Genomic DNA, 109,954 nt, shown 5'->3' with positions numbered 1-109,954 from the left:
GCGTAACATATATAATTGGAATCTCGGAATCGGCTCCAACGATTTTCATGAAATTTAGTATATAGGGGGTTTCGGGGGCGATAAATCGATCTAGCTAGGAATCAATTTCAGGAAATGTATTTTTATTCGTGTTTTATCGATGATCGATAAACTGAAAAATATGACTCTTCCTGACATCTATTGGCGAATAATAATACTATTTTGTAAGCAACTAATTGTTTTAACAACCAGCAGATGGCGTTATTAAGTAACACGAAGTAAATGAGTGTTTGCTATACCGAGCAAAGCTCGGTCATCCAGGTACTAATAATATAATATGCCAGTCGCGTTCCAAATAAAACATCGGCCTCGCAATCAAATTTTTAATTTTTTTTCTTTACCTTATCAAAATTGAAACCAATTAGATAATGACTGATAGTACGAATCACGGTCTGATTTTTCCAAAACGATAACACTTGTTTGTGTTAGCCAGGTATTTAGTAAACACCGTAGTCTGTAGCGGCAGCATCAATGTCCTGACACACAAAGGCTGTTATGATTAGCTCTGAAGGTGGAATGTGCCAAGATAGTTTGTGTACTACTTGTGTTTGTTACAAACTAGTGATGCTCTGTTACGCGCGGACTTTATTCCACAATGTGCATTCTCTGTGAGATCGTTGTTCTTTGTATTTGGATTGTCTGTGTGCAGGTATGTCATAACTCATAAGAAACTATAAATTAACATTTCCAGCAACTTCGTTAAGCAGTTACGAGTTTATTATGAAAGAATCGTACAAGTTGCCTGGATACAAATTATCGTATGTCTTTTCCCAGGACTCAAATTATCCCCACATCCATCAAAATCAGTTTTAAGCGGTTTACACACTGTGTAGTGTGTAGTCAAGCAGGCAGAAAGTTATCAAACTCTTGTCTAATTTCGAGTTATTCTGACAAAAGTTTATCTGTTCAATAGCATCGTTGATAGCTTAACTTGTTTGACGAAGCCAATCAAAATCGCTGATAAATAGATAAATACCTGTCGAAACCTCTGTGAGTTGTGACGTGGTTGTGACATTAAGTAAACTTAACTGTAGGTAAGTGCGTCAGCACGAAAAACCTAGACTCAGTGAAGTTTTCAGCATTTTACCCACACGAGATGACACTTATGAGTTATGACTTAATACATACAAAATGTTAATGAAAATACATACACATATTACATACATTAACTTCGAGATATCTCTTTTAAGGCCCTGTATTCCCAAAAACGTACGATTTTCAAGATCTAAAAGTGACATTAGACATAAAAATATAGTAATTTAAATTCTGAAAAATATAATATATTAGGTGTTAGTTAAGGATCTAACACAGTGGAATTTATATTCCATTAAGTACACAATATCATGAACTTCACTCGATAGAAAAAAATTCCAAAGTAACCTCTTCTTTTAACGAAATTGCCGTACTATGTCCAAATTATTTGGAATTTTCAGATAACTTTTGTACTGAATTAAAGACAAAGAATATAGGGCGTTTCGTTTTTTTTGACTCGATTTAATTGATATATAAAAAAACGACGATCAAAAAACTATAAAATTGCAGGCGCAAAGGTTCGGCTGGTACGCTTTCAGTCACACACTTTGCGTCTCCTGCCACTTTTAAATCTTGAAAATCGTCCGTTTCTGGGAATACAGGGCCTTAAGTTATTGATAACACTACACAGTTAATATCGACCTAGCGTATACTGTATTCGTTACTTCGGTAGCACAAGAAACTGGCGTAGATATAAATTTATGACTATGGTTGAAAATGTCTAGTATTCTGTATTGCCTACATTAAAATTTCCTACACTAAAGTTATATTTCTGCTTTCACTGCGGGTACACTTAGATCGAACCTAGTTAAAATCTATATACTTATAGATAATATATAGATAATAGTATAAAAATATTATATATTATAGTAGGTTCAGAGTAGACAGAATTATATTAATTTATGTAATTATTATTACACAAGTTATTGCTTCTAATTTATTCTAATTCTCCTTTTTTAAATAGATTGGTAAGTACTAAATACAAATATCATTTGCATTATTATCTTTCTTGAAATATATTTAATATTACCTATATCTGTATTCTGTCACTACGATTTATATATTTAATTAACATTGCAAATAAATTACCTCGACTACGTAAGTTTGTAAGTATATTATAATTATTACTTATTGCGAATTTGCATGAAAAATTATGATGCTAATTCCTTTACATAAGTACAGGTATACAACTTACAAGATAATAACAAATACACTATTAATATATCACAATCATGGAATTGATATACAGTACTACGTACATAGTACATATTAATTCCATGGTACTACGTACAACTAGTACATATTAATTCTATGATCACAATACAATGAAAATTACACAAACAGAAATCCAGATTATCTTAAGGTATATTTCTATTATGTTACCGAAATTAGCATTATATTATTAAACTAGGTAGGTACTTATGTAGTTCTAATAATAATATTTTATGAGCTACGCGCAGGCTACGGCGTAGGGCAGCGATCGTGGACCCTTAAAATCACGACAAAGCTTAAAATTAAAGCAAGTGTTTAAAAATATTGAATAATTTTATAATCCTCGTTTTCATTTACTTTTATTTTTTATACTTAATAAAATTAATTAACATACATAATATTATGTTATTTGTTATTGAGTAATAGACGATCAACTAAAAAAAAGTATTCGGCGAAGTATAAAGGAACTTTTCGAAATTCCTTTGAAAGTAACTGAGACGATTTTGTTAGTAGTGTAAAACACGTTATAAAATATGTACATTCCTTGACTATACATTTTTTTTAAACTAGCCGTACTACGTAACCCTATACGTGGGAGAGCCATGCTTCGGCACGAATGGACCGGCTCGACCGGCGAAATACCACGTTCTCACAGAAAACCGGCGTGAAACAGCGCTTGCGCTGTGTTTCGCCGAGTGAGTGAGTTTACTCTGCCCTATTCCCTTTCCTACCCTCCCTTGTTCCCTTCCCTTTCCTACCCTCCCCTGTTCCCTTCCCTTCCCTTCCCTACCTTAAAAGGCCGGCAACGCACCTGCAGCTCTTCTGATGCTGCGAGTGTCCATGGGCGACGGAAGTTGCTTTCCATCAGGTGACCCGTTTGCTCGCTTGCCCCCTTATTTCATAAAAAAAAAGCAAATGTTAAATTTGTTTTCTAATTTGTTACTGTATTGTGTACATAAAATATAAACTGTATTTAAGATTTTTATTTTAATATGATTCTCCTAATTCATATTTATTAATACACATTCATGATCTAGGAACTTTGAAAACTTTTTGTTCCGTTGGCGGGATTCGAACCAGCTACGCTAGCTAGAGATTTTAATGCGCTCGTCCACTCAGCCACTAATCACTATGTATATATAAAAAAAAGATATAATAAATAAATAAAATGGGAATTTTTAGTTTATGGCAACTGGCAACACTGAACATCAAGCGGTACTCCGATCCGAATTTTCAGGTTTATATTATTTTTCTGTGTTTATGACGATTTATATAATATTTACTGATGGTATGTGATGCCAGTACCTTTCTTGTTTCTTGTAGTGTTATTATTGCATAGTCTCATTACGCAAACTGGCATTTTGCTACGGACGTAACTTAAAATTTCGAAAATTATCGACACATCTACCTCACCCGAAGCTTGCGGCGCGACTGGCGCGGTTACGCCGCATCAGGCGTATGATTTGTTGCCGCATTTTTCAAGTACTCCGACGGTATCTAGTCGTAGCGCACGCGCGAGACCAATCATTCATCTAAGTTTTTTGTTATTATTAGGTAATTCATGAGGAATAAATTCATTTAAAACCATTTTTGGGACAGGTAAAACCAAGTAAATTTTCTTATTTTTGCTAATTATATATTAAAGTCCATAAGACAAATTCAATTTCATCTCAATTTACTAATACTTATTGGTAACCACTATAATATATAGAATTTGTATATAAGTACTAACATTTATGATAACATTATCCAAGTTGTTTCTCGGTAAAATACAATAAATTAAAATTCTACATATATAGGAAAAACCAATTAAATAGACTACCTTGTGAACATTTAGATGTTTTTTTTTATTTAAAACTATCAAAAATACAATTATTTAAGTAGATTCGATTATAATTATAAAGGTAAAATAATCATCGTCTAATTACCTAAAGAATCAAGATATGGATGGTTTATAATTTTATAAAAGAAATATTTGTAGTTGCAATTGCATTTATTTCTAAACTAATGTTTGCGTTGTTTAATTGGCTTACGCGGTATAACCATCTATTCTGTGGTATTAAACGGCGATATTACAAGATATAACAATGTAGTGGGCAACGCCCTAAACTTTGTAGATCCCAAAATTACATTGAATTGACATAATTTGACCAAAATTTAATGACATTGGACTGTCAACTGCTATGAATCAATTTCCTCGATGGTACATAACTTGAGTGTGCTATCTCCAGGTAGAAGGCCAAGTGGTGCACGAGCTGTATCATGCGAATGCTGAAGTGGAAGTTTGGCTGCGCGAGTCCCGAGCCACGGGCACGGAAGTGCAGTGTGAGAGGCCCAGCATTTATACCTGCGAGGTAAGTAGATACCAGCACTACTAATATATATTCTGTGACCAGCGTTTTCAGTTGGGGTGTAGGCACTAAGTAGAGTAGAGACCAGCGCATGCACCTAGAGCAGGGGTCACCAAATGGCGGACCGGGGTCCGCATCCGGACCCGATCCATTGTGTGGTGCCGGACCAAGCATGTTCGAAGATGAACTTCGTCAAAAATTAATTTCGGTCTCGAGTCCTCGACATACCAATGAACATGACACGCAGCAACAAAAATTGACACTTTTCTCATTACCAATACTTTTGTAATTTCCGTAATTACATATTTTGTAGGTACTTTAATTTTTTTTTTTAAATGTGCAGACCGCGAAGGTCATTTTTATTTCTTAAAACGGACCCCGAGCGAAACTAATTGGTGACCCAGGACCTTCGATCACCCAGGACCTAGAGTAATACATTTAATATTTAGCTAAACTAGAAACTGAACTTATCCATGATTTATAAATGTAAAATGCATGACAGCATTGTATACTTACTTAAAGGCATACTTGTAATTAAAATTGTAAACTTCAATTAGGTATTATTTTTTAACAAAAAAATGAACCCGACGTCCAATGTAAAAAGTAAAAACAATATTCTTAATTATTATGATCTAAAAAGTATGAAATAATTCTTATTGTTCATTAGTGCCTTTTTCAAAATTCGACTAAACCTTAACTACTTCTGCATCCAATTTTCACTCTTTTGAAGTCGGTACCCGCTCAGAACGTCGTAGTCGGTACCGAATTCAAAAGAATTAAAATTGGATGCAGAAGTAGTTGAGGTTTAGTCGAATTTTGAAAAAGGCACTAGGTAATGAAGAATAATAATTATTTCATACTTTTTAGATCGGGGCGGGCGGGGCGGGGCCGAGCCGCGCATGTGTCCATATTTTGTGGTGTTTGGTAGGATAACTTTCGGAGGCTATTTCTCAAAATTTTAGTACTGAGTGATTATAAAAGAAGAAATACGTGTATTTTTATTTTTAACTAGGATCAATATATCCAAATTTGGCAGGAAGGTTTAATTGCTCCCTGTATAGGGCTCGCTTCGCTCCCCTGAAAATAATAATTTTACTCTTTTTAGTTATCTACACGACCATAAGGGCTGGTTTACACGTATTAAGTAGATAAGTAGTAACTAAATTTGAAGTGCCTGCCGGAAATGTGTCAAGTGACAAGCCCCGCCTGCCAACCTTACAGAAAATAGTCAAAATTCTAATTTCCTTGTTTAGTACTTAACTAAATTTTAACTTACTACTTGCTACTAAATTTTGTGTTTACATGCAATAAATAACTTAAAATTTAGTTAAATACTTATCTACTTAATACGTTGAAACCAGCCATAAATAAGGCTTTAGGTTACTATAAACAACATCTTAACCACCATAATATTGTGTTTTTATAAATTTCAAGGATTTCCCTCGATTGCTTAGGTATAGATCCCATCATCAGATCATCTTCGTAGTGTCCTTGAAAATTGCTGCCTTTGGAAGCCTACCTATATTAACAGGCTAGAATCCTGTTAATATCTAAGGTAGGAAATGTACTGAGGAAATTTTTGGATAAAAGCGATTTGTGAGATCCTACAATACAAATGCGGAACATCTGACACTGACCATGAGTCGAGATGCAAAAGGTATCACATAATAATATAACTACCCCTGCATCAAGTAGCTGACACTTGCACATTTCTCAATATCGCTCAGAACAAAATAGATTCCTCCCTTCTTATTTCCAAACTTTAACCTGAAAGTCCCTTCACAGTTCACGCTCACCCAGAATATGCTCCTACAACCCCTTCTATACTTATTCCTTTCCTCCACACAAATTTGGTTTGAGTGGAGGAAAGTGACCGTTGGCTTCGCAACTTTAGTACTATCGATATTATTACTGAGATTGTTTTTGTAACGGTTCGTGTATTATTGTATCCATGTAAACAGTCAAATACTTCCTGTTTACCTAAACACTTTAGCTGCTGAAACCTATTTCAAGCAAAGCCCGCCCGCCGCGCCGCGCCCGCGCTGTGCGAAACTAGACCCGTCTGAAGCGTTCTGACTTCTGCCCACAGGCGCGGGCCGCGCCTTGTTAAAATTGATTTAGCAGTGGTAGTAAACGGATCTAACGGGTGATTTTTTTGTGCGTATAGAATGCTTGTATACCTTTAATTTATCGATATTTTCGATTGCATCTTTTGTTTAGTTTTGGATTAAAAAAAAAGCTAAAAATGTAAATTATTTTATTGTTCGTAAAATATTGATACGGCGAATCAGGAAAAAAGCTTGAAATATGACTTATTTAATAGGCTTTCAGGTGGTATACTTACAAAATTTTATTTATTACGTAAAAGTTTTGGAGAAATATGGATTTTTCCCTTCAGGGCCGCAAAAAAACGCTAAACTTTGGTAGCTCGTAGCATCAAAACTAGTTTGAATTGACACGCGGGTGTTTAACTCCTGCATTCATAACATTAATGCCTATTCAAAATTGAAGAAAATAGAAAATTTCCGATTTTTCGTCTCCCCCGTACACTGTACAAACACTTAGAACGGATCAAGAAAACGAATTATTTGTTTTAAAGTTTGGCGAGCGTAAACACTAGCGACATCTAAATTAAATACCAGAAATGCTGGTTTTGCTTTCAACCGCTAGATGGCAATAGGGTATTCGATTTGACTTTCATTATAATTAAGGTTGGGTTACACCTAAGGACATGCACCAGAGGCGTGGTTAAAGTTAAAGTTAAGGTTAAAGTTATGGTTATAGTTAAGGCTAAATTTAACTATATTTAAAGTTTAACTATATTTAAATATTAACTAACTTTAACTATAACTGTACCTTTAACTATAACTTTAACTACAATGCCAAATGTCAAATCTTTGGTTAAAATTAAAAATGGACGCCATCAAGATGTCAATATAGTGATTTTGGATAAATAATGAAGTATTCTAGTAAATCTCACGAAAAAGTCAGATTTTGCACCAAGATTATAGCATGGTTCGAAGGTGGTGAACAGATCTCCGGCCTCCTTATAGATACATATTTGGGGTTTCAACGTTGTTTTAAGAATTGAAGGCATAATATGCTAATGGTACATTAGATTAATCATCATCATCGTCTCTACCCTTACATCTTGCAACATCACGTCATTATGATTTACGACTCTATTATTAGTATTATTAGTGTTTTTCATAGTTTTTTACATCGAGACAGATATCTTTGATCATTATGCCGCTGTTTGTGTACCGATTTCGAAAATTATTTTGTTGTTGTATAGGGAATAATCCGAATTTGGTACAATTATCACGAAGAAAAACTTTTTAATTATGGGATGGATGGGATGATGGGATCTATAGGTAAGCAATCGAGGGAAATTCTTGAAATCTATTGTTTCTAGTAACTCAAGCATAATATTATGTTACAAGGTGGTCTGGAAGGTGTCTTTGGATCCAAAGGCACTCAACAGAACTCCTGAACCTTTACACATAAAAGCTTGGAAATTTCAGTGTCACAGGACACTTAGATAACTGCAAGAATTTACTACAATTTCGCTTACAGTAATATACATATAATGCATAGACAACAACTACTTTCGTATGGTAGTGGTTATCTACGTATAAAGCCTTGTGGTCGTGTAGATAACTAATTAAATTAAAAAATAAAAAAAAAACCCCGCCAAACAACTTTAAAAAGTAATGAAATAATATTTCGGGGGACCGCTAAGTAAACTACAACCTACAACCGCCAAGTCGCTGATTATCTCGATTCAGTCCGCTGTGAATTGATCCATAAACTTGTTATGTGAAATCAAACATCTTCATTAGCGGTCCCCCGACACACCTTGACAACAATTATGGACTAAAATATTACTTTACACAAGTTAGGAATTATTTGAACTTGAAGGCAGTAAATATTATTTCATTACTTTTTAAAATTGTTTGGCGAGGTTTTTTTTTTAAATTTCTTAATTTAATTTTATTTCATACTTTTTAAACTTGTGTTGCTTATAGTGCAGGATATTAATTCCTATCAACAGAATCATATTCTCATGATTACCATATTTTATCAATGTCATTTTCGATGAGGCCGTTAATATGAGCCCAAACATGAAACCTCCACTTTGGGTTCATACGAAGCTCGGTTTCTATAGAATCCAGGTGATGCTGCAGTAGCAGCATGTAAATATTTAGTGTTTATCTACTTCTTACTGGTTGTCGCAATCAAAATGAGCCCAAACACGAAACCTCTGCTCTAAGTTAGCGAGGAGTTGGATATCCTATTGATTACCAGGTGATGCTGCAACACCAGGTCAACTTTCCATTATTATGTGTATACCTACGTATATTGAATATTCACAACTAGAATGAAATATATATATCCATCAAACGACTACAAGTTGCTAACGGCCTTTCATGAACCAGATAAACCCTAATTTTTTGTTAAAAAATAATAATTTATTTCTTCGATCGTATCTTGTTTAGGTACCTACCTACCCAGTGGAATTAATTTTCAACTGTTTTCTAGGAACCACCAGACGTTGCTTCGGCGTTTTCTACCAAGCTGTGCAACTACCGTAATGTGCAGTACCACGAGCAAGTGTACAAGTGGGTTGCAGGACGAGGGTGTCTCCTGTACACCCCGGACTTTCTCTACATTAACGGCAGCAACCCTATCAACTTGAATGCGGCTTGTGTCTACGGAGATCTATTTGCGCCCTGCCTTGAGATAGTAAGTTATAAAGTATGGCCGTATGGGGTTAAAAGGAGAGAATATTACGTTTTCTTTACATTGATCTCTCAGAAGAAACTCTAGCTAGTTAATTGCTATACCGTGGTCAGTTATGACTTATGAGTTATGACTTATAACTTACAACATTGCTTGTACCTATATTATCAATGAACATTGCCTTTGCATTTAACAGCGCAGTTAATCTTATTAAGTACATTATTTTATTACAACAATTTAATAAGTATTATATTTTATTTGTAGACCGTATAAATCACCAAGTTTGTGTGCTCACTTCATAAAAATATTATGATTGTGAACGTTTATATGTACTATGAATATTAATTAGTCAGTCACATATTGTCTTGCTTGTGAATTACAAGGCTTGAAGATGCTGTAATAATTACGCTTACTAATGTAGAAGAATCGAACATACACGGAACGACATTTCGAATTCTTCAAGCTCAGCAACTTCTGGCATCATAGTACAACAATATACTCTTGCGTACAGGTTAAAGACGATGGCACATGCGGCTGCTTCCCCTTCGACCCAGGGTTTGAAGAGGTGGCGCGAGTGGTCCGCGACGTGACGGTCTCGTACGCGCACGGTCGATGGGAGAAGTGCTTCTACGAGGCCAGCGACTGCTGCAGCCACATGGCTGGTTACACTGCTTTAACTTCAAGTAAAACATATTATGTGCTTATATGGTGCTATCCAGAGTGTTTGTGTTATTGATGATAGACCGTAGACGATATAGGTAATATGAAAAACGCTGTGCCAGCACCGTAAATCTATACATCTATGCATATAAATAAAATTGGAGTATGTTTGTAATATTAAAATAACCGTTTTTTACTACATGCATATGAATATTTATATGGTACTTACACCAAAATAACAATTTTTAGAATTTTTGTCTGTCTGTATGTCTGTCTGTTTATTCCGGCTAATCTCCGAAATGGCTCGACCGGTTTTGACGCGACTTTTATTGGCGGATAGGTGGTGTAATAAGGAGTAACTTAGGCTACTTTTTAAGCAACTTCCAAAAAGGAGGAAGACATATTTTTACTTTTTTATTTTTTACCTATGTTTTTTTCATTTTGTTGACGTGGACGAAGTCGCGGGTAACAGCTAGTAGTAAATAATATGACTGCATCTGAAGTCTGAACATAGTACCTATTTAGTTTTTATACGGTTACAATATAAGGACACTCCTCAGAGTAACATGACGTGTAATTCCTTCGTAAGAGGCTACCGCTTTTTCTTTGTTTATTTTAGGACATTTCGATTTTCGTGACCATCAAAACTACGTAGATACCAATACCAGATATTATTGCAATACCTATAGGTTTGGACGAGGAAGAGGAATGCAGTACCACATTCGACGGCTGGACGTGTTGGCACGCAGCGAAGGCTGGGACGGTCGCGTCAGCGGTCTGCTCGGAGTTCGCTTACTCCAACACTGGCCCGACGTGCCATCGTGAGTAGATATTTTAGGCTTTGGTTTGGTTAGATTTGGGTTGATTATTATGCCTTTCACAAATGCGAAGAATCATTGTAAATAGGTATTAACATTGAATGGCCCCAACTGGCTTTGGAGGGAAGCAGCGCAATTTGTAGTGATTTGTGACTTGCTTCCAGTAGGTAATGATGAGTTCTGTTCTCAGACTACAGTACAAAGGAGTGTTACAATAACGGCACCTGGGAGGTGGTAACCGACTACAGCACTTGCAGCGTTACCACTCGCCTGCTTCATCGCTACTGGCTCTATATCGGTGTACTAGCTGCGTCCACCGCCGCTTGCATACCAGCCGTCTTCATATTCTTCTTCTACAAGAGACTGCGCGTCACCAGAGTGGCTTTACATAGGAATTTACTCATAGCAATTATTACAAGGAATATCCTGGTCATCGCGAGTAGAGCTAGGGTAAGTTATAGAGGATGTCATAATATGGACCGTGGAGGTATTCCACAGTTTTTTTTCATGATCATCAAATCATCATTTTCATGATCATAATTTCATTTATCAATGCCCTTACGTAGCTAACAGAAAATGGCAAATGGCATCGTAATACAGAGATGGAGACTTCAGATTTTAAGAAATTTTACGGAGTACGGACGCTTAGGTGCAGGATAACCTCGTAAAGAAACTATGGTTCCCAGCAAACATGATTGGTTCTAGAATCTAGATGTATTGACGAGTTTACTCCCTGGACTAGGCCAGCTATGTTGTAAGAATACCATTAGTAAACCACGGAATCTTCATTTAAGATATACGTAGACGAGCTCACCTCAGTCGAGGACACTGTGATGTCCACCAACGGTGTGTGGTGCCGGCTGCTGGCGGTGATGGAGCGGACAGCGGCTAGCACGGTGTTCGTATGCATGCTGATCGAGGGGATATACCTACATCGACTCATCGTAGTCACCTTCCGCACGCAGCTCAAGGTCAAATGGCTGTATGGATTGGGAGCGAGTAAGTTAATTTGCGTCTACCATTTAAAAAAGTCTCTGAAAAAATATCATCTGGAAATTCTCATTTAGAAACGAGTATGTTATTTTACTGAATGGCTAGGGATACCTAACATAGCCCCAAAAAGCTTTGTTAATTTATTAGGATTGCAAATTAAATTACTGAAAGAAAATGAAGTTTTGGTGGTCTCGGTTGAAATGGTCTTTATTATATTTAAATTACATTACAAAGTGACACAAAATCAAACCATTTCACCATATCACTTTTTTACTTTTACTAATTACTTCACAGTTATCGTAGTACTCCCAGTAACAGCGTGGTCTATAGTGATGAGTATGTACAACGACCACTCGTGCTGGATAGTCTACACCATCGCCAATATTCAGTGGATCCTGGATGTACCGAGAATCATCATACTGGTAGTGAATGCGATACTTTTCATCGACATACTAAGAGTCCTAGTCACTAAGATCAGGAACTCTGAGAATGCTAATCAATTGTAAGTATTACACAATCTCTGATCCACATACACAATACTCTCGATACTTGAGCTTGTCTGGGTTAATTAGATATTGCCGTTTGCAATTTTTTATCAAAATATCTTTGAGAGAAGCTCTCTATAGTCACTTCTCGTCGTGTCATCACTCGATGACACGACACATAACACAGAAAGCCTCAATTAACCCTGTCGCTAGCGGGCCTGAGAATTCCCATGTCTGTTAGTACGAAATACATACAATACTGAGGGCCTGTTTCACCACTTCCTGATAAGTGCCGAATAAGCTATCCACCAGTTAACTTGAAGTATGGAGAATCTGCCAAAAAAGCTGTGAATAGCCTATTCGGCACTTTATCAGAAAGTGCTGAAACAGGCCCTGAAACTTTTATCTTTTCCAGGAGCACAGCCAAGGCAACATTATTTTTAATGCCGTTATTCGGAGTCCAATTTATATTTACTGCGGTGCGGCCGAGTACCACGAACTGCGTGGTCGAACAAGTGTACTATTATATTGCCTACACAGTGGAAGGAATACAAGGGTTTCTAGTGGCAACATTATATTGCTATGTGAATAAGGAGGTGAGAGATATATTTAAAAGCGAAGAAAAATAAAGTCCAACTGTAAGTTCATATGCACCTATAAGAGCTACTTTTTAGGATCACACCTTTTAATTAAATACACAAGCATCTCCTAGTACTCAATTAACTTTAATATATTTATCTTAACCAATATTTATTATTTTAGGTCCACTCACTCATTAAAGCAACGTACAAAAAAACAGAAACAGCTGTTGTTTCGCGCATTAGAGGCTCGTTATCCGCAGCAGAGAATAACGCGGGACCAGACGACAGAAGACTCACTTACAGCACCAATCTACCAGCGAACCAGGACGATAAGAAAGACGACATAAAACCCAAATATGTCGCAGAAATAATATCTATACAAGCAAGCGAGAGGCTCGCCGAAATACTCGACCCGCTTTACGAAACAATAGACCCTGGTTTGATAAACGATGACTACAATACCCTGGAACGATCAGATTTGGACGGTGACTCCGGATACATACCGAACAGGAATCCCAAAACGGACGATTACTATGGATTTACTAATGCATCCAGCGTGTCCATCGGTTGTAGGGATTGGTTGAAGGATTCGCCTTACGGTGGTAGCGAATTTACGCCTGGATATATACCTTGTACCAACACAGATAACCATAAAAATGATATAAGTAATTATGGTGAAGACAATGAAGTAGAATATGTTGACATGGAAATAAGAAAAGTGAAAAATGACGACCAAGACGCTACTCATTTAGATAACGTGGAAGAAACAGACTTGTGTCCGCCTCAATCAGACTGTGATAACATGCTGGATGAAATAATGCAGTGCATCCAAACGAAAGAAGACGTAGACCTGAACCCCGAACTACTCGCACCCAACAGACCAGACGGAGATAAAATTGTTTTCGTTGATATATAAATAAAATAAGTACCAAACTCTGTAATCCATTTAAAAATATAAAACTTTTAATATACAGCAAAATATATGTATATTTTGAATTATCAATAAATCAATTTATCCATAAAAGCTCTTTGGTACAGCGCGGTAAAGCTGCGTGAAATCGTTATCTCATTGATCACTTATCGACATGAACCGTGGAGGTAACACACATTTGCGCAACGACATGCAACATACTTAATTCATCATTAAACTCGCTTCAAATCTAGATCCTTTCAAATGCGAACTACAAAAGTGGTCGCGGTATTGCGCGACACGCAGTTCACTTTGAACCTTTAACGAGCACGCATTTTTATCCAAAAAGGAGGAGGTTATAGGTCAGTTACGATGTTTTTGAAACTGCTGGTGGTCGCGTTGTTATGTTTCTGTGCGTCCTGTTTCCCTGACGGCGCGCCTATTGATGCGTGCGTGAAGGATCGCGCGAACCAGCCAAACCACGGCCGCCATCGGTCCAAACCCCTGTCCACTTCGCCCTACAGAGTTACCGCGTCTGCTGTCAACTACGCGCCTGAAGACCGCATCACAGGTAAAAAACTTGTAAAGGGATTCTTAAATACAAAATAAACAGGCAATAATAGTTTTGCTGATGGATTAGTCCCGGATTTATAAATAGGCCATTATATGCCACGGCCTAGGGGCGGCAGCGTCCATAGAGGCCATACAGATTACATGGGACGGCGGAAATAAAGTGGCCTACTCTCATAAAAAATATAAATTCGGCACTATTGATGGTACATAATATAATAATTATAGAGTAGGCCATGGACATTTAACTTTTTGTTGCGAAAAGTTTACAGTTCTCAAGGATGTTATTTGGTGCCAAAGCGGGGTACATCTATTTATTGATTGAATTTTATGTGAGACTTGGACAAGCTCTACAGGCTCTACAGCTTTGTAAGCTACCGGCACAGCTAGGAAGGTGGTTTATGTCACGAGTGTTTGCGAGCGGTCGCGGTAGAGCGGTATTTGATACAATTTCAAGTTTCGAGATATCAAGCTTATAGTGAGCTTTTTACGCTACCAATTAGACAAGCTAGAGCTTTTTTCCGCTTAGATAAGGTGCAACAAAACAAAGTGATAATATTTTAGGGTGTGTAATGTGTATGTGTCCATTACATAAAGTTAATAATGTGTATGTGTCCATTACACAAAGTTAATATTCCGATACGTATATTAACTTTATGGTCCATTATTATAGAGTCAAGCTGTGACAGTCGCAGTGCTCTGAAAGAACTTTTGTTGTGATTTGTCTATACAAATCGTCATATTTTCCCATAGTAAAATAAATACACTCATACACACGACATACCCTAAGGCCTAAAGTATTATAAATAAGTAAATAAAGTAAAGTATTATAAAGTAAGTAAGTTATAGAATATAATGGCGACCACAATTTATAATATAAAAAACTGTATTTTTGCGACCTTTCGTACAATACAACACAACACCCCCCTTTGGACTTTGGGTTTGTCCGGTATTTTTTCGCGACTCACCTGGCAACCCTAGTCACGAATAGTCTGTCGTCTGCGATGCGCCTAAGCCCAGTTCATTGTTCATATAACTTTTTCCAGTCTTATTAAAATAGGCAGATATTTAATATTAAGTATAGAAAATATTAAGAAACAATAGTTAATATTTCTTTAAAAGTTACTTCTTACTATTATGCTACGTATAATAAACTATTATGCCTAGTCTATCAATGTTTAGGTAGGTATTATAGGCAACTATCACTGTTTGTAAACAAAACTACTTATTTTCGGTTGTTATCGTGGTTTATTTTGATAAGCGTGCACTCTCTGCAAAATATTATGTTTTCTCTTATTATATTACTAGTTGTTGCCCGCGACTTCGTCGATCGTCGCGTTGAAATTACAAAGACAGCAACAGCCTGTAATCTGTATGTCCGTCAGACAGTTAAAATAAAATAGATGAAAATGTGGAAAAAATGGGGGATATTATTTGAAAGGGCTTATTTGAACGCGCTAATCTCAGGAACTACTGGTTCGATTTGAAAAATTCTTTCAGTGTTAGATAGCCCATTTATCGAGAAAGGCTAGAGGCTATATTTTATTACGCTAAGACTAATAGGAGCGAAGAAATAGAGGAAAATGTGGAAAAAAACGGGGGAAATTATATGAAAGGGCCTATTTGAACGCGCTAATCTCAGGAACTACTTATCCGATTTGAAAAATTATTTCAATGTTAGATAGCTCATTCATCGAGGTAGGCTATAGGCTATATTCTATCATGCTAAAACTAATAGGAGCGAAGAAATAGAGGAAAATGTGGAAAAAACGGGGGAAATTATTTGAAAGGGCTTATCTCACGAACTACTGGAACAATTTTTCTGTTATTTGGCACAGATAAGAAGTAGACCACGTGTAGGATCATAGGCTATTTTTTGTGGACTAATTTGTCTGTGAAAGCGAAGCTGCGCGGAACGTTATATTTCGCGTGGTCACGACATCACGCGTAAACGGCTGGACCCATTTTGCTGAAATTTGGTATAAAGATACTTTGAGTCCGGAAAAAAAACATAGGATACATTTTGTTGCGGAAAAATGTATGGTTACTGCACAATATACTTTTATGATTTGCGCGTTAACTATTCAATCTATTTTGATGGAATTTGGTATAGAGATACTTTGAGTCTCGGGAAAGGACAAGGAATACTAATTTTGTCCCGGAAAATGTACGGTTCCCGCACAATAAACTTTTATGATTATCGCCTAATTTATTAAATCTATTTTGATGAAATTTGGTATGGCAATACTTTCAATCTCGGGAATGGACAAGGTATACTTTGTATCCCGGAAAATATACGGTTCCCGAACAATAAACTTTTATGATTCTCGCCTAAACTATATTAACTATTTAATCTATTTTGATGAAATTTGGCATGGAGACTGGAGATACTTATTTGAATCTGGGACAAGGAATGTTTTTTGTCCCGGAAAAATGTGCGGTTCCCACACAATATATACTTTTCTGATTTGCGCGTAAACGACTCAATCGATGTACGGGAACAACTATAAACTAAAGTTCACGCGGACGAAGTCGCGGGCAACAGCTAGTATATTATAATCATGATGATTGTGGGAAATTGGTAAATATAAAAAATTGTTTTAAAGGTCTATGTTCTGCTACAATGTTGCAATATCAACAAATTGCTGTAAATAAATGACGAAATTAATACATCACGATGACGACAAGGACAAATAAAATGTGCCAAGTACGAGTTAGATCGCAAGTAGGGGTTCCGTTTTAAATCAAGGATTTACAGAATATTTAAATGTAGAATGAGTTTTCATCTAAGTATATAATTATTACTTATATAAAACTCAAAGGTGACTGACTGATTGACATAGTGATCTACCAACGCATAGCCCAAACTACTGGACGGATCGGGCTGAAATTTGGCATGCAGGTAGATGTTATGACGTAGGCGTTAGACGTTAGACGTAAGAAAGGATTTTGATCAATTCTACCCCCAAGGGGTTAAAATAGGGGATGAAAGTTTATATATTATAAATTATAATACTTCCTAATGCGGGCGAAGCCGCCGGCAAAAGCTCGTTAAACATAAAACGGGTCAGTGTGAATGCCCTATATTGTTAACTATTAACCAACTACTTACCAAAAAGAAGGAAGTTAATGAAAAACAGATTTTGGGAGATCGCAGACGACACACAAAAAGTGTGTCGTCTGCGATAGCTCCAGCTGGAGCTTTTCTAGGACTTTCTACTTGCTTGTGTGTAAATGAACGTGTTATAGATATTAGTACATGGACTAGTTCGTATCGATGACGAAAACATAGATTAAGTGCATTGTAGGTCACTCGCTGTATTTGGTACTTATTGCCGACTAAACCGGTCTATGTGATTCACACACCACATGTGGTAGATCCAACTATATTTTAATTTTTATTAACCTTAGAATTTTTTCTGAGTACCTTACTTACTTTTTAACCGACTACCAAAAAGGAGGAGGTTATATGTTCGGCTGTGGAGATTTTTATTTTTATTACTATTGCGCAATGCGCATGGCATACCTAGTATTATGCATGGCCAATACTGTAAGTCATTATTTTGGTTAACTTTACCAAAATAATGATAACAAGACATGAAGTAAGAGATTGCAAAACACTTTTGGGTTTTATCGCTAAATTATTATTAAACTGTTTCAAGGCGTAAAATATGTTAACATGTTCACTACTAATATGATGAATGTTTCTCCTTATATCGTTTGAGTATACGATATAACAGGATGTCCTAACAATGCCCTGGCATACCAAATTATATTGGTAAGACGTGTACCTAAGTTATATTGCAAAAAAGTTTGAGGGGTGGGTTAAAATGAATGTTGGTCCTAGAACACGATTTATATTAGTAAGCGTAAGTTATATTGCAAAAAGTTGAGGGGTGGGTTAAAATGAATGTTAGTACTAGAACAGATCAGTTTCAGCAACGTGAAAAATCATCTTTAAAATAAAACGTCAGAACTTTACAGACCTGTCTTTGGACTCACAACAAATGTTAGGTCTTGGTAAGATTCTCACTAAAGCTTCCTTTTGTTTCCAGTATCTATATCAGGGGCCATTCCCTTCAAGGGTTTCTTCATCCAAGCTCGTTCCGTGGAGACTGACGAATGGCTCGGGGGGTGGGAGGACACCCCCAACACCACCATACACCCCGAGTGCGCCGCCATCACACACGCGGACCCCCGGAACAAAACCAGAGCCACCTTCTTGTGGCGAGCGCCCAGCAAACACGGACGAGTTTATTTCACGTAAGTTTGGAAACGAATCGGATGTTTCTTCAGTATGACCTTACCCTAATAATTATTAGGCACTAAATGACGCCCGTAACTCCGTTGAGCCAAAATTTTAACGCGAGGAACCGTACATTTTTCCGGGATAAAATGTATCCTATATCCTTTCTCGGAACTCAGAGTATGTCCATGACTTTTAGCAAAATCGGTTCAGCGTTTTGTGCGTGTAGAGATAACAGACAGATACACTTTCGTATTTATAATATTATATTAGTATGGACTATGGATGAGTTAGTTTGTGAGCATAGTTGGAAGTTTGTTACTCCTTGCCAAGAACTCACCTAGTTTAAACCCTACCTAGTTTGGACTCTGCATTAACTGCATAACCTATTTATAAAATATAATTATTCCGCTTAATAACACTACATATTCCTGCGAGAAGGTACTGTAACGTCATCATAATAATTAACCGCAAGTTTGGAAGCAACATTACAATCGCGCAACGGTCAAAGGTCATCAAGCAGAATGATTTTGCGATACTTCCGACTGAGTTTCTAGAACATTTAGGCACGTAAATTCCCAATATCGGCGAATATTATGTAAATACTTTTATCTCGTGAACTTTGACTTTGACCGTGATTTGATAATGAATATGGAACATTAATACTCCATTAATTTCATGATGCTGCTGGTCACGCGGTCCACTGATAATAAAATACATCTCATCAGAAGATTATTTGTCATTACGCAATAAAATATAATTTTGCAATAATATTATTGTTATTTGTTACATCGTAGGTGATTTGCAAATTTTTGCAGCATAAATATTATAGTCCATGCAATCCACGAAGATGCGACCTACTATTCCTCCTAGTCGTTTATAGTATACTAGCGACCCGCCCCGGCGTCGCACGGGTATAAAATATATAGCCACTGAAAAAATTATTAAAATCGATAGCCTATGATCCTTCACGTGGTCTTCTTCTTATCTGTGCCAAATAACATAAAAATTGCTCCAGTAGTTCGCGAGATAAGCCCTTCCAAATAATTTCCCCCGTTTTTTCCACATTCTCGTATTAGTTTTGGCGTGATAAAATATAGCCCTTATCTGTGCCAAATAACATAAAAATTGCTCCAGTAGTTCGCGAGATAAGCCCTTTCAAATAATTTCCCCCGTTTTTTCCACATTCTCGTATTAGTTTTGGCGTGATATAATATAGCCTATAGCCTTTCTCAATAAATGGGCTATCTAACACTGAAAGATTTTTTCAAATCGGACCAGTAGTTCCTGAGATTAGCGCGTTCAAGTTAACCCTTTCAAATAATTTTCCCTGTTTTTTCTCTATTTCGTCGCTCCTATAAGCCTTTGATAAAATATAGCCTATAGCCTTCCTCGATAAATGGGCTATCTAACGTACTATACGTGGGAGATCCATGCTTCGGCACGAATGGGCCGGCTCGACCGGAGAAATACCACGTTCTCACAGAAAACCGGCGTGAAACAGCGCTTGCGCTGTGTTTCGCCGAGTGAGTGAGTTTACCGGAGGCCCAATCCCCTATTCCCTACCCTACCCTATTCCCTTTCCTTCCCTTCCCATCCCTACCCTTCTCTATTCCCTCTTAAAAGGCTGGCAACGCACCTGCAGCTCTTCTGATGCTGCGAGTGTCCATGGGCGACGGAAGTTGCTTTCCATCAGGTGACCCGTTTGCTGGTTTGCCCCCTTATCTCATAAAAAAAAAAAACAAAAAAAAAAAAACACTGAAAGAATCATCAAAATCCTTTGCGTAGTTTTAAAGATTAAAGGGAACAAAGAGACATGAGGGGAAAATAAGCGACTTTGTTTTATAATATTATGTATAGATGTGTGCAAGCTTTCGCCAATGTTTGAGTGTTATCGGAACACACTAACTACCTACGAGTGCACGCGCACATTACAATAAATAGACCCGTCACGTTCAAAGGGCTTTGCTCACCCAAAAATTGATGGGGCGTGTCTTCGTGGATGGCACGGACTATAACAATCTTATAATTTTAATGAACAAGACATTAATTACTATATTGTTACCAGAGAAATTTATTAATAGGGGGATGGTAAACCTACGCTGCGTAGGTTACGCAATTAAGTCGGGTCAAGTTAAACCCAGCAAACAACTAATATTGACTCGACATAACAAGGCCATATAGTGGAGGTTTGCCGTGTGCCATCTCACCCATGAATCAATTTCCTTGACTAAAGGATAGTTTGTGAAAATATACTTCTATTTTTTCAGGGGCACAGTCTTAAAGGACTACGGAACTTTTTGGGCCAATCTAATAGCTGAGGCGCCTTTGGATCAAACGGCTTTGCAGATACTTGGTTGAAAGTATTATAATAATCTTATTATTTTGTACTGTTTTATAAAGCTAGTTCTACATAGTAACTAGGTGTCGCTAAACTGCTTGATAATATGAACCATTTGCGTCACACAAAGTAGTTATACATAATATTAGTAACTTGAATGTTGAGTATTGTAAGTGAATAAAGTTATATTAAGTTGATATGTGTTTCGAAGGGACGTATAAACTATTACAGAACATTAAAACACGCGTAATTTTATTATAAAATTTATTATTTTTAAGAAGCGTATGTTAGATATAAATTACGTTTAATACATTAGTTCAGTACGAAATTATCGCGAATAATAATATTGTTTAAAATATTTCCACCACTAGGGCGCTAAAGCGATATAATTATAGAATCTCTTCAATGCCCACATTTATACCTCTACGACTTTCAGCCTTTAAATTTTTAATCAAATTAGATTTGTGATTTCATAAGCACTATTATAGTCATCAACTTTTACGAAATTTTAGGTGCAACCACATAATACATAAAAAGAAAAAATATGAAGGTGGTGACTATGTATTTAAGGAATAGATTATACTTCTTGTTGTTGGTTGTAGAACATAATATAGAAATTATTACTCGGCTAAGAGGCTTCTTGTATTTTTCACTTTGACACGATTTTTTACCATGTCTACATAATAGGATCGCAATGGGCTAAATGAATAATATGTAGCGACAGCATTCGTTCTGCGTGCTCCGCAACCGGACTATACAAAAACATGTTTGTTGTTAGAATATGGTTGCACCACTATAAGGCGACATCCACATGCAAGCTACATGTAAAATAAATATGAGATACATTATCTACGGCGCTTTAGCCTTGGGCACCGGCCGCTTGATGTCCATGAGATCGCATATTTCGTTCCTAATCGGTCGCAGCTCGTTCACGTCTTTCTCCCAGTCCGTATCAGCCAAGATGGACATAACCTACAAAACAAAAAAAAAGGTTTAAGGTACGATAGTAACGGCTAAGGAATAATTAAAAGTAAAGTATAAGTTACGAAAGGTAAAGATATACATTTTAGATATAAAAGAATGCATCGCACAATGTATCGCATGCACTATATTATGAAATTGATGCATCATGTCAAATCTCATACATTTTCAATTTCGGACTTCACCGTTCGTCGTTCGACTATTCTTATATACCTTAAGAATAGTCGAACGACGAGCGGTGAAGTTGGAAGCCGGCTACATGAAGCGGCAGCAGACGACGTGTCTTTGCGACACTACTGGTTTCTATGTATTTCTATGAAATACCCTCCGCAGCTAGCGACACTTTTCATAGTATAGTGCAATCAGGCACTAACCTGATCCAAGTTATCAGGCGGGACCGCACTGACGTCACCATACAGCGTGAGCGCCTCGTACAGTCTGGCGGCGGCGCAGCGACGCACGTAGCGGTCGGCGCAGCACAGCCGCACGCACAGGACCGACAACGCGCGCGCTGACACGCTCCCGCCCACCTACGAGTGTTTTTTCATTAATGCCTGGATTATAGTGTATTTTTTCATAGTTATTGGCTTGTTTGGTAACTTTTTTTTGGTCTATGTCAGATCGGGGCAAAAATGTAAGCACGTCGATTGGTTTACTAGCATATTTTATTTGAAGTGTAAATGACAAAGTGGTAGATCAATCGGCGACCTTTAAGCTTCGGCCGAACCTGCACGCGCGTCAGTAGCGCGAGACGCGGGACGCTATGCGGGAGCGTTTCCAACACGAAACTGGCGTGCACACCTGCGCGACTACGGTGCGAACCGTAGATTCATTTCGGACCACATTTCTGTCTACTGAACGCGCACGTTCCGCTCCGCCGACATGAACGTCCCGCATTGCGGTCGCGCAGGTGTTCAAAGCGCCATAAGATTACATGGGCAGCGCCCGCCGCGCGGTAGACGCTCGACCCGCTTCGCAGTCGCTTTGGTCGCGCAGATTTGGCTGAAACTTTATTTTGCCTTGCAGAGAGACAAAACAATACAACTACTGTTTTTGTATCGAAACCGCCATAAAGTGACAAATCATTTTTAAACTTTTTAAAGCTGGTTTTATCTACGTGATTATTCGGCTCGTAATGTAAATTTGCTAATTAAAATTTTGAGGCGATAAAACAGCAAGTAGCTCCACGGCAACAATCTACCGTTTAATCCCCCTAGTAAAGCCGCAATAGCTGACCTACATTACACAAATTCCAGCTGCGAAGCCGGAATTTGGTGCTATTCAAGCTCCCTGCTACTCGCGTGTGAACATAATATTGCAATCTGGTTTCCTAAGACCCGAAATACGAAGGCGAGCTATTGTTATATAACAATACATTTAAAGCTTATGGACATACCATTCAAATATTTTATTGTAAACATACGTGGGAGAGCCATGCTTCGGCACGAATAGGCCCTTCCCTACCCTCCCCTATTCCCTTCCTTATCCTCCCCTACCCTATTCCCTCTTAAAAGGCCGGCAATGCACCTGCAGCTCTTCTGATGTTGCGAATGTCCATGGGCGACGGTATTGCTTTCCATCAGGTGACCCGTTTGCTTATTTCATAAAAAAACATACCTGAATCAGTTGACACAGTACGTTGATGGAGTCCAACATCTTGTAGACGCTGTTACCGCCGCGTAGCTCGAGCTGCAAATACTTTAGTACGTCCAATGCAAACGTTGACTCTGGGTCCTCTAGTATCGGTGAGATGGCACCTGAAATACAAGTGCAATGTGGAATAAACTTTTACGATAGTAATAAATATTATGTAGCTATATTATGCCATTTTTCGTATTCATTTTAGAATTTAGATATAACAAAATTCTAAAAAATAAAAATAGCATTAAAGATTTTAAAAATATTAATAGTGTTGTAATTTATTGCTATAGCCACTTGTATCTTTTACAATTTAGATGCTCAAAAACGAATTTACATAGTAACGAGACAAAAAGATTCAAGTGCTCATGGAATTTTTTTTTAATCTTTTCCACAACTTTTCTTTCTTAATACAAATAAAGTGACTGACTGCGTGCGACAGTGTTTTCGCACAGCTATTTAACACCTCCATCGTGGCTATCGCAGACACAATAGATTTTCAATTACTATGCGGCAACCGGCTGCCGCTTGGGGATTGGGTTAAAATGTATAACACAGAAAAGTCTCACCTGAACTAAACAGTCTATCTAAGAAGTTGAACATAGGCGTCATTATTCTCTTGACGTGCAGGTTGTCTCTGAACACGTCGATGATTGTGTCGCATATCGCTTTCAGAGTCTCTTTGTCATCGTGGAGGGATCGTAAGTATGAGAAGAGAGATTGAGTCGTGTGCTTTACCTATAACAGTAAAAATATGAGAAATGAGAAATCTATCGTGATGTTATTTATTTCATGTTATACGCTAGGGTTGGTGAAGTTGTTTTAAATATTGTGATAATCGTATGTAACTTTACTTTTTATTATTTTATTAACTTTTTATTATTTAATTCAAATTCAAATATTATCACCGTAACAAATGAAAATTCAGAGCTATATTCCTTTACAGCTGTGTAATATTATAACAATATACGCTATTTTTGAGTCAAGGGCCATTAACCTTTTAGCCGCCAAGATCGGAATAATCTGACAAATATTTTCGCGCCCATTTTGCCAAGGTCGGATATTTACAACCAGTACCACTACTCGGTTAATCTGCCTGTTTTGTTTGATAGCACTGTATTATATTGAAATAATGTTTATACTTGGTAAATAGTTATCAAAGAAATCATTTACAATTGATTATAGTTTCTTAATTAGAAGACCTAAAAATAATGTCTAAAGTTAAATAAATTACCGAAAATATTCTTAGAAAAGTATATTGATGTCCAACGCCCGAGTCGGAAAAATCCGACAGTAGGGACGGGACATAAGCAATGATTTACTGATACAAAATCCACATAAATGAAAACATTTCTGTTTTTACTATTTATTATGAAACAGTATTTACAAACTAATTTATTATAAAGCAATGGTTACTGAACAAATAAACTTGTTTGTTTTACCTAATTTATAATAAATATAGTATAAAAATTTCAGTGATTGAATTGACGATTCCCATCCCTAGCCTGCATGTTTAGAAACGAATGTTGTCAGCACACCCTGCGCCACGGTCGGAAAAAGACGACCGCTTCTGACGTCATAAGCGAGTGCCGCCTTCTAGAATTTTCCACTAGTGTTGTGCTTATGATGATGCTATCGATAAATGTGATTGTAGTGGATACATAAATTAGAAATAAAATTACAATTACAACAAAGTAACGCTTTCCTATCGGTCTGTCTGCTACGACATTTAGATGAAATTGTATGCGTGTAAAGGGGATGGGATATCGATCTACTATTGAAAATCTATATATTTTGTAGTAGGTTATATATTTTAACAACTCAATTATTTAATTCGTGGAAACTATGAAATTAATATTATTTGAAATGTAATAACAAATATCGGGAATTATGTCACTTCACTATTCAAGCTGTTTTTATCTAATGTTTTTGCCAGCGTTGTATATCTACTTACAACATTATGGATTCAAATAATATTAGATATCAGTTTATACTTTATATAAATTATAAATTAATAAATAAATTATCGACTTCGAAAAAGATAAGTATTGCACATTACTATTTGTTGTAGGTATACATTTTTCGATTTATGGTGCCGGCGCTAGAGGCACGACAATTGATTTTAAGCTCGGCGGTTAAAGGGTTAAGATTGTTTCACTTTTGGAGATCATTGAAATGATAGGCAGATATTTCTATAAATGAAACTACCAGATCTTCAAAGCTCACTGAAATTTAATATTTAAAAAATGCGTGTTCACAAAATCAACATCTAGCTTGTCGCTAGCCATAATATTTTTTAACAATTGTCAACCAACTGTCTTCCGTACATTTTTTCCCTCTCCAGCCTTAAAATATAATATAAGCAATAGTGTCATAGACTACAAACTAAAATTATCAGATTTAAATAACGATCATTAATATTAATTAAAATTAAGCTCGCAGGTGCGACAGAGACGCCACACACTCTTAGCATTATGAAACTACGTAGTTTTACAATACAAACTTACCAAGCTCTCAGTCAACTCGCCAGCGCTGACAACCAATCCTTTGACAATATGATATCTGTATGTGTCGAACTTGAGTAGCTGAACAAATCTCGGCATAGTGTGTCCGGGGAACAGCCATAGCACTACGTTGGAGTTCTCGCTCGCTCTTGGCCGCTCGTCTTCCGCCTCTTTGTTGGGCGACTTTATCTCGACCTCCTCTGACGGGAATATCCGCTTGAGGGCGTCGTGGTGTGGAATGTGAGGGATTTCTGGCTCGCTGGAATTTTTGACATGAGTATTGCAGTTTATATAAAAGAGCGTGTGTAGTTTGATTGCGGAAAAAAGTTATGGTTTGACAAACTGTCATAAGATTGTAGTAAACTAACGCATAAAGTTAATACACCTAGCGAAATAGAGCAATAATCTCGAGCTGTCAATTGAAACCGAAATTTATTTATGTCTGTGTGTAAAAATTTGTTTACGGTTACACTTACACAAGCATCTTAACAATTTAATCAGCACGTTGACAATTTAATCTAAGAGATTAAATTGTCAACGTGCTGATAAGTGCCGACTGGACGTCAAACAGATGAAAAAAATTGGTTCTGCTGTCATGTATTACACGTCTCTTTTTACCATGCTGTGTTACTTATAGTGACATCTCGCTTGCTAAGGCGTTTGTTTGTCTATTCCGCTAGGTATATTAAGTTTATGCTGTATAAAAATAACTATGCAATATGCCTGATAACTTAGTATGACTACTATATAGTTTCAAGCCATGAAAGTAATCAGTAATCAGCGTCACATATTCCAACAACAACGGAATTTCACAGTGCCATTTTGTGCCAATTACTTTTCAAAGGTAAATTCTTAACCGCTAAAAGTTGGCCTAGTTTTTATAAAAGACATTGCAATGAAAAATAAAATATAATAGCTGTGCCAGTGAACTTCGTGTCACTTTAAAACCTTCCTTGGACTTCTACGACTATTTTAAGACTAAAATCAGCCCAATCCGTTAAGCCGTTTTCGAGTTTTAGCGCGACTAACACTTTTGGAAATCCATTTTTATATATGTTACGCTCAAAGACCGAAATCGCTCAATGAGCGAAAAAATGGCTCACAACGCGTTGTGGTCACAGTGAAACAGCCACGACGCGTTCTGGCAATCACAAAAAGACCATAACGCGAAATTCGTGTCGTGGCTGATATGCTATTCATTTTTCTTCTTGATTTGTTCTCGATTGATTAAGTATGGAAGATTATATTTAAATTACCACGCGTACTACAATATAAGATAATAAATAGCCACCCAACTACTAACTTGTATAAAAGTGAGATGAATATCCGTCCAGCGTGCGCGCGCGTGCGGTCTATCTTCTCTACGGCCTGCTGCGCCGCGCCGCACGCCGCGCCGCGCACCGCCGCCGCCGACAGCAGCTCCGGTGCGCTCACTGCGCACTGACGGCAGATTGATAGCAGACCTGCAGATTGGATGGTTCTTAAAGGCGGGTGGAAAGCATAAAGTTAATATACCTAGCGGAATAGAGAAACAAAGGCCTGAGCAAGAGAGATGTCACTATCAGTAACACTGCGTGGTAAAAAGAGACGTGTGATACATGACAGCAGCACTCTTTTTTGACGTCCAGTCGGCACGTGCCGCACGTTGACAATTTAATCTCATAGAATTCATGTTCAATCATGCTTGTGTAAGTGTATACGTACACATATGAAACTGTGTAGGTAGTGATTTTGTGTAGTAAAAATTAGGAATTAACAAGCGACAACATTGAAAGTTACAAGTTTGTTCCAGGCTCTCTAAAAATAGCATTGGTCGTCAGGTGAGATATTATAATATATTTTTAGCATCACGAAGTGACAGCAATAGTAATAGCGCGACTTTTGCCGTTTTACATAACGTTAACACTTATAAGCAAATCTTATTCAAACATCAAACTAAAGTTTACTATTAAAAAAAAAAAACAACCAACCGGTCATGCTGGCCTCTCGCACCCAGGCGCCGATATCGCCGCGCAGGTCTACCGTGTACTCGCCTAGACTGGCCAGCAGGGCGTTCAGCACGCGCTCTATGTACGGCGCCATCGCACCTTCGGGGCCGAGTGTACGACATATCTAATAGATAGAAACAAAGATTTGGACAGAAATAAGGAGATGGTGTTGAATATCTGACTACTAGAGGGCAGATCCGACTTTTATCGTCGTTGTCATGTGATGTGTCAAACATCTGATACGAGCCTAAAACAATCATTGCAACATGGTTAACCGATTCAGTGCGGTGTCATTTTTTGCAATATTTTGCGCCTGGCTGCTAATAAATATTTCGTGGATCCGCCTAGCGCCAGGATCTTTGATGACTCCTCTCGAGCCCCACCCGAAATGTAATTGATCGTTGTTTCGTCTGTTTCCAATTGTTTTTTTTTTTTAGTAGCGACCCAACAGCGAACGTAAACGGATTAATAGTTCGTTTCAAGTATTTAGAAGTGATTATTTACGTGTACAAACAGAAATGGAAGGTAAGTGACTTATTTTTATCAAGTGTTGTAAACTATATTGATTATTTTATCCTAGTTTTATTGTAGAACGGGATATTAGATGCTACTTGCTAGTCATGTATAACGCCAAGAAATGTATATTATCAACTTTTAATAGCATTTTATAAACAAACATTGTATAGGTTGTAGTTTTTGAATGAAATATGTTTCTTTCATACCGATGTGAAGCAGGGGCGGGCTGCTAGTTAAGAGGATACAACAGCGGCTAGAGAAATGAAAAAAAGTACGTGTAATATCTATAGCTGTCTCCCTTACCTCAAGCCTATACCGCAGAACGCGATAGAGACAACTGCAGAAAATCCAGAAAATCAACGATTCGTTGTCCCCTGATTCCTTCTCCAAAACTTAACCGATTTAAGTACTTTTTTCATTAAAGATTAAAAAAAGGCTTGAGCTGTGTTCCTATGTTTTGCTTTTTTTGTATAATCTATCCAAATCTGTTTTCTGGACGTTTGAACACAGTGGAAAATCTGGCCATTTTTTTGGGTTTTTGAACGTTCATATCTTATTTAATAATTAAATTATGAAAAAAAAAGAAAACATAGGGACATTGTATTAGTGGCCGTAGATATTCAGGAAAAAAATTATAACTCTACTAGCATTATCCAGGGAGGAAACAGGGGACAACGTTTGTATGGAAAAAATGGCGGTGTGGAATCCTCTTAATTATAAGAATAAATGTGAGATTTTGCTGGTGTTGGCGTTATATATTTATAAAATAATTCGTCGGCCATATGAATCGCCAATTGAAAATGTTTAAGACTCCTGAAGTATAAGTTTTTATGCAATATCTAAAACTAACACTGTACACGTAAAATACGTGACAAATAAACCACTTTCATTGAGGGGAAACCTCTGAAAAATGTAATTTCATCATAGTTTTACAGGTAAACATTTTATCTCCTCTCGGGCGTCACACGCCATACAGAAAAGATACCCATGGTGCCTCTGCGGCAACATCCGCACGGAATCGGTTAAAGTATGTCGAGTCCCGGTTTATATGCGATATCGCAGCCGCGTAGCAATGTCATCATCGAATCTGGTCTTTTGACAGGTTTATGCACTTTTATAACTGTTAATGTCTATGGAGTACAGTACAAAAATAAATAAGAAAAGGTTATGATGCTATGATATTATTTACTATGAAATTTAAAACTGCCCCAGGACAAGAGAAACTCCAAACAAACCTCAGTAAGTCCAAGTACCGCGTCACGCCGCCCCTCCGCCCACTTCTGTGTGTTTTCAGTCACCTTCGTACATTCTATCAAAGCGTCTACTATGCGCTCCAGATGCTCATTCAAAATGAATCCCGGTAGAGATCCTGTAAAAGAATGTAATATTTTTATCAATACAATAAATGTGAAATGAACATTACAAACTCAAATGGGAAAAGTAAGGTTCTATCTATGGTTCTACGAAAATTTGCATAGTCATTGTAACGCAGGTAGTATCTTTATTACGAAATAATTGATACCTCATGCATTAAAGTCCGACATTCATTTAGGCGCATCGGGTAAAGAAACTTTGGCATATCAATATGCAAAATACACAGTCAGTTTAACACAAATTGATCGTTTCTCTGTACAGAGAAGTTTTAAAGATTTTTTAATAGTTTGTTATACTAAGTGTACTAATCGATAATAAAAATATAAATGATAGGCGACGGAGACATTTTTGACGAACATTCTTACCAATGGCTCTAGAAAATCCCATCCTCAGTGTGAGTCCATTGACTCCGGTGTTAGACAGTTGCTCGAGGTAGTGGTCTATGAGTAGTCGGCGTTGCTCCTTGATCGAGGTCTCCGGAGACTGCGTTTCATCGTCTTCGTCCTTCAGGTACTCGTTTATGATGAGAGGGAGAGCCTCTATCGCTTTCTCTCTCACAGCCTGGACCTCGTGGGCGAGGCACTCCTCTATCAGCCTCAGCCAATCATCTGCAAATTCCATTGATATTAAAGTTTTTATTTTTGTAACAAATGTAATGCCTCGTCTACACATGCGCGAATGGCGAAAAGTCTGCGAAGATTAAGTGAAACGCTGTGCAAAGAATGAGTAAATCAGATTCGTACTACAAACGTGGGTTTAGTCACATTCGCACATTCAAACCTCGGGCGTGTTATTCTCAATTTTAAACTAAAATCCCAAAGTAACCTGCATGGAGCCACCCTATTCCCAAGGTGTGCTGTCTTCAATGAAATCATTGACTTTATAGTAGTACGCTTTAACACACAAACGTTCTTTGACTGCTTTTTTAAATTTGTTTAAAGATAATATATTTTGAACATTTTCTGGGGTTCTATTGTATAGGCGTATAGCCGTATACATTGGCTTTTAAAGGATTTGCTTACTTTGGCTTATATGATTTATGGCTAGTCTGGACATTGGTACAGCTAATTTGTTGATGGTTCTTATTTCTAGTATTTACACTACGATTATCGCTTTTCTTTCTGAAAGTATCTATGTTCTTTTTGACATATAAGAGATTTTCTCTCTAGTTCAATCTCACCGGCAGTATCACGCGCGACGTGATGATGCGCCAACGCCAGTCGACCGACGGCGTGACAGGCGGCCTGACGCATGAGCTCGCCGCCTAAACCGCGCAGCTGTTGCCGCGCCCGTAACCGCCCAACCAGCCCGCACACGCCCGCACGTGCGTCCTCAGATATCAGCGATGCAGCAGATGAGCCTAGGTACAATCAATTAGTCATTGGTTGATGCGTGTAGGCTATTCTCGCTAGTGCTTGTTCAGACACAGTGGGAACCGCGCGTTTCCCGCGTAGAAACCGAGTAGTTAGTGTGAACGCTGTAATACAACGCCTTTGTAATAAGCTGAGAGTGGATTAACCGCACGGGTTCCAACCGCGCGGGTCCCGCTGTGTCCGAACAAACACTTAAGGTAAATCATCAAAATCAAACATAGATAATAAACATTTGCTATCGGTGGGTACGCGTCATTGGTTATTTATGGCGTGTTGTTGATGACGTCACTGTCTCTTTAATGCAAATATAATACGCCTATGTGAGAATCAAATATTAGACAAAATACACATATAGTGTGGAAAATCAAGTTTTTTAATTCACAATAGACTACTTGAACGTATTCAGCAGTCTTACCCCCGAAACTGATACCGATTTTGATTTACGAGTCTGATTAGTTTCAAATTGAGCCGCAGCACGATTTTGGGCTAGTATAAATATATTTCTGAAGAGTCTTTTAAATCGAGTCTGTCGGGACTCGGGAGTAAGGCAGCTGTTTTTAAATTGAAAATTGTTTAAGAAATTCTCAGTGAAATTAATATACCGTTGTCCAACTTGCACAATGACAGTGCATGTATGACTTCTCCAATAGCGAGGATAGCTCCGTGACGAACATTCAGGTCTATAGATTCGATCTTTCTCAATAGCTTTGGTAGAACTTCAGTGGCTACATATTCAGGCATCTGAAACAATATAATATGCTTTTGTGTTTGTTTGTAAATCGAAAAAATTTACATCTTGTATCTAAGTCCGCATTATGGGCTCCCACACAAAACTGCGAATTCGCATCGCATCGCATCGTAATGTCATTTTTATTATGAATTTCGTCGCAGATATTTGCGATGCGATGCGAATTCACAGTTATGTGTGGGAGCCCTAAATAATACGGATTACGGACATCTTGTTTGTTTATGACAATCTTTGAGATCAGTTTTTGGTCCAAGCACAGAATACATAATATTAGTACAACAGAAGAACCACTCCAAATACCCGTTTAAAGAAATAACGACTCATGCTACGATACTATAAAGATCAAATTCCGACCGCACAATGCTAAATGCCTACAATTATATACCTTTAGAAAATAAAATAATCTTCTTTTAATTACTATAGCTACTTTGATCACGATCTAACGAATCTTTGAGTACGATTTTTACTTATCTCCAGTATTTTAATTAATTCGAAACTTGGCATACGTATTAAGAGCCAATGACATTAATGTAATAATTTGTTAACATTTTTGAAAAAAAAAAAAATTTTTAAGGGCGTGTTTTTTTTAGTTTTTTTTAACTATTATTATAATGTTCATCCTATCGCGTACCCAAGTATTACTAATGTTTCAGACAGCCGTAATAGTTGTATAATGCTTGACAGATATAGCAAAATACGTCTTAATTACTAATAATATAATTTCTGTCATAATACATTGAGTTATCGAGTGCAGATTTTTCTCTACTTAGTCTATAACTCAATGGCTTATACCTTATCAGTGAGTTTGTGCAAGGCCTTGGCGGCGAGCTCGCGGATGGCGCAGTCCCAGTGCTCCACCTTGAGGTCCACGAGATGGTCTATGAGCGGCTGCGTGTACTCGGGGTAGCGCGCGACCTGCGATAAAAAACGTTCAATTGTTCTGTGTGTAAAACTAAGTGATAATATTTTTGGGTGTGTAATATGTGTCTCTTGAATAGAGTTAGCAGCAGATAAAGTAGTAATAAGGGCCTGTTTCACCACTATCTGATAAAATGCCGAATAGGCTATTCACAACTTTTTTGACAGATTCTCCATACTTCATTGGTCAAGTTAAGTGGTGGATAGCCTATTCGGCACTTATCAGGAGGTGGTGAAACAGGCCCTAAAAGTGTTATTTTTGACTTATATGTTTCTATAACAACAATACAAAATAATACCGAATCAACACCCTAAACAAAACTATATTTTTAAAATTATTTTATGAGCGTGACATTATGGGGTCAACCACGTCATTGGTATTGTTGTTTTACTGTCTTGCTTGTTATTATTTTAAGTCATTGTCAGAAAAAGCTACTTTATTTTGTTTCCACTTTGTAAAAAAGTGCGGTACCTGGGGAGCAACGACGAGGTAGGCGGCAGTGCGCGGTCCCACCGTCTGGAAGTCCGCGGTGGTGAGCACGTCGATGCCGTGCGGGAACATGCCGTGACGTCCCACGTTCTCCTGGTACGCCGCCGACGCCGCGCGACGACAGTTTATCTAGACGACAGTTAATAATTGAATATATAAAATAAAAAGTGAAATATGAAAGTCACTAACTAATAATTAATACGTCAAAACTAAAAATATTTAAATATAAGTGAAAATGTGACGTTCGTTCCTGGATCGATTTTATAAAAATAGCTGAACACGGGAACAAACATAGGGGTAGTTCTTAGATATTTTCCCGCGATACCCGAACTTCAACATGGTATGGTATGGTAACATCTGGTATTCAATACACTGAAAAAAAACTTGAGAGGTGTCAAGGGACACCCAAATGGAACGAAGTTATTCTTATATTCAAAAAACCTGTATACATAAACACTAAAAAATGTATAAAAAAACGCGGTCTATTGACGCCTAGGAATACTAACCACGCGTCGCTGTTTATTCTCAAAAACGCCATCTAGTTGACGCACATGAATACTATCAACGCCCTCTGCCCCTACCATGCAGGTACTAATAAAAAAGTGTCGAGTTCAAATATCGTTCTGTCTAGCATCTTTTACGCCGAACGCGCGATAAGGAACATCGTTCCAAATGGAACTTAACAAAACATACTGTAACAACACACCTCTCTATCAAAACACGCGGTGGCGATGAGCGCGTTGGCGAGCGTGTGCGCGTGCGGCGCGAGTGCGTCCGCGTGGTACGCACGAGCCAGAGCCCACGCGACGTGACAAGCCGCGTCCCGCGCCGCGCGCCCGCCGCCGCCGCCGCCACCCGCGCGCGCCTCGTCGCGGGCGAGCGCGCGCACCGCGCACCGCACGCACGCGCCCAGCTGCGCTGGGGATAGTAGACCTCGACGACCTGCGGACCAGACATGACGAGCAATGGAGTTGGTAAATTCTGGCTACATATTATAATATAAGTTGCATAAACAAAATCCGGCCAAATGCGAGTTGGACTCGCCCATGAAGGGTTCCGTAGCAGCAATAAGGTTTATTTCTATAAAATTAATAGGTTTTCAAATTATTTTTATATTTCAGTTGATTTAATGAAAGTTAAATGAAGGTTTACTATTTATGACCTATAAAAAACTACTTGCTAGATCTCGTTCAAACCAATTTTCGTTGGTAGTTTTTATAGAAATTATACATCATTTATATTTTTTTGATTTATCATGCCCCTACTTTACGGACGGACAGACGGACAGACGGACAGACAGACAGACAGCGTAAATCTGCTATTCGATACTAGATGGCGTTAGGCTTCTAGAAATATACCACACTTGTTTACGCGAATCTTGTACATTCAGGAAAGGAATGTTCTCGTATAGTCCAGAACTCGTCTCGGCCCATATAAATAGCCGCAGGTAGACGAGCCCTTAATTCAATTTAGTCTGAGCGACTTCCAAAGCAACTTCGAAGTGAAAACAAGTGATCAATAGTGAGTGAACCAGTGAAACTTACGACTTGGCTACAACCTAGGACAGTGCTTAGTGTTTGGACCTAGTGTCTAGTATTTAGACCTAGTGCTTAGTGTTTGGACCTAGTGCTTAGGGTTTGAACCTAGTGCTTAGTGTTTGGACCTAGTGCTTAGTGTTTGGACTTAGTGCTAGTGAATAGTCTTTAAGAGAGTCAGCAGGTCTTTCTCTCCAAATACTTCGAACCCTAGCATGTAACAGTACAAACTCTTAACACATACTATGCTCGTTAAGCCTGAGGTAAATTAAAGTCTCCTGAGTCCAGGGATTTCGGGCATTATCCTTGTTGACGTGTACCACTTACCAAGTTCAGCTAAAGCCATGCAAGCGCCGTGCCAGGCAGTGTCACGCTCGTGTTCGGCGAACAAGGCCAGTACGCTCTCACACACGTCAGCAGCGGCCAGTGCCGGTAACCGCGCGCCAATACGCCCTACACCTTTTGCCGCCGACCACCGTACAACTGTGTCGTCGTCACGTAGAGAACATAAAAGTAGCTCTACTACGTCTTCTACCTGTTGAATTTGAATTTGTGGAATTATTTGAGGTTAACTAGTGTATTTTTAATGTGGTAACTGGTATATAATAGCTAGGAAGAAAAAGAGGGCATATAATTTTCTATTACAGTATAGCCTGTGATACTGTATATCACTGTGTTATGTTATGTATTGTACGGTCAACAGTTTGTCGACAGTACATCATGTTTCGCACTGTCAGCATATACTCTTTACCATTAACCATTAAACCATTTTAGCATAAATTAAGGATTCAATAAACCTATTGAACCTAACTTGTCTTTTACTCTGTACGGAACCAAACCATAACACAACCTAACCATACATTGTGGTCCTTCAACCTTTTATAGAACCAGTGACCATTTTAACCATTTGAAGAACACATAACTATTGTAGTCCTTCAGCCTAAATTTAAAAGAACTAGTGACCAAATAGTGATTTAACCATTAAACTTAGTTTAATGCATGAATTGAAAAGTTATTAATGAACTGAGTAAAGCTAGGCTAAGGGTAAAGGGTGTCACAGACAGAGCAGGTAATGTATATTAACGTACATTACATCCCGGGATGTATATCTTTACATTATATTAATCTATCACACACACAACAGGTAATGTAATGTATCTTTCCCTACATTTCAATGCTAAACGCTTCGCTTGATGCACATTTCAGCTGCTAAAGTGTTATACAGGCTGTTCTTATTTTTAATGTTGTAATAATATGGCCTTTCGAGTTACTTGCTATTAGATTTACTAGATAGTTCATCAGAGGATGATTCGGGTTGTAATTTTGATGCGCGCATTGTTACATATTGTGTCAAAAACAGAATGATGTGGATTGAAGATATTTGACTGAAAATATAAGCTCTGGGGAACAGACTGCCTGCAGTTCCTGCTGTGAAGTGCTGTGCTAAGGTGGCAAGTGGCAACACTGTGTGTATCAGTCTATCATACACATATAATATAATCACAGAAATTTTTGAACACCTCTGAAGAGAAGAGATGTACAGTAATATTCAGAAATATATTGAGATGTATTTAGATGTATCAAAATATGAATGTATATTTTCATACAGCTCTGTATCTTAAGATATGAAGATGTAAAAATATACATTATAGCTGTTGTGTGTGGTCTCCTGACGATTTCTATAGAAAGATGTATCGAGATGTATCGTGATAATATTACCTGCTCTGTCTGTGACGCGGCTAACTAAACTCAACTCAGTTGATTTATGTCATATAAAAAAAACTAGATATTTGACGGAGCTTTGCTCGGTATTCGATAAAACATGAATAAAATGACATTTTCTAAAAATTATTCCTAGCTAGATCGATTTATCGCCCCCAAAACCCCCTTTATACTAAATTTCATGAAAATCGTTGGAGCAGATTCGGAGATTCCAATTATATATATATACAAGAATTGCTCGTTTAAAGTTATAGGATTATTTCATAGCTAATCAGTCATTAACAGGCAGACATGACTTAAATTTATTCCTACCTCTTGAGGTATATCTTGATCATCATCATCAGCAGGAGAGATGATGGGTTCTGTGTCCCCTGCTGCTGCTCCACCACTTAGAGTTACTGCCAGTGATCTGGAGCCTCTTGTATAACGCCAGGTGGCCACTCGGGGTTTCAGAAAAGTGAGACCTAAAGACATTCAACATTATTTCTTTCTTAAACACTAATGAATATTTTTATACATTAGGTAATGTAAAATAAATAAGCTTACCAATTCTTTGTACAATTTTGACTCCATATTTTCGTACCAGCATTGCTTTATGCTGTTCGTAATTTTGCTTAGTGACCCATGTAAGAAGTTTTGAAGCATATGGCAATAAGTCATCTCTTTTGCCGTGCTTTAACACTGCAGCCACTGCAGCTAGTACACCATAGTGTATGGTGAATTCTTCTTTCAAATTGGAATGTAAATCACAGGCCCAATCAAAGAATGTACCCATATACAGTTCTTTTACATCAGACCTGAAATATTAAAATAATAAACATTTTGTTCATACTAACATTGTCATGCAAACAACAAAATTGATATTATCAAAATATTATAATTATAATTTAATTACAAATGATGTAACCTCCTCTTTGAAGTCAGCTAAAAACAGTATTGATGGACACTTCTTTAATTTAAGATGATATATAATAGGCATCTTCACAGATCCCTTATGTTTAGCTCAGAGATACTTCTCTAAAATAAATAGCTCTGAACTGAACATGTAGTCACAATTTCAAATAATATTTACCTAATAAGAAACTTAGAAGCCAAATAGGCACTTGCTTCGGCACATGAATCCTTAGATAATGCATACATTTTACAAATGTTGTAAATTCTTTCCATGACAGTCAACTTCTTAGAGGTACCAGCTCCTTTAAATAAAAAATTATCCAATGTTAAACCTAAAGTAATTTGGAGAAACTCTTAAAAAAACACTCTTTATCTTCTGATTCCTACCAGGTTGATCAGGAGCAAATCCATCTAGCCTGCTCATGTGGAAGGGAATAATTACAACAATTGACAGCCACAACAGCAACACAAATCTGCTGCGCCATGTTTCCTTATCATTGGGGTCTTGTGCTTCAAGGTATGTTAACACTGTAAGAAGGTCTGAGACCTGAAAATAAATTTATGTTCAATATAATTGATAAAGGTTAAAATTAGTGTAGAAACAAAATATATATACTTATCCATTAAACATACCTCATGCGGCAAATGTCTGACTACCACTTTGTATCCTCGTACCCTTATGATCTGGTACATGTAATTGAATGTCGCATGTTTCAGTTCAAAAGGAGATTCTTTGTCCTTGACGAGATTCATGAACTTGGCCAATATCTTTTCCAAGTGCGGATCGAGAAGGTGCGGTTGCTCGTAATATTGTTTCAATATAGTGTAGAGTTTATCGTATTCTACTTCGAGCGAGGAAGAGTTATAGATATTTTTAACATTGTCTATCATTCCTAAGACCTCTTCGACTTCGGAAAAGTGCTCCAGGGCACATCCGAGCCCCGTATTGTCACAGTCGTCGTCGCGGTTTATATCTCCATCTAGAAGGCCCACCATCCTGGCTAATTACCAGGTAAACTGGTCAAATAAGTAACTTGCACTAAAGCTGCTTCAAAAATAAAGAAAAAACCACAACAACAGAAGTTTAAATTACAGTTTTCTTCATAAAGCTCAGAAAGTTTTTTGTTTTGAGAAATGAGTGAGACATCAAACATCAGACATGAGACATCACTTCACCAACTAACTTTAACTTTAACCTTAACTATAACCGGAAAAATTGACAGATGTCGTCTTCGATCACTAATATGATTTCGTATGAGAATATGTGGTGTTTGGACCCCATATTTAACTTTAACTTTACCCACGCCTCTGGTGCAACCCAGTCTTAGACTGGATTGCACCAACTAACTTTAACTTTAACTGTAACTTTAACTTTAACTTACTACAGTGCAAAATGTCAAATCTTTGGGTAAAGTCATTGACTTTTATAGAGTGGACTTGGCATAAATAATGGTCTATTACCAAATAAAAATACTGTGGCCGGTCCGCCATTTTATGTTCCGGTTCTCAGAGGTATATAAACTGTCAAAGTGTCGGATTATTAAATTAAAATAGATGATTATTGGAAATTTCATGGATATTTCTGTTTAATTCTTGTGTGTAGTGATTAAGGACAAGATAATACTTAATGCCTGATTGCAGTGTTGTTAGAAATGGCTCAAGAAAAAAGTTCAAATGGTTTATTGCTTGCATCATATAACAGGATGCTCTCTTATAACATCTTAGTTTATCGATATCCTCGACAAATATCAACCGAGTGTCCCATCACTATAGACCGCCATATTTAGTTCTTGGCAATATGGCGCCGGCTACACTTTTCTGTAGTTATGTCACTTCCATGTGTTTCCTTATTCATTGGGTAAAGTTAAAAATGGACGCCATCAAGACGCCATCAATTGTAGCAATACATAAATGTTATTAGAATCGTAGAAAATCAAGTTTTAGTTAAACCTAACGGCTCGAAACCCGCGTCTATCGCGGTGCCGCCGGGCGGTATGACAGATATCAAGATGACGTCAGATTTTAATCGACAGAGTAGAGGATATTTAACTATAACCATAGAGCTCGACAAGGTTTTAAATGCATGTGGCGAAAAAAAGGAACTAACGCTGTCATCATACAAAAACCGCAATGTTTGACAGTTCTCCTTTACCAGCAGCGCCCCCGCCCACGCGCATGTATAACCTTGTTGGATCAGCTGACATCTGTCAATTTCTCCGGGCAAAGTTAAAGTTAAATTTACCTTAACTATAACTATAACTTTAAATTTACCCACGCCTCTGTCAAAGTTAGTTGGTGCAACCCAGTTAAGACTGGGTTGCACCAACTAACTTTGACTTTAACCTTAACTATAACCGGAAAAATTGACAGATGTCGTATGAGAAGGGGTGTTTGGACGCCATATTTAACTTTAACTATAACCACGCCATTCTATTATTTCAATTATCCTTGGTGCGAAAAATCTAAATAATAAAATAACAAAAAAAGGATATGGACGAACAGTCCATAGACGGCCCCAATTAAAAAAAAAAAAACTATAACCACGCCTCTGGTGCAACCTAACCTGAGACTTGAGAAGTGAGACTGAGACATCATGTCATTTGTCATTGTCAAAAACATAGACTTATAATATATACTTAGGTTTATGGTCAAAAACGACAAACTATTTTTTTTTTGCCTTTGTTTTGAAGGACGGCCGTTTTAAGTGCCCTATAAACGATCAAATTGTTTGTCAAATTTTACGAAGTATATCTAGTCGTCCGCTTAAAGCAGTTTTTCCCAAAGTGGGCGATATTGTCCCCTTGGGGGCGGTGTGGGGCCCAGAAAAAAATGGGGGCGTAGTGTAGAGGCTTGAGGGGTGATTTATTTCATCTCAATGCATTTTAAATTAAAACAAAGGGGCGCTAAAACATTATAAGCATGATGACTATTTTTTTCCCATTGGTTATTGAAATACACTTAAAAAATAGAAACATCGTTGAAAGAATGACTCTGATAGCTTTAAAATTCACCAAGATATGACAATTCAAATATCTCATAAAAAAGACCTGCCCGAAACGCTCATACAAAGTGCTACGAAAGTATGACGTCGGTCTTTCGTAGTTTGTATGCATCGGGAGACAACTTTGTTCGACAGGTATTTAAATATTGCGTTTATGAAAGTGGTTTCATAACAAAAGTTGCTTTTAATTGCATAAGTTATCGAATTGTATACAAATATTAAGAAATTTAATTGAAAAAAAATTCGACTAATATCCAACTTTGAAGGAGCATAACAAAAAAAATACAAATGCTATCAAGCTGAAATTTTGAGAACAATTATTTTTTATCGTGATTTCTTTATTTTATTAACAAAATTTGCTAATCTTTTACCTTGTCATCATCCCTATTTGTGCTCAAAGTGGGCGGTAGACAAAATAAGTTTGGGAACCCCTGGCTTGAATGATAAATAAAATAAATTATTAATCGTCTGATATTATTATCTGTAAGTAGTAGTAAGTGTCTAGTCATCCGCTGAACAACAGGCTGAAGGGAGACTAGCAACAGCCCAAATTTTAATAAAATAAGTGTTTGTCAAACAATTTGATAGTGTACAACTTTGTTTAAAGCGTTTGTCAAACAAGTTTGTCAAACAAATTTGATCGTGTACAGGGCGCTTTAGGCTAACGTTTTCGAGGACGGATCACCACGGATGGGGATGGCTGGTCGGTTTTTGTCGTAGGTTCCACGGTCAATTTTTTATCAATGATCTATCAATGCGATAAAGATTGACGGGATCGTCTAAAGTCTACTCTACATATCGGCGGACGCGCCGGCAGATTGTAGAGTCTGGCTAGCGAAAGATGAGACTGGCTTTTTATTCCAAAAATGATTATGGTAACACTGTCACTAACGTCATTGTCACCTATAGCATTTGTTGTTTATGTGTCAAAGTGAAAAATATTTTTATGGTTTACGTGATTTTCTAGTTTAAACATGACGAAAACTTTGAAAAGAGATTTGCGAATATTGCTTTTTGTTATGATTAGTAAATACGAACAAAAAAGAAGTGAAAAGGATGCAATTTTTAAACAAAAACAAGATTGTTTACATGAAATATCCCAGTGCATTGGTAAGTACAGGTAAAAGATTTTGATACTTTCAATTACAATTAATTAAAATAATTATTATTTATCATGTAATTGAATTTATTGTTTTGCAGGTAACATGGATGATGCAAAGGATTCAGCAAGTTATAATATCAAGCATAAATAAATTAAGAGATATGTTCCAAGAAGAATGTTTAAAGACAAAATCTGTTCCTTGATGAGATTTCTTATATTTTGACCGGTAAGACCCTAACGTTACAAAAAAAAATACCTGAAAGCAACCTTGTTATTTAATGCTAACTTTATTTACGAACAAATTTTCAGATGTCAGGGTTTGTACCCTAAAAAGGATTAAAAAAGAAGGCCAAATAAATAAAGGCGTGTGGTTTCGGGAGTCTGGCTGGGAGGTGTTATTAATGCATCCGCCGTATAGTCCTGACCTTGCACCTTCAGATTTCCACCTGTTTCGGTCGCTGCAGGATTCCTTAGGCAGTGTCAGGTTGACATCACAAGAGGACTGCCAAAACCACTTGTCGCAGTTTTTTCATCGGAAGCCCCAACATTTTTATAGCAATGGGATCGTGTCCCTACCAACAAGATGGCAGAAAGTTGCTTTATAAAAAAAACCATTCGAATGTTTATACAATATATAAAATGCGAAAAAAAATCCGCAACCTTTGATTTTCTGTGTTGTTTTTTCATCTCCCCTTAATCCTTAGTTTTTAAGCAACTTGCAAGGGGGGGTTATTAGTTTCAGGCATGTACAAGTATGTATTAAATAAACATATTTGAATGAATCTATGAATCTATGAATTAAATTATATTTAAACTTAGGAACAGTAGGGACAATTTAGTTTAAGAAAATGAAGATAATTGTTTCATTAAATTATATTTTGTAATATATTTCATGATGTACGGTGAAGAAGAAGATTTAATACTCCGACAAATACATGCAAGAGTTTTCGTCAAAAACAAAACATCATGAAATGTATTGCAAAATAAAATTTAAGTAAACAACAACAATAAATTTATTTTTCTTGAAATGAGTTATACAAACTAAAATATAATATTATTGTCATAAATAATCAAGTATCAAAACTATAATTCCGACTATAGACAAGGTTGCCATACGTAGATTTTTTAAATAATATATTTTCAATTACTTTGTTCTGTTTTTGTTTATAGACAGCATCCACCACCTTCTTTTGCTCCATTTTTTATTACTCTGTGCACTCTTAGGTAATAATTATAGGTGCAAGTATATAGAAGCAGCCGCTACTGTCTCTATATCCATTTTTTGCGGCACGAGTTACGTCTTTCACGATTGAGCACAGACTGATTAACTTACAGATGTGTGGACGGATCGCAAATTATCCGCAAATATGGTTGCGAATGCATCTCCCGAGTCCCGACGCATCCGCCGATATGTAGAGGAGGCATAACCAACCGACGGATTGATGGATTGACGAATTTTTAAATATTTTAAATATTTTCATCAATCTCGGTGAGATTGATGCCAGATTGACGCCAGATTGACAGTGTAACCACGTTCACCAATTTTTCGTCGATCAGGCGGTCTCGGCAGGTGGTCGTTTGGCAATTTTTGTTATTTAATTTGCACCTCATTAAGATTATTATTATATAATAATTTTTGGATGAAATTAAACATTAATTCTTTGAGCTCATTTCTTTTTGGGTTCCGTACCCAAAGGTTAAAAATGGGACCCTATTACTGAGACTTCTATATCTGTCCGTCTAACCGTCTGTCTGTCTCCAGGCTGTAACTCAGTAACCGCTATAGCTAGACTTTGTATTTCTGTTGCTGCTATAACAACAAATAAGTACTAAAAACAAAATAAAATTAATATTTTAGGGGGGCTCCCATACAACAAACAAACGTATTTTTTAGCCTTTTTTTGTTAGTAATCAATATCGGCAAAAGCTAGGCATTTGTCATAAAAGCCTTAGCTAAATGTCTAATTTAATAATAATCAATAATAATATTTAAATAAAATAAAAGTTTAAGCGGGGCTCCCATACAAAAACACAATTTTTGACCTATATATTGCTGCTACTATCTTATTGACACCCGCTCCTATACATTCGTTGTGGTGCTATGATATTTAGCGACACAAGCCTTTTTTATTAACCCCCGACAAAAAAGAGGGGTGTTATAAGTTTGACGTGTCTGTCTGTCTGTCTGTCTGTTTGTTTGTGTGTGTATCTGTCCGTGGCATCGTAGCATCCAAACGGGTGGACCGATTTTGATCTAGTTTTTTTTGTTTGAAAGCTGACATGATCGAGAGTGTTCTTGGCTATAGTTCATCATCATCAGCCTGCTCAGTGCTGGAAAATCACGGTTTATCTGGTTCATGAAAGGCCGTTAGCAATTTGCAGTCGTTTGATGAGTTTTATATTTTGCATTCTGGTTCGTGATATTAAATTTCTTAATTTATCCATTCTGCAAATGTATACGTCTGCTCCTTGAAACTGTTTATCTCTGACTGAGATGCCAGAGCCCAGATAGGTGGCAAATTGACAATTCACATTGATCGTCTAACATCATTGATGGATCAGATTGATGAATTTGGCAATACAGTTTTTGCAAATTGCAGTATCTTGGTCGTTTGGACATGGTTTGGACTGTCATTTTGACTTCCAGACTCCAGTATATAATGTAGAGCCATTGAGGTACTATAATACTTTATCTATGGGGGGTATTACATTATCATTTATATTGGATACGTTCGTGACTGACTGTCGTTCGTGACTGCGCTCGATACAGACTAAACAACAGACCACCCAATTGGGCCGTATTTGAATCTTCACAACGCGCGCGGTAGTAACATATCTGCTTTGAGTTTTTCATCATTGCTCTTTTTTATATTAAATAACTGGCAACACATATTTCTATGACCGTATTTAAACGTTCCAGCTCCCAATAAATTAAAAAAAAAAGATGACCGTATCCGATCGGAAGAAATGAATCATTATGTCTATAATACATTATCCAATATAATTGACTCAATGATCTCGGATCCAATATATTATATAGATAATCTAAAATCCCCTAAGTAATGTACTCTGTGATTTTGACAACGAGGCTGTCACAGGTGTCACTGTCAATTTTGTTTGCTCGCGAAATTCTAAAGAAGAAGAAGAAGAATCCGAATCCAAATATTATATACCTACTAGTAATCTGTGTCCGAATCCCGATATTGTGTTCTGCGTTGATTTGGGCGGTGCAGTTTTTTCGTAATTTAATCTTTTGGGATAAATAAATAGTTTTATATTAAGATAATGTGGTAATCGCAGATTGCATCTAATTATGTTTTAGTTTAGTGCTCATTATAACGCATCATAATGGCCAGTCGTAAGTTTTAGTTCTTTATGTCCACTCCCGCACCTACGCGCGACGCTTCGTAAATCGTAGCGGCTACATAGAGTTATACCTTAGGTATATTAAACTTTATGAGCGGCTACAAAGATTTGTAATGCATTTTAACATTTATAGAAAATGCTGCGGATAGTAGAGGTCCGGCTAAGCGTAAAGTGAAGCCGGTGGAGCCTCAGTCTCTGCTGGATTTTGATCTCGGAGAGGGTGAGAGCTCGGATGATTCAGATTTCCGTATAGAAGATCATCCCGAAGAAAGTGATGACTACTCTATCAATACAGACGATGATGATAAAAGTAAGACTATTTCAAATAATATAATCACTGTTCTTTATTTAAAAAAAAAAATATATATATATATATATATATATATATATATATATATATATATATATATATATATATAGATCATACTTTTACAAAACTCATACATACATTTTTCAAGAAGAGGGCGCAAATTCTGGCAGTTCGGATGATCAGTCAGGTTCTGAAGATGAGAACAATTATAAAAATACTACAAATAAACTGGGCGTGGAATTGAATGTTACTGACTTATTGGAAAAGGCAAAACAACATGAATTCAAGGTAATATAGTTTTTAATGCTAAATATAACCTTTATATATTTAAATTGAATTATAAATAAATGAAATTTGTTTACAGTTTCCAGACCTGGCAAACTTTTTAATATGTGCTGGATGCTTAGGCTCAAGAAGTGATGATTTCAATGAGATTGTTGAATGTGATGGCTGTGGTGTTACAGTACATGAAGGTAACCTTCTTTCATAAGTTTAAAAAAATTGTTAATTAAAAAAAAACACTATTTTGTTGAAAAATATTATGTTCACCAGCTTTTTACATACAAAATAATATTTTTGTCAATTCACCATTACATTATTTTAATAAAAAAGTATTTTCATTGCTGTAAAATTTAATAATTACTTACTCCTATATCCTAGGTTGCTATGGTGTGTCAGATGTCACCAGTGAGTCCAGTACCGTGAGTTCAGCATCCACTGAGCCTTGGTTTTGTGAAGCTTGCAAGGCTGGTGTTACTGATCCGAGCTGTGAACTATGTCCCAACAAAGGTAGGATCTTAATATTATAATAAAATTATTTTAAAATTTGTTACTTTTCTTTTTAAATATGTTTACTGTAATATAAATTGCAACTCCAGACATCAATTCCTAATTTATCTATTACTGTTAATACATTTATAGGGGGAATATTCAAAGAAACTGAAGTGGGAGCTTGGGTGCATTTGGTGTGTGCACTTTATGTGCCTGGAGTAGCATTCTCAGAGGTAATTGAATATTTTTATTCTATTTTGAACAATTCAAAAGTGTAGAGATTTTCACAAACGCTGCAGCAGAATTCGAACAGAACAAGCTCACGCTTGAAGTCTGAACGCGCCATAATGTTTTAGTATTTACACATATTTAAGTAATTCTTCATGGTGGGATAAATAACATGCTGTACGTAATGTGTATGTAGGTGGAGCGTCTATCGGGCGTGACACTATTCGAGATGGCGTACTCGCGGTGGGGTGCTCGCAGCTGCGCCCTGTGTGACGACAGCACCGTCGCACGCACTGGTGTCTGTGTGGGCTGTGACGCTGGCATGTGCAAGACCTTCTTCCATGTTACTTGGTAAGTCCTAATAAATAATATTATGCTAGGTCATAGGTGACTTTAATATTCATTTTATATTACGCAATAATAATATTGCTGTGAAAAAAATCTAGAGTCACAAAATCTTAAACATATGAATTGCTTATAATATGATTTGCAATAAAGTCATCTGCTATTGACTGCTAAGTATTTTTATTTTACTCTTTTTTATAGTGGTCAACGTGAGGGTTTGTTGGCTGAAGCACATTCAGAGGAGGTGGAACAAGCAGACCCTTTCTATGCCCACTGTCGCCTGCATTCGGACAAAGCGCTTGTCAAGAAACGGAAAAGAAATTGGCTGGCATTACAGTTGAGAACTGAAAAAAGGTACTGGTTACTGCTAAATTTATTGTAGTGATTAACAGAATTTTCAGTAAATTAGAGAAGTTGTAAATGATCAAAATTTTTTACAGAAAATTGGAACTGCAAAACAATCTTAGCACTGATGAAAAGAAAAGAATACAACGAAAACTTGTTAAGTACAGGAGAAAGTATGCACAGCAGAAAGAAAATAGGAATCCACCTTGGGGTATGTGTACATGTTTTAAAAAAACTTATCATGATGAAAAAATAGCCAAAGCCCATAACAATCTCAATGTTTGATGCCTGTTATTTGGTTTCCGTCCAGTTACACATGCACTCCTAATTACTGCCAAAAAAAACACAGTATTTTTCAGCTAATGTAAATGATTTCATTTTAATATTCTGTAGCAACATTGCTTTGTTCTCAAAGCTTGCATGCGGAGCATTATATTATGGCCATATACAAATTATATTATGTGATCACTTGTTACCTACTATTAAGAATAAGAATGGATTTATTTTTAACATCACACAATATCTAAGGGATTGCAATCCGGAAAACCGGATCCGGAAATTTGCCGGATCCGGCGTCATTTTACGGGTACACAAATCGCTAAAACCGGATCCGGTCTCCGGATCCGGTATATTGGGACCGGATCCGGAGACCGGATCCGGTTTTAGCGATTTGTGGCAATAGTTAATAGAATCAGGCGTTACTTTGCGGAAATCCATAGCTAGCATGCCTATGCGTACACTGACTCATGTACTTACAAGTTGAGGTTTATTTCGTGGAATATTGCTAAAAATAATAATATACTTTAATTTGTGGCAAACTGATAATATGGGTGTTGGATGAATAACTTACGTTAAATGCGTTACCCCTGGATAAGCTTTTTCTCACTTTTTTAGGGTTCTGTAGTGAACAATGAACCATTATAGTTTCGGTCTGTCTGTCCGTCTGTCTGTCCGCGGTTTTGCTCAGAGACTATATATAGGACCTACAAATAGGTTTAAAAAAATATTACGTATTCTTATATCATTTTCCGATTTAGGGATCCATTTGTGCAATATGACGTTTTAAAGTGGAAAAAATCGTCCAGTCCAGTCCAGTGTCCCCCCTTCTACCAGCTAAACGGTTGCTTCTAGAAATGTGAAAAAATCACGGGAGTAGGAAATGTGCTGAATTTAAAAGGAAAATTCCCACGGCTAAGACTTCAAAGTTATTGAGTAATAGTCGATCATCTAAAAAAATGTATTCGACGAAGTATAAAAGAACTTTTCGTTCAAATTCCTTTGAACGTGACTGAGATGATGTTGTTAGTAGTGTAAAATACGTCATAAATGTATATTCATTGTCTATACAAAAATTATCAAAAAGTAGCGGTACTACGGAACCGCAGCAGCTCTATTATAACGCTTTTAAATGATGAGCATAGTCAATGGCGAGTTGATATTATATCGTTAAATATCAACTCGCCATTGACTACAGCTACGTATGGTGGTGGGGAGGGTGCAGTTGACCTGCTCATTCTTCTAGGCTAGACCGACTAGGTTGCGATAATGCCGTAATGTGCTTGAGCAACCATACGTACATTTAAAATATTATTCCATGCTTTACAGTTTTTAAAGAGTGGTTGTCTCGCTTTGAAAATATTGCATTAATTAGCTTCAAGTGATGCATATATGCCTTGTTTTTGAATTGGAAAGCAAAAATATGATGATTTTCGGTTTTTAGTTCAATTTCATCAATCTGGCCGGATCCGACCGGATCCGGCCAGATTGACGGTAATCCTGTCAAATCCGGTCCGGATTGAAAATGACGCCGGATTGCAATCCCTAATCACACAGTACAGTTCGACTATAATATTATAAAATTAATTTACTACAATACTGTGTCACACCAAAAATTGGCCCCAGTTCAGCAAACGCAGCAAGCAAGCCCACTGCACTGATATTCTGCAGAGGCCAATGAGTGGCTTCACAACACTACTAAACTAAACAGCAAATTTACAGAAAAAAACAAATGATAATAGCGACAAGAACTAATTAATACAACAAATTACAAATTACATACATTTCAATCTACAGAGTACAGGTGTTGTTGCCTTTAACTTTGAAATTCGTATTGTAGTGCCGACGCAGAAGATGGCGCGTATGTTGTACAGCAGCGCGTCCGCCATGCGCAAGTTCCAGCGCAAAGCCGAGTGTATGGGCGTCGACACGCACGCGCTAGAGTTCCGAGATGCTCAGGTACCACATTATTAGCGATTTCGGCATCTAGAACTGCCCCGGGGCAGGGCAGGCCGCATGGATACGGAAATAGCCGAACAAAACCGATGATTGAAATATATTCAATCAAAATCATTCGGAATAATTTATTCCTATTTCCTTTCCGGGGGTTCAAATCTTTATACAAAGTTTCACCAAAATTAGTTCGATGGTTTAAGCGTGAGAGGTAACAGAATTACAGACACACTTTCTAATTTTATAAATAACGAGGTTTTGCCCGCGGCTTCGCTCGCGTTAAGAAGTATAATTATATGCAAACTTTCATCCCCTATTTTAACCCCTTGGAGGTGGAATTGATCAAAATCCTTTATTAGCTGATGCCTACGTCATAATATCTACCTGCATGCCAAATTTCAGCTCGATCGGTCCAGTGGTTTGGGCTGTGCGTTGATAGATCACCATGTCAGTCAGTCACTTTTGAGTTTTATATATATAGATAATATCGATGTTTGTTGCATCATTGTAGTACATAGCACAAAAAGTGGTTTACAGAGTAGAAGTCGTAGAAAACTTTGTTTACTGTTGTAACCAAAAATCGTGAAACTGCCATTATGATTTATGACACCATCAATAATGTTCTCGACGATTTTGCTCCCAACGCGCCTTCAGATTTTCACTTTCCTATAGAGCGGTTAAATAAGGGTCAATTAAGACGGCAACGTGACGCGATGCATTTCTAAATTTGTACTCAATTGACAGATTTCAATTGCGTGAGACGTCTTGCAAATCTGTCAAATCCATACTTTAGAACAGGGCCCAGAAACCTGGTTAATCTCGCGATCCTGTTCGTTAGAAACGCCCTGAACGCTCTGAACGAACCGAAATTAATCCTTTTTTGATCAAAGAGCAAAACGAAACTGCTCCTGATAAAAAAACCGGTTAGAACCGTTCGCGATATCGTTCGCCCCGCCCACTCACACACACCATGACCCTCACCCATAATTGTCCACACATGAACAAGTTATGGCCTATTGGCTGTTAGATGGTGCACTAGAAAGAGATAGAATATAATATCACTGCACTAGTTACTTTCCGCAAGAAATGAACCAGGTTAATTTCAGAAGCAATACCGCTCGCATCACGATTTCGAACACAAATCCAAAAACCGCTTAAAGAGCGCTTTAACCTGGTAAAAAATACCGGTTCCGAGCCCTGTTTTAGAAATGCATCTACGCGTCGCGTTGCGGTCTTAATTTACCCTTACAGAAGAAAACATTTAAAATAAGTTTAAACTTAACACAATTTTGTATCGACAGATGTCGGCTCTCCGCGACGTGTCACGCCGCTGGCACGTGCCGCCGGCGTTCTCGGTGGAGTTCGTCGGCTACTACCTGGAGCGCAACTCGCGCGTGGCGTCGCTGCGGGCCGCACTGCAGCGCCTCACCGCTGAAAACGAGCAGTTACTTGCTGCGGATGAGTCCCTACGCACCGACTACGACCAGGTGCGACAGAGACAGATGTATTCTCCCTCTCTTTTACACTTATTAGTTATTAGTGATAGTCACGTGTCACGCCGCTGGCGCTGGAGCCTAGAGCGCAACTCGCGCGTGGCGTCGCTGCGGGCCGCACTGCAGCGCCTCACCGCTGAATACGAGCAGTTACTTGCTGCGGATGAGTCCCTACGCACTGACTACGACCAGGTGCGACCGAGACAGATGTATCCCTTTTACTCAGACAGGTCATGACATATCGCTGAGCGGCGACTACCACCAGTTGCGACAGGGACAAATACATTCTCCCTTTTGCTCGTCGTCGACGTGACGGTGAGTATCAACTACGAACAGATGCGACAGAGATATATTTCTCTTTTCTTCTCACATGTGAGAGGAAGAGGAAAAAGCGTCGTTACAACTACGCGATAAAAACACGTTTGTAATACATATTCTGTGAGTATTTGTAAAAAAATTGCAATGGATTAGTGATTTAAATTCTACATGCTCTGCAACGGGATTATAATTTTACGTTATATGCATTTCAGTATAAGGGCATGACGTCTGTTTTAATTCCACCGTAAGTCAAATACATAATTTTTATAGTCCTAATACTAATGTAAATTTATAGGCCTCGAAAGAGAACACAGACGCGTTGGCCGAGCTGGCGTCAACACGGAAGGCGTTACAGACGATGTATGACGTCATAGTAGCGGTGCTCCCCAAGAAGTCAGTGCCTGCAATACTCGAGGACAAGCCGCTACTGCCGCCCGTGTTACCGCGGTCGACACCCAAAGTGACACCGCAGCAACTGCAGAAGCGGTATGTTTTGGTTGTTTGTCATTTTTTTTAAAGAAGGCAGGTCGCTGTAGCCCTGTCGTCACTGCGACCCATAAGAATCTATTGTGACTCCTTCGCACTAGTGTATCACCAACAACCCAATACTGCTCATAAATTGAACGATATGTTTGGGGTTGGTGCCACGAATTTCCTCTGTGGATGAGTATTCGTGGCGACCAAATTGCTTGTTTCTGCTCTGTAGTAGAACAGGACAGTCGTTGTTTGTCATGCTAAAGGTCCAAAAGAAATGCTTCATTATATTTATAGCAAATACACGCAGTAGTGATATTCTAGATTGTGCTTTTTGTATTGTTTATTATTTTAACTATTTACGAGTCTTTACTGAATCAAGTATTTAAAGATTGGGTTAAACTTAAAATTTATAATTAATCTTTTTAATAATCGTGTCTCATAAATCAATTATATTTTATTTTGGCTTTACTGACCTAATTCGATTTTGATATAAAAGTAAACAAAGAGAAGAGCTTAAGCAAAATATGAATGTGCAAAAGCAGTAAAAGTAAATTTTTTGCAAGGATATTGATAAACACTTCAATTTCCGCCGAATACGAATGTATATAGTATCAGAGAAATTGATTCGTAGTTGATGGCAAACCTACGTAATTCAGTCAGGCTATGTCCAGCTCAGCCTGACATTGACTAACGATCACATCACGATTCAAGACTGACATTGACTAACAGCCGTTCCCAATATTTGATCTATCTCTGGTTTTGCCCTACTAGAGATAGGAATAGCTCACATTAGACATTAGAGATATATATTTTATGTCAATTCAATGTTAGCTGCGATCGGTTGTATGTGAAACCTGAGATAGATTGAATATTGAGAACGGCCGTTAACCCGACCAATGATGTAGCGCCGCCATCTGCGTAAATCAATTCCTCTGAATACATAGACGTATACAGCGCATGGACGTTTCACTGTGCGTAGCGCTGTGTACGTCTATGTGACGGCGGTTGTATGATGGACCGACTAGCAGGTCGATGCCTGTACCCACCGCGGCTGCACTTAAGATGGGCGTTGGTTTTCCTCTTAGCGACAATCCGGACGCACGCCAAGGAAAAGTTCTGTCGACCTCGTTAGAGGGTAAGTCAGTTACAAACATTAATATCATACTAGAAACTTTATACTTCACATGGACTAAAGATGGAGACGAAGAGGCAAAAAATAATATACTTACTGTAACAATGATAACATCTTAAAGACAAGCTTGAAGAATACGGAAAATACTTGTAAAATGTTAACGGCCTGGAATTTCGTTACACTCGTATAAAAACGAGTGTAACGAAATGCCACACTTTTTGATATTGCTCGATAATTTCGTCTCACTCTTGGCGACTATTCATAGATGTTAGATTAATATGTTGGTGTAATAAAAATGTGTACTGTGTAGCCCGCGAGAGCGCGCTGTCGGCTCGGGAGTGTGCGGCGTGCGGGCGCAGCAGCGAACGTCACCTGATGGCGGCGTGCGACACCTGCCGCAACCACTACCACCTGCACTGCCTGCGACCGCCGCTGCAGCGCCCGCCCAAGAAGAGCAAGCTGTACGGCTGGTGAGTGTTACAACATGTTTACGTAGCCTGTAAGCCGTCCACTCAAGATGATGAGTACTGATAAAACAGAGTCATCTGAAGGATCGATTTACTTTGCTACGTAACGAGTTGCTGCGATGCACTTTTTTGTGAGCCATCCACTGAACTTCTTTACTACACTAGAAGATACACCTTGAATTGGTAGACATACGAGTAATACATTCGTTTATTTATCCGAACAGGCAATGCTCAGAGTGCGACAAAACATCGGACTCGGAGCCCGAAGTGTTAGAGAAGAAGGCGCCGCGGCGCTCCCGCATCCGGTACAGCAAGGACGGCGCTATCATCACCGAACCCGCCAGCCCCGCCTCCCCGCACAAGCCCCGCCCCGAGAAGCCCCGCCCCGACAAACCCGAGAACGTCTCGCCGATCAAGGTCACCATCAAGCCCTTCGAGTTCACCACCGAGGACGGCGAGGTTAAAGCCCTCAAACGGCTGAAGTCCAAGCGGGAAATATCTGGGGAAGACAAGAAGATTCGACGCAGCTTCACGTCGCCCATACTAACGAATACCCCCCTCATGTCCATTACGCCGCTAGTAGCGGACAGCCCGTACGAATCGCAGAACGAGCACTCCAATGAATCCGGCATGCCGCCGCCGAAGGATGACTACACGCAGAATCTATCCTTCTCGGCTCTCCTCAACGATTCGAAAGAGAGGGACAGCAAGGCTATCGAGAGCTCCATCGAGAATACTCTAGCGAACCTGTCGTCGGATATCGCTACGTATAAAGCCAATAGGAAGCGTAGGAAGGAGAAGCATAGATCGCGGTACTCGCCGGACCTGCTGCGCTCGCCGTCCAAGCACAAACACAAGAGGAAGAAGAAGACGCAGGATATGGAAAACCCCGAACCGCCGCACCCCAGGATCACTATCAAGGTACGTTAGTTCGTTGATTTAGTGTAAGAGAGAGAGAAAGAGAGAGAGAGAGAGAGAGTAAAGATCCGCAAACACAAATATTTCTCTTTCCTCAGTCTGTCGTGTCTTAAATCTCAACTTGCCGTTAATGTAGTAATAATAATATTATAATTTCGGCACACATTTTTTTTGTTTACTGCAGTCCAGTAAACTACAAAATCTTACATTACGAAACAAATGTTGCAATATGTATCTATCTATACTTATAAAATTACATGTCCTGACTGACTGACTGACTGATTCATCATCGCTAAGCAAAAACTGTAAAAGTTACAGCCACGAAATTTGGTGAGTAGGGTTGTTTTATTAAGTGGACTTCCACTAAGGAAGGAATTTTGAAAATTTTACCCCGAAGGGGGTGAAATACGGGTTGAAAGTTTTAATGAAAGTCCGTCATTTCTTGAGTTAGAAACATGAAACTTTATTTTTGGGTTACTGATTAAAAATGAATGGATACGTATTTAAGCGTTTTTGGAAATTATTCCCCAAGGGGGTGAAATTGGGGTTGAAAGTTTGAATGAAACTCCGTTATTTCTTGAGTTAGAAACATGAAATTTTACGTTTGGGTTACTGATTAAAAATGATTGGATACGTGTTTGGGCGTTTCTGAAAATTCTACCCCCAAGGGGGTGAAAAAGGGGTTGAAAGTTTAAATGAAAGTCCGTCATTTCTTAAGTTAGAAACATGAAAGTTTATTTTTGGACTGCTGATTAAAAATGAATGGATAGGTATTTAAGCGTTTTTAGAAATTCTACCTCCAAGGGGGTGAAATTGGAGTTGAAAGTTTGAATGAAAGTCCTTCATTTCTTGAGTTAGAAACATGAAACTTTATTTTTGTGCTACTGATTAAAAATGAATGGATACGTATTTAAGTGTTTCTGGTAATTCTACCCCCAAGGGGGTGAAATTGGGGTAGAAAGTTTCAATGAAAGTCCGTCATTTCTTGAGTTAGAAACATGAAAGTTTATTGACGTTTGCGTTTGACGTTTGCTTAAATAGGGTCCGTTTTTACCCTTTGTATAAGGAACAACAAAAACAAAAAGGAGAAAACTATCCATCTTTGTTATCATACTATGTTAACGCGGATGAAGTCGCGAGCAACAGCTAGTATCTATATATATATATAAAACTCAAAGGTGACTGACTGACTGATTGACATAGTGATCTATCAACGCACAGCCCAAACCACTGGACGGATCGGGCTGAAATTTGGCCTACGTCATAACATCATGACGTAGGCATCCGCTAAGAAAGGATTTTGATAAATTCCAACCCCAAGGGGTTCAAATAGGGGATGAAAGTTTGTATATAATAATACTTCTTAACGCGAGCGAAGCCGCGGGCAAAAGCTCGTTTTATTAATAAAACAATACTTTTCTAATTATTCACACCAACAATAATATTCGAGTATTGTAAAATTGACGGAGCTAAGACACAATAAACTTCACGAGTTCTTGAAATCGTTATAACTCGTCTATGAAGTTGGAATGAAGTCAGACCTACAAACCGAAGTGTTCGCTGTAATTTTCCATCGATAAAGTTGAGACGCGAGTAATATTCAAGTCTTAGAATCACTCGGAAGTTTAAACTAGCTTTAGTGGAAGCTGAGCTTTGTGTAAGTTGTCAATAGAATTTATTGTTACAGTGAAATGTTGGCTCTATAGATCTATCCGAGCAAATAATAACGCGGACTTTAACGAGCCCTGGGGTTTACGGAACATAGCGAACTAAGAATTGAATTATTTGATATTTAGTGTTGCTATCTTATTAATGTATTCAAGCGGATTATGGACGACCCAATTTTTATTTTTAAGCTGAGAATGAAAATTAAAATCAAAGTACTTTTCCGAGTGCTAAAATAAGCTACTTGTAACATGTCAATGTTTGAATTATGTTTGAATATATGACCGAAATTTAGTTATTGCATTCCTTACCTTACTTCCCCTACGGAGATACCGTATTTAGAGCCTTATAAACTCATAATTTGAAAGCTACAAAGTTATAATAAAAATACAGCAATAATCTTCAGTATATCAACATTCCCTTCCCCATTTTAAATTTTCTATTTAGCTTCCAAAGTAATACCAATTTATTAAAATTGAAGCATACTTTCAACATCTTCTTAGTATTTACAAATTACGTTTATTTGAAACACACGACAATAGATATACAATTTCATTAACACATATTCCCCGTTTAAATTTTTTTTAGATCAATTTTGAACTAAGATAAGTAAAAAAAATAGGTTTTTTGTGCGATCTCGGCAACGCGTCAAATGTATGGCCAAGTTCGTTTGCTCGGGGGATGGCCTTAAGGCCCTGTATTCCCAGAAACGAACGATTTTCAAGATTTAAAAGTGACAGTAGATACAAAAATATAGTAATTTAAATTCTGAAAAAAATTTATGTGTTAGTTAAGGATCTAACACAGTGGAATTTATATTCCATTACACAATATCATGAACTTCACTCGATAGAAAAAAATCCCAAACTTACCTCTTCTTTTAACGAATTTTCCATACTATATCCAAATTATTTGGAATTTTCAGATAATTTTTGCACTAAATTAAAGACAAAGAATATATCTAGGGCGATTCGTTTTTTTGACTCGATTTAATTGATGTATAAAAAAACGACGATCAAAAAACTATAAAATAGCAGGCGCAAAGTGTGTGACTGAAAGCGTACCAGCCGAACCTTTGCGCTTGCTATTTTATTTTGTTTTGTTTTTAGTATTTGTTGTTATAGCAGCAACAGATTTACACAATCTGCGAAAATTTTAAGAAGTCTAGCTATAGCGGTTCTTGAGATACAGCCTGGAGACAGACAGACATCGACGTCTTAATAATAGGGTCCCGTTTTTACCCTTTGGGTACGGAACCCTAAAAATGAGTAATTGTCCTTATGTTATAATATGTCTCACGTTAATTATATCTATAGATCAAACCTATCCCGAAGCCGGACGGATCTTCAGGCACGCAGATGTTTTACGTGCCCACCGACAGCAACGACGGCCCGCCGCCCGCGCTCGTCAACAAGATTGCAAAGGTAACTACATTTTAATCTAATAGATATATAAAATTCTCGTGTCACAGTGTTTGTGCGTGAACTCCTCCAAAATGACTCAACTGATTTTAATGAAATTTTGTATGTACTACGTTCGTGAGGCCTGAGGTTTTTATCTACTTTTATATTGATACTAGAAATCATTTATATGGAAAAACAATGTTGGCCGGGTCAGCTATTTCTATATTTTTAAGTAAATAAAGAGTGACGTCATCAAATGTCATATTTTTAACCTACTTCAAGTGTGTGTATGTAAGGTGGTTATGAATTCGACCCGCATGTAATATTTCCAAAACTGCCCAGTTTTCGTATAATATGTTTGTCTATGTCAGCGTCTGAAGAAATTTGCCAAATTTCAAAAGTGTATGTATGGATGTATTGTGTGTTTTTACTTTTTATGTTTGTGTTCGCATGTCATTAACGGAACTCTAAAGTCCGATTTATGTATTTTTTTCTTGTTGTAGTACATACTAGGTATTGTCCAACTTATGGCCGATTTACACGGGTGACTAAAGGCGCACGATTTCCGCCGCACGGCGAAAATCGACCGTGTAAATGGCAATTCGACTACGCCGCATGCGGCTAAAGTCGCAAGCCCCAAAGTCGTGCGGCCAATGGCCGCATGCGGCTGGTGACTAAAATCGACCGTGCAAATGGTCAGTCGCAAGCGATCGCTTGCTGCGAATATTACTGTTGACTGGTGACTTGCCGGGTGACTAAAATCGACCCGTTAGTCACCCGTGTAAATCGACCATTAGGGATTCTGTATTGTTGTTCTGTATGTGTTTTTGAGATAGGGAATTTTAATTCTCAATTACGTACAATTTTGAAGTCGATCTTTTCGGAAAAAGTCAATATCTGCTGGATAGGGATGCGTCGTTAACGCCACGAGCGAGCCACATAGTTGCGTTGCGGTCCGCCACAGCGTTGACGTTTGGACGTTTGGCATACCGACATTATGATAATATTATGCCACATTAATGCATTGCGTCCTCGGACGCGATGTTTCGATATTTTGACGTATGTACCATCGAGGAAATTGATTCTTAGGCAAATGGCGGTTAAGTCAAACCCAGCTGACAGATGACGACTAACATTAAGTTAAAATAAGCCGACCACATGACCACAGAATACATATTAGTTTAACAAACATGACGTAGGTCCGTCAACTGCCATCAATTTCTTCGATGGTACCATTGAGGAAATTGATTCCTAGGCAGTTGACAGACCAACATCATTTGGACGGATCAAGTCAATTCAATGTTAATTGTGATCTGTCGGCTGGGTTTGACGTAACGCGACCAAAATGCGTAGGTCCTCCATCTGCCTAGGAATCAATTTCTCTGATAGTACATGAGCCGAAGTGGTGCGAAGCGGCGTCATGCGTGTAATCATATTGTTTCAATCTAGCCCATGATCAAGTATCCAGTGTCCGCTACTGTATCAATATGAATCAGCACTTAAGTTCCAACGTTTTCAGCAAGCGGAGCCCGAGCCGCCCGCTGCGCCCCCCGCGGCGCCCCCGGCCGCCGAACCTGTGACTACACCAGTCGTAAGTTGAAATATTAACTATGGTGACCCCTTAACACAGGGCAACCTAGTTAGGACACCAGTCTCCTGATAATACTTTGTAACTACATCTTAATAATTATTGTACTGTGTTCTTTTGTATTGCGGGAGAGGTTAATAAAGATTTTGAATTAACTATTGCTTTTTGAAAAAAAACCATGCAAGTACTTACTACTTATTTGTGAATTAATTAAGACAGATTTTTTAAGTTTCTAATGAAACTTAGAGGGTTTTTATATCATGCGATACGATATTAAATATCGGGCCGAAAAAGTTTGTCGTCGATGTGAAACATTTTCCCATTATCCAATTTGCTAACGAATATAATACTGTTAAGGACAAAGTTGGGTGAATGTTTTATATATCGAATCATTAACGATCTAGTATTTCTGATGTCTTTGTAATTTTGCGACGCAATAAATGATATCGTATCGAATGATCTAAAAACGGCCCATAACGAATAAAAAAATTGTGTCGCAAGCTTCCAAGTGGTAAGGAGGAAAAGCCACCCGAGACAGGATATGTTAAGCCAAAGGTACGGTTTATATTTTCCAATTTTCCATTTATTAATTTACTAGCTGTTGCCCGCGACTTCGTCCGCGTGGACTTTATTTATAGTTATTCCCGTACATCGATTGAGTCGTTTACGCGCAAATCAGAAAAGTATATTGTGTGGGAACCGCACATTTTTCCGGGACAAAAAACATTCCTTGTCCCAGACTCAAATTAGAATCTCCAATCTCCATGCCAAATTTCATCAAAATAGATTAAATAGTTTAGGCGAGAATCATACAAGTTTATTGTGCGGGAATCGTATATTTTCCGGGATAAAAAGTAGCCTTGTCCTTTCCCGAGACTAAAAGTATTGCCATACCAAATTTTATCAAAACAGATTGAATAGTTTAGGCGATAATCATAAAAGTTTATTGTGCGGGAACCGTACATTTTCCGGGACAAAAATAGTATTCCTTATTTTGATATTTTGACTTTGGACTTGCCCTTCTATTAATAAAGATATTTCCGAAGCGTGTTTATTCAGGCTGTCTGTATTTTAAACCAGTATGAAGGTTATAAACAATCATTGTGTAAATATTTTATTAGTAAAGGTGTAATTAGTGTACTTAAATGAAATTTATTCATATCAAAATGTATAAATATACGCTTTTAATATTACAATGTAAAACAGTGCGAAGTTCCGTCAATGTAAACACGGTCGCCATGTTTCAGTGTAAAGTTTGTGTAACAACTTGTATAACAACTGAACAGGCACGCTTACTGATGCGTATCATGCGTATTATCTAAGTCCAAAACATGTTTAGTATTTTTGTTTCCCCAATCCATAATATTTTTTAAAATGTTATTTTGGCACATCAACAGCATACGCTTAAATCGCTGAACCGATTTCAATAAGAGCCCCTGCAGACTACAGACTTTTAGTCGACCGATAGTTTGACCAAATTGGGGTTTCAATAATAATGTATATTATTGGCCGATACTAATCGTTTAGGCGCATCGCAGACGACAGTCTATCCGTGACGCACTTTTTAGTCCGTGGAAATAGAACGTATGCAATTATATGCAGTAACGCACACGACGCGCAGCGCGGACGTGTGCGTTACTGCATATAATTGCATACGTTCTATTTCCACGGACTAAAAAGTGCGTCACGGATAGTCTGTCGTCTGCGCTGCGCCTTAGTGTGCGCACCTTCATACATCTTCGTACTGATTAAGCTTTCGATCAAATATCGGTCGACTAAAAGTCTGCAGTCTGCGGGGGCTCTAAAATTTGCCATGGGGATGGAGTCCTGGGAAAAGACAAAGGACAGTTTCTCTAAAATTTTCAGAGATATTCTCTGAAAATTTTAGAGTTCCCGTGCGATAAACTAATTTCGGCCCAAAAACGTCACGCGATTTCATATTGAGGGATTATACTCAAACTAAAAATAAATTAATAAACATTTATTCAGCTCTAACTTGTAATGCGTGTAAACAGCGTACGCGTCGCATTTTTTTATTTAATGCATCTAAAGCTTCGCTCACACTGTAAATAGTCCTGTGCTCTGCTGTGTATACGCTGGAGTACTCTAACGAACAAAACATCATTTTAGGCACGTTAATTACAACCTGTACTCAGCCTGGCCCCCCTTATTTTTGAGTGCGGGGAGTTGTCTTTTGTTTTTTTGCATACTGTCGCTCATGCTAGGGCGAGTTAAGCGCTTGGGTTTTTAACTTTGAACGTGAGTGTATTAAAAATTGTTTTACTTTTAGAATAATTTTGGGAATCGTGTTACGTAGTTTGTTGACGTATAAGTATTAAAGCGACACCGTTACAGTAATATTTGACTAAGTGTGCACTGTGCAGCTACCCGTCTGTAAAATCTCTATCACCAGAGTAAAGCGTTTTCTACGTAGAACAAAACTCTATTTAAGCTATCTCTATTTGGATAAGGATTTGTCAAAAATGTTTGCAAGCGAGCTAACGAATCAGAGTATTTTGTCGAGTGCTAGGAACACCCTGAATTACAATATAAAGAATAACAATATAAATAACAAAACTCTCATCATATAGTATAAGTATTTGTAAAGTTAATATATTGTGCCACACTGCAATATCTCGGAAATATTACCTAGAACAAAATGATCTACTTTAATTAGTCGCTGTTAAGCATTTGTGTCGTAACCCACAATTTTTTTTATTAAATTTTGAATGCAGTCTTGTTCTAAAATCTGAATCATCTAAAGAACATAACAGCATTCATAACTTAATACGTAAGCATATTTGTGTCCTAACCCACAAACATTTTTTTAGTTGAATTTTGAATGCATCTTGTTCTAAATCATCTAAAGCACATAACTGCATTCATAACTCAATATGTATTTATACGTGGGAGAGCCATGCTTCGGCACGAATGGGCCGGCTCGACCGGAGAAATACCACGTTTTCACAGAAAACCGGCGTGAAACAGCGCTTGCGCTGTGTTTCGCCGAGTGAGTGAGTTTACCGGAGGCCCAATCCCCTTCCCTACCCTCCCCTATTTCCTTCCTTTCCCATCCCTACCCTCCCCTATTCCCTCTTAAAAGGCCGGCAACGCACCTGCAGCTCTTCTGATGCTGTGAGTGTCCATGGGCGACGGAAGTTGCTTTCCATCAGGTGACCCGTTTGCTCGTTTGCCCCCTTATTTCATTAAAAAAAAAAAAAATTGTGGGTTAGTACACGAATGCTTAACAGCGTCCAGTTAATTTTGACCACACTACAATATTTCGGCACGCACCCAGCGTACGCGCGAGCGCGGGTCGGCGCGCGGGTCTGCGGGTGCGGCGACGTCGACGAGCGCGCTGGCGCCGCTCACCTCGTGCGACGTGTGCAACGCGCCCGGCGACGCCACCAACCTCGTCAGGTCAGTGCATCGTGATCACAGGAGCAATCATTTAGAAAGTTTTTTTTATTTTTAATATTATTAAAATTGGGGCCGTCTATGGACTGTTCGTCCATATCCTTTTTTTGTTATTTTATTATTTAGATTTTCGCACCAAGGATAATTGAAATAATATTATAAATTTTAATTAATTGTAGTCCATCACGCCATGGACACTTTTTTTTTTAAATATATGTGTATATACCTAATAGAATAGACTATAATACATACATATAATAAATAAATATATATTTATTGTTTTATAAATTACATAATAATAAGATTAATGTTTTGAACGGTGTGGTCCCAGTCAATGTGGCGGCCAGTAGATCCGACATTTTCCGATTTCCTTAGATTTTATGCTGCTCCACCCTTTGCCTTTAGATGTTGTGACATTGGCTTGGTGGAGAGGGGTCACTCAAGCTGGGTGGAGTTTCTAGGGTGTTAAAGAGATATCGTTCTGTGTCGAATCTACCCGCTATGTGGCTTAGGACTTTATCTTTCCTGTCTTTTATAGCCATTTTTATGTTATAATCTTTTATGTGTTCGTTTGACACCTCCGTGGCTCTTTTTATGAAGCTTGCCACAACGTCTCCATCAGTGTCAGTGTAATAGACACAGGTGTTAGTGTGCCGGGATATAGCTACAACTGCATGAGGAACGCTGTCATGGATTGTCAGCTTTAGGGACTTGGTCTGTATGATGATCACCGAAGGACTCGTTAATCCCTGAGCTTCATGGATTGTGAGGACGCGAGAGTCCATTCCCGATCCATAGCCTGTATTAGTGAGGGCTGCTTTCTCCTCTTGTGTGTGGACAAGATACAGGGTATTTAGATCGGTTTTAGGTATTCTCGCTCCTGTATACTTCATTAGCTTTAGGGACCGCAGAATTTCCTTCGATGAATAGATGTTATTATAGACCATGCTTAAGGCGTATGCCACATCCATAGGGCTCCTGTGTGTGCAAGACAACTCCTGGGTGATGCTGGTTAACAAGTTTGGACGAGTGTAATTAAGTTTAAAGAGGTTTTCACGCGCTTTAAACGGAAGTTGGTTAATATCTCCAATGAGGATGACATCGTTGGCGCCTGTTAACTGATTCGCCATGACGATTGAGCCGAAATGGTTCACGAGGGCCTCGTCAACTATCAACCTTTTGTAGGTTCCTTTTGTCCCATTTACCAGCATAGAGGCCATGGTACGAACTTTATCTTTAACTTTGTTGCCAGTTCGTAGCGATAGCCTTTGCTTTAGATCCTCGGCTGCTTCGAATGTTTAGGACGGCATTTAGAATGTTTAGGACTTTCTACTGAAAGGAAAAAAAAACAATGATAATTAATAATATAGCTACAGCATTCTTCAAATTCTGGCAGTACAGGCTTTTTTGGGTTCTGTAGCCAAAAGAACTCTTATGGTTTCGTTGTGCCTGTCCGTATGTTACAACCACTTTTTCCAAACTTTAAGAACTTTACTGTTAAAACTTCTAAAGTCGGTATCCTATAAAGTGCATAAAGATTTTATGATTGAAAATGATCGACTGTGCAGGTGCGACGAGTGCCTCAAGCGGTACCACTTCACGTGCCTGGAGCCGCCGCTCAACAAGAACCCCAAGAAGCGCGGGTACTCCTGGCACTGCGCTGACTGCGACCCCACTGTGCGTATTACTTACATTGATGACATTTCTTGTATCGTTACATGGGTACAGGGTATGTACTATCAGAGAAGTCGATGCCTAGGCAGATGGGGGACCTACGTAGTTTGGTCGCATTACGTCAAACTCAGCCGACAGATCGCAATTAACATTGAATTGGCACGATCCGACCAAATGACGTTGGTCTATCAACTGCCTACGAATCAATTTCCTCGATGGTACTATGTATATACGTTTGGGTGGTGCATGGATGATGCAGATATAATTATTATGGGAAATATTGTCGCATTACATCCTCCAATCCAGCGTTGCCAGATGAATCAAATTTAAGTGTCCCGCGCGGTACAGGCTCAGTCCCGCTTTTCGGTGACAACTCGAACGTACGTACGTACGTTTGGCTTCTTTGGGAACTAAAGGGAAAGCACCACGCGAAAAGCCTTATTTTTTTGTTGCAAGCAAAATCCCAAAAAAAAATATTATGTCGCTAAAAGTTACAATGTTATACGGTCTGATAAAGGCACACCCAAAAGTTAAGTCGTTTAAAAAACGAAATTATAAAAGTTCTCTGTGTGGTGTTTCTGTTTCTTGAAAAATACTAATTAATATTTATTTTCAGGACACGGAAGAAAACAACTAAACATTTATCGTACCCACGTAACTATCTTCAGAACAAGTAAGGAAGTTAGGACGGAAAGTATTATGTATGACGAAAGTTAATGCGCAAAGTAACCTAAGTTTCAGAGTATCTGTACGTTATATTATACTTTACACGGCTAATTACTTACTTATAATTAGTATTTAAGTCTTTATTAAAATAATCATAAGGTAAAACATCCAATGATTATTGATTATTGTTGTTATTAGTATTTTAAGAGTTCATAATAACAAGTCTGGGACATTTCTATTATTATTTTTGAACGAACTTAAGGTCAATGATGTGATGACAGCCAACGAAGGGGTAGTTTGCCCTACATACTTTTGCGTTTTCTTTCATGCCACATGATTGATATCCTCTCATTGCTTTTGGCACTTTAACATATTTTTTCGTACTTTTTATATTATACGTTTTATTTATCTTATGGTGCCAGTTACACTAGTATAATGTTAATTTTTCGAATTTATTCTAAATTGTATCAAATATACCATGAGGATTTTAAAAATGTACTAGTCTTAATCACAATCTAATATAATTTTACTAGTAGGTATAATATAAATGTGTGTAATCTTGTTCCCAGTTTATTATAATATATGTATACGATATTTACTTTGTTTAAGTATACAAACTGTACAAGTGTATAATATTTTCTTTAGATTTTCCTTGAGATAAGAACATAATTTTCTTAAATAACAGCCTCTGTACTAAGTTGTACTTGAAGAAGGAAAATATAATGTGAAATTATTTTGTAAAACATACTGTATCAGTACTTTATTTGGTTTTTAGTATATAAATTACTATAACTGTAATAATATTTAATTGGCTCGACTAATATAATAAATGTCGCACGACTACTTATATAGGAGTGAGCACACTGAGACAGGCCGTGCCGGGGCTCAGCGTGCCGGGGCTCAGCGTGCCGGGGCTCATCGCAAAAATCCGCCTCCATACAATTTGTATGGAAGCAGAAATCCGCTGCGCCCTGACACAGTGTGCGATACGCGCATCCGCTTCCATATAAATTGTATGGTGGCGGATTTTTGCGATGAGCCCCGGCACGCTGAGCCCCGGCACGGCCCGTCTCAGTGTGCTCACTCCTTTAACAGTTGTCGTGCAAATGAATGGACACTTTTGTTTTATTTTTCTTTCTCTATTTTACTTACAAAGTCACAGAATTTATCTAATTGACTTAATTTCTTTTAACACGATGACCAAAAATTATTGTTTGTTTAGTCCCTAAGCAAACGTACCTTTTTCCGAACTTTTCGCTGGAGACTTCCAAAGGTAAATAATGTCCGTCCTCGATCCCGGCCAAAGTAAATGAAAGAGGTTATTTATTTTTTATTTTATGAGGTTACTAATTGATATTTATCTATGTAACTTTCGGTCAGTTGATAATTGCCTCACTGAATAGTGAATACACAGCCTCACTGAATTTGAAATTGAAACAATATTCATAATTCATACGTCAGTCACCAGTGCATGTTGCCACATTGATATTATATCGTTTCAACAAAATCGGTTCAGCTGTATAAGGGTCAAGCTAAACGAGCGTAATTTTGAGAGTCGTGAGTCGCAGAATTTCGGTCGCGTAAATATCTTTTTACTTATACAAATCATGACTCATAAAATTACGCTCGTGTGAATCAAACAGGACTTTTGTATGAAACTGAATGCAGCAGAATTTTTGCCAGCCGAAAAACGCTCGTTTGGCTTCACCCTAAATGTGAAGACTAGGTAAAGACTAAAGAGGTATTAGTAATCAGACAGACACACTTTAGAATTTTTAAAATTAGTAGGTATGGATTAACATACGGGAACAAAGGAGACGCAGGTAAAAGGGATATGAAGCATACGGGGTAAGTGCGGTAAGTTTGACATTAAATCATCATTCGTGCCACCTGAAAGTTTGTTACGTGGCTCAGTTACGCCGGCCCGAACAATTACTTGGCTAAGTTCGAGCTCATTGTTACGAACCCCGTGCCGAGGCAGGGCGGGACCGTGAGTTTAGAGCCCTGGAGCGCCCCGAGTTAATACTACCAGATACTACATAGGGCTATAACATTTTATATGTCAGTTCGAAGTGCCGACACCTGATGTCTATTGTGCCTGAACCGTAGTGAAATTAATCAAATGGGTTTGATTGATCGTAGGATTCGCAGGGCTGCACACCACACGATCTGAAATTATGGATTCTTTAACATTATCGTCTATTTTTGACTGACTTGACTTAGCCTTGAATTCACGGTTCACGGGGCCCTCGGATTGAGCCCAAAAAACTTACAATATGGTAGATCCGGCCCTGTGCGGAGGGCACGTCTCCCAAACAGTTCTATTGCTGACATGAATAATGGAAGTTTTTTGAAGAGTCGCCCCGGCTCGTACGGAGTGATGCTCGAATATTTTTTATGTCTAAGCACGAAATACGGAAACAAAACTTTGGTGTGTGTGCGCAAAAAAGTTCGTTCGGGGGTTACTTTTTAATCCAAAGGTGGAGTGTTACATGGATTAACTGAGAATTTTTAGGTTCTAACCTACATAGTTGTTAATGTTTTTAGTTCATAAAATATGAGCTTCATTCATATTATATATTCATAATAAACATAATAAAATCACATTCACTCATTCAGCGTAAAAAATATCGAAAGATATAATAACAAACGTAGTTTCCAGTTTTACTGCATTCAACTTTTTTACCTTAAATTCGCTAATTAGTTGTCTGCAGCATAATAAACTGGCGAATAAACGGCAAGTTATTTCAATAGTGTAGTAAACTCAACAGTCAACACAGCCGCATGCCATATTCAAGCCCCGAGTTGTTGCGTTTATTCCGAGAAACTCTGCTCCGTCTTCATTATGCGGAAAATTTGTGAACTTTATTGTGTAAGCAATTTACTGTACGTTCCACACGTAGATTATAGTCAACAAAATGGCTATTTCTTGGTAATAAAATCAAATGGGTGAAGCGGATCTGTCTTCGATCGTATCTAGAGCTTACATCATAGAGAAAAATAAACATACTTCGCTTATAGTTCTATTAATATTAGGTATAAAGGCCTTTGATATCTTCGTATTGTTAACTTTTAAATTGTCAAATATCATTTTTTTACGAAATCGCATTCGCCATACGTTTATCAACCATTGTGCCGCCGCTCTACAAATAATATATATTATTGTAATTAATGTGAGTGGCGTTAACGTTAATTACGTAAGGTTAATAGTGTTTCAACCCTGTGAATATAATTTTTTCTCGTTCCGTGTAATTCATTTTAATTTGCAATATTTCAGCTCGGCTGCTCCACAAAACATCAGTTATCGTGAGCGTATTCGTTTGTGCTGTACTGAGCGCGCAATATTAACAAGTCGAATTGTGTAATAGCTCTATCTTTAGCTCCTGAATCAAAAATAAAATCTTACAAATGTTAATATTTTTAACCCCTGACAAAAAAGAGGGGTGTTATAATAAGTTTGACGTGTCTGTCTATCTGTTTGTGTGTGTGTGTGTATCTGTCCGTGGCATCGTAGCATCCAAACGGGTGGACCGATTTTGATCTAGTTTTTTTTGTTTGAAAGCTGACATGATCGAGAGTGTTCTTAGCTATAGTTCATCATCATCAGCCTGCTCAGTGCTGAACAATCAGGGTTTATCTGGTTCATGAAAGGCCGTTGGCAACTTGTAGTCGTTTGATAGGTTTTATATTTCATTCTAGTTCGTGACATTTGTAAATATACAATATACGTATACACATAATAATGGAAAGTTGACCTGGTACTGCAGCATCACCTGGTATTCAATAGGATATCCAACTCCTCGCCAACTTAGAGCAGAGGTTTCGTGTTTGGGCTCATTTTAATTGCGACAACAAGTAAGAAGTAGATAAACAGTCAATATTTACATGCTGCTGCTGTAGCATCACCTGGATTCTATAGGAACCGAGCTTCGTATGATCCCAAAGTGGAGGTTTCCTGTTTGGGCTCATATTAATTTATCTTGCTCCTTAGATTATTATCTGTTTCTTTTTATGCTTATTATTAAGTTGAGAATATACTAATATAATATTTAGTAATAGAAGATATCTTGCTCCTTTCTATCTTGATTTCTGACGCGCCTTTCAAAACTTTTTAAGTTATGAAATATGAAGTACCTAAATATTTAATTCATTCAAGTAGATCTATCCGTGGATGTCTGAAAAATTAAAACCTATAGCAGCTCTCTTATATCGTTACCTAACGTATTAATACCGATCCTAATCAATCCTTCAACATGTGCTTTACTTTTCAATCCGCCCTTTTCAAAGCTAGGATTTTGACAGCGTAATTGGCACCTTGAGTACCGTGAAATGAACTGAACTTCTTTTCAAATATTCGTGTCTTCAGCGAAAATAGGCGCAAAGGATATGTGGCAAGGATTTTTTTTATGAAATAAGGGGGAAAACGAGCAAATGGGTCACCTGATGGAAACCTATCTCCGTCGCCCATGGACACTCGCAGCATCAGAAGAGCTGCAGGTGCGTTGCCGGCCTTTTAAGAGGGGAGAGGGCAATAGGGGAGGGTATGGATGGGAAGGGAAGGGAATGGCAGAGGGTAGGGATGGGAAGGGAAGGGAATAGGGGATGGTAGGGAAGGGAATAGGGTAGGAGATTGGGCCTCCGGTAAACTCACTCACTTGGCGAAACACAACGCAAGTGCTGTTTCACGCCGGTTTTCTGTGAGAACGTGGTATCCCTCCGGTCGAGCCGGCCCATTCGTGCCGAAGCATGGCTCTCCCACGTATAAATGACTTTTATTTTCTCCCGAGTAGTATAGGACTGTATGTAGGGTTACAAACATTGCATTAAAAATATATTGTTACTTGTAGTTTAATATGTTATAATCAAAGTTTGTATTCCCCTTCTAAACATCTATGTAACCTGTGCACATAGATGTGTAAGTGCTTGAATTGTTTCATATTTTCAAAAGAAGAATATTCTTTGTCCAGATTTTGTTAAAACTTGCTGGATATTTTTTATTATCTTTGTTGGGCGCCGTACGTGAAGAAATATTAAACGCAGGCTCTCAGGCATGTGAGCGCATTGTTTCATTAAATATTTTATTAAGCGCGCTTTAAATTGCTGAAACTTTTACTCGTATAACTATTTTCACTCAAAAACGAGATGGATTTTTAGAATACGTACCTATTTTTCATGTTAGATTAATCGTAGTTTAATAGTTTTGTGGATTAGCACAAGCCACTAGGTACTGTACGCTATTCAATGGCCTTTACTTTTCGATCGGATTAAAATTTTATTAAGAGTATACAAATACTAATTAAGTATAATCATTTATTAATATTCTTAATAAAAATACAATAATTTATTAAGAACATACAATAACCACTATCTTTATTGGTGTTTAAATCATTGTAGACAATTGCTCTGTAAAATTTGTAAAGCCCAATTCGAATGTGGAAAAATGTTCACCGGAAACGGACTGTAAAAATTCCAGGAGGAATATTCGAATGGTTAAGTATTTATTCGTAGCGGACAGTTTCGCTTTATGCCGAATTTGTTATTAGGGTTCCGTAGCCAAATAGATTCGAAACCTTATAGATTCGTCATGTCTGTTGTCTGCCTGTCCGTCCGTATGTCACAACCACTTTTCTCCGAAACTTTATGAGCTAACTATTGAAACTTGGTATGTGAACCGCATTAAGATTTTGATACAAAAATGGAAAAATTAATAAAAATTTTTGAGGGGTTCTCATAGGTACAAATTACAACTGAAACAAAAAAAAAATCATCTAACGGCTAACCTTTGCGTGTCGGGTATATAGATGGATAGATCTTCAAAAATCATATTGAGGTTTCAACATTTTTTTCTAACCTAAATAGTTTGAAAGAGAGACTCTTCCAAAGTAGTGGTGTTCCTAACGGCTATATTTTGATAACACGCAACTATATTCCATATAGGAATATGCTACATTTTTGAAGCGCGCTAGTTTTGACTCTACGTTATAACGAACGAAATCTCGATTCTTTCAAGCGCGTTACTTCATTCATTATAACATAGCGTCAAAACTCGCGCTCGAAATCTCCATTCATTCAAGCGCGCTAGTTTTGACGCTACGTTATAACGATCGTTCGTTATAACGTAGCCTCAAAACTCGCGCGCTCGAAATGTCCATTCTTTCAAGCGCGCTAGTTTTAACGCTACATTATAACGATCATTCGTTAATATTGTGAGTGATACACGCGGTGAGTTAATATAATATAACGTGTTTGTTAGATATTTAGAATAATATAATCGTTATAACTAATTATTACATAATATTACATAATATTACATTATAATATTTAATTGTAATAATTTTATTATGTTTCAAATATAATGAAATACAAAGGTAAAATTAAAGACAATCCTAAGCCTGCAAAATATAAAGGGAACTTTATATTTTGCAGGCTTAGGATTGTCTTTAATTTTACCTTTGTATTCATATTATGTTTGAACAAACATAATTAGTAAAATTATAGGCGTATAGGTAGGTAGGTACTTATATGATATAATGGTGCTCCCCTGCATGGGCGAGTCCAACTCGCACTTGGCGGATTATTTTTTATTTCTGTAAATGCATTTGTATTTGCATTTTTCGTGCTCAAATCCTGTCTGCATTTTTCGTCTCGCGCAGTATAGTAGCATAATATTTATTTAGTAGCATCGAGATTTTACTGATCGGTAGAAAGGCCCCAGCTAAAATTTAGGGCCTTTCTACCGATACTGTAAAATTTAGGGCCTAAATGGAATTAAAATATTATGTTTTTCTAAAGAACTCATCGTAAATCAAGTTATATTTCATGGTGCAGTTAATATACTTATTAGTTAGTTATTATATTAATTGTACTCTTATTATAATTAGTAATTACGAACAAAATCAATACTTATAGTAGGAACCTTGGAGCAAAAATTGGTAAAAAATGTGTTTTTTTTTGTATGGGAGCCCCCCTTAATGATTTATTTTATTTAAATTTTTATATTAATTATTAAAGTATAAATTAAATTGAGTATTTTGTTAACATTTCAAGTGCCTACCTATTGCCATTATTAATATCGAGCAAAAAATAGCAAAAAAATTACGTTTGTTGTATGGGAGCCCCCCTTAGATATGTAATTTATTTTGTTTTTAGTATTTGTTGTTAAAGAGGCAGCAGATATGATACAATCTGTGAAAATTTCAGAAATCTAGCTATAGCGGTTCTGGAGATACAGCCTGGAGACAGACAGATGGACAGACAGACAGCCTGGAGACAGACAGACGGACAGACAGACGGACAGACAGACGGACTGACAGACGGACATACAGACATCGAAGTTATTAGTAATAGGGTCCCGTTTTTACCCTTTGGGTACGGAACCCTAAAAAGTAGATAAAAAATTAAAAACCTATTCTCAGGCCTAACGAATGTACTGTATACAAAATTTCATTAAAATCAGTTGAGATTTCAGTTCAGTTCGCGCACAAACATTGTGACACGAGAATATGATGATAGATTTTTATTTTTACAGGACGTAATATACAGTTGAAACAACACAGATTGTACGGGTGACAATGACATATGTCATATTTATAAAACAAATTCCAATTTGCAACAAAGTTAAGCAAAACTCGTTACAAATGCAGGAGCTCATTTGCGCCACCGGAAGTGGCTGGTCCGAGGGCGGATGTGGCTGAAAGGGCGGAGGAGGGACAGTGACACCTCCTCTAACCTCCTCCCTACCCCCTTTCGCTGTTTGTCTGCTGCTTATCAATGGGTCGCTTCAATAAAGTTAGTATCGTTTGTTTTATAGTTTCATACGGGACTCCGATTCTGTTATGGCTTTGATACCGTTTGATGCAGTCTCGGCTTAATAAAACTAAAATTGGTATTCTCAAGTTTGAAAAAAAAAAAAAACAACGAAGAAATTAGTTTTGGTTGGACAAAACTCCAGATATCAGTCGTTTGCTGTTTGTTTATTTGAAAGGGCTAACTTGAACGCGCTAATCTCTGGAACTACTGGTCCGATTTGAAAAATTCTTTCAGTGTTAGATAGCCCATTTATTGAGAAAGGCTATAGCCTGTAGGTTATATTTTATCACGCTAAGACTAATAGGAGAATGTGGAAAAAACGGGGGAAATTATTTGAAAGGGCTTATCTCGCTAACTACTGGAGCAATTTTATATTATTTGGCGCAGATAAAAAGTAGACCACGTGAAGGATCATAGGCTATCGATTTTAATATTTTTTTCACTAGCTTTATATTTTATACCCGTGCGACGCCGGGGCGGGTCGCTAGTATATTATATTATGACTATTCTATTCTTTTAAAGGATCCGACCTGTTTCGAGGCTGTATTAGTGTTGGATTAAAAAAGCAGAATCGATGTACACGACAGAACAACGCTAACGAAATTTGATATGAAAACTCATACGCCACCGCACACTTTATTAAGATACAGCCCGTAACTTTTATATGATTTAAGCGGGTGCGTTTCATTTGTCTATAAATTAAATGTTTTCTTTTGTTATTTCCAATATTTCACACGTACAAAATAAATAAATAAAACTGTGCATTATAATCAAATCCACCCTGTATAAATTATAACATTGTGTAACAAATCAATTATGGATACTGTAAAAATGTAAATTTGATTTAAACGCAACACATTTTTGAATTTCGTTATTATAGATTGTTGGCGACACAGAACAAGTTTTCATTTTATATTATTTTAACATACCTTTTTTGCAAACAAATAATGTTATATTATTCCATCTATCATAAACAAAATAAGGAAGGCTAGAGATCGCCCAATGGTCGAAATTCGACCATACTTGCAACGACATTAGGATTGCTACCTAAACACACCGGCAAAATTAGAGGAACATAACAAAATTTTCATTTTTTTTTAAATTGTTCACTGATTTTTATATATTTATTTATTTATTTACTAATTGATTTATAAAAAATAAATTTTATATAAATTTAGGGCATAAAAACGTGAAAAATAGAATAAAATCAGCAAAAATAAAAAAATTAAGAAAATCTTTGAAATTTCAGTAGTAAGTTTTTAAGATAAATTCTCCATTTTTTGCCATTTTAAAAGCGTGTAATGCTGGTGTAATGCCTTCTATGGATCTCAAGAGGGCCTGGATACGCCATTCCATGCTTGCATTTTAATTGTCAATCATTTCCTGTGGGATATTCTCCTACTCCTCCAGTAGCGCCAACTCGAGCTCCTGGACACATTTTGGAGCTGGAGTTTTAACTCGTACCGTTCACCCATTGATGTGCCACACGTCTTCAATCGGATCCACATCCGTAGGCCACGCTGGCCTCTCCACCTGGGCTACGCCAGCATCGTTTAGGTAATAATGCCCGATTTTCTTACTCTATGGACGCACATAAAATTGAAATTACTACCTAAAACTGTGTAAAAGGCACACCATGCAGTTCCAGGATGTCGGTGCTATAGCTCTGTACTGTCAAAGTACCATCATCTATAATCATCAGCTCCATGCGGGCTCCAAATCATATGCAACTCCAAACCATTACGAAGCCTGCATCATAGGCCAGTGTTTCCGGTAAGTTTGATGGCCTGTAGCTTTCCTTATAATTTATCCACATTCTTTATCGCCTGTCAATACAATGTACACAGAATTTGCTCCCATCACTGTACAGCACAAGATTTCACTCACTTGTCTAATTTTGATGTTCACGCGCAAATCTTAGCCTGGCTCTTCGGTGTCCTGTCTCAAGTTTTGGTGCCCTTGCTGGCACTTTTGAGTTTAATTTAACTTTTTTGAGTCTTCTTCTTACTGTACAATCACTTACACGTTCATCTTGGACCTGTTCCGACAGGTTTCGTGTCTGCATAGCAGTTTGAGGTCGATTTCTTAAGTTTTGTTTCCTTACAAAATGGTCATCCTGAACCATTGTCACCCGATATCTGCCTTGTTCTCGTCTCCGAACATAAGATCCAGTCTCTCTGAAGCGTTGAAAGTTACGATGAACCACGGAAGCCGACACACCTGGCCTGACTGACCGAATGGTAGGTGTGACCTTTCTCTATCGTGGTTACAGCTCTAGCTGTCGCAGATGCTGGGAAATCACTAATTTTGTATCTAAGCAATGTGTTCTTCCAAAAACTAAACAATCAAATGAGCTGAGCACCCCGCTAAAACGCCATTCTTATCAGGAACACTTACAACGTCAATAATCGAAAAACACTTAATAGGGCATAATTGCTATAAAAACCTGTCAACTTGCCAGTTTTGTTCAATATTTTATTTCTTGAATGAGCTTAGAAGCTATAAAAAAGGCTTTCAGACAGCCCGGCCCACTTGAGTTCAAGTTTTGGCCCTTTTTACCAATGTTCCGCTAATTTTGCCAGTGTGTGTATATTTTGTAAAAAATATTGACTTCATCATAGTTTTTTTCAATTCTTGTCTCTGGGACTCAGCTGATCTCAGACTGGCCGTTTAAGCATTGTCTAATAGTATCTAAAATTAAATAAAAAAAAAACAATAATCCATTTTTAATTTGTCAACTTGTTGTCAACAGACTTCAACCATAAATAAAAGAGTATAATTCTTTCTTTTTTTCTTTACCATATAAACTGTAACTGTGCGAAATTTCATGCACCTACGTTTCCCCATTTTTCGTAAAAAGGGTTACAAAGTTTTTCTCTCACGTATTAATATATAGATGTCTGCGTAGCGGCCGCATGGAAATCGCGTAGCATTGCTCTACGCCGTAGCCCGTAGCCTAGCCATATGATTCTACGTGCTACGAAACGGGCTACCAAAATGGTTTCAGTTGCAAGATTGAATGATACATGACTCACAAAATACAAATCCATACACCAAAAATGTATATTTATTTTTGTTACTATATGACGCGATTGTCAGACGTGCTTAAACGCATTTTAACCGGCAATAACTAGAGGCATTTTTAAGATTTCCTAATAATATTCCTTAGCACATAATTTTTGATCTCAATACATTGAAATGGCATTCCGCCAAGTACGATTGTAGTCAAACGAGGCGAGGTTGGTACGTGAGTTATTACGGTCATTCCCGAGAATGAGAAACAATAAAACTATCTCACTTGATAGCCGCATTATTGCAGCGGATGGAAACTAAAAGATTGCCTTGGTTGTGGCAGTTATGGCAGTTATGAAGACGGAAAAACTATTTAATAGTTGCAGCTGTCTGACGTTATTATTCTAGTTTGTTTTTTCCATGGTAGTCCGCTAATCGACGGTTGAATTCAATGTCGGACGTCAATTATATTATATTACTGACTTTTCCAGGTAGTAAAAAATATGTTTTGCGAACTTTTTATTTCAAATAATTTACTCGATGACCCGGTGAATTTTCCACCTAATATAAACCTTCTCTGGACTTCCACGAACATTTCAAGAATAAAATTAGCCAAATCGGTTCAGCTGTTCTTGCGTTTTAGTGTGACTTTAAAATTAATTCATGAAGCCCTAAGCGGCCGCATCCGGCCGCGATAACAATAGATAAGCTATTGTGTCTCGTTATTCCACGATCGATGGGTTACTTTAGATTTACCAGTAACAAAATATTTCTTAAGACACGCGCAAAAAATAATCCCTCGGAAACCGGAATTATCCCAACACTAATAGAACATAAAGAGACAAATAGTCGTATTTGTTCTAGTTTCATTTTGTTTTATATACTTTCTTTATGTTATATTCTACAACCCATCGAAATTGGTCCAGTAGCTTCCAAGACAGTTGGGTTAAAACACACACAGACCTTTTCAAACGAAAGGTAGAGTATATTTTTGAAGGTGATCGTGACTGGTGAAATACTAGGAACGAGTCCTTTGACGGAGGCACAAACTGAGTTTGTGTCAACAACATTACAGGTAGTTTGCTCCCGGCAACCTCGCGCAGTACGGAAGTAGTACCGGTAGTTGTTTGGTACCATTTCTTTGTTTACGTTCTTGTAACTTCATGGAACAATTTAAGACGTAAGTGGATTAAGTTTATTAGTAATAAGGAGTATAAAATTGCCGTTTTTTGCATAAGGAGGCCTTAGGGCCGGAAAAATGATTTGAAATAAAAAGTGAATTTTTGTGTAATACCCAGATATATTGGCCAGATGATTAAGTGGTATCTTACAACTTACAAGGTTTGTTAAAATTATAGGGGAAAAAAATGAGTAATTGCCCTTAGTTACATAATGTTACTTATCCACTTCACGTCTTCAAATGTTGTTTCAGATGTTTTATAAGATTTCTAAGCTCTGCAATACACCAGCAAATATAGTATATGTGTGGCTTTGTTGAGACTTTTTAAGCGTTATATTATAATAGTCTCCATCGCTCAGCGTATGAACGCAAATCGTATTTGGCTGCATCGCGCCTTGAATAATTTTCGCGGGTGTTTCATCCGTTATTCAGACGCAGAACTTGTATACTCCCCATGAATATTACAACACATTGCCACTAGCTAGAGTCTCGACTAATCTGCTTATACATGAAGTAAAATTTGGCTAATGTAGTTATGTATTTGTATTAACATAATTAAATAAGCACTCAACATACGTTGTAATAAATATAAATAATATAATAATTTCTGTCAACATCTCTTCCTTGCCTATAATTTACTCTTCAAAGTTCGTCGGTATTACTCAAAAGAATAACAGAAGCTACGTACCTATATTACGTTGAATGTATAGATTTGAAAATCGAGGAAACCGAGACTTTTAAGTTTATTCACTTCAAAGAATATTATTCAAATTCCTGGAATTACAAACATAACTTGCATCGACCTATTCGACCACACTGTCCTTGGAAATTAGAAAAAAGATACTATACCTCTGAAACATTTTTGTTGAATGATGGATCGTATATTCCATTCGTATATTCCAGAATAACATGTACCATGTAGTGAAATATATTGTATCGTATATTTTTAAGGTCATTTAATAGAATACGTATATTTTTTGTAAAATCAGTGGAACGTTGAATAAAGAGTATTTTTAATAAATACATTTCTGAGAAACACAATTGTTCCGTCTAGTTTGTTTTCGACATATAAATGATAAAAAAATATACTAATGTAAGAAGATATTTCTCACCATTTGTCAAGGAATAGGAAAATCTATATTACGTGTACAGCCTTAATAAAAACCGTGCCATACCTAAGTCATAATTGCCTAATTAAAAACTAAATAAGTAAAGTGAAAGTTAGTTGGTTACATTTTGTTGTTCCAAGCCTGTGCATTTATTTAAATGTAGTAGCATATAGTAGGAGTCCACACTGCCGTTTTTCCATACAAACGTTGTCCCCTGTTTCCTCCCTGGATAATGCCGGTAGAGTTATGATTTTTTTTCCTGAATATCTATTGCCACTTTTAGCATGACCCTATGTTTTGTTTTTTTCATGAATTTGTTATTAAAAACATAAGAACGTCCAAAAACCCAAAAAATGGCCAGATTTTCCTCTGTGTTCAAACACCCAGAAAACAAAACTGGCTAAAATATACAAAAAAAAAACATAGGAACACAGCTCAAGCCCTGTTTTAATTTTTAATGAAAAAAGTACTTAAATCGGTTAAGTTTTGAAGAAGGAATCAGCGGACAACGAATCGAAGAATTTCTGTTCTTTTACTAGAACTTTTCTCGTGTTGTCTCTATCGCGCTCTGCGGTGGGAGACTTGATATTGGTGAGACAGCAATTCATTTTCAAATACCTATTTTCAATTTTTCTCGCCCCTGGTAGGATACACCTTAACTATTCGCTTTGTAGTTTCCATGTACTGCAAGCTGTCATTTTCCAATACTTACTACAATAACATTGAAATTAAGTCAATTTATTTTTTAATGATTTCGCAGATTCTTTATCGCAAGATTAAATTTACAAAATAGTTGAAACACTACTAATTACAATTGAATAAAATCATAGTTAAGGCGAGGATAAACCCCAATTTGTTATTCCGTGACTCCCGGTTTACCTAGTTCCAATATAATAACGAAGTGTTAAAAAATATGAGATATAAAGCACAATATTTAAAATACCTTAAACCATAAACGTTTAAATAAAACGTAATACTTTGGCTGTAATTAATTTACAAACTCACCTCCGATAAAAATCTATTTCATCGAAATATAAGTATTAACTAGGATAATTATACATTTTATTTGAATAAATTGTTAGTAAATCTATATTAAAATGCCCTTAACCGAACAATTTTGTTTCTTAATGTTTATTTCCAAAGATATTTAAAAAAAACATGAAAAATAGAGAAGATCCGTCCGAGAACCTACAGTTTTATGCTAAGCTTAAATGAATATTATTGCGATGCGTATACGCTTGGTCTTTGGTTGTGTGCAAGGTTATCGTTTTGGATTGAGATTAATCCCCGCCTTAAGTTAGGGATTCAAATGGGTTACACGATTTTAATGAGATGTCGAGAAGTACTGCTTTGGATGTAAAAGTAACAAGAACGAGCGGAGACTTTTTCTAATGAGACGACTAACAAGAAAACTTCATTACAAACTTAACCTTATTTTATATCTCTTATAATATTCATGTGGACGGCTGGCCCACTCGGAGAAACATCTAAACTCACATGTTTCACGTTTGGCGAGACTTTGTGTTTTATAAAAAAATCGACCGTGCCGTGTAGCCCTACACTTCGTGTAATTAATAATTTAGATTTAAATTAAAAAGGCACACGAAATAATAATAACAATAATAATAATATCTATGGACGCTTCACACCACGTCAGTCTGGCCCTGTGGTAAGTACCTAAAGGACTTGTGTTACACAACACAACACACAGAAAACGGAAATATATTTAATACTTTTATACTATACTTATTATATTTAAGATTTTTATTATATGATACACATGTTTAATACACATCCATGACCCAGGAACTTAGAAAACTGAGCTACCAACAGCCCACCAACTGAGCCAAAGAGGTCATCATAATAAAAAGAAATGAATGTGTCATTGCAATATTTCCTTATTGCGTTAATTTTTATTTAAAAATGTTACATTTAAATTAGCATCATCACGGCCGCTAATGGTATACATTTGACTTAAAATGAACTAACATGCACTATACGTTTTAGCTCAAAATAAGTTTATCTCGTGCATTAAACAACATAGAGTAAGCGTAACGTAGAGAGTAGATAGAGCTAAACGAATTAAAGCCTTAGCCAGTGGTTGCGGTGCATTAGTACGAAGTGTCACGTCTGATCTCATCGCTTCCCGCCTCACACACTGCACCCGGATTACGAGGAATTAATCCACACATAAGTTTATTAGAAGGATTATTTTACTGTTGATTGACTTTAGTAAGTGACCATTATTCCTATTATATAATTGTGTGGGTCTATTTTATAGTGCGAAATTTTATGAAGTTTTTAAACTTTTAATGGTGAGTATAAGCAACTGTTTTTATGGAAGGAACGTTTATACTTAAAAAAACGATTGTTTCATGCAAACTAGTTGCTACAGTTTATTCGCTTAAAACGGCAGATTTTAAAGTAGAAAGTTAATGTGCTTCCATTGTAAAATTGACTCAAGAGTTGATTCATACCGGATGGTGTCAAAATAGAGTAAAAGTTTACATTACGATCGGTTATCATAATTATTATGTAATCATAATAGAGACCCCTTAGAGTATCTTAAAGCTCTAAACTGATGTGTGCCTAGAAATCTAGAATTATTTTGAAACTGCAAACTCTGAAATGATTTTAAAACGAACTGCGCCTTTAACTCCAGAAAAGTTTAAAAATGTATGGTATTCAAATAGTATCTAAATAATTCTAAGGTCTAGGTTCTAAATACAAATGTAACTCAGGGAATAGTGTTGTCAAGGCTCTACACACCAGTTCACTCGTTGCGCGTTGTCGTGATTGATGAACGAAGTTAAATAGATTTCACGGGAAGTCACATATCACATCACTTATTTCATTGTAATTTCACCGAAAATATATTTTTGCGTCAGTTTGAAATATTACAACATTGTTCTGGTATATTTTAACGTGTTTTTCCTTTTTATACCTATTAGAAATAATAGGGATGATGACAAGGTCAAAGATTAGTGAATTTTGTTAATAAAACAAAGAAACCACGGTAAAAAATAAGTGTTCCCAAAATTTCAGCTAGATAGAATTTATATTATTTTTGATATGCGCCTTCAAAGTTGGATATTTAAGTCGATTTTTTTTTCAATTAAATTTCTTAATATTTGTATACAATTCGATAACTAATGTAATTAAAAGCAACTTTTGTTATGAAACCACTTTCAACGCAATATTTAATATACCTGTCGAACAAAGTTGTCTCCCGATGCGTACAAACTACGAAAGACTGACGTCATACTTTTGTAGCACTTTGTATGGAGCGTTTCGGGCAGGTTTTTTTATGAGATATTTGAATTGTCATATCTTGGTGAATTTTTAAGCTAAAAGAGTCATTCTTTCAACGATGTTTCTATTTTTTAAGTGTCTTTTAATTACCGATAAGAAAAAAAAAATAGTCATCATGCCTATTGCAGTGTTTTTTTTAATTGGAATTTTCAACATATTGTGACAAAAGCAGATATTTAATTTATTTTGATTTAAACAAAATAATGATAAATTATGTACTAATGTCCGAAATTTCTTTCTCTAATGTAGCGTCGGTTGCCAAAGTACCTACTAAGTACTACCTACATAACTACTGATTGTATTGTGGGAAGATAACAGCTTTCACATGACACTCCCGCTGATAAATTGATAATAATAAATAATTGACGAAAGTATGACGGCCATATGTTACTATTTCGAATCAACAAAATATATATGTTTGTAAAATTATTCCATTACTATTAAATGTAAGCTCTACATAATAATTGGACGTAGTTAAGCTGAAAGGACTCAACCCACACAAAGTCACTTTTGAGATATTGGCGTTTGAAGTTTCAGCTTGAATTTCTTTATCAAAAAGTTACATTAACAAAAAAAGTAATTGCTTAATTTAAAGAATGGTTCACACTTTATTGGTCTGTCAATTATTTTTTGTAAATTTTGCAATAAATTTCAAGATATTAAGTGAAATGTGGGTTGAGTCCTTACTAATATTCTCAACTTTGTAGGGACAGGTATTATTTATTTATTTCTCAGAAAGGACTCATAAGTACCCTTCGACTGAAAAATGAGTGATAAAAGAAAATAAAAAAAGTTAAATTAATAAAAAGTTATGTATTTATCAACCTTGATAATTAAACTTTTAAACGCACACAAAAGAAACCTTATTAAAATTAAAAAACATTAAAAACCACGCAAGAATTCAAGACGTGAGTGAAAGAATAAGGTAACATGAAAAAACTTCCCGTTTTTTTGCTTAAATGAAGGCATTAGGGCCGGAAAAATTATTTGAAATAGAAAAACTATGAAGTATATGTGTAGCCAGATATATTAGCTAGGATATGAAGTAGATAAGTTACAAGTTTTAATAAAATAATTAGGGAAAAAATGAGGTATTGTCCGTATGTTACGAAATGTTACTTGTTCGATTTTTCCACTCACGTCTTCAATTTATTGCGCGCAAATTAATTATTTGCGTCATCGTCTAAGTCAAAATCGAGGGTGGGTCCATAACCATCAACATCCTCTTTGATATTGGTGTGTCCCTTGAGCTTACTATAGAATGCATGGCTATCTTCAGGTATTAAACTGAACATTGATTGGAGGTCGTCAAGTTTTGCCTGAGGAATTAGTTTACCATGGGGCCAAAGAATTTCAAAATCTTCTTCGGCAAAGTGCATTATAGCACCCTTGTTTTTTTTCGTCAAATCTAGCTTTTGACTATCTCCAGTTTCTGATATCATTGTTATTAAAAATAGTTCTTCTTTTTTTAATAAAATATTTTTAGTTTTAAGCCAATTCACTTTATCTTTGTTTGTACATATTTTGCGGTTCACTATTTTTTTTTTCTATTTTATTTGTACTCATAAAATCTTGAGTCGTCATTCTCGTAACATGAAACGGTTTTTCTTTTTAGCGATTTTCATGAGTTTAATATACTCTTCTACATTCGCTCGTGATGCTTAAGTACACATTTAATTTTACTAAAATCAGTGTCATTTGGCAAAAAAGAATGACCGGACTCTAAATATTTGAAAGTAATTGTTTTGAGATTTGGGTGGCTGTTAAGTATTGAACCTGTTTGAGTCGTTTTAGTTATTTGATAGAATGACATTTCCAATCGAATCTAAATATTTAGAAATGATCCAAACGGTTTGAGTCCATTCTGATTAATCAACTTTAAGGCAATACTCCTAGAAATACCATTACACAGAAACAACTCAAGTGGACTGAGTTCGTTCAGCTAATTTATTTAGAGTTCTCTTCATACTGTGGGTTGAGTCGGGGGGGTAAAAAAAGTAGTTTCCGTGTATATTTTAAAAATGGGGTTTTCACTACATGATAGATTCGACCCTCAGCAGTACGATGGCATACTTAACTCAATTTTGCCCATTTTGTGGGTTGAGTCCTTTCTGCTTAACTACGTCCAATTATGAGTCGTATGGCGTGATTTCTGTTATGATTATTGTATTAATAGGGCATGAGAGTACTCCGGTACTTAACCTTTTATCTCTGTTTAGTATTATATCATTACATACATATATCGCGCTTGTGGTTTTGCATGCAGTCAAATAAGAATTTTATTATATTAGTAAGTATCTTTAGTAGTCTCTCTATGTAGAGACTAGCAAAATATTGGGTTATAACTTATAACACTATTTTTCGTGTGTAATATAAGTGGGTTTGAGATTAATGGCTAAAATTAGCAAATTCGGTTAGCTAGATAATGTTTTTAAAATAAAATAATAATAGTTTTAAAATACTTAAAATAATACTTACGCATTTTTTTTTCAAAGATTTTAACATATTATTACATAGTCATTGGCTCGCAAAATTTGAATTAATTAGACTACTGGAGATAGGTAAAAATCGTGCTCAAAGATTCCGATACATACATACAGCCCAAGATAATAAAAGCGTGTTAAAACGCTATAAGCTCATTTATTTTTGGACACCAAGTAAGGTCAATGTGTCGAAGTCCGTCTGGGAGGTAAGTCAGTCTATCGGCAATAACTTCCATATTTGAACGACTAGTTTCATATGGCTCAGTGGGTAAAACAATATTGCAGAGTTAGTGTGACCTAAGAAACAGACATGTCGCTACTAGCTACCTGTTACGAAAAAAACGGTCTGCCATTTTTTTTCCCGTTTTGAACACGCAGTCGGAGTGTAAGTCTCTGCCAAAAAAATGAAAAAAAAAAGTGGGAATACGAAGGAGTTTTTGGAGTTTCTTGGATTACGTAAGTAATTTAGTGATCCTTTTATTTATTACTGGTGTTCAATTTGTTAATATCGCTTTAATTTCGTTATTATCACCTGCAACACATGTCTGACCTAAAGTTGCAATAATTGGGAAGTCCGTCTAGTTTGCATAAGGAAAGGCCGTCATATGCCGTTCTTGCCTCGGATCAGATATTGTCAACCTTTTCAAATCAACCACCCTTATAATTTTAATTGAGCGACAAAAATAATGGTAAAAGCGCGTAACTTTCGCGTGCATGGCCCCAATCTGCCACGTGAACTAAACATAACAAAATTAAGTAGGGGAGTATGTTGAAAAATGCCTTATCCCATGAATGATAATGAAGCAAATCTGTTGATTTTGCCAGCACTAATAATTTTGAATTTGTAATAAACATTATTTTATGTTTATATTTAGTGTTTAATTTTTCAAAAAATGTTTGCAACCACTTAGACTTATAATATGCCGGACTTGCCTTAAAATGTTATAAAATGAATTTTCTCTGGAATGCGAACCTTATTACCGACACCTTAAGCACATGTATTTGAATGACCGTTTTGCGGCTCTGCTAGAAACCGTTGCCATGCATATTACTTCACAGGTTAGGGCTATATTGGTACTAGACGGACTTACCTCAAACTGTAAGGGAAGTCCGTCTACACGCTGAGTTTTTAAAAAATAGCACGTTAATAAAAAAGTACTGCAATTACGACTATTTTTAGATCATTATAGGTCTAATTAATATATAGCCTATAATTTCCAATAACACAAGTTACTTTAAAAAGCGAATCTCAAATGAATAAAGTATGTTAAACTTTAATTCGAGAAAAGTATGCCGGACTTCGACACATTGACCTTACTAAGTTTTTTTTTATGATATAAGGGGGCAAACGAGCAAACGGGTCACCTGATGGAAAGCAACTTCCGTCGCCCATGGACACTCGCAGCATCAGAAGAGCTGCAAGTGCGTTGCCGACCTTTTAAGAGGGAATAGGGTAATAGGGGAGGGTAGGGAAGGGAAGGGAAGGGAAGGGAATAGTTTAGGGTAGGGAAGGGAATAGGGTAGGGGTTAGGAGATTCGGTAAACTCACTCATTCAGCGAAACACAGCGCAAGCGCTGTTTGACGCCGGTTTTCTGCGAGAACCCACGTTCTACCGGATAAATGCCATTCGTACCGAAGCATGGCTCTCCCACGTATAAAAATCTAAGTATCTAGTTTCTACCAAATATTTTTCCTGATGGTTACAAATGGACAAGTGTTTTGTTGTTATTATGAGATAGGACATTGGTATTGACCTACAGTGTGGCTTCCCGCACACTTGCTGAGTGACCTATCTTTATCGGCTCCAGCCTATATATAAGTGCTAAGCAATTTCTCGCAAGTCCCTAGTGTTAGTGGGGCCGCGCCGGGAGTTAGTAACACTGCCAAATGTGAACACTCCTGGAGAGTGTTGGTGATTGAGGTAAGTGGACTATCAATATAATTAATGCATTACTTATTGAAAACGGAAGTCTACACTCTACAAACATAATACTTAATAATATTATGATCGATCAGAATATTATGTAGTAAAGAAAAACTATAAAATTTAATTTATATTTAAAAATTGCTTACAAAGTCATCATTGATACTATTGACAATAAGTGTATTTTAACTAAATTACTGTTAGAATAACATTAGTTATTCAAGTAGACCGCATTGCCATTACCAAATCGAGTAAAAGTTCTCACAAATTAAAAAAAAACCTTTCCACTTACACTTAATTGCAGCTTGCCTGCATAATGTGTTGTTAAAATTGGTATTTTTTTAGGTTCAACGATGCTGACGAGGACGATGATAATAGCGCCGTTATGGGCGTTGTCATCAGTATTATTTTTAACGGACTTCTGTGCGGGTGCTGACATTATTACGGACATCGCTGACGACAAGTGTAGAAGCCTGACCTCGTGCTCCTCCTGCCTCGACAAGCCCGACTGCACCTGGTGCGTCACCAAGAGTCTGTGCACCAAAAACCACTGCGGCAACGACAACATCATCTTCCCCAAAAACGTCGAAGCCCTCATGTCGGGCAAAACTTTCTGCCCCCGTGTCGTCGAATCGAACCCAGATTTAACGTTCAAAAGCGGGAAGAAAGACATAATATCGGTGAAGATAACTCAGATATACCTCTACATGGCTTTCACTCCGTGGAAATGTAAAATAAATTTAAACGGAAAAGAGACAATACATCCCGCCGTGCTGATAGCGGATTCTGTGTATTGTGAATCGCTGGAATTGAGGAACGAATCGGAAAATCCTTTCACCGAAGGCAGCGTTACCGTGTTGTGGGATTACAATAAGGCTTTTGATGGATCGCAGCGGTTTAAAGTTTGCCGATGCGATCTGCAGCCCACATGTGTCGCTTGTAAATAATTTGTTGACTAAATATTTTATATAAATATTTATTGTAACCCGCGTCTTTTTATTATATCTACTGTAAAAATATATATATTGTATACGTACGCGTATTACATTGTACAATGTACATGCATTCATTAACTCCTTGTAAATATTTTTTACATTAAAACCTCAGCATTTGTGATCACTTGCAACCTGCAAATGCAAATGCTGAGGTTTTAATATAAAAAAATATTTACAAAGATCTAATGAATGTATGTACAGTATACACCTATGCAGTACGTGTACGTATAGGACATAGGTATGTATAATTTTGATAGATAGCCTCAGCTAAGGTTCACAAATGCTGAAAATATTACACTGAAGTTTTAAATTATTTCACGAGAGCGTGTCATGCAAAAAATGAACATGCTACCGCTGAAGTTTTGGTTGTTTAGAATGCTTCATAACAACATTATTAAACTGCCGTAAATGTGAAATATTCAACGTGAAAAATGTACAAAGTGGTTCAAAACTTTTTCAATCTGCCTAATCCATCCATTTCATTTTATGTTCAATGTTTAATAGCTTTGAATTTTAAATTTACCAATCGCTTATATACCGGGGCTGAGAAATATACTCTCCAAAATATTTTATTTTGGTACGAATTTTTAAACTTCAAAATTCAAATTTCAAATACCTAAAGAGAATGATGTAGACCGTCTACTACATATTATAATGATTTAAGTATTTGTTACACAATAATTTTATTGATTGTCATTTGAACAAATAAAATAAGATGAATGGAGCCAGGCTTCGGAGTTACAATAGTTAATTAACACTAACTCGCTAATCACCAAACTTGTTTGACGACAAACAAAGGTGACAAAGTCAGAACTTTCAATGGTATGTACCTAAGGAGGTAATGGTATAGTTTGATGGTTTGGATACCGAATACTTTGACACAAAGTACTAAATACTTTGACGGTTGAAGTACCTTTACCACTTTTCAAGTTTCAACATAGAGTATAACAGATTATACATTGTGTAACAAAAATAAGTGATAATACTTTAGGGTGTGTACGTGTTCCTGGTAGAAAGTTCACTGTGAAAGTAGCAGCTCTGAAAGACGAATTTTTTTTTCACTTTTGTATGGGCAAGGGCCCGAGCGTCACGAGTTTCCCCATACAAAAGTTAAAAAAACATTTGGTCTTTCAACACTGCTACTTTCACAGTGAACTCTCTACAAGGAACTCGTACACACCCTAAAGTATTATCACTTATTTTTGTTACACCCTGTATATAGTAAGTAAGTATATACATTATACATAATATTATTATATGAATTAGTTAAGCTTAGACATTATAAAATATAGATACAGAGATAGATTAACTAGATATATTTTTGAAGAATTTAATACGTTTTTGAAAAAAAAAGTATGTTATGCACAATTTTCAACTAGCTTTTTTCTTTACCCAAAAGGAAAAACGGAACCGGAACGGCTATTACTAAAACTTCGATGTATGTCCGTCTTTTTTTTTTTATGAAATAAGGGGGCAAACGAGCAAACGGGTTACCTGATGGAAAGCAACTCCCGTCGCCCATGGACACTCGTAGCATCAGAAGAGCTGCAGGTGCGTTGCCGGCCTTTTAAGAGGGAATAGGGTAATAGGGGAGGGTAGGGATGGGAAGGGAATAGGGAAGGGTAGGGAAGGGAATAGGGTAGGGGATTGGGCCTCCAGTAAACTCACTCACTCGGCGAAACACAGCGCAAGCGCTGTTTCACGCCGGTTTTCTGTGAGAACGTGGTATTTCTCCGGTCGAGCCGGCCCATTCATGCCGAAGCCTGGCTCTCCCCGTCTGTCTGACTGTCTTCCAAGAACCGAAGAACTGGCTGTATGTCAAGAACCGCTACAGCCAAACTTCTGAAATTTCACAGATTGTGTTTATCTATAGCCATTTGCCGCTATAACTAAACTATATATAAAACTACTAACTACTATATATAAACTATATATACTTTTAAAATAAATTTAATATTTCCCATACAACGGACGGATGATATTTTTGCATTTTTTGCTCGATATCAACCATGGCAACAGAGTACTTTAAATGTTCACAGAAATACTTAGTTCTATTACTTTATACTTTAATAGTAATAATAAAATTAGAATAAACTATATTTTATCTAATAACTCCCATACAAAAACACAATTTTGCCTATATTTTCTGCTCTTTAATGGTACGGAGCCCATTGTGCGCGAATCTAACTCACAATTGGCTGTTTTTTTTATTTATTTGTTTATATTTGTTTGTAATATATTTGTTTTTGTAATTTGAGAAATAAAGATTTATTTATTTATTTATTTACTTCTTGGAAGTCGGTTTTTTAACCGACTTCCAAAAAGGAAAAGGTTACTCAATTCGACCGTATATATCTGAGGTATATGTTATTTTTTTAAATAATGACAAACTACATGACATAAAGTTACATAACAAAGAGTATAATATCATCTAATTCAACATGAAAGATAAACACTGTTTATCCAGCTACTTACGCTTAATAATTCAGCGAATATGAATTTAGGTAGTCGCTTTTATTTTACCCCTGACAAGACCTTTTCATCAAGAACATAAGGGTTACTCTCATAGAAACTGCGAGGCAAGTTACTCTGGAGTCTGGACTGTACTCAGTGTCGTATTCAGCCTGCGTGGAGCCCGTAGCACATTCTTGCTCGGGGCATCCCTGGTTTACTGGTTTACAAGGGCAATATTTAACAGCCTCTTTTTTTACAGAATTTTCAACACAATGTGAACATAGTAAAAGCGATGTTGTTGAAAATATTTTGACGCTCAAGGAGACGTAGACCGCGGTCAGACGCGGGACCCGTAGCACGTGCTACAAGTTATATGGTTAATCCGACCCTGATTATACCTGAGCACTTCATTGTAGAGCTAACCGGATTGCTAGCGTAATATTTGTGAGTAAACAAGGGATGAGCCCGTAATATGGTTTACAGATGGTCGTGCTTGGGATATCAAGCGGGGCTTAAGCCGCTGTTCGCTATATATCTATCTTATACGTGCAGAGAATGCTTACATTCTTTGGTTTTTCCTTTTATATTAAAGTAGTTTGTCGCTAATTTCATCATAATATTATGTAGATTCCTTAATGAATAAAAATGGCTAGACTGGTTTATGTAAATAGCTAAACATATTTTCGTAGAATATAAAAATAGATGGATATTAAAATAGTAAAATTACAAAGTCTAATATAATATTGTACATTATTATATTACGTCTCATTTATGTATAACGAGCTTTTACCCGCGGCTTCGCTCGCGTTAAGAAGTATTATTATATACAAACTTTCATCCCCTATTTGAACCCCTTGGGGCTGGAATTTATCAAAATCCTTTCTTAGCGGATGCCTACGTCATAACATCTACCTGCTTGCCAAATTTCAGCCCGATCCGTCCCGTGGTTTGGGCTGTGCGTTGATAGATCACTATGTCAATCGGTCAGTCACCTTTGAGTTTTATATATACAGATGATGCATGCATGACCGAAAAGTGATTAGTTCTAGTACAAAACAGGTTGTAATGAATATTAGGAGTTTTCCGTTGTAAAAAAGTTTTTGTAAGACGAGAACCTGCTACTGACATTAAATAAATAACTCATAGTTTTAATTAATAAACACTCGCTCGTTGTGACATCAGCTATAATTAACAAGGAATAATTACTTCGATTTATATAACTATAGATTAATATAGAATATCAATTATCAATGATGAATAAAATAGGTCAAGTGCGAGTTATAATGGCACGGAACCCTTCGTGCGCGAGTGTTCCGTACAGAGCAAAAATAAGCAAAAATGGTGTTTTTTGTTTGGGGGCTACATCCATCCACATACCATCTTGATAATATTATGATTTATGACAAAACTTAGTGACCTAGGTCACGTTGACGCCGCTCGCTTGCTCCGGTCATACTAGCAAAGTCGCATGGATGCCCTATACAACTGTGGGTTTCTTGTCCACTCACCATACAGAACAGGTCCAACCCTCAACAATTTTTATTTCTTACCAAATCTTAAAAAAGAGTTAAGGGTAAGAAAAAATTCGGAGCATAACGAAGTGAAGGAGGCAATTTTAGTACAATTTAGGGTAGGTACAGGAAATAATTATTAATAAATAAAATAATAATAAAATAAAATGTCTTTATTTCAGGTATCAAAGACCCATAACATATTGTAAAAAATTCATTAATTTAGCATCACAGAAAAATTCAAAAATCCACAATTAAAATTACCAATAATCTAGTTCATGCATTATAATTATGATAAAATAAACTTAAATGAAATTAAATTGATTAAAAGTCATAAATAAAATTCAACTGAATAAATTAAACCAAATTAATAAATAGATTAAATTAAATTAATAAATAATAATTCATTGTTTATAAAATTAAAATCAGTAGTTAGGTGTATAAAATTAAAATAATTACTAAAATAACATTCAAAAAATATCCTGGATTTCTTATGTCTAAAAAGAAACATATTTTACGTCAAAGAGTGATGCCTCCATACCAGACATGTTTATCACAACAGTGCTTGATGTAGGGGCAATCGAGTCTGTCAGCTATCATGGCTAAGACATTGTTGGAGCTAGCCCGCACTCTGCGCACGAGGGACGCGCAACGTTTGCGCATAGTAGCATAAAAGCAGTCGGTTCGCGCCTCGGCAAACATACCAGGGGCACTGCAAAAGCGTAGTAGCCCCAGTATCGCTCTAAAAGCATTGTTGAACTGAACACGGATGGCATTGTATGCCCGCTTCGTATAGTCAGCCCACAGAGCGCAGGTGTACAGCGAGGTGCAGTAGGTACGCACGGAAAAGTGTGATTTTCACTCCGATTGAACAACGTGCGAATCTGCGGGCCAGCATATTCGCCCGGACAGACAACGCCCTCCGCTCCCTCTCTATATCAGGGTCATCCCTTAGGACTTTAGGACATTATTGTTTCTTTATGGCTTAGAAAATATATCGAGAAGTAAAAATTGTATTGAGCTCATGAAGGAGTATAGGTACCTATGGTTTTTTCTAATAATATGTATTGTACACTTCTTGTATTTTGTGTTAATATTTTAGTCATAATTTTATATTTTTTTCAAAGAAAAATTTTCCATCTTTCTAGTAAAAGTTGGCCACGTGCGAGTTTCTTACACCGGTTCTTCTCGCCGGGTTAGTTCCCGAACCGGTGGTAGGCACCAATAGTATTTTATTTATTTATTTAATAGTAACGACGTTCAGAAAATATTAAAAAAAAAATATTCTTGATAAAAAAATTGACTTTGAGTTACTAAACTTTGATTACGGAACCCTAATATTTGTGTATCCAATATAATCGAGAAGTCTGACAGTGAGCGTACCTCGCGGCAGTCAGTGAGACAGTAATATTGGATCCTCGGGTTTCGGTGTTTCTGACACAATGCAATCACCAAAAATGTTTTTTGTGAAGAGATTTATTATATTTTGTAACCAAGATTCTTCTTCTTTGTCATAACTTATAATCATCATCAGCCTATTGCTGATTTTTAACCAAATTAAAAAAGGAGGAGGTTACAATATGTTCAGCTGTGGCTATAATTTTTTATTTTTGTATGTTCAACGATTACTCCGCCTTTTGTGAAACGATTTTAATTTTTTTTGTTGTTAAGGATTTAACCCTAATTTGGTACTTACCATGTTCACAAAAGTGGTGACCTGATCATGGGATACATGAGTAATCGAGGGAACTCTCAAAATGTATATGGAAACATGGTGATTTCGGTTTTATAATAACTATCCTACAAAAAAGTAAGATTTGAGACAAAAAAGTAAGACTACAAGCATATGTTACAAAAAGTAAGAATTTTCACCAAGATATACCATGTTTCTGAAGGTGCTAAGAGAACTCCTGATTCCTTATTGTTACAAGTTAAGGGGGTTTCAGCGTTGTTTTGAGAACCAAATCATCATCATCATCTCAACCACCACACCATGAACCATCAAATTATGACCCTGTTATGGGTACTTCTCATCGTATTTTTAAGATCAAAAATCGAGTATTGGTTTCAATGTAAATGATTCAAACTTGGTGTTGAGGTTACCAAGATAGCAATTTGATCATGAGATCTATGAGGTAAGTATGTAGGAAACTCCTTGAAATTTATTGCGAGAAAATATATAGTTAATAGTTTTAACGTTGTTTAAGCATAACATTATAAGTTTATATATATTATAAGTTATAATATATTATATATTATAAGTTATAAGCTATCGCCATTGACGGACGTGTGGACGGGGTAATGGTGTATGATGGCAGACGATAGCCAGTAATGATTGTGCCATGCGCCATTGTGTTTAACACCAAGTGATCGTGGTCTACAGTTCACAATGACCTGCAGTGGGCCATCATGGGCCATTGTGTATTGGGGGCTATAGAATTGGAACGCAGATAAGATTATTATGTATGTATGTATAATATTATACTTATGTTTTTATGTTTGTGTTCGCATATCTCCGGAACTAAGTTATTCTTTTTTTATTGTACTAGGTATTGTTTAACTAATAGGGAATACTGCAAGTTTCATCAAAATCAGTTCACACTTTTTTTTGCACACTTTGGAAGTCGGTTTTATCTCTTTTTAAAATACTCACTATTATTATCATCATGAACTTGTTACAACCTACAACTTATACCTGTATTGGCAGTAGATGATATTATAATTGTATATATGTTACGGATGTTACACTCAAATACTTACCTAAAATTTCATACGTGGGAGAGCCATGCTTCGGCATGAATGGGCCGGCTCGACCGGATAAATACCACGTTCTCACTGAAAACCGGCGTGAAACAGCGCTTGCGCTGTGTTTCGCCGAGTGAGTGAGTTTACCGGAGGCCCAATCCCCTAACCCCTACCCTATTCCCTTCCCTCCCCTCAACTATTCCCTTCCCTTCCCTACCCTCCCCTATTACCCTATTCCCTCTTAAAAGGCCGGCAACGCACTTGCAGCTCTTCTGATGCTGCGAGTGTCCATGGGCGACGGAAGTTGCTTTCCATCAGGTGACCCGTTTGCTCGTTTGCTCCCTTATTTCATAAAAAAAAAACGCTCAGTGAGCAGAAAAATAGCTCACAATGCGTTGTGGCTCTGAAAACGCCCACGACGCGTTCTGGCAATCACAAAAAGACCATAACGCGAAATTTGTGTCATGGGCTCGTGGCTGATATATTCGTTTTTCTCACAGACATAAGGACCCTGAGCCATGTAAGGCCATGTTCCTTTGAAGGCCAACTGTTAAAAATTCGTAGTTATCGTCATGTTAGCACATATTCTTTCTACTACACACTTAGATCCATCAAACTTATGGCCATAAACGGGGCGGCAACTCGATCGCGCCGCAATTGTGGCAGTGAGATCTCACTGTTTGTAGACTTTGGTTGTCGAGGTTACAATTATAATTTCCGCACCCTGAAAAACTTTATTTTTTAGCTACATAACCTATATCTATCTCAAATTTAATTACAGAGCATTGTCGTATAGGTATATATGTATAGTACTAATAAAAGAAAATCTACTAATGCCTTGATTTAAGTTAAAATATTGGTAATGTTCCTAGGAAGGCCGGTGGTTCCTTATAAGGCCCAACCAAAGATTTGATAGTTGGCCTTGCTAGGGAACATGAACTTTACAAGGAACATCTAAAAATCATTAACATATAAACAGTTAGTTTTAGTTATAAAATATGCGTACCGTAAGAATTAAAATAATACTGTTTTTTATAACATCTTTACTTATTAAGATTATTAAACTTATACACGCATATTGAACATTTTGGCCTTATTAAGAACGGGCCCATAAGAAGGCCATTTAAGATTTAAAAAAAAATTGATTGCATTATAAAACGCATTGGTAATTAGTTATAAGATGTCAATGTGATACTCATTAATACTATTTTTTAAGAATTTCCATTAATATACTCTTAGTTAAAAGATGATGTTCAAGCAATGTTTGTTATAGTTTTTTTAAATGATACAAATATGTTGAACATTTAATGTGTTGCTTAATTGAAAGAAATTATAATGTCGTTTTAGTAAAAGCAAATAAATAAATACTTGTAACTCTGTTTTCAAGTTAAACGACTGATGTATAATATTGGCCTTGTTTGGAGCTGTGTTCCTTGCAAGGCCATTTGGAAGAGCTTTACAAAACTTAAGTTTATTAAATGGCTATTGAAGCTAGGTTAAAAAGAGATTTATAACATGATACCTTATTAAACAGAGCATTACTTGATAATTTGTTTTCTTAATTTATTTAGTTAATAAACTTATAACAATCATTTTCCCGTTAGAGTGGCCTTACATGGCTCAGGGTCCTTAGTTCAAGATAAATATCGCATGTGTATATACTTCGCGTGCCATATCGCGTTCCCAAACGACGAGCAATGCTCGTCTTTCGAAAGTCTTTTCTCTAGTCTGCTATCGAAATCGGACTTCAATCGGAATTATAAAAATGTCTAAATTCCTAATTCTAAAATTCGAATAAAAACGTTGGCTTAGATAATGGACACTTTTCTTATCATCGGTACGTCACAGTAGGTAAGAAAAAAGTGGCACGCTCGTTTTCATACAAATGGAGTGACAAGCGGTATCTATCTTGACCTATCTCTTGATTTTTTCTTGATTGATTCGTCGGTAGGTAGATATGGAAGGTTGGAAGGTTTTTGAAAAGCCCGGCAATGCACTTAAAACTTTTTAGATGGTTCGGGTGTCCTTGAATGATATTTATTTTATTTATAAATTCTTTATTTGCATTATAAACAATATAAAATAACAAAAAACAACATTAGGCAAGGAACATAGCAAATAGGCGGCCTTACCGCTTTCAGCGGTTTCTTCCAGGCAACCAAAATATGGTGGCAGAAAATAATGTTAAAGTGCTAAACTTAAACAAAGAAAAAAAAAATCCTCATATATTTATAAAATATATATATAGTAATATATTTATATATTTTATTATATTATGTGTAATACATCACATTCAACACATATACATACACACACACATACATACATACATACACATACATATATACATATATACATTAAAAACCTACATTATAAATAAAGGAACATTAAAATAATTTTACAAAAAACACCAAGAGTTTTACAAGGACTGAGCCTGATCTAGGTAGTGTGCTTTCAAACGTTTCTTAAAGATGTTAATTGATTCCGATTTTTTTATAAAATCGGGCAAGGAATTCCAGAGACGAATAGCGGAGATGGTGAAAGAAGAATCGTAGAATGAAGTATTGTGAGAAGGAAACGCAAGAGTCAGTTTGTTTGCAGAGCGAAGTATAGGATTGTCATGACCGAGGAAATTGAATTTTACTTTGAGGTAGTTAGGAGTAGAAGGACTAAAAAGGATGTTATACAGTAAGTGAAGTATGTGAGAGTTTCGACGCAACTTGATCGGGAGCCATTCGAGCTGAGATCGAAATGATAGTTCTCGCTATCCGTCAGGCGATCCGCATGCTCATTTATTTCACAAAAAAAAACAAGTCATCTATACTTTACATAAAAAAAGTACAAATGACTGTCAAACATATTTTATCAAATAAGCCCTGATTAAAACGTAGTGATTATAATATTTTCTTTGGCCCTGATTATAATTTTGAAACGTCATGTCATTTGTGAATATAAATTAGTATTATATTAACAAATATAATAAATTAAGTATTTCGCCATATAAAGTTTTTCGGCCATATTATTTAGACTAGATTAGTATGACACCATGGCAACGTCCATCGCTATCCCGTCAAACAAACAATGGTCGCCGTCAGTCTCGACTTGTAATAATTTACTATTGTTTATTCAACAAATGCACTTATCAATAATTTATATGTAAGTATACAGGTTGTTTGAACATAAGAAATAACTTCGTTCGGGTGTCCCTCCCTTGACAGCTCTCAAGTTTTTATCCATTTAAAGGTCATATTTTAACAAACTATGAATTATATCTTCCATAAAATGCATCATATAATATGTATTTATGCAAATTTTTGAGCAGATCGGACTAAGGAATCGAGTAGTTCCATACTAACTTTAGCGCCCCTTTTCACCCCTTAAAGAGAGGAATTTCGAAAAATCCCTTATTATTGCACGCCTATGTCATATGGAGAACCCTCCCCCAAATTTCAAGTTTCAATTCAAGATTCAATTCCAAATTCAAATTTTCATATTTTGTTAAAATGAGTGATTCTAATGAAGAAATTTGATACATTTTTTATTACAAAAAGGTTAAAATGTAACACTAGCCGCGAAAAAAATTTGTGATGCTTATGGACCTAATGCAGTATCTGTGAGAGTAGCGCAAATTAGGTGTAAGTAATTAGTTGTAAGTTTTTATTATTCGTAGTGGCGTTTTCAATCCGGAAATTTTGATATCAAAGATGCACGTCACTCTGGTTGCCCTGTCACGAACAAAACTGATGCCATTTTTGAAAAAGTGGAGCAAGATCGGCATATTAGTAGTTACGATATATGTGAAGAACTGGGGATTGATCACAAATGATTGGCCCAGTGGGCCCAATGTATGTACACATATAAATGGTCGCTGTTAAGCATTAGTGTCCTAACCCACAATTTTTTTCTTGTTCTTCTACAGAACATAACTGCATTCATAACTCAATACGTAATTTTTGTGTGGGTTAGTATACGAATGCTTAACAGCGTCCAATTTAATAAGCATACACATAATATAATTATGTGTATGCTTATTAAATTATAATATAATTTAAATTTGAAGTGCCTACCTGTTTCCATTATTAATAACGAGCAAAAAAGCCAAAAAAATCACGTTTGTTGTATGGGATAGATAGATATTAATTATATTTAGTTTTTTCTTTTTAGTATATTTTGTTGTTATAGCGGCAACAAATAACACAATCTGTGAAAATTTCAGAATTCTAGTTATAGCGGTTCTGGAGATACAGCCTGGAGACACACAGACGGACGGACAGTCGGACAGACGACAGACAACGACCTATTATACATATATCACCTCCTCCATTTTGAAAGTCAGTTAAAAATGTAGCCCATATTGTATTACTCCAGGATGTTAGCTAACTCCTTATAAAATTTTGTCGAAATCGGTCCAGCCGTTTAAGCATGAAGATTGAAGAAGCAACAAACATTTCCACTCACAAACTTTCGCCTTTGTAATGTTATGTTAGTAGGATTGTAAATGAACTTCATGCACAAAGTAGCTCAGTCGGCGATCACTCTGTATAACCGGTTGATAACATATTTTATAATCCGCCGCCGTTTTCGATGTTCACATTGCTGCACAGTGATCGCCGCCGCTGTGAAGAAACAAAATATAATATTTTCTCTGATCGATGCTCGCGTGCGCACGTGTCTCTTTGTGACGCTCAAAATAATTCGAAGTGCAATGTTGTTTTGAAGTGAATAATAATAATTAACCGACTTGAAAAAAAGGAGCAAGTTTTATGTTCGTCTGTGGATATTTTATACTATCAAATTAAAATTTCAGATCAAATCTGAATAGTGATAAAATGACCGTCTCGCAGGATCCCGTCGTCAGCGTTGTAGAAATCGTAAACGACAAGAAGGAGGTTCAGCAGAGCAGGTGTCTGAGTCTGAACGTGAATAAGCACTGGGATGCCGTGCTAGCTGAGTTCGTGTCCACGATGCTGCTGCTGTTCCTGGGCTGCATGTCGTGCGTGCCACTGACGGGGATGGACGTCCATCCGCCCATGTTACCGCCGGTGGCATTCGGTCTCGCCGTCCTCTTCAACATTTCTGCATTCGGCCACATCTCCGGCGCGCACATGAACCCTTCGGTGACGCTGTCGGCGATACTGTTCGGGAGCATGTCGATCCCGCTCGGCGTGGCGTACGTGATGGCGCAGGTGCTGGGCGCGATCGCGGGCTACGGGTTGCTGGTGGTGGTGTCTCCGCTCGACCTGGCGCCGGACTCCATTTGCGTGACGCAGCCCCACCCCGACCAGCTTTTATACCAGGCGCTGCTGACGGAGACGATCCTGTCCGCCGCCCTCGGGTTCATCAACTGCGCAGTATGGGATCCGGCGAACGCTAGCAAGAACGATGCAGTGCCTTTGAGGTACGGATTCACGATCACCGCGCTGTCGCTCGCTGGCGGCTTGCTAACCGGCACCGGCATTAACCCTGCGAGGTCCCTGGCTCCGGCCATCTTCACCGGCAACTGGAACGCTCACTGGGTGTACTGGGTCGGACCGTTTCTAGGCGGTGCCCTAGCACCAATATTCTATAGAATTTTTTGGCTCAAACCCAGTGATAAGCATACGGCGTGAATTCCTGTTTAGTAGTTTAAGGAAAATAATAGCTAATATTGTAATTATTGGTAATGTAGAGCATAGCTTTGTTATTTTTATTATTGACTGATGAGTGAGTGACGTAATCCAAATGAATTATTGTAAATAGCACTATTATGTATTTATATTTTTTATAAAAAATACAATAAAATGTCTTATTGTTAACATTTTAACATTACTTTTATTATGAAACTATCTCTTATGAATCTAATCTCTATCTTTTTAGTATTCTGCACAATTCTCAATGTCCAATGAATCCTTACTGTACATCAAACTAATAATTGTAGTAACATGTTGATTATACGGTCTATATAATATTATTAGCGAGTTTGAGAAGTAAATTTTTTTAGATGTGACAATTAAAAACTTATAATGAGTTTCAAAATAGAGAACTATTTCACTTGTAGATATGATAAAGTGATTTATTATGTGTCAAGTAAGATAAATTAATCGATACTGTCCAATAACAAGTTTAATATATTATAATTATCATCCGGATAGATATTTATTTGTTAACGATTTATACTTATCTCATTGTTAAGATGCATGAATTATGTTGCATTGAAAAGTTATATAAGTCATCAAGGGTGGTACTCACGTGGTAGTAATAATATGCAGAGTTAACTGCAAATTGCCAACTGGTGAACCACTTTTCGAGGTTTTTTAGGGTCTCAAGTTTCAACAAGGCAGTAATGGTTGGTTTAAATCTTATTATACATAAAACGCACGTCAATTAGGAATCTCGTTGTATTTTACCATTACTATGGAAGCCTCTCTCAACTCATTTTTCCCAGGAGTCAAATTTTCCATAGAAAAACAAATATTTTCGTAACATACTCCTGCATCGTAAAATAACATTGCATCTGGATTTAGATATTACTATCCCACCACAAAGATTTCTTGTAAAATGTTGCCGAGACGACCACATAAGGTTTACCCTGTGAAAAAGAGATCTCATGTAGAGCTAAGCTTCTGATAAGGTTTATTCTGTGAAAAAGATATGAGATCTCATGTAGAGCCAAGCTTCTGAATCTACATGGCCTAACTCTACTGACCCTTACTTAAAAAATTTCACATACAGTAAACGCCGCCGTTTTGCTACCGTCGCGGAGGTGATGTGAATATTTAGTGTCTGGATCTTGAAGTTAGTAACGAAACAGCCGAGCCATACATATATTAACTGAACAGTGAATATGCAGAATTTGTTTAAGTAAGGGTCAGTAGAGTTAGGCCATGTAGATTCAGAAGCTTGGCTCTACATGAGATCTCATATCTTTTTCACAGAATAAACCTTATGTGGTCGTCTCGGCAACTTTTTACAAGAAATGTTTTTGGTATGATTTCAGTACTTTTTGTAAGTTGGTTCTTGTCTACAGCCCGGTGTGATGAACATAAATTGGTGAAAGTCTCATAATATGAAACTCCACCCCCTTCCCCATAGGGGATGGGGAACGAAAGTTATAAGTTTATGAATTTTTTTTGTATACTAAACTTAGATCACATGCCAAATTTCAGCTTTCTAGCACTTCAGGACGTAGCCAAACATTTTGAAGATCATCAGTGTGTCGGTGAGTCAGTATGTTTGTGACGAAATTGGTGTATTTTAGATATCAATAAAATCTAAAGTATTAGAACTATTCAATTGAGACTTTGTATGTTTAATTAGTCTATAATTGACATAATATCCTCAGAATATGAACTATCTGGTACATCGGAAACCAACTCTATGAGGGTTAAAAAAGGCTTCGCTTGGCTCGTCTCGGCTGTTGCACTACCGTGCGCCGAGATATCATTTCAGTACTTATCAAAATGAACCTAATATAAATAACGATAAGATATATTCATACGCTCAATTTTAATGGTTGTCACGTAATATTTATGTTTTTTAATATCTAACGGCCTAAGTATTCGTTTATTTATTTTTATTCTTTCTGTAAAATTTTGATTATGATCCTTTTATGAATTTTGATGATAATATTATGAGTAATACGCCCTAAAATATTAGAAGCACAAATTTCAGAATACTTTACCTCTATTAGAATTTTTAATGGGCGAATAACATTTAAATATGCACTTTTCTAAACTGTTATTAATAGTAATAATTATATTACCAGTCATAATATATAGGTATAGGTAGGTACTATTAGGACTTCTGCAAAAAGTTAACGTTTGCAATTTTCAAATTATTACTTATTAAGAAAATTTTTAAAATCTCAATATTTGTACTAAACCTTGATTGCGATCAATCAGAATTTCAACCTTTATAATGATGACGTAGGTGGATGGTTACCCAAGTTACCCAATTCATCCACATAAGTCTTCTATTATTATTTATTATGAAACATAATGTTACCAATTTTTATGGTCCACACATTGGTCCACACTCCGATTAATGTTAGATTGAAAAACTTGCTTGTGGCGATTATACTGATAAGAAAATGACGTTTGTTTATCTTAATTATAAATTTTATTTATGTTCTTTGTTTAAATTTAAATCGGCTTTTTATAACCTTAAAAATCAAAAGTTACTGAATTTGCTCACATCAGCACTTAGCTTAAAAATCCATTAACAATAAACTTGCCACCAAAAATCCATTAAAAGTTTTCAAGTTTACCTTCATTTTCCGCTAAAAACATTTCCTTTCTACTCAAATTTCGTGAGCCCTAGCAGCTGACAGTAACAAACGACGGGCTTGCTGTAGGTAAAGTCCCGAATGGCGACTACACAACTGACTTATTGTCTTAGAAATTCTTATTATGTGTAATAGTTATGGGATACCTAAAGGATATTATGATTTTTAATGTCCATAAAAATCAAGTGACTATAGTAATCTATACTTACTTACTTTATACTTAATATTATAAAACGGAAGAGTTTGTTAGTTTGTTTGTTTGTTTGAACGCGCTAATCTCTATTTATTATATAGTTATATTTTATCGCGCTAAGACTAATAGGAGCGAAGAAATAGAGGAAAGTGTGGAAAAAACGGGAGAAATTATTTGAAATGGCTTATTTGAACGCACTAATCTCAAGAACTACTGGTCCGATTTAAAAAATTCTTTCAGTGTTAGATAGCCTTAACTTATTGGGAAAGGCTATAGGCTATATTTTATCACGCTAAGACTAATAGGAGTGAAGAAATAGAGAAAAGTGTGGAAAAAACGGGGGAAATTATTTGAAAGGGCTTATTTGTTCGTACTGGAGCAATTTTTATGTTATTTGGCACACATGAAGAACAGACCACGTGAAAGGACATAGGTTTCTTTTTGTGCGGAAAAATGTACGGTTTCCGTGACATTCCTAAATTACGCGGGCGAAGCCGCGCGGAACATCTATTGACATTACGATAGTTAACATTTCAACACAACACAAGCGTGTGCCGTGTTGGTGTTTTAGGATATTGACCATCCTTTACCCGGACGCAAAATTTTTCCATGGCTCAAAGCGGTTCAGCAGAGAAAAAGTAACAGACATGAGACAGTTGATAACTATGCTTTTATAATTTATTGGATTTGCATAGATTCAATATACCTAATCAATTTTTTCGAGATAATCCCTACACTAAACTCGTGTAACACATTTTATTTTTATGATTAGATATGACATCCATAACATTTTTGTTACTACTTACTATGCGTAGTATTATAATTATTGGTAAGTAATGAAACAATTTGTTCAGTCAAACAGTCAACAAAACACTCATCTTTTTAGATACATTTAAAGCTCTCAGCAATTAATTAACTATCGGAGGCCATTTTAGCAAATGAGTTGGCTTTTCTCGAAGATATCTAGCGTTTCGGTTGGGCGGCACTGGATTAAATGGCTAGTAAGTTTGGGTCGCAGCTGCTTCTGTATTATAGAGTGATATAGCGATCACAGATTACAGGATTCTCGTCCAATACACAGTATAAACAGCACAGATTGAAATCGGAGTTTGCTTGAAGGCAAAACAGAAATAATCACGTCACATTTCATTAAAGCTTAAAACTATGCCGTGACATGTTATATTATATTACGTATCGTCCAGGAATTATGTCAGTGTAAAATACATAGCAAAATGCTAGCTTTAAATCAAGCATACCTTACTACATAATATAGCTTTTTCCGTACTTCTTACAATAATATATGTACATACGAGTATATTAGGTTCAAGTTACTGTCTCAATTTCTATCACATTGATCTAGGCATTTAATACGTAAGTATATTTTTAAACCCTAAAATTTTACATATTATAATATAATATATTAAAATTTCACAGGCGTCCTTACCGTATCGTCGGTAACTATATCAACTTTTAACTGCACTTTTAAAGTTCTTCTAAGAAATTTGTTCTTTAGTAAACGATGAACTCTATTTTGCCAACTTAACGGCAAACAATATAAAAGTCTTAGCAAGACTTCAATAGATTCAGTTAAAGTCAGAGGATTAAGACAGATCAACTCGACGACAGAAACTTGGGGTTGATCCAATAACGAGTAATGTTTATGATAGCCGAAATGGATTAACTTTATTAATTAAAATTTATTAAATCGATTTCCTCTAATAAATTCAGAGTGATTAAAACCGATTGAGAAGAGCTTTTGGAATAATTCAGTTGCGATTGACAAGAAATATTGATTTTACTTGCAATGAAGTAAATTCTCGTATGTACTAAGTTCATTTATAGGCAGATGGTGGACTTTTGTATGATCAGCTGACATTTTAAAATATTTAGGAAAGTTGGCGCTATAGAAGAAGTTGTCCAATTCAGTAGCTCCATTCTACCGTCTACGTCGTAATTCTAAGCCTCAAACGAAAAAAATATATATTCACCTTATAAAATATTTCCTACATCTAAATGAGGGGTTCTCAAACTTATTTTGTGTACTGCCCACTTTCAGAACAAATTATGTTTTAGCGCCCCCTTTGTTTCAATTTAAAATGAATCCAGATGAAATAAGTAACCCCCCCAGCCTCTACCACCTCTACAGTCTACACAACGCCCTCATTTTTTTTCTGGGTCCCACACCTTTACACCTTCAGCGCCCAAATGGGGCGTTATCGCCCACTTTGGGAAAGGCTGATCTAAATAATACTAAAACTCTATAAAAATATTTGTACCCCTTGTAGCTCCAGTACGAAGTTAGAATAAAATATAAAAACAAAAAGTAAAAAGTTTCATAGCCACGTCACATGGAACATAAAACGGATGGATATTTGAATAAAAATAAAAACATATTCCAGCTTTTTGGGAATTCGGTTCAGGGATTTCGAATCCGATTCGGTAATGGGAGCCAGTTCGGCGTGATAGCCATTTGGGCTAGAACTGTTGTAACACTTTAAAACCTTATTGCTATGGAATAAGGTCGAAAAGTTGTCCATCGGATTTCGACTGTACGAAACTGCCAGTGGGTTTGACAGCGTAGACCGTGTTTACCTTATAGTTAGGGAGGCGAGGTAGCTAAATGGCGTAATTCAACGGCGCTGTCGAGACCTATCAAAATCGAAAGATAAAATAATTTCGAAAAGAAAAGCTCGGGTTTGGCGTGTACGGTTTTTGTGTTTGTTAAAAAAACAGTTACTTGGGCATTCTCGAGCGCGTCAGATATTCATACTACGTATGGCCTAAGTGCCTCTGATAACATCGGTATACTAATCTGCCGGTTCGCGTGGTGGTACCCCCACCACGCGAACCGGCATATAAGGTAGTCAAAAATGCAAAAAAAATTTACTCGAGCGTGTCAGATTTTTCGGAAGGGGTGTTAAGTAGGCCCCAAGGAAGCTCCCTTTAAAAAAACTGACGATTTCGGCGTCACGATAAGTTACGATGAATTTTTGAAAATGCAAAAAAAAAAAAAATTTTTTAAATACTCGAGCGCGTCAGATTTTCATAGGGAAGGTTTATCTCGGTATCCTGAAAGCATATTTTCTTAATCTGACAAAAATGTTGGTGGTTTCTCTTAATCTGACCGGAAAGGTGTTTTGGTTTCTTTTTTTCCTTTCTTTCTTCTTGATAAAACGGCTAAATTAAGAATGACTGACTGATTACTGGTAGGACGGCATATTTCCTCGAAGCGCTCAGTCTGTATTACATGTTTATGGCAAATTCCTCTTTTTGCTTCAATTCTTCACTTCGTTTTGCTTACGGTACGTCCAAAAAACAATTTGAGGATCAACAGGCTATTGAATAATATACATACATGAAACTGTACATGTTAATAATACTTTTGTATACTTACAGATACGCGTAACTTTTTCCGAGTCCACGAAAATTGTCGAGAAGCTTTAGAAAAAAATTTGAGATATAACAAAAGTCACATAATTTAAGCCTTCGTTCGCGACTTATATGCCGCAATGCGTTTTTCGGAAGACGAAGTGGCTCCTCCACACTTCCGGTCATGAGGAAACCGGCAGATTTTGTATTTTTAGTAAGTTTTAGATTATATTCTTCAAAATAAAAAAAATAAAAATCGCGCTCGAGAATGCCGGATTAACGTTTTTTTTACAAGTTTGCGACCTTATAACTCGGCGGCGTCAAGGACTTATCGTCAGATTAGTTAAATTTAGTCTTAAAACACTAAAATCAACCCCCAATATCTTAATCTGACGGGCTCGAGTATTTCAGACTATCGATTTTTTTTTACTAATCTGATCGTCTATCCTAGGCGCGCGTCGCTACATCTAGAGTTAAATACTTTACAAAGTTGTTCTATTAGGGCCAAGGTATCTCTTATATCTTAAACTGCCACGCTCGAGTATTATCGAAAATTCCCCTATTCGCCTCCCTAACCATTATGAGATATGACGTTTTGTACAAAATAAAAACATAAGATGATACAGTGCAAGGTTGTTGCAGGGGGACACTAATCCATACTAATATTATCATTCGAAAGTGTATGTCTATCTGTCCTTTACTGTTGAATCAATTAAACAGGTACAATATTGTATGGACAATGGACATGCATTGAGTCCAGGAAAGTGCACGGGATAGTTATCCCGAAAAAATCCTAATGTTACGCGAAAACTTTATAATAAATCTCTCGATACAATTACACTGTTATATTTTCGTTATTCGTTTAATATTTCTCAAGAGCCCGACACAATACAAAATCCTAAACATACCGCGGCAGTAAAAACCCAAGAATTTAATATGGCAGCGCAATTGACAGTAAAAATGTAAGCTGAATAATTACGAGCAAATCTCTGTAGATACAGAGATTTGTGTTGTGATAAAACGACGCACGCCTCCAAATATTATGGCAGATCATAACTTTGACAAACATATATAAAATTATAATCACCTAGTACCTAAGTAATAATATTACACAAAAGTGTGTCTGTTCGTATGTCTCCACTCCACTAGAAAATCCACTCCTCTCTCTCTCCCACACTCTTATCTTCATAATGAAGAGATTTCTCAGCACGCTGCACGTACGATCGAGCTTACCCCGAAAAGCGGGATTGAGCCTGTCCCGCGCGGGACATTTAATTTTGTTTTATAAATCGCGACGTCCCGCCAAAATCGCGACGTCTGGCGACGTTGAACTGAGCCACAGAGGTCGTCAAAGCCGCTAGCCGTTCAATCAAACAGCTAGCCCTTTGACTGAACAACGCCATTCAATCACACGGCTACTTTACTTTCACAGTGACCTCTCTACAAGGAACACGTACACACCCTAAAGTTTTATCACTTATTTTTGTTAGTACACTGTATTTACCAAAAATATCTTAATACAATCACAAAATACCGGCTAGTTGATGCCATACTGTAAACAAAACGCACCTAGCGCCGCGGTGGTGAGCGCTGAACTAATTCAATCAAACGGCTGCTTTTGAATCAGCTGTAGTGTTGAATGTGTTTCGCGACTGAAATATTCAATTAAAAAGCTAGACGTATGATTGAATGGCGTTGTTAAGTCCAAGGGCTAGCTGTTTGATTGAACAGCTATTTTAACCAGTTGGCTGCGACATATATACAGCGAAAGTCGAGACACTGTGTAAAAGAGTTTTCTAGATTTTCTACATTCGAGCATTGTTTACGAAACTAAGCGATAAGAAAAAATCAAGCGCTGCGAATAGTTTCATTTACGGAGTGAATTGGGGTGTGAATAGCGGAATGTTCACCGAAACTGTTCCCAGATTTGGGTCGTGCTCGAACCGCAGACGGTCCCTTCCCGAATACGAATATGTGAATTTTAATTTTATCTATTTTAAAAATCTGAATTACTTAAGTGCTTAGAAATCGAATTATTAGGAATAAAAACTGTACGGTGTTGGTTGTGGCACCAACAAAATTGTGCCTTTTTTAGTTAAGTACGTAATAATTAACTTAATACGTTTGCTAAATACGTTTGTTTAGGCACTTATGCAGTGGCTGCGCTAGGCGTCGCAAAAGTTATTATGTCATGTCATTTAAGTATATATATATAACAGCCCAAACCACTGGACGGATCGGGCTGAAATTTGGCATGCAGGTAGACGTTATGACGTAGGCATCCGCTAAGAAAGGATTTTGATAAATTCCAACCCCAAGGGGTTTAAATAGGGGATGAAAGTTTGTAGGTATATAATAATACTTCTTAAAGCGCGCGAAGCTGCGGGCAAAAGCTCGTTTACAATAAACTAATAAATTTATTTTATTTAAAGCAGTATTCAGTACAAAAGGCTAAAAAAATATTATCTAAATCCATGCAATATATAAATATATATTTATTTATTTTATTTATTTAAATTGATACACCAACAACTTATTGCTCCAAGATTACATTATTTCTTTACAGGTATACTTATTCTGAAACAAAAGTTAATTACAGGTGTACACAGTATTCACAATAATTAATATATTCTCCGTGCAGTTATCAGAAATACCTATTATATATAATAGCAAGATACAATTTTAATGATTCACATTTACATTAAATACAAAATTACAATAATATCATCTACAATTACTTAATTACTTATAGTTTATTAAAAGTATTATTTTTACATGTCAACATAACAAAATTTATTAAATGTCAATAGAATTCAGTTACTGCATAAAGTTATTAAATAATAAATATACTTACATTACATTACATTTTTTTTATTATACATTACATGTTGTATATAAATTTAAATACTTATAAATTTATATTTAAATTTAAATTTTCTGTTTTCATGTATGACCAGAAAATTTAATTAAAGTGTACAAATAACTCATAACTCATAAGACAATATACTCTACTCTGTGTGTAGAGTATGTCTCACACAAACACACACACACACACACACACACACACACACACACACACACACACACACACACACACACACACAGAATTACACACGTACTTTCATACACATCTACGCACTACATTATTGTTATAAATAATAATAATTTAACCTAAGAATTTTAATTTTTGTTGTTGTATTAAGTTTTTATTGTATTATTATTATTATTATTACTAATTCCCAGAATATTTTTGTGAAATTAGTTTTTTTTGCGTTATAGTTATAAAAATAAATATAGGTCTACCAGGATCTATTGGTAGATTTTCTAAAAATATACTTGATCATTGGATTAATTTTTATATTACCATGTTTTTCACACAGAATGGCTGATTCTATAAGAAAAAAAAGTGTGGCGGTACCCACAAAACCCAAGTTTCGGAGAACGGCAAGATATACAACGTCTGAAATGACGTCAGTGGGCTTCGGCCTGACCGAGCATGCTATCTCGCTCGGTCGGAAGATCTTCCTTTTCGGCCGCCACGACCAACGTAAAAAAAGATTAAAATGTTTTATTCCAATTACCCCGGTATTGCTAGAGTCAATTTCTTTTCTCACTTTTTGCCATCAGGTCCTGGTAGACCTATAATAAAATACTAAGTTTTTATCGTCGCGCCATTAAAGAGATAAGAATAATTTAATATTGATAAGTAGGTACACAATAAAACAAGTATATACCGATAATAATAAGTAAATACTTAGATAAATAATAATCAGTCAAATGCGAGTTGGACTCGCGCACGAAGGGTTCCGTACTATTATAGAACAAAAATTGTGTTTTTTGTATGGCTTGATTATTTATTTTATACTTATATTTTTTTATTATTTATTGAAGTATAAATTACAATTGAGTATTCTATGAATATTTCATGTGCCTAACTGCTGCCATCTTTGATATCGAGCAAAAAATGGCTAGTAAATCACGTTAATTTAATGAGAGCCCCCCTTAAATATTTTATTTATCTTGCTTTTAGTACGGTATATTTTATTGTTATAGCGGAAACAAATGAATATACGAAACGAAACGAAAACGAAATACACAATCTGGTAAAATTCAACTCTCTAGCTATTACCGTTCTTGAGTTACAGCCTGGAGACAGACCGACGGACAGCCATCGAAGTCTTAGTAATAGCCAATAGGGCCTCGTTTCTACCCTTTGGGTACGGAACCCTATACATATTATCTTTTTACTTTTACAGATTTAATCTGTCCTTTTTTTTATCACACATACCGTAAAAGCACTAGTCATTGGACAGCTAAGGTTTTTTTTTACAGAAATAGCTGTAAAAATAAATACTTGCATGAAATAGAAATAGATATTATGTTTGTGTTCATTAATAATCTGACTTAAGATATGCAAGCATACAAATGCGATGGTTTTTCAGTTTATATTGATTTTTTGGTAAAAACTGAACACAGTCATGGGACAGAATTTCATTGATTGAAATTTGGTTAAAATAGGTATTGTAAGTAGGAAAAATTATAAATAATTGTTGTTTTCACATATAACTTTATTATTTACTAGCTGTTGCCCGCGACTTCGTCCGCGTTAGTATAGTAGATCACATCCCAAGTATTATTTATTGTACAAAAATATTCAATGTACAGCATTGACTTTCCTACGATTTTATTCTATATAAGTAGATAGATGCTCCGCGCGGCTTCGTTTGCGTATGTCCCTTAACGTGGTCTATTCTTCATGTTTGCCAAATAACATAAAAATTGCTCCAGTAGTTCTTAAGAATCTTAAGATAAAAAGCAATTTCATATAATTTCCCCCGTTTTTTCCGCATTCAGCTCTATTTCTTCGCTCCTATTAGTCGTAGAATAATAAAATATAACCTATGGTCTTCATCGATAAATAGAATATCTAACTTTGAAAGAATTTTTCAAATCGGTCCAGTAGTTCCTGATATTAGCGCGTTCAAATAAGCTCTTTCAAATAATTTCCCCCCGTTTT

At 36.8% G+C, this 109,954-nt stretch overlaps 6 protein-coding genes across 10 annotated transcripts; 5 read left to right on the top strand and 1 right to left on the bottom strand.

The window, feature by feature from the left end:
• Positions 1-634: 634 nt before the first annotated feature.
• Positions 635-13,830, top strand: LOC121727114 (calcitonin receptor-like protein 1). The gene is made up of 10 exons (XM_042114794.1): positions 635-688; positions 4,515-4,637; positions 9,177-9,380; positions 9,889-10,060; positions 10,727-10,858; positions 11,046-11,305; positions 11,650-11,854; positions 12,143-12,350; positions 12,749-12,929; positions 13,096-13,830. Exons 1-10 carry the CDS (start codon positions 635-637, stop codon positions 13,828-13,830), a joined length of 2,274 nt encoding a protein of 757 aa, XP_041970728.1.
• Positions 13,831-13,990: 160 nt separating this feature from the next.
• LOC121727300 (putative defense protein 3) lies at positions 13,991-21,079 on the top strand. The gene is made up of 3 exons (XM_042115037.1): positions 13,991-14,395; positions 18,450-18,657; positions 20,911-21,079. Exons 1-3 carry the CDS (start codon positions 14,197-14,199, stop codon positions 20,999-21,001), a joined length of 498 nt encoding a protein of 165 aa, XP_041970971.1. The 5' UTR covers positions 13,991-14,196; the 3' UTR covers positions 21,002-21,079.
• Positions 21,080-21,545: 466 nt separating this feature from the next.
• LOC121726826 (tubulin-specific chaperone D) lies at positions 21,546-38,843 on the bottom strand. Of its 2 annotated transcripts, none has more exons than XM_042114386.1 (20): positions 38,296-38,843; positions 38,047-38,209; positions 37,841-37,961; positions 37,315-37,565; positions 37,081-37,232; positions 35,374-35,581; positions 34,218-34,453; positions 33,494-33,640; positions 32,896-33,018; positions 31,958-32,096; positions 31,163-31,342; positions 30,348-30,590; positions 29,844-29,977; positions 28,075-28,216; positions 27,408-27,567; positions 26,108-26,363; positions 24,170-24,338; positions 23,580-23,719; positions 22,337-22,492; positions 21,546-21,953 (listed from the first exon to the last, which is right to left on the bottom strand). In XM_042114386.1, the coding sequence occupies exons 1-20, from the start codon at positions 38,656-38,658 to the stop codon at positions 21,831-21,833; spliced, it is 3,606 nt and encodes a 1,201-aa protein (XP_041970320.1). In that variant the 5' UTR covers positions 38,659-38,843; the 3' UTR covers positions 21,546-21,830. The 2 variants fall into 2 exon arrangements, with proteins under 2 accessions (XP_041970320.1, XP_041970319.1); XM_042114385.1 differs by having other exon boundaries at positions 37,841-37,964; positions 38,050-38,209; positions 38,296-38,842.
• A 6,119-nt stretch (positions 38,844-44,962) lies between these two features.
• On the top strand, positions 44,963-65,248 carry LOC121726827 (PHD finger protein 14). 4 transcript variants are annotated; one of them, XM_042114390.1, is made up of 21 exons: positions 44,963-45,123; positions 45,265-45,441; positions 45,590-45,729; positions 45,806-45,914; positions 46,102-46,230; positions 46,363-46,445; positions 46,637-46,791; positions 46,987-47,139; positions 47,226-47,341; positions 49,247-49,365; positions 50,661-50,846; positions 51,466-51,656; positions 52,733-52,782; positions 53,090-53,249; positions 53,471-54,167; positions 57,146-57,253; positions 58,752-58,823; positions 59,322-59,375; positions 62,119-62,240; positions 63,806-63,914; positions 64,528-65,248. In XM_042114390.1, the coding sequence occupies exons 1-21, from the start codon at positions 45,114-45,116 to the stop codon at positions 64,546-64,548; spliced, it is 2,961 nt and encodes a 986-aa protein (XP_041970324.1). In that variant the 5' UTR covers positions 44,963-45,113; the 3' UTR covers positions 64,549-65,248. The 4 variants fall into 4 exon arrangements, with proteins under 4 accessions (XP_041970324.1, XP_041970322.1, XP_041970321.1 ...); XM_042114388.1 differs by having other exon boundaries at positions 45,593-45,729; positions 52,676-52,782; positions 64,528-65,247; XM_042114387.1 differs by having other exon boundaries at positions 52,676-52,782; positions 64,528-65,103.
• Positions 65,249-85,276: 20,028 nt separating this feature from the next.
• On the top strand, positions 85,277-86,392 carry LOC121726997. The gene is made up of 2 exons (XM_042114664.1): positions 85,277-85,404; positions 85,753-86,392. Exon 2 carries the CDS (start codon positions 85,761-85,763, stop codon positions 86,352-86,354), a length of 594 nt encoding a protein of 197 aa, XP_041970598.1. The 5' UTR covers positions 85,277-85,404; positions 85,753-85,760; the 3' UTR covers positions 86,355-86,392.
• An 11,311-nt stretch (positions 86,393-97,703) lies between these two features.
• LOC121726996 (aquaporin AQPAe.a-like) lies at positions 97,704-98,843 on the top strand. Its single transcript, XM_042114663.1, has one exon. It carries the CDS (start codon positions 97,942-97,944, stop codon positions 98,719-98,721), a length of 780 nt encoding a protein of 259 aa, XP_041970597.1. The 5' UTR covers positions 97,704-97,941; the 3' UTR covers positions 98,722-98,843.
• The last annotated feature ends 11,111 nt before the right edge of the window (positions 98,844-109,954 follow it).

Source organism: Aricia agestis, chromosome 5, assembly GCF_905147365.1.
Source record: "Aricia agestis chromosome 5, ilAriAges1.1, whole genome shotgun sequence".
Classification (NCBI taxonomy): Eukaryota; Metazoa; Arthropoda; class Insecta; order Lepidoptera; family Lycaenidae; genus Aricia; species Aricia agestis.
Note: the sequence above shows the minus strand (reverse complement) of the source record. Positions and strands in the feature narration are given on the sequence as shown.

Excerpts from the sequence above, each read along its gene's own strand:
- LOC121727114 (XM_042114794.1), top strand. The coding sequence starts at position 635 with ATGTGCATTCTCTGTGAGATCGTTGTTCTTTGTATTTGGATTGTCTGT. Across the intron at positions 689-4,514 it reads TTTGGATTGTCTGTGTGCAG|GTAGAAGGCCAAGTGGTGCA; the intron begins GTATGTCATAAC and ends TGCTATCTCCAG. Across the intron at positions 4,638-9,176 it reads CCAGCATTTATACCTGCGAG|GAACCACCAGACGTTGCTTC; the intron begins GTAAGTAGATAC and ends ACTGTTTTCTAG.
- LOC121727300 (XM_042115037.1), top strand. The coding sequence starts at position 14,197 with ATGTTTTTGAAACTGCTGGTGGTCGCGTTGTTATGTTTCTGTGCGTCC. Across the intron at positions 14,396-18,449 it reads GCCTGAAGACCGCATCACAG|TATCTATATCAGGGGCCATT; the intron begins GTAAAAAACTTG and ends TTTTGTTTCCAG. Across the intron at positions 18,658-20,910 it reads CACGGACGAGTTTATTTCAC|GGGCACAGTCTTAAAGGACT; the intron begins GTAAGTTTGGAA and ends CTATTTTTTCAG.
- LOC121726826 (XM_042114386.1), bottom strand. The coding sequence starts at position 38,658 with ATGGTGGGCCTTCTAGATGGAGATATAAACCGCGACGACGACTGTGAC. Across the intron at positions 31,343-31,957 it reads ATTGTGCAAGTTGGACAACG|GCTCATCTGCTGCATCGCTG; the intron begins GTATATTAATTT and ends GATTGTACCTAG. Across the intron at positions 29,978-30,347 it reads GGGATTTTCTAGAGCCATTG|GATCTCTACCGGGATTCATT; the intron begins GTAAGAATGTTC and ends ATTCTTTTACAG.
- LOC121726827 (XM_042114387.1), top strand. Across the intron at positions 45,915-46,101 it reads TGGTGTTACAGTACATGAAG|GTTGCTATGGTGTGTCAGAT; the intron begins GTAACCTTCTTT and ends CCTATATCCTAG. Across the intron at positions 51,657-52,675 it reads CCGCAGCAACTGCAGAAGCG|GTCGATGCCTGTACCCACCG; the intron begins GTATGTTTTGGT and ends ACCGACTAGCAG.
- LOC121726997 (XM_042114664.1), top strand. The coding sequence starts at position 85,761 with ATGCTGACGAGGACGATGATAATAGCGCCGTTATGGGCGTTGTCATCA.
- LOC121726996 (XM_042114663.1), top strand. The coding sequence starts at position 97,942 with ATGACCGTCTCGCAGGATCCCGTCGTCAGCGTTGTAGAAATCGTAAAC.